The sequence below is a fragment of the Euleptes europaea genome, chromosome 14 (assembly GCF_029931775.1).
Source record: "Euleptes europaea isolate rEulEur1 chromosome 14, rEulEur1.hap1, whole genome shotgun sequence".
Classification (NCBI taxonomy): domain Eukaryota; kingdom Metazoa; phylum Chordata; class Lepidosauria; order Squamata; family Sphaerodactylidae; genus Euleptes; species Euleptes europaea.
Window position 1 is genome coordinate 49,581,953 of NC_079325.1, and position 120,518 is coordinate 49,702,470.

General features: G+C 44.9%; 1 protein-coding gene across 1 annotated transcript; it reads left to right on the forward strand.

Annotated features, from left to right (window-relative positions):
- Positions 1-24,537: 24,537 nt before the first annotated feature.
- Positions 24,538-106,427, forward strand: EEIG1 (estrogen-induced osteoclastogenesis regulator 1). Its single transcript, XM_056860616.1, has 11 exons — positions 24,538-24,708; positions 76,838-76,958; positions 82,926-82,955; positions 90,702-90,818; positions 92,164-92,210; positions 94,996-95,147; positions 97,723-97,827; positions 99,120-99,309; positions 100,884-101,005; positions 105,463-105,532; positions 106,277-106,427. Exons 1-11 carry the CDS (start codon positions 24,563-24,565, stop codon positions 106,320-106,322), a joined length of 1,146 nt encoding a protein of 381 aa, XP_056716594.1. The 5' UTR covers positions 24,538-24,562; the 3' UTR covers positions 106,323-106,427.
- The last annotated feature ends 14,091 nt before the right edge of the window (positions 106,428-120,518 follow it).

Consider the following 120,518-nt stretch of genomic DNA (forward strand, 5'->3'; position numbering starts at 1 on the left):
TGAGTCAACCTTGAGCCGGCTACCTGAAACCGACTTCTGTCGGGATCGAACTCAGGTCATGAGCAGAGCTTTTGACTGCAGTACTGCAACTTAGGTTTTAAAGTCATTATTGATCTACTGGTGCCATAGCTTGGAAGGTAAGTTTCAAAAGGTGTTGCTGGGAGACTTCTCCTTGGTCCCTTGGCTGTTGGCCTAGAAGGTCTTACCACTTTTCTTGTTGTCTCCCATGTTTTTAACATCTATATGCAACTGCTGGCAGAGGTTAGCTGGGGATTTGGGGTGAGCTGTCATGAGTACGCGGAAGCAGCAGGCAAGTGTAACTGACAAACATGGGCCATAAGGGACTGGATGAAGACAAACAAACTGAAATTAAACCCAGACAAAAGGAAGGTTCTATGGTGAGAGGTAAAACTTCCCTTGGAATAGATGTTCCGTTTGCCCTGGATGGGATTGCAGCCCCGCTCCACAGCACCTCATATAATAGGGCTGCTCCTCTGATCCTGGAGAGAGTAGGTATGCATCATGACTAGTATCCATTTTTACTAGTAGCCATGAATACCCCTCTCCTCCATGAACATGTCCACTCCCATCTTAAAGCCTTGGGTAACATCCAGGTAGGTCTGCTGTAGCGCCCTCTACATGGGACTGCCTTTGAAGATAGCTCAGGAGCCTCAACCGGTCCAGAACATGGTGGCCAGGGTGCTTACAGAGGCTGGTCACAGCAGGCACCTCACTCCCATCTTATGTCAATTACATTGCTTCTTGCGTGCTTCTCGGCCTAATGGTGGCAGCACTTACTTTTAGGGCCCTAAATGGCTTGGGTCCAAGGTATCCGGTGGACTGCCTCCAGCCCTGCATACCAGCTTGTGCTTTGTGGTAGGCGGAGAAAGTTTTATTGCAGGAAGGGTCTGTCAAAGAAATCTGATCACAGAGGGACCCGCATGAGGGCTTTTCCAGCAGGAATGCACTCCCCTTTTGTTGCAGATGGTACACTCTCTAGAGGGCTTCTGGCTTCAGCGGAAAGCTTTTTTAATTCCAAAAGGCCTTCTTTTTTAGTGAAATCTGTCCCTCGTGCTTGTATGTTTTAAATAACTTAACGATTTTAGCTATATTAAATGGCTTTTGTTATGGTTATGCTGCCATGAGTATTGTTAGAAATGCAGCATATAAATAGTCTAATGAATACAAATCCTCCTTTCTAAATAATTCCCTCTGCCAGTATCCAAGGCCAGATTATTTGCTGCAAACACTTTGTCCCTGTGATCACAACCAAAAAGGCTATTTACAGTCCAGAATAGGATTTTTAAAAGGAAACCACCACCATAGCATTCAGGAAAACAGCGCCACCAATGTCGGTACTAAATATCTACACCAGATAATAATCACGAGCCATAGCACCAGGGGAAGAGTACTAAAATGAATAATACACAAAGGGTGAAAGATAAGTAAAAGAACCAGGAACAGTAGTTAAACAACAGTCCTCCCTGGACACCTAAAATTGCTAAAAATCGGTACCAGGCAAATGGGTGCAGGAGGGAATTCCACAGACAAGGTGCCAGTACCAAGGAGGCCCCATCACTGGTACCTACTCAGCTTGCCTCCAAAAGAAGGGGGGTTAAAGGAACATAAGAAAGGCCATGCTGGATTAGACCAAGGTCCATCAATCTGTTCACACAGTGGCCTCTAGGAAGCCCACAAACAAGACGACTGCGGCAGCATTGTCCTGCCTGTGAAGAAATACTTCTTTATCTGTTTTGAATCTCTCACCTTCCAGATTCAGCAGATGACCCCACGTTCTAGTATTATGAGAGAGGGAGAAAAGCTTCTCCCTGTTCAATTTCTCCATACCATGCAAGATTTTATAGACCTCTATCATAGACCTCTATCTATAGACCCTTAACTGCCTTCTTTCCAAGCTAAACAGCCCTAAGCGTTTTAACCTCTCCTCATAGGGCAGTTGCTCTAGTCCCCTGATCATTTTGGTTACTCTTTTCTGCACCTTCTCAAGCTCTGCAATTTCCTTTTTGAGGTGTGGTGACCAGAACTGTACACAGTTCTGTAAACAGAGCAGGCCCTCCATATTTCATGGTCACTGTGCAGGTTTAAATGGAAGCAGCTGATCTGCAAGAGACCCAGACAACAGAATTGTGAAGGTCAAGAACCAGCACTTAAAATAACGAGTGAGCCAAGAGTCACTCAAGTTCTTACAGTACTGGCAAGATGTGTTCCCAGTGCCAGTGTTTACAGGGTGGTTTTGCCAGTGCCTTCCCCAGTCATCTTCCCTTTACCCTCAGCAAGCTGGGTACTCATTTGACCGACCTCGGAAGGAAGGAAGACTGAGTCAACCTTGAGCCGGCTACCTGAAACCAACTTCTGTCGGGATCGAACTCAGGTCATGAGAGAGCTTGGGACTGCAGTACTGCAGCTTACCACTCTGCGCCACAGGGCTCCAAGTAGGGGACCTTTTAACATGTAATCTAGCTGCAAATGGATGTGCCACAATCCAGTCTACCACCTCACTCCGTAAACTGAAGAAACACTCTTAAATCCACTGTAATCACACCTGCACCACCTCCTTTATTTCATTATAACGATTAAAGGCTGGCTCATCCAAATAGCTGGGAAATTAGAAAGGTACTCTGGCACTCATTCCGCAGCTCACAGAGAACCACACACACCCAAAAACCTACATGGCTACAGTATGCACTGTGCCCCACCCCTCCAAACACAAATATACACAATCATACAAGGTATGACTCTTAATAGTCAATATATACCTGGAACCTTTTTCATTGCCAGATTAATTCTGAGCATGTAGGTTTGTTGTCCCCTCCCCACACACACTGTTGAACTTTAGCCAGTACTTGTGCACCTGGAGCAAAGAGAAGGGCTTCCCTCTTTGCCTTCATGCTCTCTCCTCAAGATAAAGAAAAACAGCTCAGGTGGCAGAGAATGCCAAGCCACCTGGAGGAGAGCAAGCCGGTTAAGAACATAAGAAAGGCCCTGCTAGATCAGACCAAGGTTCGTCAAATCCAGCAGTCTGTTCACACAGTGGCCAACCAGGTGCTTCTAGGAAGCCACCAAACAGGACGACTGCAGCAGCACCATCCTGCCTGTGTTCCACAGCACTGCACATAATAGGCATGCTCCTCTAGAGAGAATAGGTATGCATAATGAAAAAGGTTGTGGAAAAAGGGGAGTAAAACCACCACTGTGACCAGCTTGTTCATTCCCTGGGTGGCTACCAGGATGGTCGTGATGGTGGTTGTACTATTTTTTTCTCTGGGCAGTTTGTTCTCTTCCTGGCTGCTTAGAGTGGTGGACTCTATTATACCCCATTAAGGTCCCTCTCCTCCTCAAACCCCGCCTTCCCAGGCTCCACCCCAAAATCTCCAGGAATTTCCCAGCTTGGAGTTGGCAACCTTAGCCACATGTGCACTTGCTTGTGGTGGGGTCTTAAGTCTGGCTTCTCTTCCTGTCGGGTGACTGTAAAATGACTGTGTCGTGTGCTTCCAACTCAGTAAAACCCCAATCTGGAAAACCTGAAGACCAATTCCTAGCTGGCTTAAGGAACACAAAATGCCTTCTGGGACAATGCAGGTGTTGGCAGCGGGCTCTTTATGGACACCTGCCGCCATGCATTTCCCAGTTTTGTGCCCATGCTTCAGTGTGGGTAGCTGCAAAGCATTACTTAGGGATCAGAGATTGGTGGGGACCCTATAGTACATTTTAAAATGGTTGCTGCCCTCAGCCACTCCTGGTACGGAAAGGTTAACAGTTCCAAAGGCACTGTGGCACCTAGTTGGGTCACCTTTACAAAATGCTAAGCCGGTATGCCAAACCAAACACGGTGCTTTCCCACCTCCAATTTACAGCACTGTCCAAAGCACCTGTGCCTTTGAGCAGTTGCCCCCTGGGTTTGTATCTTTGGTGTGCCGGCAAACAGAGAGCATGTAAAGGGTGTTTCCATATGGGTTATTTGCCCTAGCTTTTATGCTGTTGGGAAGCAGGTTTTTCCCCTGCTTCTCCACAGCATTGTGGTCCATATGTGCATCTTTCAGGATTTCCCTGGCTTTTCTCAAACTTGCTTTGCTGCAGCGTTTTGGGAAAGATCTCAGCAAAGCCAGGATGGCTTCTGTATGGGTTGGAATTTTCCTGATCCTGCGTGCACAGAAGCCATTTTCCCTGCCCACTTCTGCCCAGCACCACAGGGGCGGGGGTGCTTTAAAAAACAACAATACTATTAATAACAATGACAATAAAAGTAGAACAGTAGACGGGTTTTGACGGGCATGGACACAAAACAAACTGTAAAACTTTTCCCCATCTGCCCCTTCCCTTTTTTTCCTCCTTTCCTATACCCCTTTTAAAAATGAATAAAATTATTTACAAAAAAAAAAGCTATTTGATTTTGTTATAACGATCTGCGTCGGTTTCTCTGAATTCCCAGTTTTCATTTTTTAAGGTAAGTCTCTAGCCCAAGTCATTGCAGCCTTCACGCTGATGGCTCTGGCTGCAATCGGGAGCTGCAGTGCCGGCTGTTATCTCCCATCCATGCTACACCTGGGGGGGGGAGCCCTTTTTAAAATGCCTCCTCCCCACGACCATGTGCCTGAGACAGTGTTCAAAAACGATGTACAACTGTATTTTTTTTTTAAAAAAACACCTTATCAATGAAAAATCAAATCTAAAATAAAACTAACCACCCACCAAAACAATTGGAACTACTTTAAGCAATCTCCAGGTGTAGATTTAATAAATATTGTATAGGGAAGAATGAGACGTCCCGCAAGGAATCGGATGGGAAACGGAATGAAACACTGGGAATGTCTACTCGCCACCCTGCTGGATATTTGGGCTGATTTCATTTCTCTCCGGCAGGTGGCGGTGCATAATCAGCAAGGATGGGGAATCATTTCACTCGCAGCCACGTAGCTGATCTAACGTGGCTGGTAAGGGTCAAAGTAGATGTGACTGGAAGAAATGATGCTACTAAGTATGATACCTGATGACCTGTTAATACAAAGGACTTTTTTGATTTATGCGACAACAGCTGCAAGATTGCTTTATGCAGCAAAATGGAAAGGGGCAGATACCCCTGGGAAAAAAGACTGGATTATGAAAATGTTTGAACTGGTGGAAATGGCAAAACTTACAGCTACTTTAAACCAAAAAGACAATGTACGATTTATGGGGGAATGGGAGGCTTGGATGAAATACTGTGAATATGAATTAGGACTGGGGAAAATGGAAGAGTACCTTTTACTCTGATCTAGATGACATTAGATGACATTATTAACACAAAGAAGTGTAATTAATTATATTAATAGATTATTGTAAATGAAACTTAACAGATATAAGAATAATTAAGATCAGATCATATCACGATGGGATAGAATACTTTATTAAGAGGCGGATGGAGGTGATGGGGAAGTCAAAAATTTTTCCTTTATTTTTTATTTTTATTAAGTACTTAAATAATTACAACATTAGTTATGATTTAGATTTTCATATTACTTTCATTGTTGTTTGTTGATATGGAAAATTTATATTATAAAAACCAATAAAAAAATTCAAAAAAAAAAGTAGATGTGACTGGAGGACCTATGGACTGATGTGCTGCTTTCCAAACCCTGTCAGCTGCAGCGCAGCAGGGACCTAGTACAGATTTGTGTATGTGTGTGTTAAGTGTCGTCAAGTTGCTTCCGAAAATTAATCAATGTCCTCCAAAAAGTTCTATCTTTAATAGTCTTGCTCAGGTCTTGCAAATTGAGGGCTGTGGCTTGCTTTATAGTCAATCCACCTCTTGTTGGGTCTTCCTCTTTTCCTGCTGCCTTCACCTTTTCCTAGCATGATTGTCTTTTCCAGTGACTCGTCTTCCCATAATGTGACCAAAATACGACAGCCTCAGTTTAGTCATTTTAGCTTCTAGGGTCAATTTAGGCTTGATTTGATCTATAACCCATTGATTTGGTGTTTTTGGCACTCCATAGTATCAGTAACACTCTCCTCCAACAATAGATTTGACGGGGTAGGATTTAACTTTTCCTTTTAGTGACGAGGCAATTCAGATTGGAAACATTGTATGGGTGAATTTATTGTATACATTATAATGGAACAGTCTGCTTCCCTCCTGATATTTGCTGAGTTGGTTTAGTCTCATGAGGTGGAGCCCCTCTTTACTTGGTTCTGTTTGTTGGCTGAAGCTTAGACTGCGTACACTTCAGTGTTTTGAAGCCAGTTGCTTAGGTCCCTGTATCTCCTAGTTAATAAATGGATGCTGTTTTGAGCACTCCTATCTATGTTGTATGAATCTAAGAGCAGGAACTTTCCTAATCCTGACTTATGTGTGAAGGGGACATTACAGGTTTAAAAACCCATCCCCATAGCCCCAATCCAAATTAAGAGTTGGAAACAAACCAGCAGGAGGAGCCACTGGTGGCCGGTCAACTTTTGGCCAAGCTACATATCAAGAGTGCCTGCCTGCCTTTAAGTTCCTCTGAAGATATCCAGAATAGTCTGCCTGCCTTTAAGCACTCTGAAGATTTGAAACCTCTAAATCAGCGGTTCCCAAACCTTTTGAGTCATGGAGCACTTTTCAGGAGAGAAATTCGTCATGGAGCACTAATTTTCACCTAGCACCCGTGTACTAAATTTGTCACGGAGCACTAGGAGATGTTTTGTGAAGCACCAAGTGCTCCGTGGAGCACAGTTTGGGAACCACTGTTCTAAATACTTGCTAGGTATGATTAGCTGAATCAAAAGCATATAAAGACATGCTCTGAAGGGCACACATTTATAGAAACCAGAGCCTTATATGGGGAGAAAATAACTCTTTTTCCCCAACCCCTGTCTTAACTGGCAGGTATTGATATGCTGCCATTGACCATGATTTTTGTTAGAGTGGTGTTGTTCTATCCTTGGGTTTCTGTATGAAAAACCCCAGACTCTCAGCCTCGGAAGCTACATTGGAAAACCAGTTCAGTGTGTGGATTCTAGTCTCTTTCGAACTATAGAGCTTAGGCATGCTGGGGTTTGGAGAAAAGAAGGAAACAGAGGATGAACCAGCACAGCAGCACTCGCTTTTGCCCAAGTACGGAGCCCCTGCTTTCCGCTTCCCACAAAGTCACAACAAAGTCTGCCTAGTAAACGTCGGGATGTGATGTCACCCCATGGGTCAGGAATGACCTGGTGCTTGTACAGGGGACCTTTACCTTTGGCAACCAGACAAAGCACAGTTTGTGTTTATAAATGCAGCGGCCTCCCTTTCGCAAAGGAAGGGGAAAGTATGATTCTTGAAGTAAGGGGGAGGCTCAGAGGGAATCTTTGTTAAGGGACAAGTTCTAGTACCCCAGCATCTCTTGCACCACATAATTTATTCATATGAGCTCTGGAGGCCCTGCAGGCTCTTAGCGAAAAGCAGGTATGTTTCACTCTCACAATCAAGATGGATGCAGATGCACATCTCAACGCAAACCTATCTACACTTCCTAACGCATAGAATTTCAAGCCATGCAATATGATGTATCCCTTCTAAATGATGAATCAGCAACGGTGCCAATACCGGATGGCTGCTGCATGTTGCACTGCAAGATGATATCCAAAGCTTTCAACTTCAGGGTTCTCGGGGCTGCTTAATATATCACCGTGTGTGTGTGTGTGTGTTATTGGTACATGGAAAACATTTTTCCATCAGCCAATGAAATAGTGGCATGTGCATGCAGTCAACCTATGTCTGGCGACTTGGATACAGAAATAGGCACCCATGAGCACAGGGCAGGTCCCTCGATGGGTCTTAGCCAGGCTAAATAAAACCGTACGTTGAGAGGCAATATACCTCCGAATGCCAGTTACTGGAGGTCAGCAACTAGGCTTGCCAACTCCAGGTCAGAAAATTCCTAGAGATTTGGGGGTGGAGCCTGAGGAGAGCAGGGTTTGGGGAAGGAAGGGACCTCAGCAGGGTACAACGCCATAGTCCACCCTCCAAAGCATTCACTTTCTCCAGGGGAACTTATCTGTGCTGCCTGGAGATGAGTTGTAATACCAGGAGATCTCCAGTCCCCCAGTGGAGGCTGGCAACCCTAACGGCAACAAGGGAAAGCTTTAGCCTCGGTGCCCCTTGTTGTGGGCCTTCTGGATAGGGTTGCCAACCTCCACGCGGTGGCTGGAGATCTCCTGCTATTACAACTGATCTCCAGCCGATAGAGATCAGTTCACCTGGAGAAAATGGCTGCTTTGGCCATTAGACTCTATGGCATTGAAGTCCCTCCCCTCCCCAAATCCTGCCCTCCTCAATTTCCGCCCCCCAAATATCCAGGTATTTCCCAACCCAGAGCTGCCAACCCTACTTCTGGAGCATCTAGTAGGCAACTGTGAGAAACAGGGTGCTGGGCTAGATAGGCGTTTATCCAGCAGGGCTGCACATACCTCCTTAAAGAGCTGCGATTGGTATCAGATCCCTGCAAGTCATCAACTGAGCCCTCTAAATTTTCCTCTGCTAAGACTTCCTGTGAAATATGTGACAGAAGTGGAAATGTTGTTAAAACTCCAGGTCCTTACTGGCTCCTGTTATGATGGAAGGTAAGATCTGAAATCAGAAGAACATCAAGGGTGCATGCTGGGAACAGTTACCATGAGTCAGTCATTATCCTCGTTGCTTAGTCAGGCTTCAGTTCCATCAGATGAGAAGAACTGATCTTTAAAGAAATGGCAGCCGGGGGAACTGGTCTGCATTCCTTTGAGACCAGTTTAAACCAGCTTGGATGAAAGCTAAACCAGTTTGTTTATAACTGTGCCTTCCTCTGCCACCTCTTCTGAAACTAGGGAAACATTTTTCTACGGGGTACTTAGCATGCTAAAAAAATAAAAATAAAAGGAAGTATCGAGATTTTAAAAGCGAGTTCAGGACAATCTGGTTTTTCGACATATTTGTGCAAAAGAATTCATCGACAACAGGACTGCTATTGCTTCATTTTACCAATAAGCCATGACTTAGTAAAGATTTGCTTTCTTTCTCTGGCCTTGGTTGATCTGGATCCAGGCCACACCGCTTCAGGTTGGTGCTCGCTCGAACCCCCTCTACATAGAAAAGTAGTATCTTAGTGAGAAGGCAAGATTTGTAGCTTTCTCCCTTATGTGCTAGCTGTCTATATGCATTAAATTGTGTGTGCAGAAGAAGCATTCCATCATATGATCCCTCATCTCTAGCCTGCATCGCGGGGAGGGGTTTGGTTCTGCACACGTTTTGCTTCCTCTAGTGGTCAATTCAAGGTTACATTGGTTTATGTCCGGCATATCTCCCTGCAGATTTACACTGCAGATTTTTATGCCAGACATAAAGCAATATAACATAAAACCAACCACTAGAGGGAGCAAAACAAGTCCAAAACAACCTCCCCCCACCCCCCAACAACAGGAACACATAAGTGAGGAAAATGAGAATGTGTAAAAACCCAATCATTGGCAACCTAAGAACAGTTTCCAGGGAGTAAATCAGATTGAACACAGTTCAGTAGGATTCTCAGCAGACCTGCTTAGGATAAGCCTCTTTTCACAAGATGCAAATTTAGCCATCCCAATAAGGGGAAACTGAATTAATGCAGCCCTCTATTACTATAATGTGTTATTAACAGATAAGTTAATGCAAAAATAAAGCAGATCAAAGAGATCATTGCTTATTATTAACTTAAGCTGAGAAGATACATGCTTAGAGTCACTGGCTGTCATAGGATAATACCACCTAATAGAGCAATAGTGTTTCATGTTGTTTCCAGAGGTTCTCCAGCATGTGCGTTCCAAGAGGCAGGGTTTTGTCTGGTTTCTTTCAATTTAAAGCGCTCATTGCCCTGATCTGGATAGCCCTAGGCTAGCCTGATCTTGCCAGATCTCAGAAGCTAAGAGGGTTGGCCCTGGTTAGTATTCGGATGGGAGGCCACCAAGGAATACCAGGTCGTGACATGGAGTCAGGCAATGGCAACCACCTCTGAATGTCTCTTGCCTTGAAAACCCTATGGGGTTGCCATATGTCAGATGTGACTTGACGGAGCGCACACACACAAAAAGGGTGCTCATTCTTGCATAAGGCCCAAATCATAGCTATTGGAGAGAATTCTTTGACAATGAAGCAACAAAAACCTGTGAGAAGGGGGCTTCCTAGAAAGGTAACAAAAGGTGATTGCATCTAGGCAGGGTGGACAAAATGGCTGGCAGGGTGGAGGCTTCACCCATGCCTAGGGATGCCAACTTCCAGGTAGTAGCTGGAGATCTCCCACTATTACAACTGATCTCCAGCGGATAGAGATCAGTTCACCTGGAGGAAATGGCCGCTTCGGAAATTGGACTCTATGGCATGAAGTCACTCCCCTCCCCAAACCCCACCCTCCTCAGGCTCCACCCCCAAAATCTCCAGGTTTTTCCCAACCTGGAGCTGGCAACCCTGGGAGGAGACATTCAGACAAACAGTGCAATCCTAAAGAGAGTTACTCCAGTCTAAGCCCATTTAAAGAATGCACTTAGACTGGAGTAACTCTCCTTAGGATTGCACTGAAAGTCAGTAAAAGCAATGAAGACCTCCTGGTTGCTTGATAGTAATTAGATTTTGTACTCAGGAAGAATTGCCCTTGCTGATTAAATTACACTGATAGATTTAGGCTGGTGCCTGGCTTTGCAATCCCCTCTGGCAATGGGTAGGCATGCTGATATCCCATCAGTGAATCAGTCCCCAGCCCAAGGTTTTGGCCATGTATTTGCCTAACCTGAGGAGAGCCTTGACCTCACCTTCTCCAAAGCATGGCATTGTTAGCTCCTAAAATGGTTGCTAAAGTGAATTTAGCCAACACGGAGTCAGAACCATTAGCACACATCTAGGAATGGGGAACCTGGTAACAGCCGTACCATCTCGCATAGGTAGGGTTGCCAACCTCCATGTGGTGGCGAGAGATCTCCCGCTATTACAACTGACCTCCAGGCGACAGAGATCAATTCCCCTGGAGAACATGGCTGCTTTGGAAGGTGGACTCTGTGGCGTTGAAGTCCTTCCCCTCCCCAAACCCCACCCTCCTCAGGCTCCACCCCCAAAATCTCCGGGTATTTTCCAACCCAGACCTGGCAACCCTACCCATGGGGATTTTTAAAAAATGGCAATTGAATATCATTATATCAATAAACCGTTATAACAATGTGTGAGCCCGGTACTCTAAATTCCCAGCTTCCTTAAAAAAAAAAAAAGTCTCTAGCCCAAACTTTTTTGAGGGTAGTGGGCACTCTAAAATGACAATCACAGGAAGTTAAGCCAAACCCAAATTGGCTGCCATAGAAGGTGGAGCCAAATGCAATACCTTCCTCCTCACTTTGCAAAAGTATTGCATGGCAATAGGATTGCCGACTCTTCGTTGGGAAATTCCTGGTGATTTGGGGGTGGAACCTGGGGAGGGACCTCAACAGGGTATATTGTCATGGAACCCACCATGTAAAGCAGCCATTTTTCTACAGCAGAACCGTTCTCAGTAGTCGAGCATTGTAATCCTGGGAGATCTCCAGGTCTTCCCTGCAGGGTGGCAACCCAACACGGCCACCATGCTGAACACGTGGAGCTTCCTTACTGAGAATCAAGCCGTTGATCTGTCAGACTTTGACTGAAAACACGGTCCATCTATCGGGAGGACAGCAAGCGTGGTGAAGATGGAAAGCTGGGGTGGGGTGTAGAGATGGGGAAGCCTGAATGCTTACCAGTCCTCCCAGTAACGCAGTGACTGTGGCTACTATTTCAACTGTTGAAAACTTATTCATTTAAATAAAGGAAGTCAACAACAAGCCACACATTACATTGGCCCCACCCATTTTCTGAATAGCGTGGGGTTTGCCAGAGGAAGTACTGGTGGTACGGTTGCTGGAGATCTCCTGCTATTACAACTGATCTCCATCTGATAGAGATCAGTTCACCTGGAGAAAATGGCTGCTTTGGCAATTGGACTCTAAGGCATTGAAGTCCCTCCCCTCCCGATGGAAACAAACGACTTTACCAGAAGTAGACGAATGGAAAGAAAAGATGTTGGAATATGCAAACTTGGCTAAAATGACTTCTGATGAATTTAGATGACATGCAAAGTGCTGAACAATTTAATGAAAAATGGTTACCATGGTATATGTATATGTCCTCAAATGCTTGATTCCAGTTAATCTCTCTTCCCTTCTATATGAGTAGATGTTTCTTATATTTATAAATATATTTGGTTTACCTTAATCGTGATAACCTTTAGAGAAATATATCATAGTTTATTTTCAATGACATCATCTTTTTAAATATATATTTGATTATCTTTTCATCAAACAAAAATAGATTAGAAACCAATATATTGAATTAGCAGCAGCAAATCTCTGTATTAAGTATGTTTATTATTGATTGAGATAACATTGTTTATTGCAAACGGATGCTAAACTTCCCCCTTTCCCTCTTTTCACTTCTGTATTCCCTAAAAAATAATAAAAAATTATATATATATATATATATATATATATATAAAAAAGAAGTCCCTCCCCTCCCCAAACCCCTCCCTCCTCAGACTCTGCCCCAAAAACCTCCTGCCGGTGATGAAGAGGGACCTGGCAACCCTAACTAGTGGGCACCATGGCACTGTTGGGTACCATGCTAGTGATACCTACTCTAGCCCCTTAGTTCCTTTCCCCACATCTCTCTGCAATTAAAGGGGCTAGAGAGACTTGGGAATTCAGAGAACCTGATACACAAAGTGTTATAAGGATATAACAATATTCAACTGCTGATTTAAAAACAAAAAGCCTTCCCCTGGTGAAAGGGATGCAGACAGGTGTGTTGGGGACAGAGTCAGGGGAAATGGCAGGCAAACCCAAACTTTCCCACTGACATGGCAGCCATTCAGGCTTTGCTGGGCTCTTTCCCAAAACTTTGCAACAAAGCAGGTTTGAGAAAGATCGGAGCAAAACTGGGGAAACCCTGGGAGGTGCATGAGTACACCGTCATGTTGTGGGGAAGGAGGGGGAAAATTGCTTCCCAACATCACTGAACCTGGGGTGAATACCCATGTGGAAATAACCCGTCTGTAACCCCATGGTTCTTCATGCCAGGCATTTAATGTGGCGGTATTTTTTACTGAACGAATTGCTCTCTGAAGGAGGGAAGCAAAATTATGAACACGTGAAACGATCCTTATCCTAGATTCCTCTTTAAAATGCTGATGTTGATCACGTACACAGATGTATTCAAAGTGCCAGCGTGGCGGGATTCAGCGTTGCACGGCTGTCATCCTAGATCTTGCTTGCCTGCCTTTTGCAAAGGACAACGTAGCGCTGTGGGAATTAAACGTCGTTAAATTACAGTGTGTTCAGCCTGTTTATTTATACGATCAGTCACATTGTCCAATTTATTATAAAGCAAACACTGGGGCTTTTACAAAAAGAAATGTTTCTTTGTAAAAGTCATAGGGTAAATATGCGTGCGAATGCCAGGATTTATGATCCCAGTCAACTTTAACACTCATTCCTGGTTGCTATAAACACCAGGGAAAAGTCCAAAGGGGAAGTCAAGAGGAATAATCATAAAAGATATCCATAACGTCAATGTCATAGTATTTAGGAAAACATTATTTCTTTTTCCAGTAAAGGAAGTGAATTGTTCAAAAGAATGTAAATCTTAGGCCAAGGTTAGGGCTTGATTTCAGTCTTACATGATCCATGTTGTTGGGGGTCTGGGATTTGTTTGTTTTTCACTTGAATTCCTATGGTTCCTTGGTATCGGTTATATTTACAAAACAATGGTGCATACCTAAGATCTCTTAACTATTATGGCATGGATTAATCTCAATCCTGTCATTGTGAATCTGCACTCTCTACCAATCAGAATTCTAAATATGGATTAAGTTGTGGTGTAGAATCTTAGGGGTTTGGGGGTGCTAACACTGGTTAACTCACATACCTACATTGGTATGCCTGGCCATAGGTTACAGGAGTTAGTATCTGACCAGGATTTCTTTATCACTCTCTGCACAAGAAGGGTGGGGGAAAGCAAAGAATTAGGCACAAATGAGCATGGCAACAATCTGGTTCTGTGCATGTCAGCTTGTTGTAACTTCTGCACTCAGCCTACAAAATGATGATCATGGAAAATATAAAGGAGCAATGAGGAGTCAGTTTTGCTGAAACGATAAAAGCGGTAATTCATCACCACTATCCCCTCCAGCCCTCCCCAAGGAACTGATTCATTGAAATGCTACAAGAGTGAACAAGAACCAAAACTGGGAAGCAAGGGATAAGTGTAAGAACGTAAGAAGATTCTTGCTCAATCAGATCAGTGGTCAATTTATAGGGTTGCCATGTCCCTCTTCGCCACCAGCGGGAGGTTTTTGGGGTGGAGCCTGAGGAAGGCGGGGTTTGGGGAGGGGAGGGACTTCAGTGCCATAGAGTCCAATTGCCAAAGCAGCCATTTTCTCCAGGTGAACTGAACTGTATCGGCTGGAGATCAGTTGTAATAGTGGGAGATCTCCAGCTACTATCTGGAGGTTGCCAACCCTATCCATCTGGTCTACCATCCTGTCTCACATAGTGACCAACTAGTTATTGTGGAGGGCTGATAACAGGGAAGAGAGGCCGAGGTCTTCCCCTGATGTTGCCTCCTAGCACTGGTATCCAGCGGTTTACTGCCTCAGAATGTGAAAGTTCCCTTCCGTGGCCATTGCTAGTAGCCGCTGAAGGACCTCTCCTCCATGAATTTGTCTAATCCCCTTTTAAAGCCATCTATACTTGTGACCATTACTACATCCTCTAGCAGTTAAATTTCACATATTAATCACTCTTTGGGTAAAAAAGGACTTCCTTTTGCCTGTCCTGAGTCTATTGCCCAGGGACTTCATTGGGTGCCCCCAAATTCTACTGTTTTGGAGAGGGAGAAAAAGTGATCTACCCCAAACATAATGTAATAAACATCTATCATGCCTTCCCTCGGGCATCTTTCTTCTAAACTGAAAAGTCTCTTTTGCCTTTCCTCTTAGGAAATGTGCTCCAACCCGTGAATTATCTTGAGTGCCCTCTTTTCTACTTTTTCCAGCTCTACGATGTCCTTTTGGAGATATGGCGACCCGAATTGTACACAGTATCGAGGCCACACCATACAGCCCATTCCTGAGCTGGGAGGGCGAAAGTCCTCAGGAGGCGCGCAAGGGCCCGCGCTGGCATCCGGGCCGCCTACACCAGCACCCGTGTCACTTGCGCCACCCAGAGCAGCTCGGATGTTGGCATCGGAGCGCTCATGCTTTGCCTCCCTGTGCTGCCATGGCAGTGCTGCCCTAGGAAGCCAGCTCAGCCTCCTGCCAGTGTCCTGACAGCACACCTCTGTGCGCTGGCGTCCCAGGGGGCGTCCCAGGGGCAGAACTGCCTTTAGCCAGCTTCCTAACCCCCCCCCCCAGACCACAAATGCCCCCTTTGCCCTTACTTGGAGTTTCACCACCTTTTTAGGTGGCGTAGTCCCATGGAACACTATGGAGCGGTTCCATAGGGCTTGCAGGTAAGGGCAAAGTGCTGGCTTCAGTGGGGGGCGAGGCGTGAATCCTGCACTGCCCCCAGCCACTGGCTCAGCCCTCCCTCTCAGGAATGGGTTGGTTTCAGGTAGCCGGCGCAAGGTCGACTCAGCCTTCCATCCTTCCGAGGTCGGTCAAATGAGTACCAGGCTTGCTTGGGGTAAAGGGAAGACGACTGGGGAAGGCACTGGCAAACCACCCCGTAAATAGTCTGCCCGGTAAACGTCATGATGTGATGTCACCCCATGGGTCAGTAATGACCCGGTGCTTGCACAGGTGACTACCCTTACCCTTAAACCAAGGGGTTTTTTTTGGTTGTTGTTGGTAAAAGTTGTTGTGGGGTGTGCGTATGTGTGTGCAAACCATTTTTTTTTAAAAAGAGAGAAAATTCTGGCACTAATTTACCAGGCACGGGGACCAGGAAATAGAAAGAGAGCCAGTTATAGAACAGCTGCCCAGTAAGACCCCTCCTTTGCACATTTTCAGGTAGTTGTTCAGGTAAGTGTTGTCAGGTAGTTTTCTCCTAAAAGGAGATACAACTTAAGGATCAGAACTGAAACTATATGTTGGCAACAGAAACTCCAGACAGAAGAAAAAGTTCAAAAAGAAGGGTTAAGAAAGCCGGAAGAATACCAATTTGACTCTTAATATGGGAAATGTCTGGGGGGGGGGGGGGTAGAGGAAAAATGATATAAACTTAATTTTTTACTTGGGGGTATATAAAGTTTTTTAAGATATAATCCATTTTATATGAGAGATGAGTGACTGGAGAAAATTACATGATTGTGTTTTGTTATGTCTCTGTTTTTATTTTTTAAATGATTTTTTTCCTTTTCTCTCTATTACTAATATTATATTATTATTATTGCTCATCGAAATATATTAAATAAGGGGAAAATATAACATTAATGACTTATAAGGATTAGAACTTAATATAAAGGAGACACCAGATATTTGTGGGAGGGAGGAAGTCGGTGGGGAAGTCAATTATAATTAGTTATATTTAATACTGAAGACATACACCTAATAATTCTTTAATTTTTTATTGAGTCAAAAGATTGGTATATAGGATGTATTGTCAAATGAGATGTATAGCAATTATTGAAAAATTATATATATATATATATATATATATATATATATATATATAATTTTAATATATATATATATATAGCAATTATTGAAAAATTATATATATATAATAGATATATATAATAGATATAGATATAGATATAATTTTTCGATAATTGCTATACATCTCATTTGACAATACATCCTATATACCAATCTTTGACTCAATAAAAAATGAAAGAATTATATATATATAGAGATATAGATATAGATATGGATATAGATATAATTAAATTAAAGAATTATTAAAGAATAAATTAAAGAATTATATATATAAAATTATATATATATAAAAGGAATTATATATATAACATTATATATATATATATATATATACACACACACATATATACACATATACACACACATACACACACACACACACATATATATATATGTATGTGTGTGTATGTATATATATATATGTGTGTGTGTGTGTGTGTGTGTTTTATATATATATATATAAAAGAACTGAAACTATATGTTGTGGTTGCGTTTCAACTGGTGTATAATAGAGGACATTAGCCACAACTGTATTAATTACAGTCAGTGTTTTCCAAGTGGGACTTCGGCTGGTTTGTACATTTGGTCAGTCGCTCCTTCCACCATTCTCTCTTCTTCCCCCCCACCCCCCCAATAATGTTAACCCTTTCTGTGCCCTCCTTTTAATCTCTCTCCATTGCTGCCAGTGCAGCTGCTTTCCTCCCCTCCTTCTCTCCCTCCGCCCCCCCCCCCAAAAAAAACCCTGGGGTAAAAGCGAACAGAAGAGAGAAGTGGGGGTGGAGGGAGAAGGCGGGCCCTTTCCAGCGTGACTGAAGGCGCTTCCACCAATCGCCGAACTGCCCTGACCAGTCGTGGCTTCCGGGACCCAATAGAAAACCCGAACACCTCGTTTTCCTCCTCCCCCCCCTTTCCCTCTGTCCAATCCACAGAGAGCATTTTGCCTTCTGCATTGGAGCCAGTCGGGGTTTTTCCCCCCCCTCCCTCTCTCTCCCGCCCACTTTTACGCTGTTAGCGTAGCGGCCGCGTTTAGCGCAGTGCTGGCCGGGCCAGCGACAAGGAAAGGTGGAAGGGGGCTGCGAGAGCTGAGGTGAGAGAATCGGCCTTGAGGCGGGACGACCCCCCCTCAAAAAAAAAATGGGGGAGCTGGTCTGTAGCGGGGGAGGGGGGGTCTTGAGGGCCTCGAAAGGGTGTGTGTGGAAGGGGGAGAGAATTGTTGATGGGGGCTGGTTTATGGGAGAGCGAAGCTAGTTGGGGGGTGGGTTTTGCACTCAGTTGGGGGGAGGATGGTCCTCCCTGGGGGGGGCAGAGGGGTTTTTTTTTGTGGGGGGGGAGATTTGTTTCCTTGGGAAGGATTTTCTTATTTCTTGCCAGGTGCAATCTAGCCAAACTTGGTAGTGGGGGGGGGGAAAAATGATTTTGGGGGCCCTTTTAATACTTCTAACAGGTTCAAGCTGCGGTCCTGTACAGAAGTTAATATACCATGGATTGCATATAAAGATCTTTAATAATAGTTCCTTTTTTTATCATCCCTTTTTTTTTGTTGATTGTTAAACTATGTGTTTTAATATTTTTGGAAAGATTTAATTCTTAATGGGACCATTTAAAGGATACTCTTTGATCCTTAATAATGGTTCCTTTTTAATCTTTCTTTGTTGATTGTTAAACTATGTGTTTAATATTTTTGGAAAGATTTAATTCTTAATGGGACCATTTGATCTTTAATCATGGTTCCTTTTTTAATCTTTTATTGTTTTTGTTGATTAGCTATGTGTTTTAATATTTTTGGAAAGATTTAATTCGTAATGGGACCATTTAAAGGATACTCTTTGATCTTTCATAATGGTTCCTTTTTTATCTTTCATTGTTTTTGTTGATTAGCTATGTGTTTTAATATTTTTGGAAAGATTTAATTCTTAATGGGACCATTTAAAGGATACTCTGATATTTCATAATGGTTCCTTTTTTATCTTTCATTGTTTTTGTTGATTGTTAAACTATGTTTAATATTTTTGGAAAGTTAATTCTTAATGGGGCCATTTAAAGGATACTCTTTGATCTTTCATAATGGTTCCTTTTTTATCTTTCATTGTTTTTGTTGATTGTTAAGCTATGTATTTAATATTTTTGGGGAAATTTAATTCTTAATGGGACCATTTACTCTTTGATCTAATCCCTTATCTACACTTTTTATCAATTTTACAATAGGTAGTGATTTAATAATGTTAGGTAGGATAAGAATATATTAATTAAAATAGTAGTGGGATTAGTTCCGTTAGCAAAAGTTTATACAATTTATTTTTAGATGGAAGAGGGAGCTGCGGTCCTATACAGCGCTTCCGGGGTGGTGGTGGTTTCAGTCCCATTGATAGAAAGCGAGGCTTACCTCTCAGTAAACGCAGGTATGCATCGTGGTGGACGCTTGGAGCAGGTTCTACAGCTTGCTTCATCAAACGCCTCGTGACCTTTCCTTTTGGCAGGTTTTTATTTAAATTTTTATATAACACTTGTATAGGAGGGGGGGGGAATCCGTAAACAGTGGAGTCACTGGAATGCATTAAGTCCCGCCTGTGACATTTCCATGCAATGTGCAATTGTATTCCAGCCTGGCACGCTTGCAGCAGTGGCAATAGGTGGTAAATAAGGTCATACTTCGTGGAGGTGGCGAGGTAGGGCTCTCGAGACGGTTCTGACACAACAAACTTCACTGGGACGCTTAAGGTGCTGCAATCCCCCTTTTTTGGTTTGGTTCCAATGGAGGAATATGACTGTCATGGTGGAATTTTTCAATCCCGTCGCATTAATGCATTGTGCGTTTCTTAATGGAAGCGTTAAGCATGTTTCTTCCGAACTGGAAACGTGAGGGGTGTGTGTGAAAGGGCTTTACTTTGATTACATTTGCCCTTTAACGCCTGCAGATTTATTGTGGCATTAAACTATCTATTAGTTTTCAAGTATTGGTACTCTTCTTCCCCTCTTCTTGCTGTAGTAGGCTAGTGATTTGTTCTCAAAACCTATTTTTATCCTGCTATTATTTTATTTATTTGCTTCATTTATACTTTGCTTTAGTCCCCAATGGGGTTTCAAAGCAACTTACATTATTGTCCTCTCTTCCATTTTACCCTCACAGAAGCCCTGTAAGGTAGGTTAGGCTGAGAGTGTGTGACTGGCCCCAAAGTCACCTAGCAAGCTTCCATGGGAGAGTGAGGCTTTAAACCGGGTTCTCCCGGATCCTAGACTGACACTCTAGCCACTACATGGAACTGAGTACCATGTACACAGTTGTTCTACCTTCCAATTTACCATCACAGCAATCCTGTGAGGTAGATTGTGACTAGCCCAAGATCACCTACTGAGTTTCATAGCTGAGTAGGGATTTGAATCTGGTCTCTCTGGCTAGATATTCCACCTACTCTGTTTGGTTCTCTCTGTATTTGTAATATATGGTGCAACATCTCTGCCATAGTTTGACCTTGTTATTTTAGCCTTAGCTGCCTCCGTGGGGTTTCCATGTAAAGGATTAAAACACAAGTAGTTTGACTGCAGTGCTGTATAAGCTATTTCTTGTTTTTAATTAGAATACTCCTCCTAGTCCAATGAGGTGTATTAAATTTATGAAGTTGAAGTGTGTACTTTGGATCTCTTAACTTACCGATAGTAAGTGATTTGGCTCCTGGGCCCCTTGGCAAAGAAGGGGGGGGGGAAGTGGGCTGCCTTCAATCTTGCTCGGATTATCTTTTGCTGTGGTCCACTGGTGTGTTAGCAATTTACAAAACAATAGCGAACCTAAATCTTCATTAAGAGCAACTACCATACTGACTGGAATCAAGGTCCACCTTAGTCTAATCTAGAATCCCAACAAGCCAGCATGCGCTAGATGTTTTACCTAGAATTGGCCAGTGGTCCACCAATACCGTCTGTATCCTGGAATGGGAGGCCAGGAGAAGAGTAGCCTGTTTTTCCTGCAGTCTATCGCCATGACCTCTGCCTTCCCCCTCCTTTTGTACGAACAGGATTATGAGAATCAAATGTGGATGGTAAAGCTCAGCTCAAGAACTTTCTGCAGTTTGACTCTCACCTTTTCCATAAACCTCCGTCCTTGGACTCAAATGTCCCACTCAATGCATACTCCTCCCATGCTCCACTAAATGGAAGTATCGGTCTTGCGTTCCCCCCACATGGTATTCCCTATGTCAAGGATTGAAGCCCTCACAGTGTTGGAGGAAGGTGACTTCTGCTGCATTTGTAGAAATTGCTACAAGACTTGGTCCTAAGTGCTTGAAACATCCAATGGGAAGTCAAACTGTTTTGGCCTGTGGGAAGGAGAGATAAAGGAGACCATACAGTTGAGAGTTGGCCTGAAGATCTAATCTAAGAAAAAACTTGGCTCTGTGCAAGCTTAAAACTAGAGTTAAGTATGTTGCATAGGAAGTTCAAGGGGCTAACAAGGCTGGTGTTTTTGCAGTTGGTTTAATACAGAGGGGAAGGGCCGTGGCTCAGTTGTAGAGCATCTGCTTGGCATGCAGAAGGTCCCAGGTTCAATCCCCGGCATCTCCAGTTAAAGGGACTAAGCGAGTAGGTTCTGTGAAAGACCTCTTCCTGAGACCCTGGAGAACTGCTGCTGGTCTGAGTGGACAATATTTATTTATTTATTCAATTTATAACCCACCCTCCCCAGTCAAGACCAGGCTCAGGGGTGGGAACATCACACATATAATATTAACAGTAAAAGTAATAATTCTAAAATCAAACAATAAAACCCAATTAAAAACCATTAAAAACTCCAGATGGCGCTTAATTTGGCCCATAGTGCCCGGAATAGGCAGTAGGTTGCCCCCCTCCCCAATGAGAGTAACATAGAACGGGGGGTGGGGATAGGGATACTTTCTTTGATAGACCAAGGGTCTGATTCAGTGTAAGCCAGCTTAATGTGTGTTCATGCCCAAGCTTTTTGAGCCTGTGGGCACCTTTGGGATTCTACCGCAAGAGGTCGAGTCGACCACAGAATAGCTGCCACACGAGGTGGAGCCAAGCACAAAATGTCGGGGAGTGAATTCATGCATAACTCTTGTAGTAACTCTTTACCATTTCAGGCAGAAACTCAACTTAACAGGATGCTTTTTAAAGTGAACAGACTGTTCAAAAACATTTTCTTTCATACACACAGCTTACCTTTGGTCATGTAGTAAAGGTGTTTGTGCTGTAGTGGCAGCTGCTGCTGAAGGAACTTCTTGAAAAATCCACACAGCCAATCAGATCTCCAATGGCCAGTCAGAAACTCTGCTGGGCAAAAGCCCCGCCTCGCCCTGCCCACCTTCTAGAACACTTGGCAGACATCAGGAAAGGTGTATGCAGGCACCATTGCTCCAGTGAGCACCACGCTGGGGACCCTTGGTTCAAAATGAGGGCAAAAACAAGAGTGGGACTGAGATGGAAGGCAAAGGAAGGAACTGGGTGAGGGTGGAAGTCAGCTGGAAAAACATGGCATTGAGAACAGTTGTTTGAATTGTGCCCAGAAGGGAGAGCTTATTGCTTGGGAGGCGCATTGGGGTGAGATGACTGGCTAGGACGCCGAATAAAATGACTGTGTGGGAAATATTTGTTATTTAATGGAAATAGGCATGTTTCATGAAGAGGAGCTGTGGCTCAGTGGTAGAGCATCTGCTTGGCATGCAGAAGGTCCCAGGTTCAATCCCTGGCATCTCCAGTTAAAGGGACTAGGCAAGCAAGTGCTGTGAAAGACCCTGAGACCCTGGAGAGCCGCTGCTGGTCTGAGTAGACAATACTGACTTTGATGGACCAAGAGTCTGATTCAGTATAAGACAGCTTTATGTGTTCATGTGACATGCTAGGAGAAGGAAGGAAGCACTAGAGTAGTGGTTCCCAAAGTGGGCAGTACCATCCCCTGGGGGGGGGGATTACCTAGGGCGGCGCTAAGAGGCAAGGGGGCAGCAGGGGGCGCTAGAGGTAGGTCCCTTCAACTATATTGTTCACTAATTTACAATAGATCAAGCTATGGCACCGTGCTGGTAAATTTGGTGGAAACTATAGAATTTTTTCCAGACTTTGAAGAGCTGGTACCACTGGATCAAGTTCATCAGTTTTGTTGAATAAATTTCAACTAAAAAGCTTTAATTTGATTTTGAATAGTTGTGCAATTAATTGTTGCTGTTTGGAAATTTTATTATTACTATCTTCTGTGAATCATGCAAAACCCTATTTTGAATAATGCCTTTTATAGGATAGGGTAGGGGGCACTGGGGTTGAGTTTGTGGAACCAAGGGGGCGGTGGCCTGAAAAGTTTGGGAACCACTGCACTAGAGCATGGGTTCTCAACAAGGGGGGAATTTCCCCCCTGAGGGTAATTTTAGGGTTTCGGAGGGAATTGGGACCACTATTCAGCAAAGTGTGATGTCCTGTAGATTATGTACAATCTGTAAAATTGTAGTTTGTTTTTTTGAGTTATTTTGGGAAGGGGGAATTATATTCTGAAAAATGGTGAAAGGGGGGAGTGGAGCAAAAAAGGTTGAGAGAATAATTTTGAGATGTAGGTCTGACTCAGGAGAGTTGGTAGCTTCCTTTATGTGTTGTTAAAACGTCTAGTTTGTTGCATGAGTGGTAAAGCTGAAGTGGCGGTGCTGAATTTCAGAAACATTTCTTAAAAGAGTATGGGAGAAGAAGTTAGCATATCAAAATACATGAGAGATCAAGTCCTGATAATCCATTCCTTGGGTTTGTTTTTGCCGTCCTTTGAGCTTGCTTTACAGTCAATAATTTCTCATCCAGGTTTTCTTTGCTAAACCTGACTGTTTGCATGCTGTAAGTCACTGAAAATGAATAGCTGAATAAAATTGGCTAAGAACGCCAATTAAAGGCAGGGTTAAGGTTGGGAGAAAGCTGTCCAGTTGTAACATAGCTTTGTAAGACCTTGAGCAAACTCCTTTGCCTGCTTTCTCCCTTATTTTGATTCTGGGGTGGCTGAGTACTTCTTGAAGCTGGCTGAAAATCACAAGAAAAAGGCCTCAAATGGAATTTTACAAACAACCTGTTGATGTATGCAAGAATGCGGGGAGAGCGTGATTATCCTTTTTGTGATATCTGTTGGTGTGTACTGAAAATCACATAAAAATACATCATGATTATTTCAGGAGGATTATAGTAGCAGTTGCTATGTACAGGAAAGAATGATGTTTGGGGTGTGAGGAAGATAACCTGCATTGGTTCTTAGATCAGAATGAGATAAGACTTGAGTATTTGTCTATAATTAGGTGGGGATGGGTACAGAGGGAGGAGCTTGATGCCGTCTCTGGCTAACCACCTTGCTTCCTCCCCTAGGCTGACAAGAAACCTGCGAGAGCCACAGCAAAAGCAGCAGAGGCTTTTCTGCATTTGAAGCTTTGCACAGGGGGTGGAGACTGAAACTGTGAAGCGTTGACTGTGCCATACACCAGCTCAGAGAGAAGACAGCAATGCTTCCGAGAGGGGCCCAGCAAGAAACGGATCACTTCCACCTTTAATCAAAGCAGCTCCTGCTGGTCTGGAGTTAAGATTTTCCCCCCTCTCCTTAACCCTCCCTTGGAGATGAACCAGAGGCTCAATTTGCCCTTCCCCTTGCCTGAAATCTGCATCAGCAATGATACTATAGCCCGATCCGACCACCAAAGAGAGAAGGAGATTTTTCCATTTAAAGCTAGGCTGCTATTGCAACTGAACTAGGATTCATCCTTTATTTTTTTAAGATTGGAACAACTGTGGGCCGTTAGGTTTCATTTGACATTTTGAAACGCCGTTATTGGTTCCATCTGTGTTTATAGCTGCTGCTATTGGTTTTCTTGAACAAAAATTGGAATTTTAAAAAAAGATATTGGTCTTGTTCAAGTCTGCCCATGGCTTTTTTGATGAAGAAAAAGAAGTTCAAATTTCAAACCAGTTTCACTCTGGAGGAGCTAACTGCTGTCCCTTTCGTGAATGGTGTCCTATTCTGCAAAATTAGATTGCTGGATGGAGGAGATTTTGCAACTCTTTCTTCGAGGTAAGAAATTATTTGGGCCGTGCTGTTCTTTGGCTCTTTTTTTTAACTTGATACATGTCACACTGAGCAAGTAGTGCATGACTAGAACTCTACCTTTTCTTCTGTTACACAAGGTTGCCCCCTCCCTTGATATAAAGCTATGGGAAAAGATACTCCACTGTGTGTAATCCTCAGATTCTTCTGGGGGCTGGGTTGGTGCTCTTCCACAGAAACTGCATACTTCCATTGTCATCCTAAGAAGAGATAACCCTTAAGTGATCTAGATCAGGGCTTCTTAAACATTTTCCACTCGTGACCCCTTTTTGCCTGAGAAATGTTTGTGACCCCAGGTATATAAAATAGGTATACAAATCAAACATTTACTGATAATCATAAGGAAATTTATGTAAAAAAAAATTTTTTAATTTGCAACCCCCACATTCAGTTACGTGACCCCATATGGGGTCGCAACCCACAGTTTAAGACGTTTTGACCTAGATCACCTTCCCTACTCCAGTTGTCCGTATAGTAATGAGAAACTCCAGCACTGTAGCTGATTTGCTGTCTTGCACAAAAGAAGTGCACAGCCTTGTGGCCCCTTAAAAACTTAACACACATTCCAGCATAAGCACTTGTGAGCGAAAGTCCGCTTCATTACATGTGTGAAGTGTTAGTTGGTGGACATGCCACAGATGGAAATTGAGGAGAGGAGATTTTCTAAAAAAAGAAGCCCAAAAGATCCAGCAATTCAAGAAACAGGTCAGTATTGATGAATCCTCATACAGATGGTAGCTTGGTTTCAACCAGAGCGAGGAGTGCTTAATACATGTCCCATTCTGATTGGATCATTTATGCTTTTGACTAGGTTATATCTTTGTGTTCTGTGTAGTAAATAATGTACTGTATGTATCTTTTGGATGGGTTGGCCTTCTCATATGACTTTGCAATAACCTTTCCAACCTGTACCCAAATGTGCATGGAAATCTGTTATAAATGCATGCTCCATTTAACAATATAAATGAAGGAAGGTGACTACAAAGTGAGACTCAAAGGCCCAGAGATCCATGGAACAGATGTGTAATGAACACAAGATCCAGTCAGAGTGGGAGTGGATCACTCCTAACTGATGATGAATTGGGGAAGTCAGAGGAATGGTGTACGCCATTCTCTGAAGAGGGACAATGTCTTTCTGTAAAGAGCTTCTTAACCCTTGTTAAGACCAAGATGAAGTTTTCTATGCAGTTTTGACACTCTTCAGTTTGTTCTCTTCCAGCTGCCTCCCGCCCCTCCCTTTTGTCTGTACCTGTTTGCATCCCATGTAGTAAAGGGGGTCACCTCTGTGCCAGTCATGAAAGCTGAAATACTACGCAACTCAGTTCAGTTCTTTATTATTACAGTCCATGACCAGTAGGTATATAAAGGAGACATTAATTACAGAAAGAATAAAATTTATATACAAATAATCTTGATAAACACAGGATAGTCCTAATAGATACCAGCTAAAACGACACATATCTGTCAGCAATTTAACAGTTTGACATTCTCCTGGGCAAATACTAGAGATAAATTCATTTCAGAAACTAAAATATCTGCCACTCATCAGGATTAAAGGCCCTTCTAAATTTTTCTGTGATTACAGACCTGGGTGCAAAACTGGGCAACCAATCGTGTCGTTTGGTGGTTCTTATCTGACAGAAGATATTCAAGTCTAATTTTGTTAGATCTTCCGGGAAACCTTTCTAGCAACAGTCTGATAGTTTCACTACAAATTTTATTGTGTTAGGTACACTCAAATAACAGGTGCTCGATCGATTCTTTTGTGGGCAGACATGTAGTTTCTGTTCATAAGGGATTTTCTTGCATCTTCCCTCCAGTACTGCAGAGGATACTACGCAACCCAAAGACTATGTAAGGGTCTGTATGTAGTCAAAAGAGAGATTCTTCTTGTTCCCACCCTCATGGATTGTTGTGGGCTGACAGTGCTCTAGAAGGCATTGAGTCAGTTAAAGGAAAGGGGAAATCAGATTGGTCAAGGCCTTGAGAGCTTATGGGGTCCTGGAGAGAAACATTTTTGAGGTGGATAGAGGATTCCCAAATTATTCTCTTCTGCAGGTCCTTGCAGGCCCCTAGCTTGTGCATGCATGTTTATTAGATACCTATATATGCCATATGTTATACTCAAAGGTGCACACGTCTCTTTACCAGTGACAGTAATTGTACTGATATCTAATTAGGAAGGTAATCTTTTCCCCAAAACCTTATTGTGCACTGAGCGTCTAGCTCCGATCCTCTTCTTTTGCTCCCTTTCCTACTTTATGAATTACAACCTTTAGATAAGCTTTGGAATGGCTTATAATAGAATTATGGATCATGTGGTTTGGGAAGCGTAGCATTCTGTCTAGGTGGTGGTGTGCTTTTTTTCCTGTGGTCATTAAAAAACAATAGACTAAAAGGTTGCAGAAGAAAGGGACTGAAGGAAGGCAAGGTTGGTTCTGGAAAGTTATTTTTGCCATTATTATTATAGCCTTTTTTTGCTTCTCTTTGCTTTAAAAAGACCCTGTCCCAGCTCTGTGACTGCTAATCATATTTTGTTGCTTTTGTTGACACTGTGTGACTGTGTGCACATTGATTATTGCCTAGCACCATGCCAGCACAAATTCCAAAACAACTCATGACTTGTTTGTGAGCTGTCTTGTTCCAGATAATTTCTGGAATCTATTCTTGTATTAGTACAGAAGTATGTGGACCTGAATAAAGGAACAGAATCTGATTTGGTGTGGGAGTGAAGCTGCTTTGTTAGAAGTTAAATTTTGTGGCATGGAGGTTTTCTTTTGCTGGTACTTTTCTCCATATTCTATTTTTCTAGAGGTTGGACATATCTTCCTTTAGAGTCTAGAGAAGCCTTGATTTAATGCTTGGGGTCTTCAGAGGTATTGCTTATTGCCACAACTGTGTGTGTTTCCCCTTTTCCTCCTCCCATTTAATTTGCCCCACTACTTCAGGTGAAAGCAGCTTATCTGAGGAATTTGAACTTTGTGGAATCTTGGGAAGAGGAAGGAATTAATCCCTTCAGTACTTAGATTGGTTTGAAAGTGGCGCTTGGGTCTCTTCCTTGTTGACCTTGGATATAGGAGCAGTGGTGTTTGCCTGTGCTGGTGGTGGCTGCTAACCTTGTGTGGCTGCTTTAAATAAAATGCTGGCTGAAGTTCAGGAGCCCTCTCTGCATGTGATTGTTGCAGATCGCAGACGTGTTCCAGCAGAGAAATTGCCTCTAATTTAAGCCAAATGCATGCATTTCCCCCCTCTCCCTCTCTCCACAGGCTTGGTTGCTCATAATCTAGCAAAGTGGAAAGCTGGCAGTAGGGTCTGCAGCCTAATTGGGGAAGGGCCGTAGCTCAGTGACAGAGCCTCTGCTTGGCATGCGGAAGGTCCCAGGTTCAATCCCCGGCATCTCCAGTTAAAGGGACTAAGCAAGCGGGTGATGCGAAAGACCCCTGCCTGAGACCCTGGAGAGCCGCTGCCGGTCTGAGTAGACAATACTGACTTTGATGGACCCAGGGGGGTCTGATTCAGTAGAAGGCAGTTTCATGTGTTCTAATTGCCCACCCACCCCTGGGCCGCCTGCTCCATCTGAAAGCACATGGAAACGTGTTCTCTTTTTACTGTGCTCTGTGGTATTTTGTCAGCTGGGCTCTCTTCTGTTCCAGCCTCTTTGAAAGCTGGGGTGAGTTGTAAATGTCACTTCCAGATAGCTGCTATGAAAATGTTCCCCAGTTCTTGCTTGTCCTCCTCTTCAGTCCAGTTTGAACATACAAAGAGCTGGGCTTAGGGTTGGGAGAATGCTGTGGGATTTTTCTATGTCTTTCCTGCTCTTCTTTTTCATGTGCAAATTCCCTTGTTTCCCTCTAGCCAGTTTTGTTGTTGCATGTCCCCACTGTATTAGATTAAAATGAAATTGATCATGCATGTAAAGACAACAGTCTAGAGTAGGTTTAGGACTCTGTGACGTTTCTCTGTAATCCAGGTAGGTGTGATCACACATAATACTGAAAGCAGCTACAGGCTGACTGTGTGTCCAGCGCAGATCATCATGGGACTAGAATGGAGAGATCTGTGTTCCAATCCCTACACAATCATGAAGATTGCTGGATGACCTTGGGGCCAGTTACCCTCAGGTTTGTTATGAACATTCAAGTAGTGTGGGGGAAACTATGTGTATAGCCCTGAACCTATTGCTTGAAGGGCCAGATAAACAGGTAATGGGACCAGCTAAAACACACCTGAGAATGTGTGTATGATCACCCAAATAAAACTCCCCAAACATTTGTTCAAGTTGTGTGTCTTGATGGGGCCTCATTTCCACTGTATATCTTTTTTCTCCCCTTTTTAACAAGATTCCAAGAACATAGAAAATAATGATATAAATAGTTATAAAAAGTGATCGGTAGATTCAACATAGTGAAAATTCTTGATTTACAACTATGTTTTCCCTCAAAGCAATTTTGAGGGGCTCATCACCATTAAAAAAAAGGTAAAGATCCCCTGTGCAAGCACCGGGTCATTCCTGACCCATGGGGTGACGTCACCATTTCCCCACTTTATAGATTGGGAATTGAGTGAGCAAATGGTCTGGACCAAACAATCTCAGTCAGTGGTTGAGTTGATGAATCTGAACTCAGGCCTCTTGCCTGCATAGGTACCGTATTTTTCGCTCCATAGGACGCACCGCTCCATAAGACACACCTAGTTTTTAGAGGAAAACAAGAAAAAATCTTGTTTTCCTCCTCTAAAAACTTGTCTTATGGAGCGAATGCCGGCTGGGCACGTGCGCGTCGGGACGACGCGAGCCGGCATTCCCCACCCCAACGGCCAGCTGGGAGGCGGGCTGGGCCGCACAGAGCCGGCTGGGTGCGTGCGCGTCGGGACCATAAGACCTCCCCCCCAGCTGGCCGTCGGGGCGGGGAAAGCCGGCTCACTCTGGAACGACGCGAGCCGGCTCTGTGCGCCCTGCCTGCCTCCCAGCTGGGAGGCGGGCGGGGCGCACAGAGCCGGCTGGGCGCGCTGGAACGGGGCGCACAGAGCCAGCTCGCGTCGTTCCAGCGCGCTCAGACGGCTCTGTGCGCACATTCGCTCCATAAGACGCACAGACATTTCCCCTCACTTTTGAGGAGGAAAAAAGTGCATCTTATGGAGCGAAAAATGTCTAAGAGGATGCTGCAGGATGTCCTTTCATTGGACGTTTTGTAACCCCCAGTCTTGACTCTTCCCTTCTGAAAGATATTGAGAATTAGGTGCTTAAGGTAAGGAGTAAAGGTTTTAAAGTGCAGTTTCATTTTTTTAAAAGGTTGTATGACTTGCATGTGGATATTCAGGCTTCAAAAGTCTTGCCAGGGCAGTCATCTTCAATCCTTTTTTATTTGGTGTAAGCAGTTGGCCCCCTCCTCCTGCTAAGGTGTGCCACAAAGGCACGGGAGACACAGACTGGCAAAAGAGTAAGTCACTGCTCCCCACAAAATGGATGCCTCTCAGAGAGTTTTTGGATCCATCTTGTGTGTTAAGCCTGAGCAGGAAGGCGGTTAGCAGCTGTACTTTCCCCCCTGGCCCTGAACAAGAGTTGGGTTTTATATGCTTTCTCTACCACTTAAGGGAGAATCAAACCACCTTACCCATTGCCTTCCTTTCCCCTCCCCTCCCCACAAACACACTGTGAGATAGGTGGGGCTGAGAGAGCTCTAAAAGAGCTGTGACTAGCCCAAGGTCACCCATCTGGCTTCATGTGGAGGAGTGAGGAAACCAACCCGGTTCACCAGATTAGTGTCTGCCGCTCATGTGGAGGAGTGGGGGATCAAACCTGGTTCTCCAGATTAAAGTCCACTGCTCCAAACCACCGCTTTTAACCACTAAACCACGCTGTGCCTGGCTGGACAGTGGGGCCAGCTAATCGCCATTGTGTCACTCTAAGATGATTTAATCATCACTCCTAGCAGACCATAAGTTTATCTGCACCCATCCCATGTGTCACCCGAATGTGATTTAATCAGTGTTCCCATGGTAAGTAATGGTCTGCTATCTGCACCCATCCCAGCAATCAGTCCGTATTCAAGAGAATCCGCCATTCTCTTGGGACCTGATGACACATCAAGCCTCTCCTATCCTTTTGTTGGAACCCCGGAAAAGTGGTCAATTCTTTGTCTTGATCTGTCATGGCTTTGGACAGATCGACTTCTGGGTTTCCTGATGGGCTCTTTGAAGATCAGCGTTCTAGAGAGAGTGGCATATAGCAAATCCCAGTACAGTAGTTTTTTCTGTTTGTCCTGTTCTCCCCCCATGTCTTCTGACACTGGAAGTAAACAGTAAGCAATGACTGTTAAGTAGGTACTTTCCTTGGGCTTGTTTTTGTTTCTGACAATGTACAAATTATTGAGTTATGTAGATATGTTTGGAGAAGGCATAAAAGGATTTCAGAATCCATGTAATTGAAACCCTTCTGAAGATTATGTGAGTGTACATTTTTCTTTTTAGAGTCTTGATTTAGCTGTTAAAAATACATAAAATTGGCAGTCTGCAAGGAATTTCAGGAAGGGAAGCAATGTGGAACCTCCTGCCTCTGGATTCTACCAGGGACTTCAGGATAACCCCCCCCCCCCAACACACCCAGTCCTTAAATCTTTTAACTGACTGTTGGCCGCCCTCTACATTCCTTGCCCACTGGAGCATGTTCCGTCTTCATCAAGATTTTTTTTCTGCTTAGCTCAGGTGTCCCCTGAGTGTTTTGAAACGCCCCCTTTTTTTGGTGGGAGGCTTAGTTCTGCTTTCATGATTGTATCAGGCAGGTGGTCATTTCACAATTGACAGATGTGGAGAGATTAGAGAAGCCCAGATAACTAACCATTCCATTTGGTATAAGAACTGGAATAATTTGACCAATTAACTTCAGAGTTTAGAAGTAAAAAAAAAGGAACTCATGAAATAATGGATGGAACACTTTTTCCATGTCAAGATCCACATTTGAGAACCATGCATAAGAGGTTTAGAAGGGATTGTAGCTCATTCAGTACCCATATGCTCCAACTCTCTGTATTTCCTTTGGCTTTAAGTATCCACAGAGGTTCCTGTCAGGAGGCTGAAGTTGGTTCCTTATTCCCAGTTCGTTCCCTATTCCCAGTTCCTTATTCACATTTCCTAGTTCCTGAATGATTTTGCGGACATTACAAAAGCTCTACACCCCAAGATATGGATTGGACCACCACATATGATACACCCCCACATTCAGGGGACCGTGCCCTTCGAGATGGCGCATGCTGGGTCCTGGTCCAAAGTTCGGTTCTTGTGCCAGCGGCTCCCAAGTGGGGTGCCCCCAGGACAGATGCCCATACAGGCACTGCACCCCAAAATAATCTTTGGACCACCCCAAATGACACATCCCCACACTCCAGAGACTGTCCCCTCCAAGAAGACATGCAGCGGTGCCCGGTCCAAACACTGGTTCTGGTGCCATTGGCTTGTTTTTGGGTCCCCCCCCCCGAAACCTGTATTGCAAAGAGGTTTTGAATAAGGAACTGGAGCTCTGCACCCCAAAATATGGATTGGACCACCCCATATCATACACCCCCACATTCAGGGGACCGTGCCCTTCGAGATGGCGCATACTGGGTCCTGGTCCAAAGTTTGGTTCTTGTGCCAGCGGCTCCCAAGTGGGGTGCCCCCAGGACAGATGCCCATACAGGCACTGCACCCCAAAATAATCTCTGGACCACCCCAAATGACACATCCCCACACTCCAGAGACTGTCCCCTCCAAGAAGACATACAGAGGTGCCCGGTCCAAACACTGGTTCTGGTGCCATTGGCTTGTTTTTGGGTCCCCCCCCCCAGAAACCTGTATTGCAAAGAGGTTTTGAATAAGGAACTGGAGCTCTGCACCCCAAAATATGGATTGGACCACCCCATATCATACACCCCCACATTCAGGGGACCGTGCCCTTCGAGATGGCGCATGCTGGGTCCTGGTCCAAAGTTCGGTTCTTGTGCCAGCGGCTCCCAAGTGGGGTGCCCCCAGGACAGATGCCCATACAGGCACTGCACCCCAAAATAATCTTTGGACCACCCCAAATGACACATCCCCACACTCCAGAGACTGTCCCCTCCAAGAAGACATGCAGCGGTGCCCGGTCCAAACACTGGTTCTGGTGCCATTGGCTTGTTTTTGGGTCCCCCCCCCCCAGAAACCTGTATTGCAAAGAGGTTTTGAATAAGGAACTGGAGCTCTGCACCCCAAAATATGGATTGGACCACCACATATCATACACCCCCACATTCAGGGGACCGTGCCCTTCGAGATGGCGCATGCTGGGTCCTGGTCCAAAGTTCGGTTCTTGTGCCAGCGGCTCCCAAGTGGGGTGCCCCCAGGACAGATGCCCATACAGGCACTGCACCCCAAAATAATCTCTGGACCACCCCAAATGACACATCCCCACACTCCAGAGACTGTCCCCTCCAAGAAGACATACAGAGGTGCCCGGTCCAAACACTGGTTCTGGTGCCATTGGCTTGTTTTTGGGTCCCCCCCCCAGAAACCTGTATTGCAAAGAGGTTTTGAATAAGGAACTGGAGCTCTGCACCCCAAAATATGGATTGGACCACCACATATCATACACCCCCACATTCAGGGGACCGTGCCCTTCGAGATGGCGCATGCTGGGTCCTGGTCCAAAGTTCGGTTCTTGTGCCAGCGGCTCCCAAGTGGGGTGCCCCCAGGACAGATGCCCATACAGGCACTGCACCCCAAAATAATCTCTGGACCACCCCAAATGACACATCCCCACACTCCAGAGACTGTCCCCTCCAAGAAGACATACAGAGGTGCCCGGTCCAAACACTGGTTCTGGTGCCATTGGCTTGTTTTTGGGTCCCCCCCCCCAGAAACCTGTATTGCAAAGAGGTTTTGAATAAGGAACTGGAGCTCTGCACCCCAAAATATGGATTGGACCACCCCATATCATACACCCCCACATTCAGGGGACCGTGCCCTTCGAGATGGCGCATGCTGGGTCCTGGTCCAAAGTTCGGTTCTTGTGCCAGCGGCTCCCAAGTGGGGTGCCCCCAGGACAGATGCCCATACAGGCACTGCACCCCAAAATAATCTTTGGACCACCCCAAATGACACATCCCCACACTCCAGAGACTGTCCCCTCCAAGAAGACATGCAGCGGTGCCCGGTCCAAACACTGGTTCTGGTGCCATTGGCTTGTTTTTGGGTTCCCCCCCCCCAGAAACCTGTATTGCAAAGAGGTTTTGAATAAGGAACTGGAGCTCTGCACCCCAAAATATGGATTGGACCACCACATATCATACACCCCCACATTCAGGGGACCGTGCCCTTCGAGATGGCGCATGCTGGGTCCTGGTCCAAAGTTCGGTTCTTGTGCCAGCGGCTCCCAAGTGGGGTGCCCCCAGGACAGATGCCCATACAGGCACTGCACCCCAAAATAATCTTTGGACCACCCCAAATGACACATCCCCACACTCCAGAGACTGTCCCCTCCAAGAAGACATACAGAGGTGCCCGGTCCAAACACTGGTTCTGGTGCCATTGGCTTGTTTTTGGGTCCCCCCCCCCAGAAACCTGTATTGCAAAGAGGTTTTGAATAAGGAACTGGAGCTCTGCACCCCAAAATATGGATTGGACCACCACATATCATACACCCCCACATTCAGGGGACCGTGCCCTTCGAGATGGCGCATGCTGGGTCCTGGTCCAAAGTTCGGTTCTTGTGCCAGCGGCTCCCAAGTGGGGTGCCCCCAGGACAGATGCCCATACAGGCACTGCACCCCAAAATAATCTCTGGACCACCCCAAATGACACATCCCCACACTCCAGAGACTGTCCCCTCCAAGAAGACATACAGAGGTGCCCGGTCCAAACACTGGTTCTGGTGCCATTGGCTTGTTTTTGGGTCCCCCCCCCCAGAAACCTGTATTGCAAAGAGGTTTTGAATAAGGAACTGGAGCTCTGCACCCCAAAATATGGATTGGACCACCACATATCATACACCCCCACATTCAGGGGACCGTGCCCTTCGAGATGGCGCATGCTGGGTCCTGGTCCAAAGTTCGGTTCTTGTGCCAGCGGCTCCCAAGTGGGGTGCCCCCAGGACAGATGCCCATACAGGCACTGCACCCCAAAATAATCTTTGGACCACCCCAAATGACACATCCCCACACTCCAGAGACTGTCCCCTCCAAGAAGACATACAGCGGTGCCCGGTCCAAACACTGGTTCTGGTGCCATTGGCTTCTTTTTGGGTCCCCCCCCAGAAACCTGTATTGCAAAGAGGTTTTGAATAAGGAACTGGAGCTCTGCACCCCAAAATATGGATTGGACCACCCCATATCATACACCCCCACATTCAGGGGACCGTGCCCTTCGAGATGGCGCATGCTGGGTCCTGGTCCAAAGTTCGGTTCTTGTGCCAGCGGCTCCCAAGTGGGGTGCCCCCAGGACAGATGCCCATACAGGCACTGCACCCCAAAATAATCTTTGGACCACCCCAAATGACACATCCCCACACTCCAGAGACTGTCCCCTCCAAGAAGACATGCAGCGGTGCCCGGTCCAAACACTGGTTCTGGTGCCATTGGCTTGTTTTTGGGTCCCCCCCCCCAGAAACCTGTATTGCAAAGAGGTTTTGAATAAGGAACTGGAGCTCTGCACCCCAAAATATGGATTGGACCACCCCATATCATACACCCCCACATTCAGGGGACCGTGCCCTTCGAGATGGCGCATGCTGGGTCCTGGTCCAAAGTTCGGTTCTTGTGCCAGCGGCTCCCAAGTGGGGTGCCCCCAGGACAGATGCCCATACAGGCACTGCACCCCAAAATAATCTTTGGACCACCCCAAATGACACATCCCCACACTCCAGAGACTGTCCCCTCCAAGAAGACATACAGCGGTGCCTGGTCCAAACACCGGTTCTGGTGCTATTGACTTCTTTTTGGGTGCCCCCCCCCCGAATCCTGTGTTGCAAAGAAGTTTTGTACAGGGAACTACTGTCCCCTGCAAAAGGACATACAGTGTTGCTTGGTCCACACACTGGTTCTGGTATCACCTGTTTCTATTTGTGGTGGCCCCTGAAAATCCTGTATTGTGAAGAAATGTTTGTGACATTTGTGAGCCTTCTGCACCCCAAAATTAAGTTTTGAGCACCACATATCATACACCACACATCATACATTCAGGGTACTGTGCTCTTCAAGGGGGTTTGTGCTGGGTCCTGGTTCAAAGGCCATTTGTTCTGCCATCTGCTCCTAAGTGTGGTGGCTCCAGGACAAATGAGTAGTTATCAGCTCCCTTAGCATTTGTGTTAAAGGCCCACTTGCAGGTCACTTTATAACTGACAGCCGTTACCTAAGTAATTAAAATTCTATTCAGGGATCTTGGAATCATTCCTTCTTCCTGGGAAAACTCTCCCCAAAACCATTTCACTCATCTGGAAATGTATAGCGAATACTTAACAGTACTTTTTCCGAATAATCTGGGTATTGTGCCTCTCTATTTCTATCACCTTTCCTTTCTAACTAAATGTTCAAAGGTAATATAAAAGCAATCAGTTCATTGTCCCAAGGTTGTGTTAGAACATTTACAAACAGGTGTATGTATGTGTGTGTGTGTGTGTGTGTGTGTATATATATTGCTGATTCCCCCAAATTAAGAGGAGACCCATCTAACTGGTGTAACACTGTCATTGTCTGCGGTTTGTTAAAATGCCTTGGAAATCCAGACACAATGATCCTGCCTTTGAGGACAAAATCATAAATGCATTCTTGGAAGAGTATCCTTTGCTACAGAGACAAGGCTATCGAAAGAACACTTCCATCTGGGGAAGGATAGCAAGTAAGTTACATTCAAATACTATACAATTCAGGAAATGGCTGTATAATTTTTGGCATGAAGACAGAAGGGGACTAAGAACTAAAACCATTCTAAAGATTCAAGAGGCGGAAACATCTCGTTTTTTAAAGAAGCCTGAAGTTTCACACTCTTCTGTGCAGTGTGATAAATGCAAAGACTGGTTTCCTACAATTCACAGAAGCCATGAATCTATAGTTAATGTTGCACAGCAAAAACCATGGCTTTGTCCCATCTGTGAGGACACCAAAAACAGTATACTTAGCAATGATAACCTATCTGAAGATAATACTGTTGACCTTCATGATGATCAGCTATCTATTTCTGGAGACAATGAGATGAGTCTCAGCAATGGAGAGGTGGTGGTTAGAAATTCTACCTTGCAGCAGATGCTTTCTACAGAGCTACCTGTTTCCACTTCTGGGGAATTTAGAGCTTCATGCTTACCAACCTTTACAATCACTTTGTGTATAAGTGAATGGAGGAAGATATACTTCAACACATCACAATCTGGATTACAGGCTGGTTGGGCAACTGTGTTGGGGAGGAAAATTCAGGAGTACAATAAATTTTGTGTGTTCACTTTCACATACAACCGCATTAAAAGCAAGAATTCTAGGAAAATAAATGCTCCATTTTGGTATGGCAAAGCAAAATGTAAATTTAACGGGTGCATTATGCTATACATGAGTATTAAGAATAGGCCTCAAAAGGAAGCAAATTCTGTTAGAATCAATATCAATGTGAAAGGAGAAATCTGTCACAAAATTGGCCACGAATAAAAAGCTGCGGAGGCACACGCCAATTGGGCTCTCGTTTATTTGCCAATGGACCACCATGTATGCTGCTTATTACTGTTGCAGTCAAAACTCCATACAGAAATACAGACCAATTTGACCCACGGAACTTCCCAGCTGAGATCTCAGTGCTTAGCATTATGTATGTCGCAAGCTCAATTTTCAACTTTAAACACATTATTATGCTTCATTGTAATTGAATATCTATGAAGTAAAAAACCTGATGTCTTCTTTAAATTGTAAGGTAGTCCCCTGTGCAAGCACCGGGTCATTACTAACCCATGGGGTGATGTCACATCCCAGCATTTACTAGGCAGACTTTGTAAATGGGGTGGTATGCCATAGCCTTCACCAGTCATGTACACTTCACCACCAGCAAACTGGGTACTCATTTTGCCCACCTCAGAAGGTTGTACTGCTGAGTCAAACTTGGGTCGGCTACCTGGACCCGACTTCTGTCAGGATCAAACTCAGGTAGTGAGCAGAGCTAGGACTGCAGTACTGCAGCTTACCACTCTGCACCACAGGGCTCCTGATGTGCTTTCTACTTGCTCATAAAGTCAACAGGAAAAAAATTAGACTGCATTCCTCCCATCTCCCCACCCCAACAGTGCAACACATTAACAACTGTATATAATAAACAATTATGTTTTCTCTTGTCCAGATACAAAGTTGTTGGCATAACTTATAACACAGGACAACATTTTGTTTGCTTCCATAAATTTGGAATGAAGGGCCACTGGCATCTATATGATGGACTGAAGGAACTACAGAGCTCAGGACATGGCAACATAGAGGCTACAGAAGCTGTCTTCAGCAATTTTCTCAAACGACATCCATTTCCCAACCACATTGTTGCTGTACGTCAGTCGTGCACCTAATGTTCCTTGCCTCACCTGGAGAATAGACTCACATTTCCAGGGACAGTCAATAAAAAGCATCTGAAACAAGTATGCAGTTCCATTTTTGTATGATTTATAATTTCATGGTCCATATACACTAGGATCACAGTTAGCTGTATTGTCAACTTCCTTGGCATCAGGGCCATCAGTGGCCAAGGGCATGTAAATATATTTTCTTGTTCCTTAAACATAAGGGTGTAGCCTCCTTGGTGCATTCAAAGTTAGCTCCCAAGAAAAGTCCCTTACAGTTTCTTATTCAGATTTTCCATGGCTTTGGACAAGGACAAAGCATATGCCCTCTCGGATGCCAGAAGCGGTGTTTGGACCGGGCACCGCTGCATGTCTTCTTGGAGGGGACAGTCTCTGGAGTGTGGGGATGTGTCATTTGGGGTGGTCCAGAGATTATTTTGGGGTGCAGTGCCTGTATGGGCATCTGTCCTGGGGGCACCCCACTTGGGAGCCGCTGGCACAAGAACCGAACTTTGGACCAGGACCCAGCATGCGCCATCTCGAAGGGCACGGTCCCCTGAATGTGGGGGTGTATGATATGTGGTGGTCCAATCCATATTTTGGGGTGCAGAGTTCCAGTTCCTTATTCAAAACCTCTTTGCAATACAGGTTTCTGGGGGGGGGGCCCAAAAACAAGCCAATGGCACCAGAACCAGTGTTTGGACCGGGCACCGCTGCATGTCTTCTTGGAGGGGACAGTCTCTGGAGTGTGGGGATGTGTCATTTGGGGTGGTCCAAAGATTATTTTGGGGTGCAGTGCCTGTATGGGCATCTGTCCTGGGGGCACCCCACTTGGGAGCCGCTGGCACAAGAACCGAACTTTGGACCAGGACCCAGCATGCGCCATCTCGAAGGGCACGGTCCCCTGAATGTGGGGGTGTATGATATGTGGTGGTCCAATCCATATTTTGGGGTGCAGAGTTCCAGTTCCTTATTCAAAACCTCTTTGCAATACAGGTTTCTGGGGGGGGGGACCCAAAAACAAGCCAATGGCACCAGAACCAGTGTTTGGACCGGGCACCGCTGCATGTCTTCTTGGAGGGGACAGTCTCTGGAGTGTGGGGATGTGTCATTTGGGGTGGTCCAGAGATTATTTTGGGGTGCAGTGCCTGTATGGGCATCTGTCCTGGGGGCACCCCACTTGGGAGCCGCTGGCACAAGAACCGAACTTTGGACCAGGACCCAGCATGCGCCATCTCGAAGGGCACGGTCCCCTGAATGTGGGGGTGTATGATATGGGGTGGTCCAATCCATATTTTGGGGTGCAGAGCTCCAGTTCCTTATTCAAAACCTCTTTGCAATACAGGTTTCTGGGGGGGGGGACCCAAAAACAAGCCAATGGCACCAGAACCAGTGTTTGGACCGGGCACCGCTGTATGTCTTCTTGGAGGGGACAGTCTCTGGAGTGTGGGGATGTGTCATTTGGGGTGGTCCAAAGATTATTTTGGGGTGCAGTGCCTGTATGGGCATCTGTCCTGGGGGCACCCCACTTGGGAGCCGCTGGCACAAGAACCGAACTTTGGACCAGGACCCAGCATGCGCCATCTCGAAGGGCACGGTCCCCTGAATGTGGGGGTGTATGATATGTGGTGGTCCAATCCATATTTTGGGGTGCAGAGCTCCAGTTCCTTATTCAAAACCTCTTTGCAATACAGGTTTCTGGGGGGGGGACCCAAAAAGAAGCCAATGGCACCAGAACCAGTGTTTGGACCGGGCACCGCTGCATGTCTTCTTGGAGGGGACAGTCTCTGGAGTGTGGGGATGTGTCATTTGGGGTGGTCCAAAGATTATTTTGGGGTGCAGTGCCTGTATGGGCATCTGTCCTGGGGGCACCCCACTTGGGAGCCGCTGGCACAAGAACCGAACTTTGGACCAGGACCCAGCATGCGCCATCTCGAAGGGCACGGTCCCCTGAATGTGGGGGTGTATGATATGTGGTGGTCCAATCCATATTTTGGGGTGCAGAGCTCCAGTTCCTTATTCAAAACCTCTTTGCAATACAGGTTTCTGGGGGGGGGGGACCCAAAAACAAGCCAATGGCACCAGAACCAGTGTTTGGACCGGGCACCTCTGTATGTCTTCTTGGAGGGGACAGTCTCTGGAGTGTGGGGATGTGTCATTTGGGGTGGTCCAGAGATTATTTTGGGGTGCAGTGCCTGTATGGGCATCTGTCCTGGGGGCACCCCACTTGGGAGCCGCTGGCACAAGAACCGAACTTTGGACCAGGACCCAGCATGCGCCATCTCGAAGGGCACGGTCCCCTGAATGTGGGGGTGTATGATATGTGGTGGTCCAATCCATATTTTGGGGTGCAGAGCTCCAGTTCCTTATTCAAAACCTCTTTGCAATACAGGTTTCTGGGGGGGGGGACCCAAAAAGAAGCCAATGGCACCAGAACCAGTGTTTGGACCGGGCACCGCTGCATGTCTTCTTGGAGGGGACAGTCTCTGGAGTGTGGGGATGTGTCATTTGGGGTGGTCCAAAGATTATTTTGGGGTGCAGTGCCTGTATGGGCATCTGTCCTGGGGGCACCCCACTTGGGAGCCGCTGGCACAAGAACCGAACTTTGGACCAGGACCCAGCATGCGCCATCTCGAAGGGCACGGTCCCCTGAATGTGGGGGTGTATGATATGTGGTGGTCCAATCCATATTTTGGGGTGCAGAGCTCCAGTTCCTTATTCAAAACCTCTTTGCAATACAGGTTTCGGGGGGGGGGGACCCAAAAACAAGCCAATGGCACCAGAACCAGTGTTTGGACCGGGCACCGCTGCATGTCTTCTTGGAGGGGACAGTCTCTGGAGTGTGGGGATGTGTCATTTGGGGTGGTCCAAAGATTATTTTGGGGTGCAGTGCCTGTATGGGCATCTGTCCTGGGGGCACCCCACTTGGGAGCCGCTGGCACAAGAACCGAACTTTGGACCAGGACCCAGCATGCGCCATCTCGAAGGGCACGGTCCCCTGAATGTGGGGGTGTATCATATGTGGTGGTACAATCCATATCTTGGGGTGTAGAGCTTTTGTAATGTCCACAAAATCATTCAGGAACTAGGAAATGTGAATAAGGAACTGGGAATAGGGAACGAACTGGGAATAAGGAACCAACTTCAGCCTCCTGTTCCTGTCTGCCTTCTGTACATTGCATTAATTTGCTCTGCAATTGCTGGTCCTGTGCTGTTTCAAAAACCAAGCAAGGCGTGTTCATTCTTTATTTTAAAAATATGCTAGGAAGACCATTGTCTTTCAGAAAGTTATTAGCACTTCAAAATGAGCCTCACCCAAAATCTGAAATGGTGGGCCATGTGGTGTTCTACATGGCACATCTTAAATGTTCATACATGTGCATTAGTTAAGAGGCATCCATCATTCTCTGAGGTTTAATTTCTGAATACTTGGGTGGGTAGAGGTGAATCCTTGGAGTGGGGGGTGGGTAGGTTCCTAATTTGTGAAACGCTGGAGAGTATGAATATCGAGCTCCTTAAACTGGAAAGGTGGTCTAAAAATACTCTAGTTTTTAACTTTATTCTTTTTATCCTGTGATTCCTGTAAGTGGGGCAGAAACAAAAGCAGCTTTGCTTGGAAGGGGAAGCTTGTGCAAAAGGCATTAAGATTTAACACGGTCAGGAATTTGAAATATCCTGGAGAGGCTTCAAGTCTCGTGAGCACTTCCAGTTGGTTCAGAATTCTGGATTCTTAGAAATGTGCCCTTTTGCACCCTCCCAAAGGTTTGCATTTGAGGTACTGAATCTTATCCTGAAAGTTGGTCGATAGGCCTGCTTTGCCTTTCTGTAATTGAATTCTCTCTCAGTATCAGAGCACAGTGGCTAGGTCCAGTACCCTGGCATGGCTGCAAGCTATTGTGAGGTTGGTCATCTTATCACTCGGTTGCTGTTTGTGTTCAGGGAAGGAGCTCCTTGGCAAACTTCCCAAATGCTGACATAAGGGTGTAGTTTGCCATTGCAGGAGAAATATCTGCGGTCTCATTGCTTATTCTGTTGTCTCCCAACCTATGCGAGATGTCGTTTTGTAATCAGAATATCAACATTGTCTTTGTGTTTATTGTAACATGTCGTGCAGTAAGGGTATTGATCAACATCCCTATATATCAGTAAAAATCAAGTGAGGGGGGGATTGGAGTCTTGTGACTCCAAGTAACTATTCCTGGTTGAGATGTCTGGATTCCTTCAGCTATGAAATTTGTAATTACAAAGTATGTACCCTGAGGTTGAAATGACCTATGCAGGTCATAAACTCTATCTGGATGTGTTTGAGTTTAGAATTTGAATTCACTTTTGTTTATTAGGAACTGGTAACAAATGACTGGTGTTGAAAAACTGTAGGGAACAGTGTGTAGTATTGCTGTCATCCATTTATCTGTTCTATGAACGTGTACATTGGCTGCAGTGTGTGAATATCTGAAGGCCTTTTTAAACTACTGGTTTTTGATGCAGTAAACCTGCAGCTACTCCATTCATGGTAGCCATTGCCCCTCAAAGAGGTGCCTCTGTTGGCATTTCGGGCTTTTTTCATTATTTGTTTTCACTCTGGTTTCATGATGTGCATATAGTGACTTAAATATTGATAAGCGTGTTGTGCATTTTTAAACTTCTCTGATTCTGCAAGGCAAAAATGATGCGGTCCCCAACAGTGGGATGTGACTTAGTTCCACGACTACCTCCCCTGGTTTTCAGGTACCTATTTTGCTGCTTCTTCCTCTCTGGTTTAGGTCAGCAGACTAGCTGTACTCTGCCATATGTGCGAGAATAGTTGTTGTATAGACCAACTGAATTGGATGGGCTCTGAACTGGCCACCTTGGTGTTCTCTGGTTTATCAGAGAAATTAGATTGAAGAGAAAGTTGCTGATTTTTATCCCTTGATGAAGCACCACAAAAGTGAAAGGTTGCTTTCCCACCAGCTCCTCAATGTAATACATATATGGCATCTTGGTAATTTTGGCCATATTTGGCAGTAGGCACTTAACATGGTGTTCATAAGAGCCAACACTTGTGACTTTTGATTTCTCTCCAACTCTGGAGTGATCTTTCCCTCATTTTTGAAGTATACCCAGATCTAAAGAAAAATACTGCAAGTAGCAATCCTTGGTTCTCTTAACCAACAATGGGTTCCAGGGAGCCAGACTTTGAAGCTGAGAAAATGAAACGTCACCCAATATCACCAATACGAGAAAGCACCCTGATGTGTTATAAACGTATCATATCAGGGTGTTTTCTCATATTGGTGATATTGGGTAGACAATAGAGAAAATACTATGGAAAACTGATGTTATGTTCTAGGCTTGTAAGCCCAGAGTGTGATGTTTAGCAAGAATATCTGTTCCCTAAGGAGAATTCCATATTTCTCACTGATTCTGGGCTGTGTGAATATTTTGAGTTTGTTTGTTTTTTGCTGTGCTAAAGCTCTTAAAACTAAAGGGCCCTGTGGTGTGGGAAGAGATGGGAACCTCTACAGGCTGTGGCCTTTTGACTCTTGCCAGCCTTGCTCAGGGTTCATCTTGCACTGTGCTTTTGGTTGGGTCATTACTAAAGGCTTCATACTAGTAAGGTCTTGACTTTTGCTACTTTTCTTTAACAAAAAAAAGAATGGCTGGCTGATTTATCCCTAACCTATTCTGTCCTTGAATGCTATATGGATTTTCCCTGTGACAGAACAATTTACGATTACTATCTTTTATAGTATAGCAATTTAATCCTTGGTCCCTTATTTCTGCCATAATACAGATCAGGGATAAATGAAGTAGAATTTGTCTCAGAACAATCACAAATGGTCCTTATGCACCTGGGCTTTGGAGAAAGGTCTTCTGGAACAGAAAGCATGTCGTCTGGCTTAGCTGAAAGCATGATACATCTTGCTGGAGAAACCAAGCACGGGAATCGACCATTTTGCCAGAAAGGCTGAGAGCTTTTGTGACACTGAGACTTTCGGGTTTGGGTTTAGAATTAAAATGTCTGCTCGCATGTAAATGTGTTCAGCTGGGCAAGAATGAGTGGCCGTGACAGCTTCTGAACGTAATTTGATACTGCTAGCAGCCATTTTGTAATGTAGCCGTTTGACGTCAGGATGCATTCTGCGACAGAAGGCTGTATCAGCCACATAGCACACATGTTGTTCCTCCCTCCGCTCTTCTCTAGCAGTGCATAACCAAGGGGGAAAGCTAGCGTATAAACAAGAGAACAGCAGTGGACTCTTTCCATTGGAATTTTGAAAACTGGTTAAGCAAGGAAGGTCCAGATGGCAGTCGCTTCTGAGAACATACTTCAGTTACGAGTGGGAAGTGGGAAAGCTATGTGAAGGAAGCAATGGAGTAGGCAATGCAAATGTCCCAGATAATGTTTCTTTTGTTGCTGTGCCAGAGCTGTGGCCACTAGTGTTCCATATTGTTTATATTTTTTTTCTCAGGGTCTACTTCTTGCACCTGTGTTGGCTGATAAGTGGAAAACAGCATCAAGCTGCTCCCTTACCCCCTTAACTAAACTAAACTATGCAATAGCCTCTAGGATCAGTGTTGCCATTTCTTCTTGTGAAAGGATGATAAAAACTTCCGCCCTACAGAGGTCTGTATCCTGTTATGCAAGGATAGCCCCTGTAGTTCTGACTTCCTTTTTCTGTTTGACCCTTGCTCTTGTCAGGTGGCAAAAAAATATGTGGTGGAATAATCTACCTAATGGCCTGTAGCTATCATGTTGGTAAAATCCGTAGGATTGGTTCCAATGTCCTTTTGTTCAGGATAGCATCTGTATTGATATAGTGTTAGCTGTGCTGCTGAGGCATTAATCCTATACACGCTAATGTTGAAACAAATTGCATTAAATTTGGTGTCGTTCATATGCACATTTTCTCAAGTTAAGTCCTCCACCCTCTCCAAAATAACTGAAGTTGTGTTTGAGAAGAGAGTGGGTTGTCAGCTCTGCATACAGGATGTCCGATGTTCAATTCCTGGCCTCTCAGGTTTAAAGGATCTTGAGTAGCAGGTGATGGGAAAAGACCTTTTTGTGCCTATGCCTATAATCCAGTACTGTCCACCAAGTACACAACATCAGATCCCTCCCCTCGGCCATGACACAAGTAAAAAGTTAAGGCATAGAAACAGAATTTCAGACAAGGCAACTTTATATAAGCCCAGGCCTGGATAGCCCAAGGCTAGCCTGATCTTGTCAGATCTCAAGCTAAACAGGGTCGGCCCTGGTTAGAATTTGGATGGGTGACCTCTGTAGACTACCAGAGGCATGATGCGGAGGCAGGCAATGGCAAACATCTCCAAATGTCTCCTGCCTTGAAAACCCACCAGGCGTTGCCCTAAGTCATCTGTGACACACACACACACACAACTTTATATAAATATTATGGTGCACACCTAGGATATACTGATCTCAGGCAAACGTTCAGTAAGTCCTTTGTACCTTTCAGCCATCAGCCACCATCTGCTAACTTCTTAATGTTAGGTTTGATTCCTGTTTGCTGTGTTCTACTTTAAATGCCTGGAAAAGAAATCTACAATCTTATTCTAATGTGGGATAAACAGTATAAGATGAACTTCTTCCTCTGGTTGTCTGAAACTGTTACAAGTGGGGGAAAGGGGCTGACTAGAATTCTGAATGCCCCTCAGGATTTGTAGATAGTTTCCTATTGCTTACTCCAGTAATCCTTAATAAGAGCTAAGTAGACAATGGGTCCCCAACATTGTTGAGTCTGAACACATTCGAGCACAGTGGGTGCCACAATAAAATGGCTGCAAATATGGGGAGTTGGGCAAGCCGTAATATAACTGCCTTGGGTGCTGGGACCAGTCACAAAACATTAACAGGTTCCAAGTGTCATCTTACGATGGAGGCAGGCAGCTGTTTCTGAATGGGTGGATCCTGCAGTCACAAAGCTGATGTTTCCTGGACTCTTCTGAAGCAACTCTATGGGGTAGAGGTCCAGGATCAGCTATTTGCTTTGAGAGGAAAGGAAGTGGGTGCTAGAAACACAGAGCTGGGTGCCATGGTGCTCATGAACATGTTGGGAATCACTGGAGGAGACAATGCAGAGATAGGTAGGACCAGGAGCCTGAATGTTACTGTGTGTGGTCTGTTCACATGTGCGCTGCAGTTGAACTCATGTTCAGTGTGAATGAGCCTAATTCTCAAATTGGACCGAGTCGCACAAAATAGGCAAGTGTAGGAAAGAAACCTCTTCTTTGCTGGCACTCCTATCATAGTGAGAGCTGTTGACTTAGGCTTTAACACAGACAGAAAGAAAATAGACTGCAAGCTTGGGCTTAGACCACTGCACATGTCACATTGTCAATGATCACTGAAACAAGATGAGAATATGATAGAATAATCACAGTTCATGTATTTGAGGGGGAAATAGGATGTTACTTAGTCAAAATAATATTTAAGTATACTACAGTACTGTACAAAGCCCACAAATACTGCAGCTGTTCCCATAGCCTACAGAATCTGTCACATGTACCTCAAGAGGTAGAAGTAAGAATGGAGCAGTAGACTTTGATTTTGCATTAATGGCTAGACTAACCTATTAAAAATGAACTCAATGGATGAATTTGTGATGAAATGGCAACCTCTATATGATCATTACTCGTGTGCCATGAATACTTATTAAAAATGAGAAGTCTAGAGAATTATTTTAGAAACTATTTAATGAGTGTTTATAGCTACGGTTATTTGTCTAAGATGACTGATGTTATTTTGACTTGACAATAGTTTTGACTGTGTAAAGCTTGGAAGTAGAAATAGATTTGATCCTTTCCCCCTTATTTCCCTTCTTTCTTTCTGTATCTCTTTATAAAAACAATAACAATTTTTTTTGAAAGGTAGACGTAATGAAGAGGAAAGAGAAGGAAACCAGCCATTGTTCTTTCTTGGTTATGATTAGATCAGATTAAGTGGCCTGCTCTTGCTTTTTATCTTGTTTGTCTGACACCTATCCTCCTGAACAGCTCCCAGTCAAAGGCCAGCCAGAACTTTCCCAGTTTCTTCAGAATAGGTTGTTGGCTCCCTAGCTGTCCCAGGAAATTGAAATTGTTGAAGACTTTCTATTCCTTGGCTCCACCATCAACCAAAAGAGAGACTGCAGCCAGGAAATCAGAAGGAGATTGAGGGCAGCCATGAAGGGCAGCCATGAAGGAGCTAGAAAAGATTTTGAAGTGTAAGGATGTGTCACTGGCCACCAAGACTAGATTAATTCATGCCATCCTATTTCCTATTACTATGTATGGGTGTGAAAGCTGGACAGTGAAGAAAGCTGATAGGAAGAAAATAGATTCCTTTGAAATGTGGTGTTGGAGGAGAGTGTTACGGATACCGTGGACTGCCAAAAAAACAAATCAGTGGCTTCTAGATTAAATCAAGCCTGAACTGACCCTAGAAGCTAAAATGACTAAACAGAGACTATCGTATTTTGGTCACGTCATGAGATGACAAGAGTTACTGGAAAAGACAGTCATGCTAGGAAATGTTGAGGGGAGCAGGAAAAGAGGAAGACCCAACAAGAGATGGACTGACTCAATAAAGGAAGCCACAGCCCTCAATTTGCAAGATGGCATTTTAGAGACTAACAAAATTTATTCCAGCATAAGAAGGATAGCAAGGCTGTTAAAGATAGGACATTTTGGAGGACTTTCATTCATAGGGTCGCCATGAGTCGGAAGCGACTTGACGGCACTTAGCATACACACAAGCTGTCGCAGCAACCTGGTATGCCATTGGGGGGCATATGGAACCAAGGCTAACAAGGATTAGCAGGGTACTGCTCTTCCAAGGTGAATAAAAGTTTCCAGGGCTCTGGAAGGCATCTTGGTGACCTGTGTAAAGCTTTGAACACTGTAAGGCAGAGATGGGTTATGTTTGCATTCCTCTGACCTCAAGGTGGAAAAGCTGGAACAATAGGGAGTAAAGGAGCCTCCCTCACATCCTTAATGAAGCACTCCAAGCAGACATCTGGGACTGATAGCACAACACTTTAATCCCATCAGCAATCAGAGTCCATTCATAGAACTCTGACCAGTCTTTTAGCATATCTAGATTCACCCTCCAGCTCCATCTAATTTGCAGAGTAGATTAAACAAGGACATCTCTTGTCTACTCCTCCCTTCCTGGGAAAATTTCCAAATATCCTCACATATCTAAAACTCTATACAACTGCCATTGTCGGTATTTAATCAGGCAAACTAAGGTATTCTTCTCCATTGCCATTATCTCATCTTCTTTCCTACTTTAATTATTCCTTGAGTAGTTGAGATAATGAACTTTTTGTCCCTGGAAAAACCCATTGTATTGCCAGTAACATATGCCCCAGGACTAATTTCTGGGTATTAGCCCCTTCGCCATTCATGTTTGTGCATGTTTTTCTCTGATCCAAACGCTGTACCTCTTACCTGTTTCTTTCTGAGAGACACTGGCTGCTGCTCAGCACTATCATTTGATGGCATATTTTTCTGACTGGTAAATATTGCCCTCAACACCCTCATATTCTTTTGTCCACCCCCTTCTCTCTTTTATTTCTTAGGCTCTTGAGTGTTTGGGGTGTGTGATTCTGTGGTTTCGTGTGTGTTCAAAATCTATTTTTCAATAAAATCCCTTAAAATTATAGAACATTTCCTCATTATTAAGGATATTTCTGCTGGTGTGCTCAACCCCATAAAATAAGGAGAAAAGATTCCGTACCCCTTCCTCTTGCTAAGCATAGCCTCCACAAAGGTAATTCCTCCATCTCAACTGGAAGCTTGGTCATAGGCCAAGGGGTAAAGACTAATGCCTGCAAAACAGATGGAGAAAAATGGCAAAATGATTCTCTGTAAGGCATATATATTTGTGATACTAGATGAGATCTTGGTAAATAAAAGTCAGTGGCATCTTAGAGACTAACAATTTATTCCAGCATAAGAAGAATTGTTTTTTATATGCGGACTTTCTCTACTGTGTGAGGTAGGTGGGGCTGAGAGAGTTTGGAGCAAATTGTGATTAGCCCAAGGTCACTCAGCTGGCTTCATGTGGAGGAGTGGGGAAACCAACCCGCTTCACCAGATTAGTGTCCACCATTCTTAACAACTACAGTATGCTGGCTCTCATGAGTCAGAGCTCACTTCAAATGCATAAAATGTATATTTCTTAGGTCGATCCATTTATATGGTGTGGGGGGCGTTTCCCAGAACTTGAAGAAAGATAGTCAAAAGAGGAATCAGTACTCTAAGAGGGGGTTGGGGTCATTCTCATCTGTTAGGCTTGTTAGCCATGGCTCTAATCTTCTCTGTGTTCACTACACTAACAGTGTAGTTATCCTGTAATTAACTGCAGGCATCTGATTAAGTATGTGGGGCTCTTCTAATTGTGGGTGTTCATTGAATAGTGATGTTATTTTCAAAATATATAAACCCTGTGGTGGTGGAGAAAAGTGCCATCAAGTCATAGTTGATTTATGGGGACCTTGTTGGGTTTTCAAGGCAAGAGAACGTTCAGAGGTGGTTTGCCATGGCCTGTCTTCATGTGGGCGGAGAGAGTTCTGAGAGAACTGTGACTAGCCCAAGGTTACCCAGCAGGCTTCATGTGGAGTGGGAAATCGAACCTGGTTCTCCAGATTTAGAGTCCATTGCTCTTATCCACTACACCATGCTGGCTGTTTAAATCCTAACTTTAGGCCAGGGGTCCCCAATCCATGGGTTTCTTGGCACCTGTTGACACTTTTCCTAGTGCCTGCCAAGTGTTTTTAAAGAGTGGGCAGGCTATGTGGGGCAGGGCCTTGGATTGGCCATTGGAGATCTGATTTTCTGTGCATATTTTTTTTAAAAGCTTTGGCGGCAGCTGCCAACACAGTACAAGAATCTTCATTATGTAGCTAAAGGTAAGCTGTGTGTGAACAAGAACACATTTTTAAAGCACTATGTTAATTTTAAAAAGCATCCTGTCACTCAGAACTTGTTCATGAAATGTTGGAGAGTTATTATTAGAATTATGCATAACCTCAGTCCCTGACATTTTGTGGCTGGTACCAACTCATATGGCAGTCATTTTGTTGTTGTGCCCACCACCGTTTCTCACACAAACACAAATCAGACCATCGGTCCATCAAGGTCAGTATTGCCTACTTAGGCTGGCAGCAGCTCTCCAGGGTCTCATGCAGAAGTCTTTCACATCACCAACCACTTGATCCTTTTAGCTGGAGATGTCAGGGATTGAACCTGGGACCTTCTGCACACCAAGCATATACTTTACCACTGAGACATGGCCCCTTCCCATATTCAGAATCTGAAACGCTGTGAAGGCTCAAAGTTTGGGGGACCCGGCTTTAGGCTGTACCTTGCCTCCCCTTCAACACAAGTCCCAGAGAGTCATTTTTTTTAAAAGGTGGGGGTTCATTCCCTCTTTTATCATAATAACCATAGATAATTTAATTTAAACCATGGTGCTGTGATGTCTGAACTGAGCCAACTTCTCCGGAAAGACCCTCTTCTCTGGAAAGAGGAGGCAGGGTCTGTGTGTGCACATATGTGGGACAGATATTCCCTTTTCCAGCTGGGCTGTGGCCATAAAGATCAGAGAGTAGATAGGGTTATTTCTAAATGAGATCCTAAACATGGGAAGGAGTATGATTGGAATACATCCTCTCATGTGAGCACTCAATATACTTAATCTAGTTCTTTTTCCAAGCCTTCCAGTGGTTAAAACAAACACAACATTTTGAAGGCAAATTGCCTTTACAGCTCTCATCACGCCAATCTGGTGCTGCCATATGTTGTGCCTTGGCAATCAGTAAAAAATTGGTAGCCCTCAATCTCTGTCACCATTGGTGTCTTGGCTTCCAGAAATTCCAACTATTGCTTAAAACTATATGAAGCTGTGTTTACAACCAGATTTTCAGTAGAGCATTCTTAACTTCTGTGACAAATTCAAGCTATCTATCTCTATCTAGTACTGCTCATGCAGTTATAGCCTTGAGCAGAAAATAAGCTGTGTTTAGTCTGTTACATGAAAAACAAAACAAAAATGAGTCCCATGGCACCTTAAAGACTAGCGAATGCTTTGTGGCATAAGCTTTCATGGGCCAAAGCCCATTTCATCCGATGCACAGTTATCCTTACTTGGCAGGTGTATGTAATACACACACACATGGGTACTGACAGAAGAAGTGTGGGTGTTGCCAAGTGAGACCAGTAGGCAAGAGATAAGTGTGTCATATCACAAGGCACAGCACAAATGAAAATGAAATCCCATCAAAAATAAGATTCAGTCTGAGTGGGTGTAGACTGTTATCAACTGGTGATGAATTGCCAAAGCAAAATTATTTTCTGTAGCATACTATCTGGTAGTCTCTGAGCTCAAGTCTGCATGCTTTTAGCTCGGCTGGAGTCACTCTCTTAACACTTTTTGGGGGGGATGAAGTATGGCAAATTAAGTCTTGCAGAATATCCAGGGAGATGTTCCCTGCTGGTGTCTGAGTGTTGCCTTCTTAAATGTCTGATACATCTCCACTTGTCTAGGGATGGTCTGGTTTGGCTATTATAATGCATAGTTCCAGAAGTGCTACTGATGTTGTACCGTAAACCTATATACTTCCTACTTGTTACTATTAGTATTTCTTTTAAAATGTGTACTTTGCTTCTCTGTGACAAAAAGTATGCTGAGTGCTATACCACATGAAAAACAATAATAAAACCAATTAAAAACTATATCAGCAAAACCAGTATTTTCTTGTCCCTATGACTTCCTCATCTTGAGATACTCCTCTGTCAGAGTAGGCAATAATACTTCTCCAATATTAAATTTATTTTTCAGGCCTGGGATTTCCACCGATAGCAATTCTATGGAGGACTTCATCTTAACATTATTTGTTTATATCTTTCATTTCTGAAGTACAAAGCGATGCCATTTCCAATACATCCTTATGCTTTCTATAAACTTTGGGCCTAGACACAACGCATATTTTTGTCTTCCTTTATACATTCCTCCAGGTTTCTTAAATGCTGCTCTCACAGCATTATCTCTCTCCTCTTTTTCAGCTCTAATCTTGGTTTGAAGGCTTCTAGCACGCATGTAAAAATTTCTACTAGGTTTCCCTCTCCAAGTATCCTTGACATACATGTTTTTCCCTGTGGCTCTTTGGTTATATTAATTCCTGAGTTGTAAGGTTCATTTCCTAAGGAAAAGTATCTATCTGCAGAACGCTGCTGTTCTATTGCTGCAGTCCTGCTCATGCCCACTTAACTTTTCTTGCTGGCGGCTGTAACGCACATATCACTGTGTGATGGTTCTGAGCTAATCTCTGGATGGTACCATTCAGCAGGGTTTTGAATCTCATTTTAGTGCCTAGGTTTGAAAGACTGTTCCCACTAGATAAAACAGTTGTGCTTATGTTCATGAAGTGAATGGTCTAGTCTGTGCTTGAGAGTTTCTCCACCGTACTTGTGGCAGTAAAGCTGTGCTTTTCTTATTTTTTTATATAATGATGGTTTCTCTTTCCACCCTTACTGAGTTGCTGTCCTGGGATCATTGAAACTGTGCCAAAAGACCATGTGATGTACAAACATGGTCAGAGGGTTAGTTTGGTTTATTAAATGTATTGCATCTTCTAATTATCCTGCTTTTGCTAAAATGTGGTAAAGTAAGGCAAGAACCAGGCAAGAAATGAGAAATTTTGTTACTCAGGTGGTTTGAGAACCATACCACAGTAAGGGTACACTCAATCTTGTTTCTTTGTCTTTAGTTAAAAGCCTTCCTTTCTGTATAAGGTGCTCCTTTGGTTTGATCCAGTGCCTCCCAACAAATGGTAACCAGAGGCCTTTAAGTAACTCACAAGTAATCCCCTATTTTGTCTGTAGTGTCTAGAAAACCAAGGTTTTTCTTGATCATAAAGGTTCTAGTCTTGACCTCCATAGCTAATAGCCATTGATTAGACAGTTTATTCATGAATATAAGCCTTTTTCTTCTGAAAAGACATCTATGTCAGAGCCCTTCACCACTATGATGGTGACACGTTGAACGGAATGATCCAGTCAAGTTGAAAGCTTCTATGTCATTGGGTAAGATTTAAGCCCATATGTCCCTTATGACAAGATTGTATACTAAATATATTACATGTTATGTGCACTAAATGTATTATATATTATGTAATATAGAATTGCTTACTTTGGTCTGGCCTCAACATGTCACCAATTCTTTTCATTTGATAACAAAGTCCCAGTGTTTGGAAAGATTCCAGAGTGGTAGTAGTGTCAGTCCGTTGAAGAAGAGGCATGAAGAAGTCCTGTGCCACTTCAGAGATTAACAGATTTATTGTGGCATGAACCTTGCATGCACCAGGACTTATGTGAAGTATGTTCTTTTCTCTAGCAAAGGAGCTGAGAAAAGTGGAATGAGCCCAGGTCCACCGGTAACGTGTGTATGCACCAGGAAAGGAAGAGGACCCCTTCTTCCCAAGTCTGTGTGTGGTGGCAAGCCCTTCTCAGTCAATTTCTGGCATGCCTCCTGCTACCCACAGTAACTGTTATGTGTGAATAGGGTAATGCAATTTGCAGCTTGGCTATGAGCAAATGCATATGTAGAGGAACTGGTGGTACACAAATCTATCCTTGTGATGTCCAAATGAAACACAAATATGACATGTGACTTGTAAAAAACCACAATAACCCAAAGCTCCCCACCTCTGCGTGTCACCCATCTTGTTTCAAGTTTATAGACTCCCTCTGCTATATTTCCCCTCCCACACACTGCTTTCCTGTATATTTTTGAAAGCTTATAGAAATATGTACTGGAATTTTTCTCTGAAGGTGCAGGTTTATATATATAACTGATGTTTTCTGGGAGAATTTTCTTAAAGAAATAATTTTAATATTTAAATGTTAGCAAAAACTAAATAATCTTAACAAAAGATGGTGAATATACCATGGCCAGGCCTGCGCCATGTAAAAGCACTGGTGTTTGTCCATGCTTCATATCCCACATTTAGCCCATCTACCGGTAACTTGTTTGATTTGCAGCGCAACAGCCCTGACAACTATAGATAAACAGACTATGTTTATATTTGTGGAGTGGAAAACTTTCCGCCCCACATCATTGGTACATGCAAAGAGTTGGGGATTCTTGAAGATTGTGTCATGTCACTGGTATCATTTTTGCTCTGGTGAAACTGCAAGAGGGAATGATAAAAAATGGCGCAACTCCATGTCGCAAACAGTAATTGGTTCCTCTGAAGAGAAGTCAACTGCGTAGGGTGGAACAGAATTTTAAGCAAGCTCCTTTCATTTTAATTCTCTTGTGATCTGGAAATGCTTCTGTAACTCAAGTTGCTGTCTCGCTGTTTCATTGTTAGTGCTGAAATGCTGTTTGCCGCTGACACCTTTTATGTGCTGTGCCATACGGGCGGAGTGCGGAATGACTGGGTGAAAGGGTGCTGATAACTTGGGGCAATGGCTTTGTTGATTCTTTGCACTTGGGTAGCACCTGACTGAGGCTCTTGACGGAGTATGCCGAAATATGCTGGGGTGTGGACCTCTCATGTAATCAGGGCTATTTTTATAACACCTGTTATATAATGCAGGTTGTGCTGGCACTTCCTGTCTTGAGCTACATTAATATTTCATATAACTTTTTAAATCACAGAATTTAACAGTAGGAAAGACTCCTGTTTGGGTTTAGTCTTTTTAGTTCTGATTTGTTTGCATGTTCACGGTATATATTGAAAATTACAGTGCATAAGAACAGGATCCCTAGTCCTTTTTTTTTTTTGGGAGGGGGGTTAAGTTCCTCTGTCTTGGGAAAGAATCGCCCGTTTCATTGTGGGTTTTTTTTTGACAGAAACCCACTGAAGCAAGCTTTGCCTTCCCGTCACCCACCTCAAAAACAAAATAAAGATGGCAGTAATTGCCCAAGGCCTAGATCATGAAACAGAAGTTTCTTTAAAAGGGTGTGAGCAGTATAGAACATTGGCAGCCTGGCAGTAGAATGCTTTGAAGAAGAACCATTGTGCCAATGTGGCTGTGAACAAACAAGGTTTTGTACTAGGTTTCTACAAAGAGGTAAAACAGGTGTTCCAGCACCCAGTGTGAACAATGCACTGGGATTTGAGAAAGATGGAGAAGCCCTGATCTCCACTTTAGAGCAGAGGTTCCCAAACTGTGCTCCAAGGAGCACTTGGTGCTCTGTGAAACATCTCCTAGTGCTCCATTAAGAGATTGGAAAGAAAAATTCTGTCATTCTGTTTAGTATATAGGTGCTGGGTGAAAATTAGGGCTCCGTGACGAATTTCTCTCCTGAAAAGTGCTCCATGACTCAAAAAGTTTGGGAAACTCTGCTTTAGAGAGTTCTGGCTCACAAAAAAGATATTGTGTAACTAGGTCTGTCACATTTTAATATAAGAACTGCTCTGTGGTGCAGCGTTCAGAAGCAGATTGTGATAGCAATGACCTTCTCCAGCAATCGTTGTAATCTGGAAGCTGGAGGCTTGCTCTTCTGACTATGGATGTGGTTTTCTTTCCTGATAGCTAGCAGCCATTCATAGACCTGCCTTCCATGGTACACTGGCAGAATGGGGAATTCGTTGTGACGGCAAATAATTTGAGTATAGATACTACTCGTGTGATTCACCTTGTTTTAGTATGTGACTTGGTTGCAAGTCACAACCCTCCAGCTAAAAATCACTAATGTAAACAGTTGCTCGAGACGTCAGTTTTAAAAATTGTTGTTCAAGTTCCAGTTTCATAAAGATCTTACAATATCTCCTACCTCTCTGCATTATACAACTATGCATTTTCACAGAATGGCTCTACTTCAAAGCCTAGTAGTGACTACTAAGTTTGGACTTCTGGGTGGTATAGAAAGCTGATCTAGCATGGATTATAAACATGGATGTTGCTAGGTAGAGCTGAATCATTCTTCCCCTTGGGTACTACCACCTCTTGGTACTGATTTATTATACTAGGCCTGCTGTTCTCAATAAGTCTAACATCTTCCCCATTCCATTTTAAATTCTAGAAGCTTGTGATAGCAACAACAACAAAAGGCACCTTAAAATGAATGACCGTGGTATCAGTCTTCATGGTCTAGAATTCAGTTCATCAGACACATTAAATGTATCCTCAAATAGGTAAACACAACCATTCTGAAACTCTGGAAGGCTTTGTCTTCATGCCCTACAACATTCCCTCCTTTTATCCCCCCCACCTTTAAAATCCAGCCTAGTAAAATTCTTTCATGAGCTTGAAAACTTGCTCACTACCTAATAAAGGTGTTATTACCCTGTTGTGACTGTATTTTTTTACCTCTAACATTTACTAATTACCACTTACCATTCTCTCTTTGAGATAATTTTTCTTGCTATTTCCACAACATTTTTGAATTAGAATGCTGTTCTAACTTTTATTTATGACTGTGACTCCAAAGCAAGGGGGTGGTATCTATATAAAATCCAGAACAGGGTTATTATGTACAGTCAGTTTTCCTGCATTGCTCACAATGTGTCAACATAGCGTTAAGTCAGCAGCATAATGTTTTACTGGCTGTACTTGTGGGGCAGGCAGCTACACAAAAAGTCTTTCTGCATGCCCTGAGCTTCCAAAGTCAGAACTGACTTACAGAGTAGTTTACAATAAAAGCAAAATCCTAAAATTAACTACAGCTATCTCAAAGCTGAAACAATTTATTTCTTCATTTTTAATGCTGACAATTTAACTGTTATATTTCAATGCTATCAACTCGTAACCTTTCGAGATGTCTTCCCTGTACACCTAAACATGACAGCAAAGTGGGTGCATTGGGTTTCCTGGTGGAGGGAATTCCAAAATATGGGCTACCACTGAAAAAACACAGCTCCTTGACTTGTAGCTGGCAACCAATTTGTTCCCTTACTATTGGGACGATGTGAGCTCCAGCTGCTACTTCTGGACTACTGCATTTTGAAGCAGTTGTTACTTCAATAGTAAGCTCCAGAGGCTGTTCTGATCAGTCCCAGTGGATTGTGGCAGAGGAGGAAGTCTTCTGTTCTAGATAAGAGAAGGATGAAACTGTTAGAGCATTAAAGGTCAAGATAGTCAAGCTTGAGTTGTATCTACAAAGTTACAGAGCTAGAAGAAGAAGAGTTGGTTTTTATATGCCAACTTTCTCTACCACTTAAGGGAGACTCAAACCAGCTTACAATCGCCTCTCCCCACAACAGACACCCTATTAGGGAGGTGGGGCTGAGAGAGTATGACTAGCCCAAGGTCACCAACTGGCTTCATGTGTAGGAGTGGGGAAACCAACCTGGTTCACCAGATTAGCATCTGCCGCTCATGTGGAGGAGTGGGGAATCAAACCCTGTTCTCCAGAGTCCACCGCTCCAGACCACCACTCTTAACCACTACACCACGCTGGCTAGATGAACTACTGGTATCATGTATTCTCATCTACCTGAGGATATTTGGCCTGCCATATTCCACCCCAGCCTTGAAGTGTACGTTTATAAATAGACACTTGCTTGCTCACCTTGGGCAAGTAAGAACTGTTTGCAGGTAAGGAAGCGTGGAAGCTTTCAAAAAAAAATCTCCATTCCTTTTAGCCCACAGATATGTGTAGACAGGAGGGCCACTAACATGCATGGGTTTATTTGAAAAAACTGCATGTACTTAGCCATGTTGCAGAATGCTCCAAAGGTGTGCCTCAATAATAAAGCATCACCATCCAGCTGTGGTCATGACTCATCTGCCACCAACAGCAGCATGAGTTTATTTGTACCCTTGCAGTATTTCTTTCTGGCAACTGTTCTGGCTCCTCACCAAAAGCAATTCATGTTCTTTTTGTAGATGTGGCAGTAAGCCTTTGGGCTGAACTGTTGCCACTCTTCTTTAGGCTGTGCTTCACTTGTACCTTGAAACACAGTTTGCAGTGACTGGATCATAACTCATTATCTGATTCCTGTAATCTCTTGTCCAAGCCCTGCAAACTTTGTTGCACCTTTTGCTATGTTACTTTTAATAGCAACTTCTTGGTGAAGAAACCTGGTTGTACTTTGAATTGCAATGAGACAGCACAGCGGTAGCAAGGTTCAGAAATTTTGCCCAAGGGCAAGTAGCGGGCATGTTAACTCAATCCTGCAACAAAATTCAATCCAGGCATGATTACTTTTCATTTTGTAAAAACATGGTGTGCCTACCTTCTCCCTGCACACTGGATCATATTGCCTCCTCCCCTCTTCCAAGTCTTTTGTGCTTGCTTTGGTCTTATCTAGTGACTCAAATGTCTGTTTACAAGTAGAAAACAATCAAATTCAAATGGGTGATGTGTATTTATCCTTACTGAAAGTGGTTTGTTGTTGTCCCAGTATCTTAAACACATGAAGCTGCCTTATACTGAATCAGACCCTTGGTCCATCAAAGTCAGTATCGTCTACTTAGACCGGCAGCGGCTCTCCAGGGTCTCAGGCAGAGGTCTTTCACATCACCTACTTGCCTAGTCCCTTTAACTGGAGATGCCAGGGATTGAACCTGGGACCTTCTGCATGCCAAGCAGATGCTCCACCACTGGGCCACTGCCCCTCTTAAAAGTTTCTGTGCCTTGGTGTCTAACTGGCCCCTACCTCCATTGTAGAAGATTCCCTGCAATTGTAGTCCATCCTAATAGTGTGGGTGCTTGTGTCAAATCAAAGATGTCTATCAATCAATTCTGGAGTGTGCTATATTTAGTATTCTGTATTGCTGTATCCATTGGTAAACTGGTTGGCTTCTGTGTGATTACCAAAAGCCACACAAGGAGACCCAGAGACAAGGTATCTACATGCTCAAGGACTTCCTAGGCCTGGGATAAATATGATTTTGTCGATTAACCAAAAGGTGAATCTTAAAAAGTTGGAATAGAATGTTGAGAGCAGCTAGACCATAGCATCAGGTTACAGGAAACCTGAGGTAGGGCTGCAACTCAAATAGCTGTGTGGGCAACGAAAGCATGGGTCTGACTTCATGGGTAAGAGGCTGTGGTAGCCCATGTCAGTGACATTCAATAAATGTTCACTATGGAACAGCTAAGTGTCGCTTGTATCAACCGTTAATTGAAATTACCAAAGCTGACATCATCTGCATCTGAGCCATTTACTTTCTATTGTGGGATTGCTTTTTGTTTAGAGAATCGCTGCAGTGTTCTGGGAGAGAAACAGTGTGTAGAGGATGAAACAGCTGAATGTTCATCTGTTGAGTGTGGCTGGTTTTTCCCCCCTTGGATGACATGAGTCAAGTCACGAATGAATGACTTTCTAGCGTGACTTTTTGTGTCATGGCTGGGGTTTGTCTTCTGGCCAAGACAAAATGCCTTTGAGCAGGGCTGTTGCTGTTCTGGAGTTTGTCACTGCTTGCATCTTAAGCTTCTGTGTCATGCATTTACAGTAAAATGTAAAATCTTGAATCTGAAAGTGCAACAATCTGGTTTCCAATGTGGTTGTGGCCTTAATCATCCTAACATGGTCTTGGCTAGTCTACTGATATACATCCCTACTGATTCTCTTGAACTGCTCAACAGCTTTTTATGCCATCAACCTGACATGGAAGCAGGCGGATTAGTAGTTATCCAGGACACACCACAAGAACTCCTTGCTTTATAGAAAACAGTGTTTAATTTACAGTGCACAGATAAAAGACAAACCGTCACGTACACTTCTCTCCACCAAACTTCCCAACACAGAGTTACAGTTACATAGGCTTATATACAAAATTCCACCTGAAACCAATAAGGCCACCTGCAGAGCTGGCCACAGTATTACATCATCTTTACTGCTTCAAACCGGTTAGTTGCAGTTCACCCTGGAACCTGCAAGGCTATTGCTGCCTCTTGCATCATTCTAGATGCCTCTGATCTGACAGCTACCTCTCAACTGTCTCTGTCAGATTATTATGGGCAACTTGTTACTCTGACACAACCATGGAATCCTTCTGGACTGCTTGTTTGGGAAGGCCCTAGGAGGCAATTTTATGTTGGATATAGCCTTTCCCACAGTGGGGAGGTCCCTCTCATCCTCCATTCTTTTCTAACATGTACATGAAACCTCTGTGAGAGATCATCCAGAGATTTGGAGCAAATAGTCAGCAGTGTGCTGATGACACTCAACTCTTTTTCTACATTCTGTAATTCTGTGGAAGGCACTGCAAATGCTAAAACAGTGTTTGGCAGTGCTAAAAGACGAGCTGAACCAATTTAACCTAGATAAGATGGGGAAGTACTGGGGATTGGTTGGTAAAGTTAAATGGATGTGTGACCTATTCTGGATGGTGTTTTGAGCCCCCTGAAAGAGCAGGTATGCAGTTGGTGGGGCACTCCTAGACTATTCCTTGTCTTTGGCTAAACAGGTAATGAATTCAGCTAGGAGAGCTCTTTACCAGCTTTGGTTGATATACCACCTGTGGCTATTCCTAGATAAAGTTGACCTGTCTACTGTTATATATGCCTTGGTAGTATCAGGGTTGGGCTCTTGTAATGCATTCTATATGGGATTGCCTTTGAAGAAAGTTTGAAAATTTCAACTATTACAGAATATGGCAGCTCAAATGTTAAACCAATATTATACCAACTGTGCTGTCTACTACTGTGCTGTTTCCATGCCCTAATTCAAAATGGCAGATCTGAGTTTTAAAATAATTTGTATGTGTGTATGCTGTCAAGTACTTGAAGGCCTGGCTACAACCACAAGTAGCTCCAGGATCATCCAAAAGAGCCTAGTTGAGATAATTCATATTCTCAGAAGTTATATTTGGCAGTGACCCTCATCAGAACCTCTTTGAAGGCTGCCCTTACAACTGTGGAGTTCTGTACTCTCCTCCTCTGGGAAAAATCCATGTTTTCTGGATTTTTTTTCTACTTGCTGTATTTTATATTACTGTCCAAGACAGTGTGTTTACATTTGTAAGATGCCTTCAGCCTTTTATCAAAAGTTGGCCTCAAAATTATCCAAACAATTAAAATTAAGATTGAGAGCATGGGCTTCCACCCAAGGCCCAATGTGTAGAGGGTGCAGGCAAGATGAAACTAACCACTTCTTCCCACACAACAAGGAGGGAATACTTTATAGTAACATGCACTGCCCATGTGTCAAAACTCAACTATCAACAAAAATCTGCCTTGTACTAAGTTGGAGGATTGGTCCCTGTAGCCTAGTAATATCTACTCTGACTTGCAGCAGGTCTTGGAGATTTCAGGCAATCTTTTCCCAAGATCCTTTTGACTGGAAATAGGGGGTTTTCCTGCATGCAAAGCATGTGCTCCACCACAGAGCTATGACCCTTCCCTAGCACTGCTCCTTCATGTGCAATTCCAGCTGTTGTCACATTGAAAGGCTGCCCTGTTCCATATGAGTGCAGTGGATGTGTGTGCTGAATTGGATCATACTGAAATTTAGTTGCAAGACCAGCCCTGAGGAGGGCCTTTTATGAAGCTATGTACAGTTTGTCGGAGAGTTAAACCATTTTTGTCTTGACACTAGACAGAAACTAAATTCCAGAACAATTGGATCAAATATAGGCATTGGCAGTCATGGGATGAGAGTCTCAGTAATCTAATAAACTGCTGTTCTGTAGTCTAAACTGTTCCCCTGGAAGGATTGTTTCATAACTATGTCTCTGATTAGTCTAAGTGCAAGGAAATGCTACATCTTCGACATGCGCTTGTTGGAGAAGCGACGTGCAAATGTACATAAACTTGTAAAAGCATCTTCACCTTCTCGAAGACATGCTTACATGGTATGAAATGATCCATCTCTGCGTTCTGGAGACATTTGCAAGCTGCCAGAAGGGTCCAGGCACGTACCCCAAGTTTATATAATGTACTACTAGGTCACCAAGAGGTGTGTGTTGTGGTGTTTAAATATAGACGCCTTGAAGCAGGTTTAGACAACCAAGAGCCATGTGGTGTTGTTGATTATATCACTATGCAGTGAGTATTTCCTTGTGGGGAGCAGTCTCCCTGTGGTGATTGTCCTCATTGTGAATCTCATGTTACTGTGTGCCTGCTATTCTGCACTTCATACAGTTACCAGAACTTCCCCGGTTACACTTAGTCCTCTGAATCTACCCATGAAGCCCTATGGAACTGTTGCATCTAAAATGTGCCGGTCAGTTTACAAAACAGAAAGGTTGTGTCAAAAACGACAGCCTTTTCTAATGGTACACACTAAAAGGTAAAGGTAGTCCCCTGGGCAAGCACCGGGTCATTACTGGCCCATGGGGTGACGTCACATCATGACGTTTACTAAGCAGACAATGCTTCTGAGGTGGTTTAACATTGCCTTCCCCAGTTGTCTACACTTTACTCCCAGCAAGCTGTGTACTCAGTGTTAAAGGACATTGTGGCTGCAACTTAATATGCAATGTCTTTCTTCTCTCCCCCCCCCCCATTTCCTTAATCTGTAGCTGGTTTATGCCTGTATTTCACAGGATGTTGCCTGTTTTTTTTTTGTGGGCAACACCTTTTCATCTAGTTTGTGAAGTGCAGCCATCTGTAGTGGCTATGAAAGCTTGAAAAGCAGCGTGTTTTAAAAACTTCAGTAGGCTTGCTGAGAACACCTAGCCTTTGGGGTGAGGTTTGCATGTGGGGTCAGCATTAGGCTGGTGCTAGTACTCTGCAACTTGATAGCTCACATATTGCCTTGTGGGGTGGGGGGGAATATGGTTGTAGTATAACCTGCATCTTGCTTCATTCTGTGCCGTCTGGTTTGTTTGGTCTGTATAGCCCCTGACCATAGTAGGTCTAATCCAAATGTGTGTCTGCTTTTCTGATATGCTGATAATTTCACACGGGTGTATAGCTCTTTTATCTTCAACAACCAGTCTTGTAATTTAAGAGTATTTTTTTGTTCCTATTGCCTGGCTATAAAATAGGCTGAATTAATACCGTAATTTCCCTGTGCTGATAAAGGATGCCCATGGTTATGTATTTTATGTATCTTTGTATTTGATATTTCATTTTGTTTGTTTTAATTAAAGTATTAAAAGTTAAAAAACAAACAAAAGTCAATCTAGTGTGGCTTAGAGGTGCTTATTCTCATGGCAGAATCACAGCGTACTGTGCTACTAAGCAAACTCTTTTTCCAGCAATCTAGGTTTTGCTTATATTTTATTGCAATGTTATATCCGCCCTTTCTATTTAAGAGATGTTCAAGGTGGTGAACATCAATGTAAAACTATACACAAAAAATCAGTTTTAATAAATATTTATGCACAGCCTTGATTTATGGGAATATATTTCCTTGGTTGCACTGCAACCCTATAAGGACAGTAGCAAGAATGCCAGACTGCTGGTCCAAGGCTTTTAAGAGCATGTGACCCCAGTGTCTCTCTTCAGCTCCCAAGCTAAAAACTGGGAGCCACAGTCCATCGGGCTTAGATAAGAAGCCTCACCCGCCCCGTCCCAGAGAGAGTTATAATCTGTGCTTCTTGAAAGCACAGTATCATGATAGTATCATAGTATCATGATACTAGTCGTGATGCATACCTATTCTCTCCAGGATCAGAGGATCATGCCACTACAGCACATCAATTTACTTAATCCTGACTACAAGGAAAGGTCAGGTGCTGATATTTAAAAAAACAACAGTTGTCTTCCAGGCAATTAGTTCCAAATGGTGCCTTAGAACATAAGGACATAAGAAAAGCCATGCTGGATCAGACCAGGGTCCATCAAGTCCAGCAGTCTGTTCACACCGTGGCCAACCCGGTGCCTCTAGGAAGCCCACAAACAAGACAACTGCAGCAGCACTGTCCTGCCTGTCTTCCACAGCACCTAATATAACAGACATGCTCCTCTGATCCTGGAGAGAATAGGTATGCATCATGACTAGTATTCATTTTGACTAGTAGCCGTGGATAGCCCTATCCTCCATAAACATGTCCACTCCCCTCTTAAAGCCTTTCAAGTTGGCAGCCATCACCACATCCGGGGGAAGGGAGTTCCTCCTTTCAGTTGCATCGTGCAGATAGGGAGATAACAGTATCAAACGACACTGAGCCTTGCTACCATAACTTCTAGGCTGAACTACTGTGATGCACTCTACATGCAGCTGCCCTTGAAAATCAGAAGCATCAATTAGTACAAAAGGCAGTAGCCAGTCCTGGCGTCTGGTGTTAGCTGCTGGGGTGGGGTGGGGAAATAACACCCATGTTTCAGCATTGGGTGACCTATTTGCTTCTGGCCCCATTACAAGGTGATGGTCATCTCGTAATGCACTGCCTGGGGGCCTCATACCTAATGGATGGCCGTCCTCCCATTACACTCAAGTGCATCCACTGCACTCCTTAGATAATTGCCTCTTCACGATACCCTCCCTTAAGCTGGTGTGTTCTGTGCTGGCACCAACAAAAACCAATGTTTCAGAATGGCCTGTCTGCTGAGATACGGAGGGCATCGTTGCTGGTATTTCCCCCCCACCCCCTTGCAGGGCATGAAAGGCTATCATTGTCTTCTTGGGAGGCTAACGAAAGGTGCTGCCATTGGCAGAGAGTGTAGCCAGAAATAGAGGCTGCTTGGAATTTTGTGACTCCTGAATAAGATGTTTTTGCATCTTGAGGTGGCTGTGTAAGCCACCTCGAATCCTCAGACAAATGTTGTAATAAATAAGCTAGGGAGCCGAGCCATAATACTATAAAGGAATGAAGAACCTGGGGAACTCTTTTGATCTAAAACTGAAGGTATCACAGGGGAGGGGCTGAGGCTCAGTGGTACAGCATCTGCTTGGCATGCATAAGGTCCCAGGTTCAATCCCTGGCATCTCCAGTTAAAGGGACTAGGCAAGCAGGTGATGTGAAAGACCTCTGCCTAAGACCCTGGAGAGCTGCTGCCAGTCTGAGTAAATACTGACTTTGATGGACCAAGGATCTGATTCAGTATAAGGCAGCTTCATGTGTGTTCTTGCACTGTCTGGCTTCTACGACTGCCACTGTGCCTTGGCAGGTAGCACTGTGATACTTTGTATTGGGCAAAAACAGGATGTGGTCTGTGTTCAAGACCATTGTGGCAAAAGACACTAAGGTTAGGTAAGACTGTGTAGGCCGCTTGCTCCTTTTAAGCGACCACTCTTGAGCCAATTGAAAAAACAGCTGCTCGTTTACAATTGGTTGGAGGGACTCACAAAGGAAATGACCTCTTTTCTTAAAAAGAGGTTGTCTTCACCTATCTGATTAGGGACAGGTAGTGTGACCCTGCTTTGCTGCTACTAGGGCATTGCCAAACACAATTGTGAGACAGCATGCCAGGGCAGAGCCATCTGTCACAGGCATATAAAGGGATTAGTCCTGCTTCAAGGGCTTGACCCAGATTTGTATCTTAGCTGCCCCCTGAAAGCCCTTACTGCTATCTCCCAAGCACAATGACCCTGAGAATGACAAATAAGCAAAGCTAAGCAGCATCTTCAAATGGCGCAATCTAAATCAGGCCTTTGTGTGCCACTGGGGAATGTTTGCATGCCTGGCATTAAGTGCTTGGCCTTTTCTACTTCCGTCTTTTGATGTAAAACTGACGGTATCGCTGCAGTAGGAACTGGATCTGCTTGTGATTTCAGGAACTTAAAGGGAAAATAGCCTATTTTACAGAAAATGTGTATGCTGCCTCTGCAAGAAGACAATAGAGCTAACTACTGCAGCTAGCAATATGCTTACTATTAATGTTATTGATATTTACAGCGTGAGAGTGCATGGAGATTTCTTTAAAATGTTATTTGGATTAAAACTGGTATAAAATTAAACTTGTCCATATGGAACTTATTCAGATTTAGCTGCACTTTGTAACCAGCCTTGCTGCTCATTTCTTGAGAACCAGCCAGTTTCCATTCTGCATAACTTGGACTGTTAATGGATCAACTTCCAGTCTTCCTTTCTGTCATCCTTTCTGTCATCGTTTCTCCCATTTTCAGCTTCACCTGCCGCCTTGCAGCCTTCTGATTTCTTTGGTTAGTTTCCAAAGCGCAGTTCAGATGCTGTGATTGAATCATGGCTCCTTGCCTCAGGCTCACGTGCTCCCTCTTTCCCTTCCATGCTCTGATTCTCTCCTTCACGTCCTACTTTGCAGTGGCCATAGTTTGTTTGCCAAGGCATCCCACTTGAGTAGATAACAGGATGGGGCCACAGTGTTCTTTTTGGGCCCAACTCTTGTAATCCTGTGCATGTTGGTACTTATTCTGTGAACTAAATGTGCTGGCTCATGTAAGAACTGGTATATTTTACCTTGGCTCTCTTCGTTGGGGTGTATGGGTATGAATTAAATATTCAATACAAACTGGGGGGAAATAGAAGACTTTCTTCTGGGAATAAAGAAGTGATACCAAACAACCATTTGTAAGCCTTAGTCATAAACTAGAACTTATGGCCTGACCATGGTCTAATCTATTTTTTGTTCCTTGAGCACAGAGTAAACTTTTAAGAATTGAATACATTTATTTCTGGCTTCTAATTTAGCTTGAAACCTGGTTGCCTTGTAATCTTGTTTGGGCAGCGTTGGCAGCTGTTTCTCCCCTCTGTCTTCTGGCCTTGCCTCTGGCACCTTATTGGCTTGGGTGTTCTCTTTCTTTAATTGTATACTCAGCGGTTATATACCCTTTCAGTCTCACCCAGGTCAGCTTTCAAATATGCTCCCTGTAATTTTCTTCTTTAAATGTAGGAGATGGACAGGCAAAATATACCACATGTAACCCAGACCCTATGGTTGTGGTATGAATCTTATTTCTGGAATTCCACTTCAAAAATCCTAGGTGACTGCCCAACCACCAAAAAATAACTTAAGGCGTGTCCCTCTTCATCCCAGTACATCAGTTACACTGGGCCCTTGGTATTTGGTTGCTCCTCTCAAGCTGTCCCACAGTGAGATGCAAGGCACTAAAATGCAATAAAACACCTGGAAAACACCTGAAACCAAGCCGATTGCACCTTGAAAAGGTGCTTAGGGTGGCACAAAGCTCCTCGCCCAGCCAGCCTTGTTTTCTAGCTGTAAAGTCACATCTGACAGTGAGGTTTTCAAGGCAAGAGACGTTCAGAGGTGTTTTGCCATTGCCTTCCTCCCTGTCACGACCCTGGTATTCCTTGGAGGCCTCCCATCCAAATATTTGCCAGGCTCAGCCCTTCTTAGCTTCTGACTGCCTGGGCTATCCAGGTCAGGACAGCCATCCTCTTATTGCGGCACATGTAAAGACACCAAAAGAAGCACTTCCCCTCTTCTCCTTCACCTGCTCTTGGCAAAGCCAACAAGACATCCTGTAATTGGGGGGGGGGGGGTAAGAGGTTAATAGAGAAGGCTTCTCACCTGTGACAAATAAGAATAGCATTCAAAGTACTAAGCAGAGAAACTTCTTCTGACAAGTCAGGGTATCATTGTGTGACAAAGACCTAATTTAGGCAGTTTGCCTACATGCACCTACTATAACTTTGAGAAACTCATGAAATTGAACACATGAAGCTTGTACTGAATCAGACCTTGGTCCATCAAAGTCAGTATTGTCTACTCATACCCACAGTGACTCTCCAGGGTCTCAGGCAGGGGTCTTTCACATCACCTACTTGCCTAGTCCCTTTAACTGGAGATGCCGGGGATTGAACCAGGGTCCTCCTGCATGCCAAGCAGATGCTCTACCACTGTGCTACGGTCCTATTTTTAAAAATTATTATTATTATTTGTGAGGCTGGTGAGATGATGAAGAAGAGTTGGTTTTTATATGCCGACTTTCTCTACCTTTTAAGGAGAAACTGGCTGACAATCTCCTTCCCTTCCTCTCCCCACAACAGACACCTTGTGAGGTAGGTGGGGCTGAGAGAGTGTGACTAGCCCAAGGACACCCTGCAGGCTTTGTGGGGAGGAGTGGGGAAACCAACCCAGTTCACCAGATTAGAGTCTACCACTCTTTATCACTACACCATGCTGGAAAGCCCTTTTTATCTATCCACCTAAGTATTCAGCACAGTAACAGAATATTCAAGTGCTGAAAGCAGAGCATTCTCAGGCTGGGATTAAAGCTTTTTCTTCCTGGTCAGGCTGATTCCATTCACTTGCATTACTCCTGGGGTAGAGCGGGGGGAGTTGCTTTTAATTATTGAAGCACTGCCTTATCTAATGCCTCCCTGATGCAGCTTCTCTTCCACTCTGTTCTCTCCTGATGTGCTCTTTAAATGGTTAGCTAGCGGGTACAGATAATTCCTGCTCAAGATCATTTCACCTTTTTCTTCTTTCCCCTTTTTATCCTCTCTGAGTTATAATTTAAGAACTTAATTGTCTCTGGGCTGAGGAAGGACCAATTATAATAGATCAAGCTAGCCTTCTTGGATCCATAAAGTGCACCCCCCACTGCACTCACTACACACTCTTGGTTATGTATCTTCATCCTAAAAAAGGATTTGTTCCACCCATTGTTCACCCCATCCCTGATAAATCTTGGCTTATGGTTGAGGGTAGCAATGGTATAGATCAAGAGCCAGCCTCCTTTCCCCTCCTTTCACTTTCCCTTCCTTTTCCATCCCTCCTTGGTCCTTTCCATTATTCCTTTCCTCTGCCTTCCCCCTTTCACACCCTTCCTTTTTCCCTTTGTCTTTCTGCCTCCATCCTCCCCAAAAGGAGTAACACCAACAGTGGACATTGCTACACGGCCACCTTGAAGTAACAATCCTCCCTAAGATGTAGTAGCTGGGTGCCTCTTCTCTGTGGGGAATAAGAGCAAAAGGGAGAGAGTGTTAAATCAAGCTTCTGCTTAAGATTATTAGTTGTCTTTTTAGATTGATTTTAAATTTGTATACTACATTTTTGTAATTACATCATTTTAGCCACCCTGAGCCCAGCTTTCTGGGGAAGGGCGGGATACAAATAAAATTATTATTGTTGTTGTTGTTATTAAGCCCTCCATTGCCTTCAATTGAGGCATCCCTAAACATTTCCGCTTCTTTTCCATTCTTACACCTTAGCCTTAGATCTAAAGTGCTGTGTCCTGTCATTTCGCTCTCTTCCCTTTTGCCCCCCTGCTCCTGCCACCCATGCCATCATTTTCTGCTGCTTTTCTCCCCCCCGCCCCATCCACATTCCAATATGCATTTCCAGGTGGCTTGCCACAGGTAATATGTGTGATGTGAGATGTGAACATGCATCGCTCTTTGCAAGGGGCTTCGGCTGTTTCCACCTTCAGTTTTCTATAGGTAAGGCTTCTGGAGTGAGATGGGGGGTGGGGGTGGGACATGATTACTCTGGGGCTCCAGAAAGCCAGGCAAAACGCTTTTGGTTTGCAGCTTTCATTGCAGCAGGTAATGGAGACATATGACATTTTGCATATCGCTGTCTCTCTGCCTAATCAACATTTCTGTTCTGTAACAGGAAGAAAGGTGGGGGAGAAATGTGAGAATTGGGGGTGGGGTACAGGGTACGTAGAGACCATTCATAGCTCATTTATGTTAACAAAACCATGCAAATGGTTTGGATTGAGGGTGGGGTGGGGGACCAGAGAGGATCAGACTTGTGGCACTAGAGCCCCAGGAACTCCTGCCCCCCATGCTTTTTCAAGTGCTCATTGCACTGAAAAGGTGCAGGGGAGAAACGAGACCTCCTGGGGCTGTTACGTGCCTGATCTGCATCAGGGTCTCATGGCAATTTTTAAAGAACTACAATGCTTTTAAAATGGCGCTAGCAGCCATAGAACTAGGGTTGCCAACTGCCAGGTAGTAGCAGGAGATCTGCTAATTCAACTGATCTCCAGCTGATAGAGATCAGATCACCTGGAGAAAGAGCCTTGGTTTCACTTACCGTGAAGGCTTCTTCTGCTCGTAGGTAAGAAGGGCGTCTTCAGTCTGGGTTATTTTCCTTTATTTGCTAGGGAAGGCAGGAATCAACAAAATTTGTAGGCCTTCCGGTTCTCTAGGGGAAATGACCCCCTCCCTTCGGAACGCCTCAGTAGTTGAAAAGCTTAAAAATGCCAATATATAGTAATCCTTATAATTCTTGCCCCTAATAAACGAGGAACACAGGGACGGAAAAAACAACTGGTAACGAGAAACAATCATTCAACTTCAACATTGAGGAAACACGTCTTACAGAAGACACCCTCCCGTAGCAGTAGCTATCTCCTTCTGTTTCTCTCTCTCTCTCTTTTTTTTTTTTTTTTTTTTTTTAACTAGGGCGGGGAAGACGCCCTTCTTACCTACGAGCAGAAGAAGCCTTCACGGTAAGTGAAACCAAGGCTCTTTCTCGCTCTAGGTAAGAAGGGCGTCTTCAGTCTGGGACTTACCAGAGCTATTTGTGAACTTGGGTGGGAATTAGGTCTCCTGTACAGTCTGAAGGACTCCCAGACCAAAGGCACATGCCTCTCTGGAAAAAGAGTCCACTTTATAATGTCTGGTAAATGTTGACAAGGAAGACCAAGTAGCAGCATTACATATTTGTTCCAAAGACACCTTGTGTCTAAATGCTACCGTGGTGGCCGCACTCCTGACCGAGTGTGCGGTGATGCCAGGTGGAGTTCCCACTCCGGAAGTCTTATAGGCCTGGGCAATACAGGCCTTAATGGTGCTACTAATAGCTGCCCGAGACATGGCGCCTCCCTTATTGGGTGCCGTCAAGGTAATGAAGAGACGCTCTGACTTTCTAATATGTTGAGTCTTTCTGATGTAAATGCGCAAGGCCCTTTTTACATCTAGGGAGTGCCATTCTCTCTCCTTCTGATTAGAAGGATTCGGAAAGAAGGTAGGAAGGACCACCTCCTGTTCAAGGTGAAAGCGAGTCTGAATCTTTGGAATGAAAGAAGGATCAGTACGGAGAATCACTCTATTCTTGCGAAATATGCAAAGATCTGGCCTGACGGAGAGTGCTCCAAGTTCCGAAACCCTTCTGGCTGAAGTGACTGCGGTAAGAAACAAGGTTTTCATGCGGAGCCACTTAAGGTCAACTTTTCTAAGGGGTTCAAACGGTGGTTTGGTCAAGGCTAGCAGAACCGAACGCAAATTCCAAGAAGGGAATCTATGAACCACCGCAGGGGATGTCAATTTAACTCCTCTAAGGAAGGCACAGATGTGAGGATGCTTTGTTAGAGGGTACCGACCTATACGAGGTACCAGCGTGGCTATTGCGGCCAATTGTCGTCGTAATGTGGAGACTTTAAGACCGAGTTTATGTCCGTCTTTGAGGAAGGATAAGACGTCAGGTACCTTCGGTTTTAGTGGATTCTTGGAGTTGCGGTGACACCAAGTGGCGAACACCTTCCAGGTAGCTCCGTATATCCTTTGTGTGGCCGGTCTTCTGCTGGCTAAGATGGTATCTACGATGTCGGCACTGTACCCCTGATCTAAGAGGCCTCGCCTTTCAAGTGCCAAACGGTTAGACGATACCACCCGGGATCCGGGTGACAAATCGGTCCTTGGAGCAGAAGGTCCTGTCTGACTGGAAGTCGCCAGGGAGGCTGAATGGATAGCTGTTGTAATACCGGATACCAAGGTCTCCTTGGCCAGTCCGGAGCTATGAACAGTACTGTGGTCCGAAGGCTCCGAATGCGCCGGAGCACTCTGGGAATGAGAGGTAGAGGTGGGAATGCGTAGAGCAGTCCGTTCGGCCACGGGGATAGGAGAGCATCCGTCCCTTCCGCTCCGGCCTGGTGATATCTGGAATAGAACCTTTTGAGCTGGGAGTTGGCTGGAGTGGCGAAAAGGTCTACTTGTGGAAGGCCAAACCTGTTGACCATCTGATTGAATACCTCTGGGTGTAAGGCCCACTCGGCTTCGTCGAGGCGTTGCCTGCTGAGCCAATCGGCCTGGGTGTTCAGCACCCCTCTGATGTGTTCCGCTGATATCGAGGCTAGATGGATCTCGGCCCACTCCAGTATCTTGGAGGCTTGCTTGTGGAGAGACGACGATCTGGATCCTCCCTGCTTGTTTATATGAGCCTTTGTGGCTATGTTGTCTGTTCTGATGAGGAGATGAGTCCCCTGCAACTGGGGACCGAAGTGCAGAAGGGCATTCCATACAGCAGTTATCTCTAGGAAGTTGATGCTCCTTGTCTGCTGACTGAGATCCCAGACTCCCTGCGCTGGTTGGCCTCGGAGAGTAGCTCCCCATCCCGTTAGACTTGCGTCTGTGAACAACTGAGTAGGTGTTTCGTGGATGTAAGGGAGACCCCGAGATAGGTTGGATGGGAGCGTCCACCAAGTCAGGCTCGCTCGAGCAGCGTCCGAGAGAATCAGTAATTTGTTCCGCTTTTTGGCAATGTCCTTCTGGAACGGTTGAAGGAACCACTGTAAGGGCCTTGCCCTGAAACGAGCCCATGGTACCGACGGGATGCACGACACCATGTGTCCCTGGAGCTTGGCAAGTGTCATAAGACGAGATGTCTGGGTAGCAGCCACCTGTTTGGCTAATGACGAGATGGATTCCACCTTGTCCTTCGTGAGGATGAGGGAGTTGGTTGTAGTGTCTATGACCACACCGAGATGAGTCAGCGTCTGAGAAGGAACCAGTTGACTTTTGTCCCAATTGATGAGGAAGCCATGGTCCTGTAGAATCTTGATCACGATGTTGGTGTGAATCCGACTGAGTTCTTGAGAGGGAGAACATATGAGGATGTCGTCCAGGTACGGGTGTACCTGGACTCCCTGTTTGCGGGCCTCTACCATGAGGGTCACCAATATCTTGGTGAAGACCCTTGGGGCGGAAGTTAGACCGAAAGGTAGGGCCCGAAACTGATAATGGTCCTCCTGGCAGGAGAAGCGAAGGTACTTCCTGTGCATTGGATGGATGGGGACGTGGAGATACGCTTCGGTGAGGTCCACCGAGGTAAGGAAGGCTCGAGGTGTTAAGGTCTCCGAGATGGACTTCAGAGTTTCCATCCTGAATTTCCTGTAGATGACAAATTTGTTCACCCATTTGAGGTTCAGGATGGCTCTCCAGTCCCCATTTTTCTTCGGAACCGTGAAAAACACGGAATAGACTCCCAAGGAACGCTCGGAGGACTCGACGGGCTCTATGGCCTGGATGTCTAGCAGATGTTGGATGGCTTCTCTTGTTCGGAGCAATTTTTCTTTGCCTAGATTTATTTTGGAGATGAATCTTGCTGGTGGGGTCCTGCGAAACTCGAGTAGCTATCCTTGAGCGATGATGGAGGATACCCAATGATCCGCATGTGATGCCTGCCAAGTTTTCGCAAAGCGAGAGAGGCGGCCCCCCACCGGGTCGATCCTGGAGTCATTGTTTGGGTTGTTGAGGCCCATACCCAGACCTGTCAGGAGGATGGGAAGAGCGTGGGGATCTGGAGAAACGACCTCCCCTCCGAAAGGAACCCCTGGCGGAGGCCCAGGATCCCTTTCGTTGATCGCCCCTAAATCTCTGGAGTGTGTGGGAGGAACGAAAGGAACGTGAGAAGGACCTTTGCTCCCGCTTGTAGCTCTTGGGAAGAGCTTTTTTCTTGTCTCTTGTTTCAACTAGAATAGGGTCTAGTTGGTCGCCAAAGAGCTTGTTTCCCTGATACGGGAATCCCATCAGGTCAGCCTTGGAATGGTGGTCCACCTGCCAAGGTCGAAGCCAGAGGGCTCTCCTAGTTGCTAACTGGGTGGCAATGGCTCTGGCAGAAAAAGAGAGTGTCTAAAGAAGAGTCGGCCAGAAAGGTGACCGCTTTTAGGACTCTGGACACTCCCTCCTGGGCTTTCTTATTTCCTTTAGGAACGATCTGTTGAAGTTTGCGTGTCCACACAATGGCCGCTCTGGACACTAAGGCTGAAGTGACCGAAGCGCTGACAGCTAGAGCAGAAGCCTCGTGTGTTCTCTTGAGAGAGATCTCAGCTTTCCTGTCTAGAGGATCTCTGATGGATCCCTTACCGTCTCTAGCCACAACGTCATTGGAGTGCAACGCACACACAGGTGCTTCCACTATCGGGGGTTGCAGTAATCGGGCCGTGTCAGGGGCTAAGTCATAGAACTTCTTAGCAATGGCAGGAGTCTGTCTGCCTGCTAAAGGCTTTTCCCATTCAGCAGTAATGAGAGAGGTGAAATAGTCTGGGACTGGTATGACCCGAGCGGGGTTGGCATGCCTGTGGAAAAATTCCTTGGAACCCTTAAGCTTGTCTGGAGCTTGTGGGTCCTGTGGTTCAGATAAGTCCAAGGCCTCTAGAGTCTTAATCAAGAGCGAGGGGAAATCCTCCTGAGGGAAAAGCCTTAGCTGTTTCTCCTCTGGCTTAGGCAGATCTTCCTCAGTGGATGAATAATCCCCTTCTTCATTCTCCTCATCCGAAGAGTCTGGAGAGGATTGGGCCTGCATTACTACCGACCCCCTGGGTTGGTGGGAGGATTTGCTGGAGACAGGCCTCTCACCCGCAGGCACAGCTTGTCTATGCTGTGTACTAGAGCCCTCTAGAGGATCCTGATAGTCCTCTGGGTCTCTGATTGAGGGGGTGGGGGTCCGCTGGGCCGCTTGTAGGCCGTCAACAAAAACACTTCTTAGGAGCTCCGTGAGCTCAGCTCTTAAGGCAGCCATTCCCCCCAACTCCAAAACCCCCGCGAGCGTCTGTACCTTACCGGTAGACGTTAGTTGTGCTGCCGAAGAGGGGTCTGGAGCTCCATCGCCGCTTGGGGAAGCCTGGCTAGCAGCCGCGGCGGTAAGCAGGGGTCTCTCCTTGCCGAATGGGTCCGCGGAGCTTTCAGCCGCCCGCGGGGTCCTCGGCGCCGGGCTAGCAGCCTCGGCAGGCGTCCGGCTAGCAGCCGCGCCTAACTTGACCCTCTCCGCCACCGATGTGGCGGCGGGTATGTGTGGCGGTTGGCTAGCAGCCTCGCCAGTCTTCTTACGTTTTCCTGAGGAGGGAAACTTTTTGTCCCCTTTTCCCTCAGGATTCAGTTTTCTTTTCCTCTTCGGATCGGGGCCTTTTTGGGACTGCGATGAGTCTCCGCGGCTGTGGTCCGCCGCTACAAGGAGGCCCGGGTCCAAATCTATGGACGAAATGAATTTGTCCTGGTGGGCGTCCGCCATCTTTTTTTTTTTTTTTTTTTTTTTTAAAGGCGGGAAAAATTTAAACCGAAATTCCCCCCCCCCCCGGGGCCCGCAAACAACAGACAAAAAGGGGGGAAAAAACACGGAGGTAAGGGGAAAAGGAAAAGCTAGGGGAAGAAAACTTTCACCCAAATTTAGAGGAAAAACGGCGGAGAACCGGCGGCAACCTGCTTCCCTGACAAAGGCAGGAAACAAAAAACTGAGGCGTTCCGAAGGGAGGGGGTCATTTCCCCTAGAGAACCGGAAGGCCTACAAATTTTGTTGATTCCTGCCTTCCCTAGCAAATAAAGGAAAATAACCCAGACTGAAGACGCCCTTCTTACCTAGAGCGAGAAAAATGAGCGCTTTGGCAATTGAACTCTATGGCATTGAAGTCCCTCCCCTCCCCAAACCCTGCCCTCTTCAGGCTCCGCCCCCAAAATCTCCCTCCGGTTGCGGAGAGGGACCTGGCAATTCTACAGAGGATAGCTGTGCCCGCTGTCACTTGTAATTTGGATCTCAGTAGAAGCGGCTTTCTCCTGCATGACATGGAGGTTCCAAGCAATGCTGGCATTCAGAAACACCAAATCATGGTGTGGTTGTGGTTGTATGTTTAACTGGCGTGGCCAGTAGGGGTGTATGTTGTATTGGCTTTTGCCTTCAATAAACAAATCATAAACATGCCATTGGAACTTACAGATGTTATTAGATGTTTATAGAATTGAGGATTAACTTGTAAAGCTTAGATTAAGATGGGTAGCCCTGTTTGTCTGTCTGTAGCAGTAGAAAAGAGCAAGAGTCCAGTAGCACCTTAAAGACTAACAAAATTTCTGGCAGAAATTTTGTTAGTCTTCAAGGTGCTACTGGACTCTTGCTCTTTCCTACTTGTAAAGCTTAGTACCCAACGTTCTTTTTACAGAATATTTTTTTTTAAACTTTAAAATATATATAAATAGTAGGAGTAGGATGTCCCCATTTAGTCTCCTCTGGACTCTAGCTATAGATGGCATATGTGCAGCAGGCTATAGGAAAGGGGTCTCTTCTTCCAAAACAAAATGGGGGAGGTCAGAATGTTTCTGGCCTCCAAAACTAGTGGGAGCTGATGGTCCTGCTTACAGGATGCCATTGGATATGGGCAGCAGATAGCAGCACATCAGCCCAAAAGGAGGGAGGATGGACTCTCCACCATTGTCAAAAATGGTATTGGTGGGACTTTACAATAAATTCCTACCTCCCCAGGATTGAGCCTCGCTGTAAATTGGGCAAGGAACTGCCCCTTTGCAGGGTGAGGGTGACCAATGGCATCTGAGGGCGACTTAGCTCTAACCCCAAGTTCTTCTCCCTTCATGTACAGGTCCCTATTTGTTCACACTGTTAGGCTTGTTCTCTTAGCTGCTAGTGCAAATAAATGCATGCTGCAAACTCAATGTACAAAGTCCCAGGTGGACATAATGGACCCTAATGGACTTAATCCAGGTTGTTGCTTCTGGCTGAGGAAACCTGACGCTCTTCTTCCCTGATCTCTTTTGTAAATGGAAACTGCTGGCTGTGGGATCTGTAAGCAGAAGCTTGATTTAACATTCTCTCCCTTTTGCTCTTATTCCCCACAGAGAAGAGGTTCAGGAAAATTGTGTACGCTGGAAGAAGAAATTCACCTTTGTCTGCAAAATGAGTGCTAATCCTGCCACAGGCCTCCTGGATCCCTGTATCTGCCGCGTGTCTGTCCGCAAGGTGAGCATTTGTCTGCTTCATGCTTTGATACGGCCCGTGTTTATGGAAAGATAACTGTGCCAATAAGATGTCAAAGAAGCAAGCTGACTTGCATTTAGAGATTCTGTTCTGGTTTACTGTGCAGGGTCCCCCAAACCACCCTTTTGAAGTTAGTTCTGATTAGACTGCACTTTCTCACCCACCATGGCCTTGCCGGCTCTGTTCCTAAACTGTAGAGAGCTCAGTACTTATACCAGTTACGTCCCTCCCAGGTCTATGGTTTTCTCCAAGAAGTCAGGTGGTGTGTGTGTGTGTGTGTGTGTGTGTGTGTGTGTGTGTGTATGTTTTTCTTCTTGCTCTGAGGAGGAGGGCATCTTGATCTTGGGTGATTCCCACTGGTCGCTCAGGAGGCAGGACTAATTTTGTCGCTTTCTGTCTCCCGCGTGGGAGCCTCTCAAGACTAGTTTGTTTCTTGCCTCGAACAGGGAGAGCAGCTGGGAAATAGCTCTCCACAGCAGCTACCCACCTTCCCCCCCCCCCCATTTGTTCTTTTTGACTCCTTCTTTTGACTCTTTTTCTTACCTTCTACAGCTTTAGGGAGAGTTTTTCACTCTCCCAAGCATTCTTCAGCTCCAGCCTATTTTTGTGTGCTTTTGCACCTCGTTTCTCTTCTCCTTCCCTCCTCTTCCCCCCCTCCTTATTATGGAGTTTGAGGCTCAGGAAGAGCCCAGCAGAGATGGCTTTCTTTTGGAGGAGGGCGCAGACCCAGGGCTGCTGGCCTTCATGTTGCAAGGGGAGGGCTCAGAAGCCCCAGACACCGCAAGAGAGAAGAGGAGGAAAGCTCGGCACCAAACCAGAAATGCCAAACCGCACAGCCAAGAAATGGTGCGAAAGGGCCTCCAATGGAAAAGCGGCCTTAATGGCTACCAGTTTGTCCCTGAGCGGCTATGATGGTAGACTCGGCTCCCTGGATGTCTTTCCCCTCAAACCAGATGGCGGAGACGGAGCTTCAAAGGGGTTATGTACAGCCACAGCCCTTCCCTCGAGGCTGTGGGAGAGTGGCCATCCTGTCCCAACAAGTTAAGGAAAGTAGTTAGGAGGGCCCTAAGTGAAAAGTTGCAACAGATCCAGGTGTGCTCTTCTCCCTCTCACCCCAGGGGTCCCACTGATCTCCCCCCCCCCAAGATCTCCCCCACATGTCTCCATGGCCAGGCACAGGATCGGAGAGTGACAGGCCACTTCTTATAGGGAGGACTTCCGACAGTGGCCTATTAAAGCAGCCAGAAAGGTCTCTTATGCAGGCATTCATACCAGCCTCTCCCTTGGTAATATGACCCCCTCTTTAATATCAGATGATGAGAAAAGGAAGGGCAGTTCTCCTCCGAGGAAGAACGGATAGTGGAGGAGGAACCAACCCACCTAATCAATGGGCTAAATGGGCTTAAGTGTTATGGCACTGGACCTCTCTGAAACCTTAATCCTAGAGAGGAAGCAAAAGGGGGCAGATCTAGACCTAAAGGATCTAAAGAGTTCTTTCTAAGGCTGCTATTCTCTAAGAGGCCTGTTTCATTCCCTGAGTACTTTGAAAGGCTAGTGGAGGCAGAATGGGCCAAACCCTTGGCTAATAGGCAGTTTCCTAACGCTACAAGAAAGCTCTATTTTTTAGCCCCATATGCCGTGGAATTGCTGCAGGTCCCATTGGTGGATTTCCCTATTGCTCTGCAATCCATGGAATTGCTGTCGGAGGATGGAATGGGTTCCATCAAGGGCTCCTTGGATAGAAAAACGGACTACGCCTCCCAGAAGTCCCACAAGGCCACAGCATTGACCTCAGAGCAGCAGCCACTTATCTTTAGGGTCCCAGTTGTTTGGGCTTGGAAATAGAGCCAGCTAATCCCCAGTGACAGTAAGAGGGCAGCTGAGGGAGTGAATCCTCAAGGCTGTTACCTTCTTAGCAGAAGCATCACTGGACACTATGACGTTTGCAGCCTGTTTGATGGCAGCGGCATCCTCTACAAGGAGGGCCTGGCAAGCAGACCTTCATTCCAAGTCTGTCGTGATGGCCTATCCCTTCCAAGGCAGAAGATTATTTGAGAAGAATCTTGATAAGATTCTGGTTGAGACCAGAGACAAGAAGAAGGCCATGCCTAGAAACCTACAGAAGAATGACAGGAGAACTTTCTCACCACAACCCTTTAGTTCCCATCTCACACTGCCACGGTCCAGACCCGATCAGAGGAGAATGCAGTGGTCAAGTAACAGAGGGTCCTTTCGAAGTGGTTCACACTACAACAGGTCACCTCAATTCCAATTTTATCGGGCTGACAGATCAGCCAAACACGGAAAACTGTGATGCTAGGCACCTCCTGGTGGGGGGACAGCTTCAAGAACTCCAAACACAGTGGCTACGATCACAACGAGACCAGTGAGTTCAGCAAACCATCCAGTTCGGGTATGTCATAGAGTTAATCAGTCTCCCCCCAGACTGGATCTCCTAGATCTCTCTGGGAGGAAAAAGCACACAAGACCATAGCAGTCATAAACCATCTTTGAAGGTACAAGGTATAGATCCAGTTCCTCCATGAGAATATCACTCAGGAGTCTACTCCATATTCTTCATGGTTCCCCAAAAAAATGGATACTGGAGAGCCATTATCAACCAAAAAACATGTCAACAGGTTTGTGGCACACAAATGCTTCCACATGGAGACCCTGTGCTTCATCACAGAGGCCCTGATTCCTGGCCTCAATTGATCTCACAGAAGCGTACCTGCACATCCCTGTCTACACGGGACACTGCAGGTTCCTCTGATTCTCATACCAAGATCATCACTTACAGTTCAGAGCCCTTTCCTTCGGCCTGGCTTTGGCTCCCCGAGTTTTTTCTAAGGTACCGGTAATGCTTGTGGCACTGACGCTAAGACAAGGAACTCAGTTTCACCCATGCCTGGATGACATTCTGATCTGTCCACTCCAAGGCCAAGGCCACCCAGTTAATGTCAATGGCACGCCTTCAGGATCTTATGATATCATGCATAGGATCAGTTCCGTGGACACGACTACACTCCAGGCCTCTTCATTGGTTCCTCCGTCCTTACCATTTGGAGATCATCCCAAAAAGGGACAAGAAATTGACTTGATCATTACCAGTGACACTAAGCATGATCTAGTGGAACAAATCCAGTGAACTAAGGCGAGGCCAACCCTATATCCAGAACCTCATACAAATCTTCATGGATGCCAGTCTATCCAGCTGGAGAGCCTCTCTACACAAGGTCCCTGGAACCAAGAAGAAAGGAGGATGAACATAACACCCTGGAACTCAGGACCTCTTCACCTCGACATCCAGTCATCAAGTACCACGATTCTTCTTCAGATACCACCATCCTCGGTGGGAGCAAACGGATACCCTAACATCTCCATGGCCCAAAGGACTACTGAACACCTTCCTGCCGTTACCAGTGATACTGAAAGCCTTGTGGAAGATACATCAGAAGCGGGTCGAAGTGATGTTCATGTCTCCAGAGTGGCCTCGCAGACCATGGTTCCCATCTCTAGGGGAATTATCCATACATGTCCCATGGCATATTCCAGTGACTCAAGACATGCTTCCACAGGGACCAGTGTAGCATTCTGACCCAGATTGGTTTTGTCTGACTGCATGGTGCCTGAAAGGCAAGGGCTCCTAGAACTCAGTTATTCTCTGGCAGTATTAGAAACAATCATGGCTTCCAAGAAAGTATCTACCAGACGCATATACAATTCCACATGAAAAGCCTTCAGTCGATGGTGACAAAGTTAACAGGTTAACCCATTGAATTTGGGCCAACTACTGGCCTTCCTACAGGACATGGTTCATCAGCAATTCAAGGCATCAACCCTGCGTTGCCAGGTAGTGACCATAGCGGCCATCATACCTTGGATGGCAGGGGTTCCTTTGACCAGGCATCCTCACATAGCCTTGTTCCTCAAAGGGGTGGCGCAGACCAGCCCCCCCCCCCATGTCGTTCACAGATTTGATTCGTGGCAATTAGACGTAGAGCTATCAGCTCTCACCACAGCACCCTTTGAACCTTTATGGAAAGTTCCTCATAAGAGGTTACGCATGAAGACCTTGTTTCTGACAGTGGTGACTTCGGCTAGAAGGGTATTAGAACTAGGAGCCTTATCAGTCAGGAAAGGTCGATGCATCTTCCATAACGACTGGATCCCCCCTACATTCCCAGGTTAACACCCTCTTCCACAGAAGACAAGAGATCCACTTACCGTCATTCTGTCCATGGCCCAACCATGCCAAAGAAAAAGCTTGGAACATGTTAGATATGCGACAGGCCCTCAGGATATACATCTGACATACTGAGCCTATCAGGAAAGTGGACTTTCTTTTAATTTCCTTGATGGCCCCAAATAAGGAAAGGAAGATGTCCAGATCAGCAATGTATCTGCCAGGCCTACAAGGCCAGCAACATTCCCATACCTCCAGGCATCACAGTGCACTTGGTATGTTGTACAGCTACCAATGTGGCCTTTGACCATCAGGCCTCAGTAGAGGAAATCTGTAAGGTGACCACATGATCCTCCATATCAGCCTTTTGTCAAGCATTACAAGCTCAACTCATTCTCATCAGCCAACGCTGCCTTCAGACACCCAGTGCTGATAACTAGTGGTGGATGATAACTAGTTCCTACCCAGATTGAGGGACACCGCTATTGGAAATCCCAAGATAAAGATTCCCTCTTCCTGAACCTTAGATACTCACCATGAAGGGTTCTTTCTCGTTTGAAATAAGAAGGGCATACACGCACGCACACACACACACACACAAAGTACAGTTATAATGTCAACCGACTGCAGAGACAGGGCAGATGGCAAGAACCCCCACAGAACTGTTAATGTCTCACGCAGTCAAGCACCTAGAGAAGACAGTTGATACTCCTAACCTTCCCCAAAACCAGCTCCTTTTCTTCGCTGTGATTTCACATTCATTTTTCTTCATTACAACGTGTTTTACACCTGTTCTTGTTAATGTTCTATGTCTTGTTATACTCCTTCCTGTCCTTGGTTTAGCTCAGGGAGTACTCAAACTGGGCTCAAGAGGCACACGTGCGGGAGACAGGAAGCGACAAAATTAGTCCCGCCTCCCTGTGCAACTGGTGAGAAATCACCCAAGATCAAGATGCCCTCCTTACCTCAGAGCAGAAGGAACCCTCGTGGTTCCGTTCTCCATCACCCCTTCTCTTCTCAACAACCATGGTGCAGTTCAGCAGTTTCAGCCTTTAGATGGCAAAATATACTTCGAATGCAAAACCACATCCATTTTTAGCTCAAGAGCTGGGTGGAGCATCCCTGACAACTTTGTTACCCTGAGAGCAAAGGTGTAACAGGCACAAGGTCACCCAGTGACCTTCTTGTCTAAGTGGAAATTTGACCCTGAGTATTGTGGGTCCTAGTCTGATGATAATTACAACACCGTGGCTTTGTAAACTGACTACTGCCCCCATCCCCATTACATACGAGGTTCAAAACTGCTATCTCTGATTAGCAGAGCTATCTGGTAAAGTGCATTCTAAATTTAAACAGTTGTGGTGCTGGAGGAGGGAGGATGCAGGAAATGCATATGACAGAGAGATCTTTGAAGCTGATTTGTGTGTTTTCAGCCACTAAAGCAGTCATAAATGATTAGCAAGGTAACTCTGACTGGCCCCCGGCACCTGTACTTAATTTCTCTCCTCCTCCAGAGGAATTAATAAGCCTGGTGAAGCGGTAATTATTCCAAGCAGTGGAATGCCCTGGGTGTTTATCAGGCTGCATAGTTTTCAGTGCATTGAAAAATACCTTCAGCAAATACACTGACAGCCGAAGGGCGATCTTTGAATGACACTAATTATGCAGAGACAAAGAAAAAAATGACAGTGTTCTCATTCCTCCATTAAAGCTGATGAATCCTTTTTTCCCTTTTCTTGTATCCTCTTTGTTTCCCGTTATAGGAACTGAAAGGCGGAAAAACCTACTCCAAGGTAAGAGGAGCTGTGAGAACTGAAAAGCAAAAGTGTCTGTTTTCCACGTCCCGATGTGCACATTTATATAGCACTTTCAAGTGTTTACAATGTTCCACAAACCCTTAGGACAGCCCTTCAAGGTAGGCCAGTGCTATTATTCCCATATTGCAGATGGGGACTCTGAGGCTGTGAGAGACCAGCTAGCCTAAAGCCACCCAATGAACTGAGAGGGGAGCCCTTCCTGCATCACGCTTTTGTCTGCTGTGCCACCTTTAATCAATCAAGGAAGAGATGTCTCTGGGAACAGAGCTATGCTCCAGTTAGACACAATATCCTCTTCCTTCTTTCTTTCCTGAGAAGATGTTTGTTTGTTTTGTCAATCTTATAATCCGCTCTACCCCAGCAAGCCGGGCTCAGAGCGGCTCACATAAAACGCAAAATATACAGTGAAACCGTAAAACAGCATACAACAGTAAGTTAAAACTGTCCTAACAGATTAAAACCATAAATTCTAATTTCTAATGGCGCATAGGGTTGCAATATAAGGCCACAGTATGGCCTGCAGACAGTTGTTTGGCAGCAAGCTAGGGAGGCCAGCATTTTTAGTAAGACCTGTAGTTCAGCCAGTTTTCCTCCCATGTGTTGTCAGTGGAATTGTGTTCTTGCTCAGAAGTAAATCCTGTCCCCTGGAACTCCTAAATATGGGAATTACTGAAAACTGGAACATATAAAATGTTTCTGGAAAACTCTGATCCTTGGTACTTCTTCCTCGGTATCATAAGACTACCATGTAAGCGACCTCTTGCTTCCAGACAATGGTTCTATTTTTACTTCATTTCCTCTTCCCCTCCCCAAGGCAGTAGCAAACGTAGGCTGACACCGATCCATGTTAATCAGGTCATATAGAGAACTATATGAACCTGCCTCATAACAATTCAGGCCATTAGCCTGTCTAGCTCAATACTGTCCACTCTACCCAACTATTTTCTCCAAGGCTCCAAGCAAAGGTGTTCCCCAGCCCAGGGGCCTGTTGCTATAATGTGTTTAATGATAATAAGTTAATACAGGGTTCAGTGATTTCAATGTTATAAGGGTTAGATTAATATCCAAACATGCTGGCGGTCCTACCTAGTGTGGCTCTGACTGAGTTTCTGTCCAAATAATAACACTTTCTTCTGTTCACTACTGAATTACTTAAAACTTTATTACGGTCCACACCAGGGACCTGTCGCGTGCAAATCATGTACTGTACTATTTTGAGCTGTATGCGTCCTAAGCAAGCACTGACTTTGGGAGGGAAAGACTGATTAATCAGCAGAGGGCAGCTGAAACAAGATTGTATTGATTAAAATATTTGTCCCGCACCTACCATTCCAGACCTCAAGGTGGCTTACAGCAAAGAGGCGTCAAAACTTACAATCAAATAACATCCAAAGAAACTACACCTGCAAAACTAAAAGCAATGGAGTATAAAAGCAAAAGTCCCCAGCGAATCAGTGCGACATCATATGCAACTCAATAGTCCCAGAACAGGAAAGTTTTTCACATGCCTCCTAAATACTGCCAGTGAGGGAGACATACAAATCTCCCTCACAAGTGTGTTCCATAGCCTAGGTGCCACCATTGAAAAGGCCCTGTCACATATTGCCATGCACTGTATCTCCAACTGAGGGAGGGAAATATGGTACATGGTCTTGGGCGATGATTTAAGTGTAGGGTTAGTTTCATATAGGAGGTGGCTGTCCTTGTTAAGTTTTGACTGGCCGTGCTTTGAAGGGGTCTGCCTATACCCATTCCATGATGGCATCTTTCCTTTTGTCATGTTCCGCACATGTGTCAGCTTGCTTCTCTCAATATTTTCTGCTTACCTCTTCCTGAGCCTCAGACAGTGGCCTGCTGTTCTTCTCGGTGCCTTCCTTAAGGTCCACTTCTTAAGCGTGTCCTTTCATGAACCACTCTTGCACCCCTGCCCATGGTGCCATGCTGCTTGCTTATGTTACCCTGTAAACTGAAATGATGGTTCCTGGTCCCTCTTTCCCCTCCATGCCCTCTTGTTCCTCTAACCTAGACAGTAGTACTCTTCTGTGTTGCTGTTGCCGAGTAACCACTGTGGTTCAGTAGATGATACCAGAAAAGGCAATGGGGAAGCAATGTATGGTACATGTCCTCCTTGGGTATTTGTGAAATTTAAAAAACAGCAACACACATACAGACATTGGTGAGGAGGAACAGAGGGAACACTCAAGATAACACAGGAGTTTTGGAGATTGCTCATCTTCCTGTAGTTGTGCTCCAGAATGTGCAAATGGCTGCCTTTTTGGATGCTGTATGGCAGAAATCTCCAGTCAGGTGACCCTGGACAGTCTTTTGTGTCCTCCCTCTTTCCACGGGAGCCTTCCACTTCATGTGGCACAGGCAGCCTGATGTCCCAGTCAGAAGCCACGGATCTCTTTGCTTGTTGCTAATACTTCTTTGGCAAGAGAGAGCACAGAAAAGCTCATGGGTGGAAGTGGGCCCTGCGGGATGTGCTGATGGAGAGGAAATTCGTGTGTCTGAGCCAGATGATGGTGCTGGCTGCTGGGTGGGAAAATGAAGGAAGCAGTACTGAGAGGTTATGTCTGAGAACATCCTTTTGTTACAAGGGCTGACCTTCCTCCTGCAGCGTCAGGCTGCCTTCGGTCATCACCTCGCCCTCAGGAATCCGTTTCCTGGAAAAGTTCAGACCTCAGCATGTTGTGCAAAGTTATATAGCAGCGGAATTTGAAGGCCACAGGCCTACTTTTTGGACAGGCGTACCTTGTCCTAGCCGGACCCTGCCATTTTCCCACCACTCATGAAGGCAGTTGGGAGTATTGAGGCCTGTCCCCTGACAATGAACAGGTCTTTTCCATAAGGATGCTGTTTTTCCTGTTGCGTTTCAACCTGAAAAACAGCAACTCTTCAGCATTAGTGAAAGTCATAGTGTGGCCGCGAGTGGAGAAGCAATTAAAAAAAAGAAGAGGAAAGTAGGTCACCTTTTCCGAGGCAAACATCAGAAGGAATCCTCTTTTCTTTTTTTCTTTCCTCTTCGGGGATCCAAGCTGTTGACTAATGCAAGGGAGTGGAGGGAAATTGCAAACAGGAAGATGTCACCTGTAACGAAACCAGAGTGACTTTTAAATAGAGTACAAGGGAATGGGAAGGTGTTGGTTTTTTAAAAAAAACAACCAACAGAAATCTGTTAGAGGGGATTTGAAGCAAACCTTGGAATGTGTGGTCTTGGTCTGTGAGTGCGCTTGCTTTGAGGACCCTTTCATTCCCCATTAGAATCAGCAGCATAATCTGGAAGCTTCCATGTGAGCTGGAGAAACTTTATGATCTCCAGAGTCACAGATGTGGCCATGTGAGATGCATGTTTCCTGTTTGCATGCTGCGGTGATTCCAGGGTAACGCTGGTTTTGACCACAGAGTTCAGGAAGCTACCCAAAATAATGTCTGTGATATCTGTTTCCTTTCTTCCTCAATATGGATGATCTCTTTCTTGTGAAGGGGTGGCCTTTCTCTCTGGCGGAAGATCTGATCCAGACATATATAACAGCGTGTGTGTGTTAAGTGCCGTCAAGTTGCTTCCAACTCATGGCAACCCTATAAATCAATGTCCTCCAAAAGTCCTATCTTTAACAGCCTTGCTTGGGTCTTGCAAATTGAGGGCTGTGGCTTCCAATCCATCTCTTGTTGGGTCTTCCTCTTTTCCTGCTGCCTTCACCTTTTCCTAGCATGATTGTCTTTTCCAGTGACTCTTGTCTTCTCATAATGTGACCAAAGTACGATAGCCTCAGTTTAGTCATTTTAGCTTCTAGGGTCAGTTCAGGCTTGATTTGATCTATAACCCACTGATTTGTTTTTTTGGCAGTCTGCAGTATCCATAACACTCTCCTCCAACACCACATTTCAGAGGAGTCTACTTCCTTCCTTTCAGCTTTCTTCATTGATAGTATGAGTTAACATATTTATAGAAAATGTTACAGCTGTTTGTGTCCACTAACATCATAAAATGTTTGTCTTAGAGTTGTAGAGGTGAAGCCAGTTTTTCATTGTAACCAAAAATCTTGAACACATGAACCTGCTTTATCCTAAATCAGACCATGAGGCCTTATCGAGGTCCATCTTTTCTACTCTGGCTGGCAGTGGCTCATTTGGGTCTAATCCCTAAAAGGGACTCTCACATGACCTGCTACTTGGTCCTTTTAACTGGAGTTAATGGGGCATTAACCCTGGGACTTCCAGCATGCAAGCAAATGCTTGACCGCTGAGCCTCAGCCCCTCCCCAATGTAGTATGTTAAGTAAAGTAGATTTATTATGGTCCTTAGACCAAACATAAAATTTTTGCAGTTACATTGCCTTACCCCTTCAGCAGTATAAAAAATACATTTTGGTTAAAACACCATACAAAAATATTGCTTTCTTTAAAATGGTTAAAAATTTGTCAACAATATACATTTAAACATTCAATCCCATCAACAACTTTTCAATACAGTTTAGATTTCAGAAAATTAAATACTATTCTTCAAAACTTGGCCACCGACTTTGTCACCTGAGAAAATTCATCCTTAAGAAGGATGTTAACTCTAACAGATTCAGGATAACCAGTACTCTTTCTCAAAAGAGGGCCAAGAATCTTCTCCCTTTCCTCCTTATAGTAACTACACCTAAGAAGGACATGTTCCAGTGTTCCTGGTTCACCCCTGTTGTAGGGACAGAGCCTTTGTAAGAGGGAGTCGAGTATGTTAGATAACATTATGGCATAGTCCCACATCATTTATGCTATACTAGAACTCTTAACCTTTAAGATATCACAAGACTCTCACTCCATTTTATCCTCTCAATGGTTCTGCAAGATGAGTTACATCGGAAGGGTGTAACTTGGCCTGAGTGAGTATCATGGCTAAGGATGTAAGTGTCCTTTGACTCTCTAATCACTATACCACACAGGTTTTTCCCAGGGTTCCTTGGGGTTTTAAGAACAACTGGCTTATGTCTGCAGCATGCACACACAGTAAAGTGTGCAGGGCAATCCTTGATTCATAGTTCACATTCAGCATGAACTCACTAAGATGGCTCCAGACAAGCTGGTAATTCCAGAGAAGTAGCAGCGTTAGTGTTTTAAGGTGTCACTGGAATATTTTGCTGCTACAGACTAACAAAATTTATTGCAGCATAAGTGAGCGCTGACTCACAGAAGTTTGTGCTGGAATAATGTTTTAGTCTTTAAGGTGCCACTGGACTCCTTTTTATTCTGCAGGTATGCCCTTGCCCATTACTTCTGTATCAGTCCCCTACCACCAATCTGCAATATGAGGATAACAATGCTGACCTACCTCTTATGGGTTGAAATTCTTAGCCTTTCTGAAAAATAGCCCAAGTTAACATAACATATTCCTTGGCTCCATCATCAGCCAAAAGGGAGACTGCAGCCAAGAAATCAGAAGGAGATTGAGACTGGGAAGGGCAGCCATGAAGGAGCTAGAAAATATTTTGAAGTGTAAGGATGTGTCACTGGCAACCAAGATGAAGTTAATTCATGCCATCGTATTCCCTATTACTATGTATGGGTGTGAAAGCTGGGCAATGAAGAAAGCTGACAGGAAGAAAGTAGACTCCTTTGAAATGTGGTGTTGGAGGGGAGTGTTATGGATACCATGGACTGCCAAAAACAAAAACAAATCTGGGTTCTAGATCAAATCAAGCCTGGACCCTAGAAGCTAAAATGACTAAACCGAGACTATTGTATTTTGGTCACATTATGAGAAGGCAAGAGTCACTAGAAAAGATAGTCATGCTAGGAAAAGTTGAGGGCAGCAGGAAAAGAGGAAGACCCAACAAGAGATGGATTGACTCAATAAAGGAAGCCACAGCCCTCAATTTGCAAGACCCAAGCAAGGCTGTCAAAGATGGGACATTTTGGAGGACATTGATTCATAGGGTCGCCATGAGTCAGAAGCGACTTGACGGCCCTTAACACACACACAACATATACCAGCTCTTCATAAGAGTTGTCAAACTAATGTACACAAAGCCCTTTGACCTCCTAAGTAAAGTGCTGTATAAATGCTAAGTAGTGTTGTGATTGGGTGGTGCCCGGGAAGTGACATGAAGGGCACATCTGCATGGCCATATAGCAGATGTGGTTCCATCATCAGATTCAGGTAGGCGGGAAACCTCCATCGCTGCACTTCTTGTGGGTCCTCGCTTGAGCCCAAAAGCTGCTGTGCTGTTGGCACGTGGTCCATGCCGGGAACTCCTCTGACATGTTGTCACTTACACTGGCGCATATAGCAAAAATGACAACTACAGCCCCAGTGGTTATTTGAGCACGGAACTCCATGTTGTGTATTCACATGTATGTGAATGTGACTAGCTGTGCATCCCTTTATAAACAAAAGCCGTCCTTGGGGAATTCTTATTCAAGCTTCCTGCTCATCATTAAGCCTGCCTCCGTGAACCGAACTAGTTTTGCCCCGTCATGAGTCAAAATAGCCAAGCAGATACACTTTGCTTATCTCAAAAAAATATATATTCCTGAGTTGGGAATGTTTAGTCTGGAGAAGAGGAGGTTGAGGGGGGACAGGATCGCTCACTTTAAGTATTTGAAGGGCTGTCACTTAGAGGAGGGCAGGGAGCTCTCCTCTGGCAGCAGAGGATAGGACTCGCAATAGTGGGTTTAAATTGCAGGAGAAAGGTCCTGGCTGGGTATTAGGGGGGGAAATTTACAGTAAGACTTGTTTGACAGTGGAATCAGCTACCTAGGGAAGTGAAGAGCTCCCCCTCACTGGCGGTCTTTAAGCAGATGCTGAACAAGCACTTGTCAGGGATGCTCTAGGCTGATCCTGCATTAAGCAGGGGGTTGGACTAGATGGTCTGTATGGCCCAACTCTCTGATTCTATGATCTGTCTGTTGTCCTTCCTTCAAGAGTTAGCAGGGAGAAGAAGATAGAACAGCAGCTGCTAATCCTAACCCAAACTTTCCCATGAGTTCCTATGTTCTGGAACTTAATAATTTTTTTAAAGTCCCACATTTTTAACCAAGTGCATCCTGCTGGCAGCTTAAGTGAGACTTTTAACTCTTGGACATCTCCCAAAGTTTTCCCTTGCCCTTGTTTAGTTGCATCAACATATGAGGAAATCCTAACTTGAGGGGCTGTGGCCACTCTCTTAGAATTGGGGCACATTCCCAAGCCTCACTGTAGCCCTCTAAGAAGGCTTTTAACCTTAACTCTTGGTTGTTGTTTTTTAAAGAGACTGTAAAATATGTTTTAAAGAGATTGTAAAATATGTTCTCAGTCGTGCTTATTGGGAACAGTGTGCTGATTTTAATCTACAACAATATCCTTTCATCTCTCTGTGTGCGAGCTGCACTGCATTCTGGGATGGCCCAATACAAAGAGTGCCTTTATTGTGTTTTGTATCTGTGCATAGGAGTGTGTTTTTCCACATCATTGACCTAGTGTCTTCTGTGTCCTTGGTTATGCAATGGCTGCAGGCGGTTTAACGCTGTCCTTGCCAGAGCAGCAGTTCTGTTTCCTTCACCTTATCCCTAAAAAATTTCCCGGCAGTCTGTAACGATTTGCCTCTCTTGGCGGTTAAGGATGTGACATGTTCCATCCTGGGGTGCAGATGCTGCCAGGTTCTGTGGCTGCCTCCACTCAGTGCTCTCCTTTCCTGGTTGGTTTGCTGTGTATGATGCAAAGTGTTGAATGCTTTTTAAAAATGTGTTGGCTTTACAGCTGGGTTTTGCTGATCTGAATCTGGCGGAATTTGCTGGCTCTGGGTTCACTGTCCGATGCTGCTTGCTGGAGGGGTACGATACCAAGAATACACGGCAGGATAATTCCATCTTGAAGGTAAATGCAGAAAGAACCCACTGACCGGCGCTGTACAACTAGATGTGCTTTCAAAGGATATTTCCCCTTCGCTGATTCTTGGTTTTAATAGCAGAGATTCAAAGAGAGACTTGAACTCATTTGTTTCACCACAAGTTGTAAGGAATTGCAAGTCTCCATGCACACTGGGGAAAAAATCAGTCCAATCTACTTAATGCCTTGTTGTTCTTGCTTGTGGGGGCAGTCGTTTTCATCTAAGTTTTATGCATACATGTGTCTACCTGTCCTGCAGGTTGGCCTTCACTTGGGACACCATAACATCCTTTAGCTGGGTACATGCCCAAGTTGTGGTTTCAAGCCTAGCAACTAAAAGAATCTACTTCAGTGCTTAATAGGGTTGCCAACCTCCAGGTACTTGCCTGAGATCTCCTGCTATTACAACTGATCTCCAGGCAATAGAAATCAGTTTCCCTGGAGAAAATGGTCGCTTTGGCAATTGGACTCTATGGCATTGAAGTCCCTCCCCTCCCCAAATTCCGCTCTCTTCAGCCTCGTGACTCCATACGCAGCACTGTGTCCACTGCACTACATTGATGCTGGCTCTTGACTGCAGTGTGTTTCCTAATGCACATCTTCAAGATGGCATATGCAGCAATGCACAGTCTTATTTAATACTGAATGTTATGTGCTTGGCTGACTTTAATGCAGGTCTTCAGCCAGAGGTCATTGCAACTGCTGGTATCCTTTATTGTTTGAGATTCTCTGTTTACCATGTGGAGGGTTGGAGCATTACAGCAGGCTGGGGAAGATCTCTGTTCCGAAATTGCCTAGAAAAGCAGAATGACACAAAACAAAAGGCACCTCAAAGAATACTATGGAAGAATAAACTGTTCTTAATCAGTCCTGTTGCTTGGTCACTGTGTGAGCACGTAAAGCCAGTAGTCTACCAGGTGCTAACTTAGCACAGTATGCACGTCATCCACTGGGTAAATCAGTTCTTGGGAGGAGAATATTACACTTGATCAGAAATTCAAGAACGTGGGGGGAATGGAAAGATTTTTTCTGTTACTTGTCAAAAAAGTTCAGTACAATTCTATTACATTTTAAAATTAAGCCATTCTTTTTATTTACAATACTTATTAGCTGTATTCTCTAGAAAGAATGCTGAGCGTGGCGTACACTTACATAAAGCTTACATTATGTTTAAAAAGGCTACAGTAGTCAATCATACGAATAAAACAATACAGCAGTCAAGAAAACCAATTCAACACTAAAAGAAAGGGTGCAAGTAACAATGCACAATTAACAAAATGCCTTGGATAATTTTGAGAAATTTAGCTGCTTTGTATTTGTCCCTCTTCCACAGGTGATGATTGGAATGTCCCTGCTCTCTGGAGACCCCTGCTTCAAAACGTGAGTTGTTTGAATGAGCTCTTATGCTAAAAATAGGTAAAAGGGAGCCAGGATTGTCATACTTCTGCCTTGTTCCTTTACTTTACTGATACTGTTCATATGGCCAATTCCGCCCTGAACAATGTCACACTAAGATCAAAATTAAAAAGGAACTTGATTGACTGAGATAAAAACTTGGCAACTGCCAATGTAGCTTTAAAATCCACCCCTGCTAGAACCCTCAAATTATCCAATTCTCAAACAGATTCTCAGATAAAAGGCTTTATCCATCTGTCTCTAGCTTTGTTGAGCAGGTTGCAGCTAAACAAGGAATGCTGAAGAGTGTCTGTTTGGCCAGAACCACACTGACATACTCTCTCACAATACGTACCCTATTTAAATGACCCATTAACTCCCCTGATGGAGTGGTATTTAGTCTAGCCAACATATAAATCAGGGGTGGGGAACCCTTTTCCTGCCAAGGGCCATTCGCACATTTATAACATCATTCGGGGGACATACCAGGCGTAGATCTCCCGGCGCGGGTTAGGGGGGGGAGAGGCTAGGGTTGCCAGGTCTCCAGCCACCACCTGGAGGTTGGCAACCCTAGGAGAGGCTATGCAGGGGAAAGAAAGAAAAAAGGAAGGAAGAAAAGAAAGGAAGGAAGGAAAGGGAGGGAAGGATGCTCCCCCCCGACACACACAAACACATACTTGCTGGGCCGTACAGCTTCGCGCGTACACACACGCACGGGGAGCGCTCGTTGGGGACCCTCTGGCGGTGGCGGCACGACAAGCACGCAGGCCGGGGAATGGAGCGTGGCCCTCCGGCAGCGGCGGGGCGGCAAGCATGCAGGCCGGGGAATGGAGCACAGGGGGCTGGGCGGGGACCCTCTGATGGTGCTGAGGCTAGCGTGTGGGCTGGGGGCTCGAGCAGGGGGAGGGCTGGGCAGCGGCGCAGACGATGGCGAGGGCTGGGCGGGGACCCTCCGGCGGCGGTGGCACGGCAAGCATGCAGGCCAGGGGGAATGGGCGGAGACCCTCTGATGGCGCCATGGCTAGCTCGCGGGACAGGGGCTCAAGCAGGGGGAGGGCTGGGCGGGGAGTCTTGGCAGGCGGGCCGCAGGCCGGATAAAATTATCCCGCGGGCTGGAAACGGCCCATGGGCCAGAGGTTCCCTACCCCTGCTCTAAGTGCTCTTATTGTAGTACTTCTGAAATCCAGTTTTTGCAAGCAGCTCAGGATTGAAGAAAGAGCTGCCGATGACCCATGATCCTTTAGGTCAGAAAGAGAGATTCCTATAGACTGGATACGACATTCAACTAGCTTACTCCAAGAGGTCTGGTAAGAGTCTGTTTTAAGTAGGTATAAATATCCGTTCGCCTCTGTAGAGAAATAAATCTTGACCCAGAATCTAAAAGCCACGACCGCCTTGTTCCCTTACTTCTGTGTCTGTATTCCTGTAAGGTTGGGTTTATCACATAATTGGAGGCTACAGGTGACCACCTTCCTGTATTGCTACAGCTACCCACGCAGTAAGCTTTTATGCTTCTCAGTCCCAGTTGCCTGTTTTATATCCTTATCAGGTTAAGGGAAGGAAGGAAAATGATGCCTTTTAAAATGTATATATATTTTCATATGCAAAACACAAATACATATCAAGAGGGTCAAGTAAGTCCAATTTGCCTTGCCACATCAGAGGCCTCCCTGCATGCTCAAAGTGGCAGTCCATTGCCTTCCTGTCCACGACCATTTTATGCATTATTACACTCAACATGAATTCTCAGCATACCTTATCTCCTCAAGCGTCATACCTATTTGTCCAGCATTGCTGAAAGAATGACTAATTTTCAATCAATGCGCACATTCTTTTTGCGACTCCTCCCTTTACTCTTATGCAGTTGAACAGGTTCAGCTCCCTTGCTATTTGCCAGCTTCCCTTAGGATGTGCAGGCAATGCTGGGATAGAAATGTCCCTCTGTGGCTGGTCCATAGTGCTGTTTTGGTGGTTGGCTTGATTTATTATTAGAGGAAACAAACTTGGGAAATCCCAAGCAGGGAGAAATTGCAGGGGGCAGGAAAAGTTTCAGCCCACTAAGCAAAATATTTCCTTCTGGAATTGTGTGAGCTTTCAGGAGCATGGACAGATTCTCCACCCCATTTTCCTTTCAACTGTCAATATCTTGTGGTCCTGGAGCGAATTCAACCCTCGGGCCATTTGCGAAGGGGGGGGGTCCCTCCTGTTCCCTTTTCTTTTGGTTAATTTACAGAGTCATGTTTTCCTCATACCTGAAGAGCCCTGTGAGTAGGTAGAGAAGTTTGTCTTGCCTGTGGGTAGCCTGGATTTGCTGCTTTTGTGATTGGCACGGGGCCAACCACTTTACTGTTGGGTATCATAATGATGCAGACAGGTTCTGCACAGTCTCGCCCGTGTGGTGCCCAAGGGCCCTTAACTCTTGCATGTTTTATCTTCAGAGCACATCTTCTTTAGTGACAAACTCCAAAGGATTTTAACAGTCTAATATGCTCCATCTCCGCATGTCTGTGCTTTAACCTCTTGTATGATTGTCCCTTTCACTCATTCACTTGCTGGGGAATATTTAAGTCCCCTGCAAGGACCCAAACCTCTAAAGAGAGGTCGCCTTCTCATTTACCAATCCCTTCAGTACGTCTTTAGTTTGTTGTGATGAAGCGAACCAGTGTAAAAGTTCCCCACTTGAAAATCTGCTTTTAATGACTCGGTAATAGTTTTGCGTGACTTGTTAAGGTTTATTGCTTTGTTTGTTCATTTGTTTTGGCTTCTACAGGCCTCCGTCCACAGCCAAATCTATTAGCATCCCAGGGCAGGACTCCACCCTGCAGTTGACCTGTAAAGGTGAAGGTACCAGCAGCAGCAGCACACCTGCCACAATTGGCTCCGTCCGTCAGAACAAGCCCAGGCCCACCATCCTTGGCTCAGGTACAAGCAATATATGCCTTCTGAAGTACAGACGTTGAATCTCTGCCACATTATGTATTGACACCGAGCCTCTAGTGCAGGGGTAGAAGAAGAAGAAGAGGAGTTGGTTTTTATATGCCCACTTTCTCTACCACTTAAGGAAGAATCAAACTGGCTTACAATCATCTTCCCTTCCCTTCCCCTCAACAGACACCCTATGAAGTAGGTGGGGCTGAGAGAGTGTGACTAGCCCAAGGTCACCCAGCTGGCTTCATGTGTAGGAGTAGGGAAACAAATCCAGTTTACCCTATTAGCCTCCGCTGCTCATGTGGAGGAGTGGGGAATCAAACCCAGCTCTCCAGATCAGAGTCCACCGCTCCAAACCACTACACCACGCTGGCTGGCTAGGTGTCAATCATAAGGCCCATGGGCCGGATCCAACCCCTTGAGAGCTTTTATCAGGCCTGAGAACCAACCGAGGCAGCCCCCCCGCCACTCCTGATCTGGGCTGGGGAGGCATGGCCCGGCCTGACCAAGTGACATTTATGTCATATCTGGCCCTCGTAACCATTGAGTTCAACACCCCTGCTCTAGTGTTCATGTCAAAACTCTGGAGCGCCCTACCACTGACTCTTGGTCTTCAGCTCACATTTATTACCTGTCAGCTACCTTTGTCCATCTCTGACTTGTGCCATACTGTTATGTAGACCTAGAATATCTCCCATGTCTGTTAATTGGACCACCTCCCTCTCTGAATCTCTCTTCAACACTTAGTTCTTCTAAATGAAGACTTTCTAAAATAGTCTACCCTCAAACAGGAGGGCTGTTCTTCAGCAGTAAGTCACCTGTTTCACATGCAGAAAGGCCCAAGCTGAATCCCCAGTATCACTAGCAAAAGATTCTCAGGTAACAGATCTTGGAAGGACCTTTCTCTGCCTGAGACTATGGAGAGCTTTTGCCACTCATTGTAGATAGTATTGAGCTGGAGGGACCAATGGTCTGACTAGGTACAAGGCAGCTTCATGTGTTTCTACTCCAAGGAAAATAATTTCTTCCCCATATGCTAAAACATAACTAAGTGATGTTGGCATGCATCTGTAATATGTTGTCGGCAGGTAAAAGCTAATGCTTCCATCTCTTTTTGTTGAGGTTTCTTTCACACATTCCTCACAGGCTTTTCTGAGACCCGTCTCATGGTGGTTCTAATATTCAATGGCACAGCGTCCTTATCCACTTGTCCAGGGATCTTAAGCAGACAGCTTTCCAAAAGCTGCTCAACAGTTTCCAGGTCTGCACTGTGGCTTCATTCCAAGCTCACTGAACCTTCAGGGTAGCCATACCTCTGCTTTGCACCTCTCAAAAGCTATTGGTCTTCCTTGCAGTACTTGTCCTAGCTAGTTTATTTTTTAAAAAATTACCTCATTTGTACCCCATCTTTCTCCCCAGTGGGGACCCAAAGCAGCTTACATCGTTGTCCTCTCCTCCCTTTTATCTGCACAACAACAACCTTGTGAGGTAGGTTAGCCTGAGAGTGTGTGACTGGCCCAAGGTCACCTTAACAAGCTTCCATGGCTGAGTGGGGACTCCAACCTGGGTCTCCCAGATCCTAGTCTGACACTCTAACCACTAAACCACACTGGCACCGCACATCTTGTCGACCTGATCAGCCTGCCTTTGTTTCTCTCTTGTGCAATAATGTGCATCATGGGCTGATGTTCCGTAGTGCAATTGGGTTGCCTGTTGGGTTGCATGGAGGGAAAAAGGCTTTGCATACAGCAGGAGAGCAAAGAGTACAAGTAGAGTATCCCTTATCCGGACATCCCATATCCAGACTGATCCGAAAACCGGATCCTTTGAGCCGGCATGCAGACAGCTTTCAATGCTGCCTGCTTTCAGTGTTTCATCTCACCTAAAAAAATTAAATAAAATGTACACTGCATTGCAGGTGGAGACCGAAAGCCTGCCATTCATTTTTGCTCTTGTTTAACAGCTGATAAAGGTATTCTGGTGAGATAGTTACCCCTTTGCTTTCTGATGGTTCAGCGTACACAAAATTATAAAAAATATTTGTTTAGAATGACATTCAGGCTATGTGTATAAAGTATATATAAAACATAAATGAATTTGGATTTCTATATGCAAAAATTCCAAAATATTCCAATATACAGAAAGATCCGAAATACAGACCAAGCAGTCTGGATAAGGGATACTTAACCTGGTATAAACCAAATTCCTTTCCTCGGAATGTATCTTGCAAGTGCTGCTGTATCCAGATAGACTCTAGGTTTTGAAATGGAATCCTCCACAAAAATAGACCTTAAACCTCACTTTGTAGTGAGAGCCTCGTTCGTTCAGGAGTTGGCTAGCCACTCAGTTTTTCGGAGGGGACAATCCAAAGGAATCTGTTGGTGCTGAAAGTTGCTTGGCTGCTTCCAGTGCTAGGCAGAGACAATGTTGTCTATTCATGGTGTGGCTCCAGTGTCCCTCGGCAGCTGTAGCAGAGATTCCCTAGATCCTCCCAACAGGAAAATCTAGACCACGTAGCTGTGGTTTGCCAGCAATGTTTCTGACTTGCCCTGTTGTTGTTTTTTACAAGGTGTCCCAGAGGAACCAGACCAGAACCTGTCCAGTCCAGAGGAAGTATTCCACTCAGGGCATTCGCGGAACTCCAGTTATGCCAGCCAGCAATCCAAGATCTCTGGTAACTGCCAATCAGATAGATTGTGGCATCTCTCTGGCAAAGGAGGCAGGGCTGGGCATAGTTTGTGCCAAGGGAACCCAAAGGATGCTGTGAGCGGGCTTTTATCTGCCTACATCGATTCTGAGCACAACGTCTGCTGTTTTGCACCTGCAAAGTACTTTGATAAGAGCAAGCGAGGTTGCTGAAGAGCAGTGAAGGCATTGGAGACAATTCGTACAAAATGCCGCAGCAGGGTTGCAGATGGGAGCTAATTAGCAAGGTTGCATCTTGCCAGTTTTAGAAGAGCTTTTATTGCTTCTCGGCATGCTTCAGAGTGTAGGCTGTGACCTTTAACACTTCAGCAGCATGCCTGAGAGTTTGGCAGAGGCCTTTTTCTGGGAAATGCCCACCTTCAGAGGGGAAGAGTTTGATGAGCAGGGAGATGGTCTACTCCATGGTGGCACCTTGACCGTGCAACCCCTTGCCTATAGTTGTTTGTAGGATGTTGAGTCTCTTCAGCTACCAAGTTAAGGCCTTTTTTTTCCTTTTAATTCAACCGTGTTTTTACTTGATTTTGCTGGGGGGCAGGTTTGAGCATGCTGGCTTTAATATTTTCAGGGTTGCCGCTTTTGTTTGTTTGATACGGTTGCTCATTTATTGTTTTTATCTGGCAGCAGTTTCCAAAACCTTTTGGTTGAAAGGCAGACTCCAGTTGAGTATTCTGTCCCCTTTCTATGTTTTTCCCCTCCACGGAGCTCAAATGTGATTCTCCCCTTCTTCATTTCATCCTCATAAGCTTGTGAAGTAGGTCAGGCTGAGAGAAAGGTGACTGACTTGAGGTCAACTGGAGAGCTTTATGGCAGAGTGGGAATCTGAACCCAGGACTCCATGGTTGCAGCTAGGGTTGCTATGTCTCGGGTTCCTGGAGAGGGTGGAGCCTGGAGAGTGTGCTCAGCAGGGATGTGATGTCATAGAGTCCACCTTTCAAAGCAGCCATTTCATCCAAAGGAATTGATGTCTGGAGTCTGGAGATCAGTTGTAATTCCTGGAGTACTCCAGGCCCCTGCTGGAGACTGGCAAACCTAGTTGCAGCCCCACACTCAAACCATGTCACTAAGTGGCTGCAGCTTTACTTTTGGAAGAGAAAGTTGGGTTCAATGTTTATTTTCTATTCTGATTTTTTGGTATGCCCTGAGCCACAAAGCTGTTTTGTTTGAGCATACGTGGGAGTAAATCGCATGCAGCTACTTCTGCTTTGGGACAGTGAAGTGGTGCCGTAGATTGTCCATAACGCACATTGCATCTTTTCGCAGGCTACAGCACCGAGCACTCGCGGTCCTCCAGCATGTCTGACCTGACCCACCGGCGGAATACCTCCACCAGCAGCAGTGCCTCTGGAGGCCTCAGCATGACGGTTGAGTGCCCTGAGGGTGAGAGAGAACACAAGATGGAGAAACCCCCTCGCCCGCCAAGACCAAACCTCCTGTTAGACAGATCGTCCAGGTGAGTGTCGGCTGGTGTGAAAGGAGAAAGGGGCCTCTTGTGTCTCAGGAGAACATAAGAAGAGCCCTGCTGGTCCATCTAATACATGAACACATGAAGCTGCCTTATACTGAATCAGACCCTTGGTCCATCAAAGTCAGTATTGTCTACTCAGACTGGCAGCGGCTCTCCAGGGTCTCAGGCAGGGGTCTTTCACATCCCCTTTAACTGGAGTTGCCAAGGATTGAACCTGGGACGTTCTGCATTCCAAGCAGATGCTCTACCACTGAGCCATGGCCCCTCCCCAAATCCAGCATTCTGTCTCATACAGTGGCCAACCAGTTATTCTGGAGGGTCAACAACAGGGCATAGAGGCCGAGGTCTTCCTCTGATGTTTCTTCCCGGCACTGGTATTGCTGCCTCTGAATGTGGACGTTCCCTTTAGTCACCATAGCAAGTCTGCATACAAAAGCTACCTTGTGCCACAGTTGTCCAAAGTCAGGCCCATGACAACAGTGTTCTGTACAGCTCAATATCTTTGCTTGCCCTGCTCAGTTGCCCAAGGTTCTTTTTGTTGGAAGTGTGCGGGACCGGCTTCTTGTTTGCAAAGCATGAACTCTGCTATTGAGCTTTGGCCTCTTTTTGGGGACTGGCTTTTGATGGAACATCAAATGTAGAACATGGAACATCTAACCATGGAACATCTAATGTAGAAGCATTCCTTCCTCTTCTAAGACGGTGCCTGCCATCTATGTTGTGTTTGTAAGCACTTATATTAAACAGTCCTTGAAAATGTGTTGCCCAGTTTAAGTGGGGCACCTTCTTTAGTCAAAAGGTTTTGATTGAAGTATTAGAACTGATTTGTTAAGTAGAGATGGAGTCCTACTTCTTCCATTTGAAATGGTCACCATTGAATGTAGGCAGTATTTGCTCTTGCCAACAACTGCCCAGTGTCTCTTGGATACTAAATTGAGTTGAAAAGTAGTCTCTTGAGGAATGTGGAATCCAAACTGTTATGAATTTGATAGGACTCATATTTTTAGCCTACAGCAAGTATTGTATTTTCTAGAAGAGATGCATACCTGTTTTCTTCTGGGCTCAATTTAAAGTGCTGTTTTTTACTTTTTTTTTCAGCTATTTGTTTTAGGGTCCAAATACCTACAGAACTGCCTATCTCTATATAATCCCATGCACAAATCTAGGTCTTCACCATCAGCCCCTTTCAGTGCCCTCCCCTTGGCAAGTATAGGCATCTGCAGTAAAGGCCTGCAAAGTAGTTATTTTCTGCAGGGCTTTTATGGATTAACTCTATGTACCGCTGAGGGTTAGAGAAAGTTTTTTACAGATGTGGTAAGTGGTTGGGCTTTGGTGTGTAATTTAACTGTTGCTAGATTTTGTTATGGTAAATGTCTTTTTGGTAGATTGTCTTTTTGGGAAGACAAATAAACAAAAAGATTGTAATGCAAAAACCGAACTGACAAATCCGGATGGTAATAGCAGTGCTGTACCATGACCACTTTTTTCAGCCCTTCCTAGTCATTCAACAACCAAGAAGGTGCTTGTTTCATTTTTTCTGTCCATCCTTTCATTGCCAGGAGGAAAAAGGATTCTGTGGAAAGTCATCCCACTTGGGTGGACGACACCAGGATCGATGCTGACGACATAGTGGAGAAAATCATGCAGAGTCAAGACTTCACAGACGTCAGCAACACAGAAGGTGAGGTTTCTAGCGGTTTTTCTGAAAATGAAGCCTCTGTCCCTTGGGACTCCCAAATGTTCTCAGTTTAAGGTCTGATCCTATGGATTGCTCCTCCGCATCCAGTTGCAGATAGGATTCAGCAGAAGGATTCTGGCAGCATCACAAGAACAACTTCTTCCACATGCACCTCCCCTGCTCTTTATGATCTGGGACTCTCTACAGTCAACCAGAGTGAGGTGTGAATGATCTACCATTAGGCTCTTCCTTGATTTGAAAGCTGCCCCTCCCAGAAAGACTGCCTTTGAACACTGCAGAAGCATTGTTGGGTGAAGAGGGTGTGTTTAACCCTTTCCTCTTTAAATGCCTCTGCCACAATTTAAAATGCCCCTCTGTCCGGACATGTGTATTCCTGTATCTGTATGCCTGTATCTCCCTTTTTCTATTTGGTTGGTAGCAACTGCTGAAGAGGCATTTTTTGGCAGCAGCCCCCACTACCACCATTATGGAAACAGCTTCCAGCTGTGTCTAGCCACATTCACAAGCTTAGATCTTTTAACCAGCTTTAAAAATGTATCTATTTATACTGGCTCTATGTGGCTAATGTAGTCTGGGTTTTCCTATTGGGGCTGCAGTATAATTGTGGTTTCTCTTTGTGCTTTGTTCTAAAGCATGTGGGGGGGAGTGAGAACTCTTGTAATTGGAAAAACACTTTTTTTACATTTGCTAAGTTAAATGGGGGGGGGGGCACTGCCCATTAGTTTGACTGCTGTTTTTGCCATCAGATGAATTGCTAGGCCACTAGTTTACCTGGCTTTAAAAGCGCACTGGGCAGATTTATGAAGGAGGAGGAGACATCTACCAACATATATCAGCCATGATGGTTAAATGACATCTTCATCCTCGGAGGACAAATTGAGTGCCAATCACTGAGGGCAGTAATGAAGGAAGGGCACTGCCCTCGTGACCTGCTTGTGGCTTCCTGGAGGCATCTGATTAGTCTCCTGTAAAAAACCCTTGGTCTGATTTGGCAGGTCACTTCTAACGGTGCCTAGGGTCCACGCTTCTCTTTCAACCCCTGCCTAGATCAGCTGTGCTGTGCAAGGGCCGTTGCACTGGTAAGGAGGAGGTAACAAGGCTGCTCCCAGCTGCTCTCTGTCATCTTGAACAGTTCAGCTTGGAAAGAAGACAGTTAAGGGGAGACATGATAGAGGTCTATAAAATTATGCATGGTATGAAGAGATTGGACAGGGAGAAGCTTTTCTCCCTCTCTCATAATACTAGAATATGGGGGTCATTTGTTGAAGCTAGAGGGTGAGAAATTCAAAGCAGACAAAAGGAAATATTTCTTCACACAACACATAGTTAAATTGTGGAACTCCCTGCCCCAGGATGTGGTGATGGCTGCCAACTTGGAAGGCTTTAAGAGGGGAGTGGACATGTTCATGGAGGAGAGGTTTATTTATGGCTACTAGCAAAAATGGATACTGGTCATGATGCATACCTATTCTCTCCAGGATCAGAGGAGCATGCCTTTTGTATTTGGTGCTGTGGAACACAGGCAGGATAATGCTGCTGCTCTCGTCATGTTTGTGGGCTTCCTAGAGGCACCTGGTTGGCCACTGTGTGAACAGACTGCTGGATTTGATGGACCATGGTCTGATCCAGCATGGCCTTTCTTATGTTCTTATGAACCCTGTAGCACTCCTGCTCAAATGTTACGATGCTGTTTCTCATACTGCTTAGTTTCCTGGCAAGCATAGCAAAACCAGCCAGTGCTATTCTGCTTCCTTTGGCAAAAGGCTGTGCTTTTACTGTTGCAGCATAAGCCAATATTGGAAGTTGGGCTGTTTGACATTTGTTTTCTTTTTTTGTGCTTTTTAATCTGTTTCCAAGTCTGCTCCACTTTTTCTCAAGGCAGTGTTAGGGGGAAAGTAATAATCCAGTGAACACAGAGGATGCTGATTTGAAAAGTTGGAAAGGCAGCTTATGAAAAACATCAGACTTACTTTACCACAGCAAGCTGGAGGTCCATCTGTTATTTCCAGACAGTGGTTGGCCAGATGTTTCTGGGAAACTCAGAGCAGGGTATGAAGGAATGTCCCTCCTCTTTAACCAGTTAATCTTTCCATTTAACTTCTTATCATAAGCTGCCTTGAGAATCAAGTTAGCGGTTAGCTCAGGATACAAATGCTTAACATAGATATTACAATACTGCCTTCTGATACGTGAAAATCAAATTTACCATAGCCTGGCTGTTTATCAAAAACTTACCACAACCTTTCAAAAGCCTGCCCAAGAGAAAAGCTTTACATCCCTTCTAGAAGAGAAGAAGAGTTGGTTCTTATATGACAACTTTCTCCAGTACTTAAGGGAGAATCAAACCAGATTACAATCACCTTCCCCTTCCCACAATAGACACCCTGTGAGGTAGGTGGGGCTGAGAGAGTGTGACTAGCCCAAGGTCACCCAGTGGGCTTCATGTGTAGGAGTGGGGAAACAAATCCAATTCACCAGATTAGCGTCTGCCGCTCAAGTGGAGGAGTGGAGAATCAAACCTGGTTCTCCAGATTAAAGTCCACCGCTCCGAACCACTGCTCTTAATGGACCTTGGTCTCCAGAAGGAGAGCCAGCATGGTGTAGTGGTTAAGAGCAATGGTTTGGAGCGGTGGACTTTGATCTGGAGAACCGGGTTTGATTCCCCACTCCTCCACATGAGTGGTGGGTGCTAATCTGGTGAACCAGGTTGGTTTCCCCACTCCTCCACACAAAGCCAGCTGGGTGACCTTGGGCTAGTCACACTCTCTCAGCCCCACCTGCCTCACAGGGTGTCTGTTGTGGGGAGAGGAAGGGAAGGCGATTGTAAGCCGGTTTGATTCTCCCTTAATGTTAGAGAAAGTCGCCATATAAAAACCAACTCTTCTTCTTTTTCTTCTTAACCACTACACCATGCTAAAAAAGATATGCTGTATGAGTTCCTGGAAGGTTTACGCTGATGTGGCTTTTTTGCTGCTTGAATCTGGTGGTCTGAGGAGTCAAGAAAGTGCTTTTGGGTGATCTTAAGGGTCACGGTGGTGGATGATGGGGCAAGTAGCTAACTGTGGCATAACAGGTAACCATCTGTGCTCACAGACAGCACCGTGTTGATGGTGTCTTGATGCAGTCAGCTGCTGCAAACCCTTGTAACTGAAGCTGTTACTGCACTTGGTATTCCCAGTGATGTATTAAGAGTTTGGAAATGTTATAAAAAAATACTTTTCGCACTTTCTATGTATTCCCACCGATGTATTAAGAGTTTGAAACTGTTATAAAAAATACTGTTCGCACTTTGTTTTAGCTGTGAAGACGTCTTCCAACCATTTTTTAGCTGTGGCATCCAAAAACCCTTTTAAAGCAACGTTTTTTATAACATTTCCAAACTCTTGATACATCGCTGGGAATACCTAGTGCTGTAACAGCCAAAGTCTCTGCCCCACCCCTTCATTGCAGGTAACCTTTGATAGCCTGTGCTGGCCCAGAGGCATGAGCTAAAAGGCTCTTGGCCTGAGGGTCATAGCCTGGAGCTTGGAAGAAGATCTGCTGGCAGAGAGCCAGCGTGGAGTAGTGGTTAAGATTAGTGGACTCTAATCTGGTGAACCGGGTTGGTTTCCCCACTCCTCCACATGAAGCCTGCTGGGCGACCTTTGGCTAGTCACAGTTCTTCAGACCTCTCTCAGGCCCACCTACCTCATAAGGTGTCTGTTGTGGGGAGAGGAAGGGAAGGCGATTGTAAGCCGTTTTGAGGCTCCTTAAAGGTAGAGAAAAGCAGGGTATAAAAACCTTCTCCTCCTCCTCTGCAGTCAGAAGCCTTTTTTGGGGTAAAGTTCTCCTGTTTTTTTTCTTTACATTGGGTTTTTGTATTGTAAGCCACTTTGCATTTCCTTTGTAGAGAATACTTAAGAATGTAAACCAAGCCACCTTATTGTACAGAACATTGCCTCCGCTATATGTTGTGTATGTGTGTGTTCAATTTTAGGGATAGATCCATTGTGGTTATGTAAGTGATGGTAGCCCCAGAAATTCAACCTTAGGGGCATGTCTGTCTTTCTGTCTGTCTCTCTCTCTCTCTCCCCCTCCCCCTCCCTTCCTCCCCCCCCCCGAGGGATACTGTCATATGTCCAAAAGGGCAAGAGTCCAGTTTGCACACATGACAGTATCTCTCCAGTAGATTCCTGTCCTCTTCCCCTTTTCTCCCTGGTACGCTTTTGCCTTTCTCTTGGGGCATTTACCTTCTCTGAGTGGCACTTCTTGAAATGTGCTGGTACCAGTGGTGTTCTGGCTGGAGGCAAAAAGGAGTCAATGCTGCTCACTTTTTGTGACTGTGCAAGATAAGCGGTGAGAATATTTCTGCTCACTCAGCACAGTAGGGGGAGACCTCCCAGCAGGCGGTTATTTTGTGGGTTTGTGTCTGAGTTTTCTGCTCTCCTGTTTCTTCACAGATAGTAACCTGAGGCTGTTTGTAAGCAGAGATGGCACAACCACGTTGAGCGGGATTCAGCTTGCAAACAGGTACCACCAGATGCTTTTCCAAGCATGAGCTTGGGCCGCGTGCATACTGAGGAGGGGAGGGCTTGTGGCTCAGTGGTAGAGCATCTGCTTGGCATGCAGAAGGTCCCCGGTTCAATCCCTGGCATCCCCAGTCAAAGGGACTAGGCAGGTAGGGGATGTGAAAGACCCCTGCCTGAGACCCTGGAGAGCCGCTGCCGGTCTGAGTTGACAATACTGACTTTGATGGACCAAAGGTCCGATTCAGTATAAGGCAGCTTCATGTGTTCATGTGAGGATGCTCTGACATTCTAGATGACAAAGTTGCACCAATCTGGAACTTTGGATGTTCTGACCCAGAGCATGTGGGGAGGGGACTTGGGCCATGAATGGGAAAGATCAGGGAGGAGGTAGAGGAGGAAGAAGATGAGGGATCCGGTGCTGGTGAGATGAAAGCGATGCTGCAGCACAAGTCTGTTGGCCTCTGGCTCTTTCACTCTGCATAATCATATTGTTGCTATAGTTCTCATTTCCCAAAAATATATATATTCTATTAAAAATGTGTTTGTTTTGGTTTTTTCTTCTCTTCTTCCCCCCCCCAACAAAAAAAACCATTCTGATGTTTGATTTAAGTCCAGGTTAGTTCTTCTTAATAGATTAGTTTAGTCTCAATTTCAGTGTTGAATTGATGCTCTTCAGAGCGGGAGCCGCAAGCTGACATTATTGTCTTCTTCCCCCTACCCTTCCTTTTTTTTATTACTTGTGCAGGGTCTCATCTGGAGTTTACGAGCCAGTGGTAATCGAAACCCATTAAATGTGAAACGGCCAGGGTGGACCTGCTGGAAATGGTCACCTCCCCAACCAAACCCACGTCGGATGCCAATTTCTCCTCTTCAACTTTTTCTCTTCACACAACATTCCAGGCAGGACTCCTGAGGCCTCTTCCTGCCATGTGCACTACCAATCTGCTCCAAGGACAGAACACTCCAGAAGGTGCACTTTGCTCAAGGCCACCTCGCGGGCTCCCCAAACTCTTCCCAGTATCTGGAAGCCTCCGGCCATTTCCTGCCGATCCCAGTCGTCTCCTTGTTGGTAGAGGAGGATTCCTCTTCACCCCGCCCCCAAATTCTCATTCCACAAGCTGCGTCTCGGCGTGGGATTTCTTCAACACTGTCTGTGTAAATCATTGGGTTATACCACTGTGAACTTTTTTTTTTCCTTTAAAAAATGGCTGAAGTTTGGGGGAGAAAAAAACACATTGCTGATGGAATGCCGAGGCAAAGGGAGAGCAGAAATTCAGGTGTATTTCAGAATGCAGCTTTTTTTTTCTTCAAACAGGCTTCTGCTTCGCGGGTCGCAAGAAAAGCATTGCTTTTCTCCCTGGGGGACCACCGAAGTGCAGCACCCAAAAATATATTTTGGAGCCCCAAAGATGATGCATTTATAGGAAATGGCTTTTTGCTTTCCAAAAGCGCATTTCAAAAGTCACTAGTAGATGGAACGTGCTATTTTTTAAAACACGGATGATGAATGCTAAGCGCCTGCTAGCATTACCGGCTGCCATCTTTCAGAAATCCCCCTTCCACTGCAGGGCACGGGAAGGGGGCATTGTTCCTTGGTTTCTGTTAGAGGGAGCACTTTAAAAGATTCCAAACAAACCCCAGAAAAGGCCTCCAAAGGGACATCTCTGCTCTTGGCTCTTTAAGCAGCCACCATTGTATGTTGGTGGGAGTGGTTAAGGCTTGGTTGGGGGGGACACGATGGTGATTCTGCCTACTCACTTCAGGCTGATAGAAAAACTTCTTTTAAGGTGCCCCAACTTTGCTGCCTTCCAGATCAGAAAAGGGTGGGAGGTCAGGCTAGGTTTTCCAGACTGTGTGAGAGCTGGTTCAACTCTTCCAGACCTAGAACACAATTGAGTTCATTTGCCCACCTCAGTAGGCCTTGATTGTGAGCTTGGGGTATCCCAGCCTCCTCTCTTTGCCAAATCCATCTCAAGGATGCTTTGCCTAAAACGTGCCTCGACCTGACCAGGCATTTGTGAAGTGTATGGATTATTTTCTGCCTTGGTGAGCCAAGTTAGGCCTGATCCACACGTGCAGCAAAACAAAGTGGTAGAGTCTTGAGCTAGTAGCACAGGCTGTACCAATTAAAAAAAAGTTTCCTCATCTTGAAAACCAAACGAATTCTGCTTGTAAAGATAGCACATCAGAAAGAGAGGTTCTACCCCAACTTGCTGCCTGCGGGGCTAGTCTTCTACTTGCAGGGGGGTGTTATGCAGTGCAGCTTAAAGTATGATCCTCCTCCTGCAGTCTAAATTGTGACAGGCCCTTTTACCACCTCATTCTGCTGTGTGCGAACTCCCATGGATGTTTGGCATTGGAAAGAAAGGAAAAAACTTCATTTTACCACTTGTGGTGTTTCCTCGTTGAGCATGATTCTTGAGCTCCCTCTCCAGTGTTGAGGCGCAGCAGAAAGAAAAATAACAGTGGGCAGTGGGGGAAGGTCTGAAATTTCTGGACGGATTTCCTCCCACCCCCTTCTGATCTCCCGGCAGCTAGATATCCAGACAGAGATCGAAGGGGCGTTCTGTCTGGGACTCTGCAATCTTTTCAGCTGATAAACTACCTTCCTTGTAGTGCTTCCTCCCCCCCCCTTTTTTTTTTTTCTCTTCTGCTGTGGGTAACTGGTGTGTTTGCTGCACTCGGGGGCCCCTGGCAAGCCAAAGTTGCCAGAGCATGACTGAGGCCATTGCATTCTGTTGATGCGTGTGCACACGAAGCACCTGTGTACATACACACCCCTCTTTTTCACACTTTTTCACATGCAGTAGGAATAGAGTTGGGGGGGAGCTTAAGTCTCCTCCCCCTCCGCGGTTAGCGATAACCGTGTGTTTTTTTCAGAGCTGTTCTGTAACAGGCTTGTTTGTGGGTAGACTGCCACAGAAAGAATTTGGTGGGTGACCAGGCATCGGAAGAGAAATCTACCAGGTTGCTATAGCTACTAATAGGCCAGGCTTCTGCATTCCAGAAAGGGAGTATTTGGCCGTTTCATGGGAAGCAGATATTGCCATTTGCAACTTGCTGTCTCGGGAATTGCATTCTCTTGGGGGGAGTGCTTCAGAAGCCAGGCTAGAGATGGCACGCATGCAGTCCAGGTGTGGAATAGGTGAGCCCCCAATGCAACTTCCTCCATAATTGCTTGGTTCTTGAGCCTGGTGCACTAGAGAATGGAGTAACCCCTTCTTCTCCTTACACGGCAAAGGAGATTAGTTTGTCATAGCACTACAAAAGACTCATAATACAAGATTTACTATGGCAATTGGAGATATGCAGTCCTGGATTTTTTATTTAATTAGGGAGAAGGAGACCAGAAAAATGTAGCCGTGGCTCTTGGTCCTTGACCTAAGTACGGCTAGGTTGGTCTACTGATTAGGAAGCCATAGAGATGCTTTGTTGGCATAGAGCTATTGATTCAGGCAAAGGGGTGAAATAAATTGCCTTCAGTTACCAAAGTACTTCAAAACCCATGAAGGACCATAAAATCTGGATATGGCGCTTGCTTTTGCATAGGGGAGAACTGGAAGGAAAGGCCCGGGGGTGAGGGAGCTAAGGATCTCAAGAATGCCTGAAACAAGGCAATTGAGCAGGCTTGGGGATATGGGCCAACGTAGGAACTAGAAACCCATGTTTGGGAGTCCAGGTTAACAGGAGTGTGGCTAGCTTGTGACGAGAGGGCTTTTCTGATTACTGGCTCCCCTGTGAATGGCAGAGAGGAGGCTGATGACGTGACCTGATGGTGACGTGCAAGCCGAGCCAGGTCAAAGTGACATGCCGCTGTTTCACTGCTCTTCTTAGACGTCATGCACACGCTGATGTCTTATCAACTCTCTCAAAACCAAGGGCGTGCATCAGAATGGCAATGATAGTCCATGTGAATGAAGGACTCCCTAGAATTCAGCGGGGATTTGTTCTGTGTGCAGGTCCCTGTGAGCCCCGATCTGTGTGAACTGGCCCTGAGAAAAATGACGGGCCGTTTCAGTGTTTCTAAGCCTCACTTTGCATCCCTGATCACATGGCTAGTGACTACATGGGGCTTCTTAGGGTTCCTCTTCCAGACTTGCTGGCTTCTTAAATCCTTAGCGAAACAATGCGATGCTCGTGGAAGCGGACTGAGTGCACGACAGAGTCATTTATTCTACGTACTGAGACTCAGCCTGCGCACTTAAAAGAACCAAGTGAGCGGGAACGAGGTTCAAGGATCCATCTTGGAATTCCACCTGTGGCTTTTACAACTGTGGTCCACTAGTTAAGTCTGATGGTAGAGCTGGGAACATTTAAAAAATATTCTCTTAACAATTCTGCTGCTTCCTCAAATGGTGTTCACTTTGCAAGCACTTTCTCTCTTGGCATGATCAATGTCTTCTTCCTAGTTGACTTGTTGACTTAGAAATACTGTTTGGGGAACATTGAGGAGGGTGTTTTTTTTTTCTTAATTACTGAAATTCTCAAACCACTGGCTTTGTTTGGATATCTTTTCCTCTTCTCATTTTTTCCCTGTTTTGTCTTGAAGATTTATTGAATTTTGTTGAAAACCCAGCAGGCTGGTGTTTTGCAGCTTTTAAAAAACCAATTGTTGTTTCAGTGCTTTTTAAAAAAAATTCCTAGTTTGTCACATTCTTTCAAAATCCAGGAGTTTTCAAGAGTGACTTTTTTTCTGTTTGCCAATAACCCCTATCGAATTGGGTCTTGTGAGAGAAGCTGTAGAATCTAAGATGATAAAGATGGGGGAGGAGACAGAGCCGGCTTCTGCTTCCTCCGTCGCTAGTGCCAAAGGAGATAGATTGGACTCAGTTATCCTCCATCATAAGCGTTGAAAAATGAGAAGGGTTTTCAACATATTATGGCGGGGGGGAGCAATATTACGGTGCTCCAAATTATAAATTGAAGGATGGGGCTTAATGAATCATGCAAGTCCTCCGCTGAGTCAGTGGAGGTGGACTCAGCCAAGTACTTAAAGATGAACCAATGTTGAAAGAGAGGGCAGGTTAAGGAATTGAATTTCGCCGCCCGTCTGGCACTTTACTGTGCAGGTGATGCAGCAGGTGTATTTGCCGCTGAACACGTCGGTGGCTACAAAAGTGGATGGATTTGAAACTCTCTTAAACAGCTTTTTCTTTTTAAAGAAAGAGAAGATTGGTTCCTCTTTAGAATGGCTGAGGCTCCAAGAAATGTTTCATTAAGATATCGAATTACCTTTCCCCAAAAAACAATTTCATGATGTCCCATTCTCTCCCCCCCCCCTTAAAAAGAAAACGTGGCTGTGCAGCTGAGCTGCACCCACGTGCCGAACCTCTGGGAGGCCCCTCATCAGGTACACTTTGCATTAGAGCACCCAAATTAGGTGCACCCCTCCTGGGGAGGGGGCACAATGGGAGGGCAGACCCCCTCCCTCCCTCCCTGATTTCAAGAGCTGCTAAATGGACCCGCTGCTCCTGCTCAGATTAGCAAAAGGAAATGGCTGCCGCTGTATTTCAGCCCTGTGGACAGGGCTGGCCCCTTGGAGACTGTTCAGCAAGCTCTTCGCCTGGTCGCGAGAGTTCATGGGGTCTGCAGTCCTCCGTGTCCAAAGGGCCTTATCCTGCAGAGTCCTTGCGGTGCAGCAGCTCTATCAGGGCCCTCTCTGATGCTAACCCTTCCCCTTCCCTGCTCCTGCTTAGCTAATGAGGGGCAAAGCTCTCTTTTCATTTATTTTTGTAGGAGAATAAAAAGGAACTTGGAACTTAAGAGGAGAGTGTCCCAATTCTTTACCTTGCTTCAAGAAATAATGTTTGCTAGTTTTGTTTTATAAGCCCATATTTTTGAGGGGGTGAAAACGAGAGAGAGAGAGAGAGAGATTGTCTTTATTTTCTTGGAAAAGCTATTGAAGCTGAGATGAGATGCGCACTCGGTTTTATATTCAGATAATTCTATAGCAAGAGAGAGTGTCGATAATTTTTGGACAAGGAAATGGGACTATGCAAATCTGAGCGAAAAAATGGCTTGAAGAGTTAGTTTAACACTTTCTAAACTTTGAAATTAAAAGCAGACTAAAAAAACAAAAACAAACTAAAGGCATTTTTGTTGTCTAATGCAAGTATAGAAGATGTTAGTTCCGCAGTTGTTTTTGATGATTCTTCGAAAAGTTTTGTGGGGCTGGAGGGGAATTAATTTTTCTTTTCTTTTTTTTTTTAAATCATGGTTTTAACTTGCTCCTCTGGTGTTTCTGTTCTTTTACAAAGGAATGCTGTGCCGTCTTTGATTCAACTGATTGTGTTTGTATTCTGTTACCTGGTTCCTAATGTAGAGAAACAACAGCTATAAAGAGGAAATCACTATAATGTCAAATGTCATTACAATTTTGGGGAAAATAAAGGGGTTTTTTTTTTGGGGTACTTCACATCCGATCCGTCTTGGTTGTTTGTTTGTTTTTAATTGTCTTTATTGTCTGATATGTAGGGTTGACAGGTCCCTCTTCGCCACCGGTGGGAGGTTTTTGGGGTGGAGCCTGAGGAGGGCGGGGTTTGGGGAAGAGAGGGATGTCAATGCCATAGAGTCCAATTGCCAAAGCAGTTTCTCCAGGTGATCTGATCTCTTATCGGCTGGAGATCAGTTGTAATAGAGGGAGATCTCCAGCTATTACCTGGAGGTTACCAACAAAAACAAACATCTCTGTACTGTTACCATAGGTTAGGAAATTAGTGCAAGAATATGCTGAGATCTGCAAAAACAGTTTGTATTGGAAAACCAAACAAACAATAACATCAAAGTGCTATATACAGAAGTGACAAATCACATCAGTGAAGTGCTATGTACATAAATTACCATAAGCATATACAGCAATCTAGGCTTTTTTTTTTTTAATATCCTAAATGCAGGTAGATGTTCAATGGATGTTCATATTACTGAAGAACAAGATGGAATGCTGGGATACGATCGTTTCGGAGTCTTCTTCAATCCCACATATTTCACCATAAGTGTATGTGTTCACTTCAATGAAGATTAATAAGTTCCTCATATGGATACATGGTCTTGCTATATTCAATTTTCATAAAGATCTGTAGTACAGTAGTCTTAAGAATTTTAAAGCAGACCAGGTGCACAGCTTCTTACAAAGACTGTAACAGGTTCCTCAAGGGATATTGGGGCTTATTCAATTGAGATAACATTTCTAGTAGTCTATTGAACAACTGGAATGGTGGCAGCTACTAAGGCATTTATAGATTTTCGGAGCCTTGCTTAGGTTGCAGAGATGGGCTGAGAGTGCCTGGTAGCTGAAACTTCACACTGCATTATCTCACTAATCTTTGCAACGTCCTTGTCTGGTAGTTCGGTAACACTGTTACCCCATTGTAGTTGGTATTACTATACCCAGTGGTGGATAAGGGGCTGAGAGAACATGTCTGTATCTAAGACTGAGCATCAAAGGTTGACCTATAAACTATGCAGTATAACAAAATAATTACATTTATTGCAAGGTGTACACTTTAAAATTGTTAAAAACACAGGGCCTGGAATGCAGGCTACATATAAACATCAGTTAAAAAATTCTTTTGCACAGTTGATATACAGACAATGTAAACGACCAATGTGTTTACGTGTTTCGGCTTGAGTAGGCCTTCCTCAGTGGCCATAAATACATAAAGTTATAAGAAACACATTCAAAAATAAACCTTATGGAATATTTTTATATGAAAATAGAAAACCATAAGAAAAGGGAGACAAAAAAGAAAACCAAATTAATTTTACTCTTATAACTAGTTCCCCCCCCCCCAAGGCCACCTGGTGAGTCTATGAACTATTTATTTACTACATTTGTACCCTGCCCTTCTCCCATGGGGACCCAAAGTGGCTTACATCATCCCCCCCATTTTATCCTCACAACAACACTGTGAAGTGGGTTAGGCTGAGACTGTCCCAAGGTCACCCACTCATGGCATGAGTGGGGATTCAAACCTGGGTCTCCCAAATCCTAGTGTGACACTCTAACCACTACACCACAGTGGCTCCCTATGGACTTCTCCCCCACCCACCCCCGAACAACTGATGTACTTAGTCACTAAAGTACATGAACACGGTCAATGACCAGCACAGTCCCTACACTGGCTGCTTAGTTCAGGGGTGTCAAACTCATTTGTTATGAGGGCCGGATATGACATCAATGTTACTTGGTTGGGCTGGGCTGTATGCATCATAAAATTTAATGCCAGGTACTGGAGATAAAACTTTATAGAAGACAAAAGGCAAAGCCAATTAATGATATTATTTTTTACTTAAAATACAAACATGCTTAAAACAATTACACTCTTACAGTATTTTCTTTTATTTAGCAGGATGCTGGATCGTGGGCCAGATAAGAGCTCTCAAGGGGCTATACCCGGCCCCCAGGCCTTATGTTTGACACTCCTGGCTTAGTTCCTAATGTTCCTGTGCGCTGACTCTTCTTGCCTACACTGTTATATTCTTGTGATGGGCCATGAGTGGTTAGAATGTCTTGCTAAGGCTGGAATTCAGCTGTCCCACTCCACCACGAAGAGGAGTCGGTTTTTATATGCCAACTTTCTCTACCACTTAAGGGAGAATCAAACCGGCTTACAACCACCTTCTCTTCCCCTCCCCACAACAGACACCCTGTGAAGTAGGTGGGGCTGAAAGAGTGTGACTACACACAACACAACACAACACAAGCCTTTATTGGCATATAAAGAGTGTTTGCAAGACCTGAGCAAGGCTGTCAAAGAGGACATTTTGGAGGACATTGATTCATTGGGTCGCCATGAGTCGGAAGCAACTTGGCGGCACTTAACACAGTCACACAGAGAGTGTGACTAGCTTAAGGTCACCCAGCTGGCTTCATGTGTAGGAGTGGAGAAACCAACCCAGTTCACCAAATTAGCCTCCACCACTCGTGGAGGAGTGGGGAATCAAACCCAGTTCTCCAGATCAGAGTCCCCTGCTCCAAACCACCGCTCTTAACCACGACACCATGGTGGCTGATCATGGGCCAGTCACTATCAAAATCAAGCCTACCTCACAGAGCTGGGTGGGGAGACAGAATGGGTGCACTACCTCAATGAAGGTGTGTGTTTTTTTAATCATTTCAGAATAGCAACATTTCTGCTTTTAAAGAAAAAGTGGCAGGTGGTATCTGACCACAATGGTAGTTCTTCAAACTGAGCCCCACTAAGCATATCCAGCCACAAATTCCTCCTAGCTCAGGGTGAATTTTTCAGGATCGCTATAGTAATGATCGAGTGAATTTCGAGCAGCCATCCTTGCTGTCACCATTGCAAGCCACTTCAAGGGAGAAATGAGTAAATCAACGTCTTCAGTCAGTATGGTGTAGCAGGTAGAATTTGGAATTAAGGGGACCTGGGATCAAATCTCCACTTACCCACAACGATCATTAAGCGATCTTGGATCAGTTGCTCCTGGCCTGGCCTACTTCACAAGTGATGGTTGTGAGGCTAAAATGGAGGGGAGACAGATATATATACTGCTCAGAGTATCTTGGGGGAAAGACTGCTTGGGAAATCATATCAGCATCTTGAGGGGAGTCATGGCAACACTTTGGAGCAGCATTGCTCATGGGGAGGCCTAGACTGGACCAAAGTTGCTCTCCTTTTCCCTGTCCAGCCTTCCTGGCAGCAACATCTGTTCCTCTGGGTGGCCAGAGTTGTTGCCACACACTCTGCTGACCTCATGCAGCTGTCCAACGCACCATTCATTCCTGCCACACAAGAGGAGACTCGCCGGCATCATCCAGCTGTGGCCTGCTTTGCCTTCACCCCTCCCTAGTCAATTCGGAGGCTTCGTTCAGATTGTTGTGTGAAGTCCATCTCCCCTCCTCCTTGTCCCATGGGTCTCACGCCTGCCACATGCTTTCTGAGCCTGTGGCACTGGAGAGATTTGCCTGGAAGAAAGGACTTTTCCAGAAGCCATGTTAATAATGGCCAAAGTTGTACCTGGCAGGCTTTCTCTTTCTCTGTTGTAGGTACGAGAGCACGCTTATCCTTGAATCTGGCAACTTCATTTTATCTTCCACTGATCCCTGACCTCTCAGGTTAAAAGAGTAGGTGACATGAAGGAATTAAAGCTATAATACTTTTCCTGTTTTATCTCGTTGCGAGAGAAAGCATTGCCTAATTCATCGGCCTTGTCAGAATCCAGTGAGTCTCTACTACAACAGCGTGTATTTGCTACATCACCTCGTCTTCTTAAGCCTTATTATTATTATTATTAGCTATTTACCAGATAAAACAGAGACAGACCTTGCAAAGAGTGAATTTACAAACCAAGTCTAATCTCAATATAAAATACTGGGATATACAGGCCATCTAGTCCAACAGCCTAGACTGAGCATCCCTGACAAGTGTTTATCCACCTGCTGCCTGAAGACCGCTAGTGAGGGGGAGCTCACCACCTCCCTAGGCAGCCAGTTCCACTGCTGAACTACTCTCGCTGTAAAAAAAAAAAATTCTTAATACCCAGCCAGTACCTTTCCGCCCATAACTTATTCCTATACTCACAATGAGTCCAATCTTCTGCTGCCAACAGAAACAGCTCCCTATCCTTTTTGAAGAAAGGCCTCCAGAACTGCACACAGTACTCCAGGTGGGGTACGAAGAGGCTGAAGAGGGTCACCACCTCCATGCCCAAGGAGGTATCAAGGGGACTGCCCCCATGCACAAACCTGGAGCAGGGGTGGGACAGCTGCCCCCCTCCCCACCCACTCACCTGAATCGAGCAATCAAGTTAATGCAGTGGAAGCTACTGTGAGCTAGATCTCACTTCACGTTACTCACAAAACTGGTGCTGGAATAAAATCTATTTAGTCTTCAAGGTGCCTCAAGATTCCTGTTTATTTCTGTTGCAACAGATATATGAATGAATGCAGGAACCTGCTCTATGAGTTCTGTTCACAGAGCTCTCCAAGTTCCTTGTGTTTTCCTGCTTGTGAGAATCAGGTTGAAGCTCATGCCTGTCATGATGGCTATGGATGCTTCCTGACCTTCTGGTTCCAGATTTTTAAATCTCTGTCTTTATTCCCACTTTTGCTCAAATACCCTTTCCCCCCTATTTATTTACAAAATTTATGCCCTGCCGTTTTGCCTTCATCAGGAGACACCACAGTATCTAAAAAATTAAACACATACATAATAAAAGCACATCTTAACCATTAAAAACCAAACAACCCATAATTAAAACCAAAGTTTTAATTTTATACGTGTTCTCACGTATAAAAACAATTAAAACATAGGGCAGTTTCTTCACATAACGCATAGTTAAATTGTGGAACTCCTTGCCCCAGGATGTGGTGATGGCTGCCAACTTGGAAGGCTTTAAGAGGGGTGTGGACATGTTCATGGAGAAGAGGGCTATTCATGGCTACTAGTCAAAATGGATACTAGTCATGATGGATACCTATTCTCTCCAAGATCAGATAAGCATGCCTATTATATTAGGTGCTGTGGAACACGGGCAGGATAATGCTGCTGCAGTTGTCTTGCTTGTGGGCTTCCTAGAAGCACCTGGTTGGCCTCTGTGTGAACAGACTGCTGGACTTGATGGACCTTGATGGAGGGTGCCGAGTTGTTTTCTGTTGCTCAAGAAGGTCGTACCAGAACCAACGGGTTGAAATTAAATCAAAAGAGTTTCCGTCTAGACATTAGGAAGAATTTTCTAACAGTTAGAGCAGTTCCTCAGTGGAACAGTCTTCCTCGGGAGGTGGTAAGCTCTCCTTCCCTGGAGGTTTTTAAGAAGAGGTTAGATGGCCATCTGTCAGCAATGCTGATTCTGTGACCTTAAGCAGATGATGAGAGGGAGGGCATCTTGGCCATCTTCTAGGGGTCACTAGGGGTGTGGAGGGGGGAGGTAATTGTGAATTTCCTGCATTGTGCAGGGGCTTGGACTTGATGGCCCTGGTGGTCCCTTCCAACTCTGATTCTATGACCTTGGTCTGATCCAGCATGGCCTTATGTTCTTATGAAGAAGACATCACTGAGAGGACGCCAGACAAATAACAACGTTACCAATTAAAACGTAATAATTATTCCAGATTTTTATTCCAACCCAAAGCCAGCGAAGTAGCAGAAATTACCTTCTGTCGGACAGCACAATTTTTAGTTTGGGAGGGAGGAGGAGCGAGCGCGATTCTCCCAAAGCACAGCCGGTTCAAGGAAGCCACCACAATTGATCCAATCCCTTATTTATACTTTGTATTAATGTTTATATTAGGTATTGATTTAATAAGGTTAGATACGACAAGAACAGGTTAATTAAAATAATATTGGGATTAGTTCCGTTAGCAAAAGTTTATACAATTTAATTTTAGATGGAAGAGGGAGAGGGAGAAGTCATTTCATTATTAAACTAGAAATATTACTTGTTTTTCTTTTTATTATTATTATTATTATTATTATTATTATTATATTGTTTCTGTTGATATATTAAATGACGAAAAATGAAAAAAAAATTTTTAAAAAGGAAGCCGCCACGAATCGCACCTGAATAAGTCCAACAAAAACCAGAGTGATTGCCGTGTGAAACTTTTTTTTTAATTATATCTCTTCGCGCGAGAGCTGATTTGTCTGTTTTTAATACCATCGTAGAGTTAGAAAAAGGCTAACGTGACTCAACCTAAACTTCCGGCAAAAAATCGAAACTGGCTACGTCCCTATGTAAGGATGGGAACTTCTATTCTTGTTGTTATTAATTATAAGTGTTGCAGTAAAACAGGGGTTCGGGGGGGAGAGAGAGAGACCCAAGATCGTTATCAAGAAAACAGTTTATTTGCAGCTGCTGACTCAGAGGCCCTAATGGGCAGAAATCTCTGAGTCCCGATGATACTGGGGAAGAGATATTTATCCAAATTCAAGTTATTATGATACATCAACAAGTTATGCATATCTGATTGTATTACAGACAGAAAGGCGACTCAGGTCAGTTGCATCCAGTTTCTCCTATCATTGGTTCTTGTGGGTTATCCGGGCTGTGTAACCGTGGTCTTGGTTTTTTCTTTCCTGACGTTTCGCCAGCAGCTGTGGCCGGCATCTTCAGAGGAGTAACACTGAAGGACAGTCTCTCTCAGTGTCAAGTGTGTAGGAAGAGTAATATATAGTCAGAAAGGGGTTGGGTTTGAGCTGAATCATTGCCCTGCAAAAAGTATCAAATGATTAGCACATTACCTTTGATACTTTTTGCAGGACAATGATTCAGCTCAAACCCAACCCCTTTCTGACTATATATTACTCTTCCTACACACTTGACACTGAGACACTGTCGTTCAGTGTTACTCCTCTGAAGATGCCTGCCACAGCTGCTGGCGAAACGTCAGGAAAGAAAAAACCAAGACCACGGTCACACAGCCCGGATAACCTACAAGAACCAGTGAACTCTGACCGTGAAAGCCTTCGACAATATCTCCTATCATTGTTTATCGTTCACTCTGACACTCCCTGACTCTTAGCCCAGTGACCCAGTGCCCAGAGCAGGCTTGTAGCTAGGCAGAAATTCCTTCCCTGGCAGTCTGGAAGCCAATTATTACCGGGAGATCTCTGGGGTGCTGTCACATAAGTTAAGTTGAAAAAAAACACGTCTGTTATTGTTCATTATGATTGATTCTGACGGATTATTAGAACAACAAAATTATATTGCAGGGGTTACTTTGCAGGCCGGGTGCAAAGGGCGGCGCGCCCGTCTATACGTTCCGGGTCTCTACGGTGAAACCCCTCCCATGCCTTCCACGTGGCCTTGGAAGCGGAAGAGAATCAGAGACCGGAAACGCGGGCGGGAGCGGCAGGAGCGCGGGACGCTCTAGGCCCCAGTCGCTATGACCTGGCTCCTGATTGGGCGGCTTGGCCGGAAGTAGCTGAGTTGCGGTCGGTAGAGGGGAGCAAGACTGTGGCAGAAAAGCACTTTTGCGTCCCGTGATGGTGAGTTCGGCTGGGCGGGGCCGGTGGCTCCTGCTGCGTTTTGCCGCTGAGTCTGGGTAACTGGGAAAGAGTTACTTGGTCTACATGCCCATTCTTAAATATTTATAAAACGCACTAAATGTTGCTCATGGTGCTAGAGGAGCTTTTGACTGTGCGCAGGGAAGCCTCGGCTCCCAGTCTGCAGCCTGCCTAACTTGTTTTATATATATATATATATTAAAAAATATATATAAATTATATATATTAATCTATATATTAAATTATAATTTATAAATTTATATATATATATATATATATATATATATATATATATATATATATATATATATATATATATATATATATAATTTATATAAAATATAATATATATATTATAATATATATATATATAATATAAAATATAATATATATGTAAAATTTATATATATATATATAATTTATTAAGTCACATACAATTTCAATATTGTCATCTTCAGAGTTACATAAATATATATATTTGCATATAGAGTTACATATATAGAGAGTTACACACACACATATATATATATGAGTTACATATATATATATATATACAGAGAGAGAGTTATATATAATTTTCTTACTAAGTCACATACAATTTCAATATTGTCATCTTCAGAGTTACATAAAACAAAACAATTTCAAACTAATCACCCTAATCAGTATTGACTTTTTCTGACTTCCCCTCTCCCCTCCTCTATCAAATTATTATCTATGTAATCCCCTCTGTATCTGTTTTCAAATTCATTATAATTCATTGTATCATTTCTATAAGCTACATATCGTCATCCTATATACTTTAGTTATTGAATACTTCATTCTTTCCCCATTAATCAATTTAATTGGATTAAGTCATAGCCTTTAACATTTCCCATGTTTAATTCGTTTTCACAATATGTTATCCATGCCTCCCATTCTAACTTGTGGAGGTGGGAAAGCAGCAGCACACAGGCTCACAATAAACTATAATAAACAGTGATCTATGTTTCAGTTATTATTATTATTATAACTATAATTTTT

Bases quoted from the DNA above. Each gene is read 5' to 3' on its own strand.
- EEIG1 (XM_056860616.1), top strand. From the start codon at position 24,563: ATGGCTTTTTTGATGAAGAAAAAGAAGTTCAAATTTCAAACCAGTTTC. The intron at 24,709-76,837 runs GTAAGAAATTAT...TATTCCCCACAG, and splicing joins TTTGCAACTCTTTCTTCGAG to AGAAGAGGTTCAGGAAAATT. The intron at 76,959-82,925 runs GTGAGCATTTGT...TTCCCGTTATAG, and splicing joins GCCGCGTGTCTGTCCGCAAG to GAACTGAAAGGCGGAAAAAC.